The following is a 142500-nucleotide window of genomic DNA, read 5'->3' on the forward strand; positions in this document are numbered from 1 at the left end:
CTCCCTAGCAACTGTCCCATAGACTTCCATTGTAAAAGACTGCCATTGACTTAACATTGAGTCAACCTTTTTGAGCTCATAACTCTGCATCAGACTGTCCTACAGACTAATGGCTGAGCTCATTTAACTCAGACTACCAAACTGCCAATAACTGATGAGCTTTTAACTTTCTAGCCACACCCCTAACTACCACATACTGCACCCTAGCAACTGTCCCGTAGACTTCCATTCAAAAGACTCTCATTGACTTAACATAGGATCAAACTTTGTGAGCTCATAACTTTGCATCAGACTGTCATAGAGACTAATGGCTGAGCTCATTTAACTCAGTCTAGCCAGCAGCCAATCACTGATGGCCTTTTAACTTTCTAGCCACACCCCTAACTACCACATACTGCACCCTAGCAACTGTCCTATAGAATGTAATTAGCTGTGGTATCAAATGCTTATAATTCTAACATGCTAATGACATGCCAATCATGCTAGCAACATGCTACTCATATGCTAATCATGCTAATGACATGCTAACTCATACTGGAAACATGCTAATGACATGCTAATTTGTACTAGAATCATGCTAGTAACATGCTAATTCATACTAGACTGATGTTAATAACTGGCCTACATGCATATCTTTGCATAGCAGTGTCCTATTGACTTGGGGGATGGCTCATCTGACTCCCAATGACAACCAATGAGCATCTCAATATGATAATAAAGCTCACAAGCCACGCCCCCAAATTGATTCCATAGACTTCCATTAAAATAGGCCAAGATGCATATCTTTGCATAGCAGTGTCATAGAGACATGGGGGTTGGTTCATTTGACTAAGACAACCAACCACATTCAAGTTCACTCTGTAACCTCGCACATAGCAACAAAACAGAGTACCCTAGCAACCATTCATCAACAGCTATATCTCAGCATCAGAACATCGTAGAGACTTGGAGATTGGCTCGTTTGACTCATGCTAGCAAACGGAACTTCCTATATGCTACACATGCTAGCAGTGACTAGCTACATGCTAATATTGACTAGCCCAGTACTGTAACTTGCTAGAAATTCTTAATAAGTATAAATGTTTTATCACGCATGTATGTGAGGCTTGCCTAGTAACCAACCAGGGGACCCTAGCAACTGCTTAGCAACCACCCAAATAACCCTAGCAACCACCTAGCAACGGCCTAGTAATGCCTTAGTAAAGGTCTAGCGACCACTCAGGACACCCTAGCAACCGCCTAGCAACGCCTTAGCAACCACTCAGAATACCTTAGCAACCACCTAGCAACACCTTAGCAACCACCTAGCAACCACTTGGGACACCTTAGCAACCGCCTAGCAACACCTTAGCAACCACCTAGCAACCACTTAGGACACCCTAGCAGCCGCCTAGCAACACCTTAGCAACCACCTAGCAACACCTTAGCAACCACCTAGTAACCACTTAGGACACCTTAGCAACCACCTAGCAACACCTTAGCAACCACCTAGCAACCACTCAGAACACCCTAGCAACTGCCTAGCAACGCCTTAGCAACCACTCAGGACACCCTAGCAACCACCTAACAACACCTTAGCAACCACTCAGGACACCCTAGCAACCACCTAGCAACTCCTTAGCAACCACTCAGGATACCCTAGCAACCACCTAGCAACACCTTAGCAACCACCTAGCAACCACTTAGGACACCCTAGCAACCGCCTAGCAACACCTTAGCAACCACCTAGCAACACCTTAGCAACCACCTAGCAACCACTTAGGACACCTTAGCAACCACCTAGCAACACCTTAGCAACCACCTAGCAACCACTCAGAACACCCTAGCAACCGCCTAGCAACACCTTAGCAACCACCTAGCAACACCTTAGCAACCACCTAGCAACCACTCAGGACACCCTAGCAACCACCTAGCAACGCCTTAGCAACCACTCAGAATACCCTAGCAACCACCTAGCAACCACTTAGGACACCTTAGCAACCACCTAGCAACACCTTAGCAACCACTCAGAACACCCTAGCAACCGCCTAGCAACACCTTAGCAACCACCTAGCAACCACTCAGAATACCCTAGCGACCACCTTGCAACACCTTAGTTACCACTAAGCAACTAGTCAGAACACCTTAGCAACCACCTAGCAACCACTTAAAACACCCTAGCAACCGCCTAGTAAAATGCTAATTCATGCTAGAATCATGCTAACAACATGCTAATTCATGCTAAAATCATGCTAGTAGCATGCTAATTCATGCTAGAATCATGCTAACAACATGCTAATTCATGTAAGAATCATGCTACTAACATGCTAATTCATGCTAGATTTATCCTAGTAGCATGCTAATTCATGCTAGAATCATGCTAGTAACATGCTAATTCATGCTAGAATCACGCTAACAACATGCTAATTCATGCTAGAATCATGCTAGTAACATGTTAATTAATGCTAGAATCATGCTAACAACATGCTAATTCATGTAAGAATCATGCTACTAGCATGCTAATTCATGCTAGTAATATGTTAACTCAAGCTAAAATCATACTAAAATGCTATTTACACTTTAAAACCACTTCAAACTTTCAGATTCGGCTTTTCAAGCCACCATAAAGTTTGTCCTCAAACTTTAATATCTAGTTTCAACTATAAATAAGCTCATATATAAGCTCACTGGCGACATCTGCTGCAACTAGCCCATTAACCCATTTAGTGAAGCCTTTAAATGTCACTTAAGCTGTATAGAAGTGTCTTGAAGAATATCTAGTCTAATATTATTTACTGTCATCATGACAAAGATAAAATAAATCAGTTATTAGAGATGATTTATTAACACTGTTATGATTAGAAATGTGTTGAAGAAATCTGCTCTCTGTTAGACAGAAATTGTACACAGAAGAATTGTATATACAGGGGGGTGTAATAATTCAACTATATTGGTATATATTATGCTGTGTATATTGTTCTTTACTGATTGATTTGTTGAGTTGATCAGAACAGGGAGGTGAATGTATGATTCAGGAGGGATTATCTTTGAGTGATGTAGTTTGTGTGTAACTTGCACATCTACTTTGGAGTGGATGAATGAAATTGGTCGTATTTGAAAGAAAACCCTCTAAATTCTAAGTTGCATGTAAAATATTGCATATTTATTATTGTATCATTTCATAATTGTACAATAATCACACACAAAAAAAAATCTGATTTTTGAACTTTGTTATTAATTATTTTTGATCACTGACTTGTTAGGCATCTGTTCATGTACATTTCTCTTGTTTTTGGTTTCATTTTCTTCCACCAGGTGGCAGTAAAATGAGGAAAATATATTCTTTTGCTGTCTTATAGACCTTTTTCTTGGAACGCAACATTACCCATGATGCTTTGCGTGTATGCGCAAGGAGAATGCGAAGAACTTCCGGTCGGCAGCTGATGCGTGTGAACTCACATTTGGACAGCTTTGAAACGATAGTTTTAGTCTATTTTACCTGCTTTTATCCTCTTTGAACTAATCCTGTTGTCCATCAGCAGCATCTCCTGGACTGATCATTTACAGAAATGTGATCTAATAGGATGGAAAACAGCTGCTGTGAGGCGTTTCCCCCTCGTTGTCAGACGGCATCTTCTGCAGTTTAAATGAAGCCTCGTCATCGCTAAAGTCAACATTTTCTCTTTATTTCAAATATATAACCACTAACCAGCCCAAACTAATGTAGTTCACCAAAATGTTTGACACACACACACACACACGTAGCCTGTACTGTGCCACTGACACACTGATTTAATAACTGTGACAAAGTGAAAATATAGGCTAGTGTCATTTCCAAATGACAGAAAAACACAAACCGTGGTGAAAACAACACACGAAATAAAACACAAACGGCTCGCGATTAGAATGAACAGCAGATCAGCAGCAGAGGATCAATAACAGACTTTTATTGCTCATTTGTGTAAATTGCACGACTTTCATACCTGTTAAGTTTCATGCCAGTACTCTGCTTTGCTCTCTCTCTCTCTCTCTGTGTGTGTGTGTAGCTGCTAAGCTAACAGCTGACAGGCCGGGAACACACACTGTATTTCTGACGGCAGACACGTGAACTAGGGGAACGTTTCTCTCGTATTTCTGACGTGCTTGAACCACATGTGACAGATTATAACGGCTTTAACAGACACATTTCTAAGTTGTGTGTCACAAAAACACTCTGTTATCCATTAAAAATGCTATTGAAACCCATTTTCGGAGCGCAAATTACCAGTTGTACACGCTGTAAACGGAAGTTTTTAGCATTCTACCGGAAGACGCTGGTCGCTATGGCGCCCTCCATGCAGCAGCCATTAAAAAGCTCTATATGGAATAAAATTGATAAAGGTTAAACGGATGTTAGGAAGAGAGTACTTTTAATGTCCATATTTTTGATTTTTTTACACAAATGACAACCAAATTCAAAAGCCACCTACACAACATACATTGGAATACATTTTTGAAAATGGTCTCATTTTACAGAAAACACTCGAAAGTGAAAACAAATGCCATCATGAATTATGTTAATTATGCATTCATTCATTTATTTTCCCATCGGCTTAGTCCCTTTATAAATCAGGGGTCACCCCAGTGAAATGAACCGCCAACTATTCCAGCATATGTTTTACGCAGCAGATGCATTTCCAGTCGCAACCCAACACTGGGAAACACCCATGTACTCTGGCATTCACACATATTCACTACGGCCGGTTTAGTTCATCAATTCCCCTATACCACATGTGTTTGGACTGTGGGGAAAACCGGAGCACCTGGAGGAAACCCACGCCAACACGGGGAGAACATGCAAACTCCACATGTCGCTAGTTTACGGTACATGCTTTATTTATATCAAGTCTGCAGTCATTTACTGCATCAGGAGATAGCGACCCTGCTTTTATAAAGGTTCTAAACAAACCCTAATCTGAAATCAACAAATCGTCTTAAATTGTTTACTTTTTACTCACCGAGTGGAAAACCGCAGTGGACCTTGGGATCGCAATGAACCTTGGGATTGTGACCATAGACTGTAAAAAAAATAGATCGCGACATTAAATGATCCCAACTTCAATGAATATTTTAATAATAAAAAGATAATTTTAAGCCCTTTAAATGTAATGTTTTTAAAGCAAAATAAAACAAAATAAAAATCAATTAATTCGTTTTATTAAGCATAATTAACTGGGCAATCGAAAATAATTTCACTCATTAAATATAAAGTAAATGATAACATATTTATCAACACCAACTAATCTCCAATAAAAATATTAAAAATACATTATCTATCATTAACCTTGCTGCACAGTTGAACTCATCAGTGAACTCACCAGGGATGCATTTTGACCAATAGCTGAGCGATGTTAAACTCACCGTTGAATGGAAGTCACGTTGACCAAGGTATATTCTTATTTACAGTTGTCTCGACCCTGTTTACAGATGCTTTTAATAATAATAATAATAATAATAATTCCATACATTTATATAGTGGGCAGATTTGGCCAGGATGCCGGGGTGAAACCCTTACTCTTTTTTTGAAGGACATCCTGAGATTTTTAACTACCACAGAGAGTCGGGACCTCAGTTTAACGTCTCATCCGAGCAGTATAGCAGTATATCACTGAGCAGTATAGAATCCCCATCACTATACTGGGGCATTAGGACCCACACAGACCGTAGGTTGGGCGCCCCCTGCTGGCCTCACTAACACCACTTTCAGCAGCAACCTAGCTTTCCCATGTGGTCTCCCATCCAGATACTGACCGGGCGCAGCCCTGCTTAGCTTCAGTGGGCGACCATCTGAGAGTTGCAAAGAGCGAGCTGCCGGCTTTTCATGAACAAAACAAAAACCACATATTTTTAAATAAAAAAACTGTAATAACAGGCGTAAACCAGGTTTAAAATATTGCTTTGACATCTATTGGTAACTAACTATAATGTCTCCATATGACCCATTGAAAGCAATGGAATTCCTTTTGCGTCGGTATAGTGATGCCAAGGGGTACCTTCGGTGTCCTTATACTGACGCGCAAGGTGCTTGACCATACATCAGATTTTGATGCCTTCGGGGTGAGAATGGGTTGTTACAGACTGTACCAAAGAGGGGGGTGGGTGAAATTATGGGAGTTTTCCGGAGGAAATAAACAACGGTATGGTTGCGGGAGATTGGTCTGAAATACGGCATACTCCCATGAAAAACGGGAGTGTTGGCAGGTATGATTATCAGTTTAATAAAGATTTGATCTGATATAGTAAGAAATCAGACTGTTATAATCTTCTAAGTCAGGGGTCACCAATCTCTGTCCCTTCAGGGTTTGCCTCAACATGTCACTATGACCAGCGATCTCTAACCACCAGAGGTTGCTGGAAAACATTGCCACTCTTACAAACTACAAATCCGCCAGTTCATGGACTACAACTTCATACATGCACTTCGCACACACACATGCTTCCTCATTTAGACTGATTACACTCGCACCACCTGAGGATTGTTAAAGACTGATTACACACACTATTTAAGTAGCACACACACTCTCTTCCATTGCCGAGTCTTGCTCATCTGTATAGAGACATTACAACGCATTTCCTAGTCTTGTTTTCCTGTGTTTAGACCTTAGCCTTGTTAGCCGTTTGTTGTAGTCTGCCGCCTGCATTACGACCTCTCGCCTGTTATTTGACTATGATTCTGGACTGCATCTCTATACATCTGTTTGCACCTGTTTTGACCATTGCTTGCCTGACTCCAAATAAACCTGCAAGTGGATCCAAACTCCAGTTGTCTGTGTCACTCTCCGTGTTACACAACACACCTGCCTGGATGTTTTAAGTACACTTAAGGCCTTGATTAGCTTCTGCAGGAACAAGTTTGTTGACCCCTGCTCTAAGCGTAAGGGGTTATTATGCGGTTCTGTCGAAATCTTGTGGATAAACAACGTCAACCGTCTTTGGTCTACTACACTATGGCAGGCTAATGGCTAATGAGCTGTCTCTCAGAAATTGTAAATATTTAAAATAGTGTTGTAGTGTTTAATAGGTAACAGACAAGAGGACTTTTATTAACCTTACGGCTACGTTACGTTACGTGCATTAGCCAATCCCATTGCTGTTTTGTCATCACGCGGGAGTTAGTTAGCTGTTGTATGTGATGTTAGTTCAGTAGTATGCTCGCAGGTTACAGTGTGGATAGTTAATAAACCGCTGCTGTGAAGGTGTTATTTAAGTAAACGTTTGGAATGGATTTAGGTTGTTGTGTGCCCTTCTTCACGCCTCCACAGACACTTATTACACCGATAGTGCCGGGTTAAAAGCACAACAATAGGCACTATTCTTATAAATAAACTGCATAGCTGCAATCTAAACAACTACATTCTCCTCTAAAAAAGCCTCTAAAGTATATTTTATTGTGTAACAGCAGTAACAGCTGTTTTTCAAGAGCTCAACATTTATAAAAATATCCTTATGTAAGCAGCAGTGGTCACTGCTTTCATTTGAGTTATTCTTTGAACAGATTAGCAGGCCTGAGATTAATTGTGTGCAAGTGTTCATCCTTTCATTATCACTCAGGGCATGTTTCTTTTCACCTGCTTTCTTTTGCTTACAGTTATTTTAGGGATGTAACGGTATTGTAAATACCGTCATACCGCAATATTAATTTTTTTCGATATTACCGTAGTCACATGACTCGGTAAAACTATAGGTCTTCTGAGAAAATTTGCTCAGGCGAATGAAGCAAACGGGAGGTAGCGGAAACTACAATTCCCATCAGCCCATGCGTGGCCATAATCCCTTGCGGTCTGTTGTCGCTACAGATCCAGTAATGCGGAAATGGAGTGTGCTGCTAGAAGCGGGGATCAAAAAGAGCTGGGTGTTGTCGCCGCGCGCATACTGACTAGTGGTGTTGTCGCGCGAGTTCTTATCAGCTGTGTCGCCGCGCGCGTACTGAATATCGGTGTTGTCGCGCGAGTTCTTATCAGCTGTGTTGTCGCGCGCGTAATGAATATCGGTGTTGTCGCGCGAATTCTTATCAGCTGTGTTGTCGCGCGCGTACTGTAAAGCGGGGACGGTGGGTGTGTCGCGTCGCGGGGGCACTTTTGATCATTTTGGAAGGGAACTTTCTATCCAAGACTAAAAAGGGCATGTGCACTGCACAGGTTGAGCCCTGTGTGTGCACGTGCCTGCAAGTTGGGGAATACGACTAATAATCAGTCATGGGGACTGCAGAAACACAGCACACTGTTCAGATTGATGCAGACATGAGATCTCTATCTCACTCATGGTTTGTCCTCTCAAGTGGGGGAAAGACAATGCACAACGTTACCCACTGCTGTCAACCTGGGCCAAGTCATATCTCTCTTGTCCCAGAAACCTCAGTCCAAAATGAGAGGGTTTTTTTCTGTTGCAGGGGACATTGTAAATACCCAGAGATACCAGCTTTTACCAGATTATAATTATATAATTTTCTTTAAACCCATCTCTATCTAAGTGAGTGAGTGATTAAATGTTGAATGTGATGAGTTTTCAACAATACTAAATTGAAACTTAATTTTTTTACATGGTTTAATATTTTTTATTATTAAAATTGAAGTTCCTGTTTCAAAGCTTACAGATAGATGGCTAATTTGTATGTCATTGACACTTTTGGCACTTTTTTGGAGTATTTTCATAAGTTTTGTTTTTTCCTGTAAATGATTCAATAAATACCGTACCGTGACATTCATACCGAGGTATTACCGTACCGTGAAATTCTGATACCGTTACATCCCTAGTTATTTTTGTTAATATGGTTTAATTGTAATTTTGTTGGGCAGTCAGGGCATCTCTACTAAAAACAAATCAGCCAGATTTCAAAGACATTTTTAAATAATTGTCAAATAATTGCCAAAGGGCAAGCGGTGACGCAGTAGGTACTGCTGTTGCATCACTGCAAGAAGGTCGCTGGGTCGATCCTCGGCTCAGTTGGCGTTTCTGTGTGGAGTTTGCATGTTCTCCCTGCATTCGTGTGGGTTTCCTCCGGGTGCTCCGGTTTCCCCCACAGTCCAAAGACATGCAGTACAGGTGAATTGGTTAGGCTAAATTGTCCTTAGTGTATGAGTATGTGTGTGTGAATGTGTGTGTGGAGGTTTCCCAGAGATGGGTTGCGGCTGGAAGAGCATTCTCTGCGTAAAAAACGTGCTGGATAAGATGGCGGTTCATTCCGCTGTGGCGACCCCGGATTAATAAAGCGACTAAGCCGACAAGAAAATGAATGAATGCCAAAGTAAAAAAAGTTTATGAATGGTTGCTTTTATTAAAGTATATTACACACCCCTGGTAAATTAAAGACTGGTGGAATATTCAATCAATTCATTGTGTTTTTTAAAAAAAAGGGTCAAGAGAGGTTTTTCTGTATGGTTTAACATATTAGCAATTTATTGGATACAACTGAATATTTCAATGCACAGAATTCTGTTTTCCTCAATGCAATGTGAAAGTTACATTCAGGAGGTGCGCAACAATTTACATTTCCTCACTTCAACATATATAAACAGGTGGAGTTTAGTGAAAGTCGTCAATCCTTCTCCAGTCCTCCATTGGCTGCACCCCCAGACATACGTCCTCTCTTTCTGCAAATTCTCTGCACAACATTAAGAAGCACAAAACTTTCTCTGCACATATTTTGGAGTCTGATTCCAGCGACGCTCCAGGGACAGACGAGTCTTCGCTGAGGCCATCTTCCAGCCTAAACCACGGCGACTGAAGCTCTGCACAAGACTTTTGGCCAGCGGAGAAATTAAAATGGTCGTGCACAACTGAGTCTGGTTCTCTCAAGGTTTTTTTTCTTCACTCCCATCAGGTGAAGTTTTTTTTCCCTCTCCGCTGTCGCCACTGCCTCGCATGGTTCAGGATTGGTAGAGCTACACATCGATGAATTTGCTCTTCAGTGTTTGGACTCTCAGTAATGATTAAATCACACTGAACTGAGCTAAACTGAACTGAACTTAAACACTAAAACCTGAACTACACTGTTCCAGTTACTATGACCATTTATGTGAAGCTGGTTTGACACAATCTACATTGTAAAAGCGCTATACAAATAAAGCTGAATTGAATTGAATTGAACATATTCTGTGACAGGAAGTTTCTGCAGAGCTCAAGTTGGGTTACCTTTAAATGACCAACACAAATAATTGTTTAATGAAAAGAAAAAGAGACAATAATAATGAAAAAATATATATTCCTTTTTTCTAACAAGACTTAAAGCTACTTTTATTCTAACCAGTTTTTTTTTTTTTTTTTACTAGAGATGACGTCAGTTTCTCCTAAAAGATAACTCGACTATGTACAAGAGACATCAAATATACATTTAAATACATTACACACGTCTTTCATGGAGCATCGCTGTGGAGCATTTGTGGATCCAGGTTATGGTATTGTTAGACACTGACCTGTAAATAAAGCACAGTGAGACTCTCATGATCACATATTAACCCAACAATCCCTTTTCAAGAGCTGGTTTGTCTAAATAATAATAATTAACAATAATGCACCTTTCTGGTCTCGTTTCACCTCTGGCTGGGGAGGTTTAATCCAGGACAGTTTGAGTTTAGTGAATCCTCTTACTTCCAGACTAGACTGCAGCTAAAATTAATTACACATCAGTTTAGTGTACGCTTTAAATATGTCCTCTCAAAACATTGTTATAGAAATATTACTGAAATTAGGCCTGGGGTCTGTTCTTCGTAGCTCGCTTAAATGATCTAAGATGATTTGGCAGATCCTGGATCTGTTCATCTTGATAACTGATCTCTGGCTAATTTGGTTCTTCGAACAAGTTGGCGAATCAGATTAGAATGTCTGGATAAACTGATCTGAGATCGCTGTGTGTGTTGTGAAGGACAGATCTATCGATCCTCGAAATCATGATCAGCAATGCAACGATTGGCTGACGGCACAGCAGCGTAATGACATCATCTGATTAATATTCAATTATTCATGTGAGCGAAATTACATCAAATTGGCAGTAAACAGTGTGTTAAATATGACACGCAATAACCTTCCACATTTGTTGTGAGCTGCAGGCTTTACTCTCTCACGTGTCAAGAGTATTCATCATGTATTTCAATGCAAATCAATGTATTTAGTTCTACATTTAGAAACAGATTTTCTTTATCACAGTAGCCTATAGGCCTACTCAAGTTTTTTTATTTGGCGTAAGGAATAACTGTATAAATTAATTTTGCATCAAAAAAGCATTTTGATATCAGTTAAGGTGTCAATCACCGGCATATTAGTGATCAAAACACGTGCTTGACTGCGTACATTATCATTCCTTTTTTTTAGGCGAATATTGTGAATGAACGCATTTGCATCTAAAAAGATCAATAAATTTTCACTTTGAACCACCAGGTGGCAGTCTTTTACTTTTTTTTCGGAGAGCAGATAGCATAATATTTTATATATATATATATATATATATATATATATATATATATATATATATATATATATATATATATATATATATATACTATTTTCTCAATTGTATATAACTACTACTGTAAGAAATGATCAGCATTTGGCACATACTTTCAGTATTATCTTTGCTTGAACTGACCCAATCTAATCCTGTTTATATGAATTGAACCTGCTCCTACGCAGGTTTGATCTACCAGAACTGTTGCTATGACAACAACTCTCTGATCAGTTTTGAAGAACGAAACGATCCTGAATCGTGTCAAATTTTCAACATCCAAATCCAGCAAATTGAGTAATCCACGGTAGAAAAACAAACCCCAGACTTAGATTTTCATTATTATTATTATTTTAATTTTTTTTTTTTTTTGGGGTGAACTATCCCCTTAATATTTAACAGAGAGACCATGTTGATGAATGGTAAAGCATGCTCTTTCTTACCTGAGAGAGGAGTTTGTCGTTCTCTGGACCAGTCAGATCAGAACTGGAGACTAATTTTAACTTCACAGAGTTTTTCCTCACTGAAAAACAAATTAGCACAGTGAAAGTGGGAGAGATGAGTGAGACTCTGGACAAACGTCAAGATAAATATCAAACTTCCCATATGGATGTGCATGATATCCACATATATGTGAAACACTGAATTTTTTAGTGAGTACAGGTCATATGTTTTGGTCCATTTGAACAAAACAAATTTATTAAACAGATTTATTCATTTAAAATAACATTTTAGTCACTAAATATCTTGAGAAATAGAAGGACAAAACAGATTCATGCAAAAAAACAACTAAATTTCAACAACAAAAAAAGATTGCTCTTTCTAAAATTTGTATTTAAGATTTTCCCCTAGCATATAAACGTAGGCTACTCATTTCAGACCATCATTCATTCATTTTCTTTTCGGCTTAGTCCTTTTATTAATCTGGGGTCGCCACAGTGGAATGAACCGCCAACTTATCCAGCATATGTTTTTTATGCAGAGGATGCCCTTCCTGCCGCAACCCAGGACTGAGAAACATTTATACACACTCATTCACAATCATACCCTACGGACATTTTAGCCTACCCAATTCTCCTGTACCGCATGTCTTTGACTGTGGGGGAAACTGGAGCACACCTCCAGCGTGTCCTGGGTATTCCCTGAGGCCTCCTCTTAGTGAGACATGCCTGGAACACCTCCCTAGGAAGGTGTCCAGGAGGCATCCAAAACAGATGCTCGAACCACCACAGGTGACTTCTCTTAATGACGCAGTGGACCCCATACTCCCACAGAATGCCACGAGGACTCCCATGAACCCCCGAGCACCCAGGTGAGGGTATAGAGCTGGTCCAGTGTACCATGGCCTGGACAAAAACAGCATTGTTCCTTCTGGATCCTAGGTTCAACCATTGGAAGGATCCTAATCGCCAGTATCCTGGCATAGACTTTCCCAGAGAGGCTGGGGTGTGTGATTGTATCAACCCAGGCTCATCCTGGAAACGTAGCCCTGCGGACGTTTCTGGAGACAGCGAAATACATCCCTGGAGGTACGTATTTGTGTAGTTTTTGTTTTCGCGAATCTCTGAGAGGCTGCTGTGCGTGCTTTTTCGCATCTCGAACGGCTCTCGCGAGCGCACGCCGTTTGCGCCCGCACTGTTCTCGCGTAACAAGCCACCGGAGGCCGCTGTCGAGCGACCGTCTGTCCGACTGACTGAATGAATGACTGAACGATTGACTGAGCAGCCAGCCAATCAACCGACCCGGCCACCCTCCTCCTTCCCTAAACCCAAGCGACGATTTACAAAAGCCGTCCAGAAAAAAGAAAAGCCCTTGTCCGATTTTGACTGCGTTTTCCGATTTCACCGCATTCTCACCCCTTTACGAATTCGTTCACTTTATTTTTTGGATTCTGTTTTTTGTCTTACCTGATTTCTGGAACCGCTCTTCCCAGGACTCGAACCCGGTCGTCGAACGTGACCGGCTTCTCTTTCTCCGGGCCTCCGCTCTGCCAATGTAACACGACAAGCTAACCGGACAAACTGGTTGTGGCGGGAAAGCCCTCCAAACAGAAGAGGTGAGCCGTCAGCCCAGCTGGCGAGCACGAAGAGTAGTGGTGTCACACCACCCCATAGCGTTCGCTTGAAAAAACCAAAATGCAGCTATACATACCTCCAGCCACATAAATCTGGTGGTCTCCAGAAACGTCCGTGGGGCTACGTTTTCAGAATGAGCTTGGGTTGGATTGTATAGTTTGAGCACACCATCCAGTCCCCCTTCCACTGGGAACTACTGCCCTAGTTGCCCTGTCCAGAGGTACTGTCCCCGACCTCCATGTGGAATTCTAGAGGCTGCTTTGGCTTCAGTACTGACTAATTTAATGTATATGCACAAATATAATATTGTAAAGCATCCTATTGAAAACTACAGATTATACATAGCTAATAAATTAGCATTTTCGTTGAGAAATGTAATGTAAGACATATCATAACAACAACATCACATATTTTCCAGTTTTGTGCAGCCCTAATTGTATCCTATAATGAATAACTGATGAGTAATTGAGTTACCCCACAACTGCTGATAGACTTCAACTTCACACAGCGCAAGAAGCCTGTCAACTCCAGGTAGAACCACGCTCACGTAACGTCCCTCCATACCAGCACAGGAGAATCTGTAAGAAGCTCCTAATGGCATACTAGAAATCACAGCGCATCTAGAGAGAATACAAAATATGAGAAAAAGTACAGTTCAGTAATATTACATTTACAGCTTGGACAAAATCTGGGAACTTCTTTGAAGAAATTTCAAGCAAACTATAAACATTCATTCATTCATGTTCTTTTCGGCTCAGTCCCTTTATCAATCAGAGGTCACCAGAGCAGAATGAACCGCCAACTTATTCAGCACATGTTTTATGCAGTGGATGCCCTTCTGGCTGCAACCCATCACTGGGAAACATCCATACACACTCATTCACACACATACACTACACTGAAAAAAAGTGTTGCATGCAGAACTGTTGCAAACAATTTATTTGTGTTGAATTTAAACAAACACATTAAGTTTAATAATGTTTAATAATGTCAAAAATTGTTTACAACCACTTAACGTAAAAAAAAAAAATTTGAGTAAATCCAAGGAATCATCTTTGAATATTTTTTTTTTTTCTGTGTAGGAACAATTTAGCCTTGCTAGTTTACCTGTACGGCATGTCTTTGGACTGTGGGGGAAATCGGAGCACTCGGTGGAAACCCATGCGAACACAAGGAGAACATGCAAACTCCACACAGAAACACCAACTGACCCAGCCAAGGCTCAAACCAGCCACCTTCTTGCTATGAGGTAAACGTGCTACTCACTGCTACACCATGCAGCCCTAAGTATTATCCTAATAATTTATTATCATAATGTTCCTCAACAGCTTCTTCCCTCAATATTTTGGAGCATTTGGGAAATAACCAAAAGGATCAGGCTTTATGTCTTTTTTATGTTTTTTTTTTCTAGAAAACACAATACCAGTGTTTAAAATTAGGATCTCTATGTTTTGATGATGTTATTTTAATTTTTTTATTTTAATATCTTACATAAAGAGAAGTGATTTCTACATTAACTCTGACTTGTATTTCAAACACGTATTCTGATTTCTGGTTCTTGCAACACATTTAAAAATAAACATTTTTTAGCAGTAAAGCATTTACCACTTTGTATGGTTGCCATTCCTTTTCACAACACTTCAAAGACGTTTACGAATTGAAGACACCAAGTGACAGCCACGTGAACACATAGGGCTGAACCTGTGCAGTGCACATGCCCTTTTTAGTCTTGGATAGAAAGCGCCCTTCCAAAATGATCCCCCCGCGACACCCCCCCTCCCCCTACCGCCCTGCAGTAGGCGCGTGACAACACCGCTCTTGAGTACCCCCTCCACCCCCCCCCCCCCCCTGCTTTACAGTATGCACGCGACCACACCGCTGATCAGAACGCGTGCGACAACAAAAAAAAAACAAAAACAAAAAAAAAAAAAAAAAAATTTATCCTGCACATGCCCTTTGGACAGTCTCTGCACGGGCCGGCCAAGTAATGAAGGGTTTTAGGTGTAATTTTGTCCCATTCTTCCTGCAAACAAGTCTTTAAGGGCACCTAGGTTACCCCTGTTTTCAGATTTAATATAAGTGTTTTGCGTCTCCAGAATGTGTCTGTAAAGTTTCAGTTCAAAACACCCATCAGATTTTTTATTATACCTTTTACAAGATCCTTTTTTAAACATTTTTCCACCAGGGTGCCGTTTAGTCGTACTGCGCCTTTAAGGATAGTCTGCTCCGCCTACCGTTTCTACGTGCCTTTCTGCGTGCCTTCATCTCCTCCCTCGGCTGCGTCAGACAACAGACAGACATACTTAGGAAGAAGATGTCACGTAGTGTTTGTGAGTAATACTACAGTAAGAACTTTACCAATGACTATTTGTTGTGGAGATGCATCGATGAGTCACACACAATGTCAATGTACAAAGTTCATGGGCGCGCGTGCACACACAGATAAACACACATACAGACCGACACACACACACACACACTGACAGACAGCGCACGTTTAGCTTTGCACTCTTTTTGCACGCATATGTGACAGGATACAGGTAAATCTCCGCTGCTGTATGGATATCCGTGATGTTAATGTACAAAATAAACCTGATTTAACGTCCACAAACCGGGATTGAAGCATCTTCCTTTAGAATTGTTCTGACACGCAGCTGTGCTGATGAAGTAAAGCTGAAATAAATTGCTGTAATTAATTACACACGTGCTCTGTTTTAAAACATGTTAAACTTGTGAAACTCACTCGTGATCACATTTGATGATGATTGATGATCCTAGCGAACTATACAGATCTTTTATTCCCGTTTGCTTTGCGCTCGCCTTCTCTTGTTGACATGATTATACACGTGACTACCGGCACATGCAACGCAAAGCTGTCAATCAATTCGGTGGGCGGGGAGGAGCACACTCCTACCTAAAGTTGCAGTCGGTCTGAAAACCGCTCCAATTGGTCCACCGTTTTTATGTTGTTAAAATGAAAAAAAAAATAGGACTCAGTGTGTTTACATCAGCCAAATATGACGGCCTATATACTATACACACACACATGTCTGTCCAAACAGCTTGAAAAGTAGATTTTTCACCATAGGTGCCCTTTAGGGTGGGCAACAGTGCAGGGTCTTTGTTGTTGCATTGTACCACACATTCTGTTGGAGACTGGTTGGCTCTGCAGGTAGTCCAGTTCCTGTATCCTCTTCCTTAGCAGCAGGACTGTGTAATGTGTGCAGAATGCGCTTTTGCATTGTTTTGTTGAAATATGCATGAGCGTCCCTGGAAAAGAATGCAGCATATTGTGCTCCAAAATCTCTTTGTACTTTTCAGCAGTAACGGAGCATCACAGAACTGCAAGTTACTGTTGCCAAGTGCACTGACACAACCACATACCAAGACAGACCCTGGCTTTTGGACTTGTTGCTGTATGATCCCTTTCTTCTTTGGTCCGGAGCATCCATTTCTCCCAAAAATATACCTGGAATCATCGGACCCTGTGTTTCCACTGCATTGAAAGTGACTTAATATGCGCCATTTAACAAGATGTCAAAAGTCCATCCCAGATGCCTCAAGACCCAGAAAAGTTGACGGCCCTTCTGGACACTGTTAACATGGGGTTTCCTTTTGGCACAATACAGTTTTCACTGGCATTTGTAGACTACATATTGTAACTGTAACTACGTATTGAGGTTCTTGATGTAACGGAGGCCAGCTAGTAAGTGCTGTGCTGTAAACCTCACTCCTCTGACCTCTAAATGTGCTCTAGTGACAGACGCTAGAGGCTATGGTCTTTAGCCTCCTTGGTAGAGCAACCCAATTCCATGCGGAAGGTCGCCGGTTTGATACCAGCTTGGAGCGGGTTGGGTGGCGTAGGACCGGCGGGGTTACATTGACAAAGCTTTGCCGCAGTAGTCCTGAGCCCATGTGGTGATCTGGCTTATAGATGAATGAGGATTCTTGATGCAGTGATCACGGTTGTTCAGCTTAGGCTTGCACCCTTGTCCTTTACACATTGAAATTCCTCCAGATTCCTTCAATCTTTTAATGATGTTCTGCACTGTTGAAGGTGAAATATCCAAATGTCTTCCTCTCTTTCTCTGAGGAAAATGTTTTTAAACATTTCAATAATTTTCTCTCGTATTTGGTGGCAAACTGGCGATCCTCGGTCCATCTTTGCTCCTAAAGGACTGGACCTTTATTGGATGCTGCTTTTGTACCAAATCATAATTACAATCCCCTGTTGACATCACCTGTTTCACATCACGTCATTATTTCACCAGTTTACCTGATTACTAGCTCTTAAGCTGCGGTCACACTAGAGTTTGAGCGTGCGAAATTCTGTTGTACGGCACTGCGAAAAGGGGCGGGATTAAACGATGATTAGACATTTTAAAAAAAGCGAGCGATTGGTCTACAGTACAGAGAGGTCATATTTTGATCTTCGATTGGTCTCACGCAATCATGTGATGTGATTTCACCAGTCAGAGTTCATCAAGCTTGAACTTTCTAACGCAGCGATCTGCAAAACTTAACGCTTGACCTTGCGTTTCCGGTGTGACGCATTCGCGTGGTATGAATGGATGTCGATGGAGAGAAAAGTCCAGTGTGACCGCAGCTTAAATCATAGGTCTCAAACTCAATTCCTGAAGGGCCACAGCTCTGCACAGATTGGCTCCAAACCTGATCAAACACAGTTGATCTAGTAGTGTCTAGTAGTCTTGAACACCTTGATTAGTTGGATCAGCTGTGTTTGATTAGGGTTGGAGCAAAACTGTGCAGAGCTGCGGCCCTCCAGGAATTAAGCTTGGGACATATGATCTAAACTGAGTAAAGTTGACCAGACAGAAAACATCAACGATTTTGTGCTTATTTGGTCTGGAATGAAATACAGTGGGCGAAGCAGTGGTAGTGCTGTCGCCTCACAGCAAGAAGGTCGCTGGGTCGCTGGTTCGATCCTCGGCTCAGTTGGTGTTTCTGTGTGGAGTTTGCATGGTCTCCCTGCATTCGCGTGGGTTTCCTCCGGGTGCTCCGGTTTTCCCCACAGTTCAAAGACATGCGGTACAGGTGAATTGGGCAGGCTAAATTTTCGGTAGTGTGTGTGAATGAGTGTTTTTGGATGTTTCCCAGAGATGGGTTGCAGCTGGAAGGGCATCCGCTGCGTAAAAACGTGCTGGATAAGTGGGCGGTTCATTCTGCTGTGGCGACCCCAGATTAATAAAGGGACTAAGCCGACAAGAAAATGAAATGGAACATGCAAACTCCACACAGAAACGCCAACTGACCCAGCCGAGGCTCGAACCAGCGACCTTCTTGCTGTGAGGCAACAGCACTACTTACTGTGCCACCACGTCACCCATTTCAGATTATTATTTGTACGTTATTTTGTTAGATTAGCTCTAGATTTGGCCTCATCTCAATATCAATTTTGTCCGCTTATCTGAGGCTAGGTCGCGGGGGCAGCAGGAGAGAACTCCAGACATCCCTCCTACCAGACACTTCCTCCAGCTCCTCTGGGAGATTCCCAAAGTGTTCCCTGGCCAGCCGAGAGGCATAGTCCCTTCAGCGTGTCCACATGTTTTACGCAGCGGATGCCCTTCTAGCTGCAACCCAACACTGGGAAACATCCATACACACTCATACACCACGTACAATTTAGCCTACCCAATTCACCTGTACCGCATGTGTTTGTACTGTGAAGGAAACCGGAGCACCCTGAGGAAACCCACACAAACGCAGGGAGAAGATGCAAACTCTACACAGAAACGCCATCTGACCCAGCCAAGGCTCGCCCCATTGGGTGAACTAATACATGTTATTTTAAATAAACCTTAAAGGTGACCTATTACGCCCAATTTAACAAGATCTTAAATGCGTCTCTGATGTCTAAAGTGTGTAGTCAAGTTTCAGCTCAAAAAAGCTCACAAATAATGGTTTCTGAATCTCTGAAACCGACCCCATTACGCCTGTTTCACATCGCAAGCGTCAGCGGCGCGTGAGCAGCGCGTGTGTTTTTGGCGTCCATGTTAACAGATTAGAGCTTTCATACCTTCATACCGCACGCAGCAGCAGCGCGTCAGAGCGAGGCGTGAGCGTCGCCGAAGCAGCAGTGCAGCGATAGTTTCGGCGCTGGGTCTATTTTTGACGCGCTGCTCACGCTCAATTAAAGTGACAGTGCACTGATAATGACCAAAACACATTGAATGACTGTAAAAAGTAGCAATTTTACCCAATAAATGGGTTAATAATGTCAAATGGTTCATATATAGTCAATCAAATGAACTTAAACGATTAAAAACGGCACAAACATTTATTTAGGCCCGAACTACAAAACCAAATGTAAAACAATTTTAGTGTCAGTTTTGCTTAAGTTGCACACTAGTGTTGTAGGAGAGGGTAAATAGAATATTTACGGGATTTGTAGTCCATAGCGAAGTGTATTGTGGGTAGTGCAGTTCGACACGCATGCTGGATTATGTGAGCTCGCTGTGTTCTGTGCAGCTGAGCAGAGGAAGAAAGTTTTAATCGGCTTTGTTTTATGTTCACTCCAGTTATTCCTACCGGGAGCTGTTTGCACTGTGAATCTGACAACACGAAAATAAGTAAAAGAAGGGCATGCATTGGTTACTTTTGTCCGTCTCATCCTCTGCACGAGCATGAATTAACGAGCTGTTATTCTGCCGCTGGACATCACTGAAGCGGAGAAAGTAACACTAGTTTGATCATGTATAAATATCATTATAACTATATTGTATAAATATTATTATAACTAGGTCTACAGCAACCTGATAATCAAAAAACAAATGACATGATATCACAGGCGATTGTCTTCTGACTGCCTTCTTTCATCTGAGAAATATCGCTAAATTACGAAATATGCTATCCATCTCAGATGCAGAAAAGCTAGTCCATGCTTTTATGACCTCTAGGCTGGATTACTGTAATGCTCTATTTGCTGGCTGCCCAGCATCCTCTATTAACAAACTTCAACTAGTACAAAATGCAGGTGCCAGAGTTCTGACCAGGTCTAGAAAATATGATCATATCACCCCAATTTTATCCTCCTTACACTGGCTGCCTGTTCAGTTTCGTATTGAATTTAAAATATTACTTCTCACCTATAAAGCTCTAAATAATCTAGCTCCTGTTTATCTAACCAACCTTCTGTCTCGCTACGAACCAACTCGTTCCTTAAGATCTCAAAATTCAGGGCTTCTGGTAGTACCTAGAATAGCAAAATCAAGTAAAGGAGGTCGAGCCTTCTCTTTCATGGCTCCTACACTCTGGAATAGCCTTCCTGGTAATGTCCGAGGCTCAGACACACTCTCCCAGTTCAAAACTAGATTAAAGACCTATCTGTTTAGTAAAGCATACACTCAATGCATCACCTAGCGGGTTCCACACAGGCTTCTGCATCTTGCTTATATACACTATGAACAGCAGCTACGCTAATTATTCTCTTTATTCTCTATTTTCACCTGGGGATACTCATCCCGAGGTCCTCAGATTAGGCGGAGTCACTGATTGGATCCAAGACCAGCGACGAGATGATCCCAAGGATTCCATATCCGGGACCAGGCCATATCCTGAGCTGCTGCTGCGCTGATGGTCGTGGGGAGTGGAGAACATGTGTCTGATTCCAGCGACGCTCCAGGGACAGACGAGTCTTCATTGAGGCCATCTTCCAGCATAAACCACGGCGAATGAAGTTCTGCACAAGACTTTTGGCCAGCGGAGAAATTAAAATGGTCGTGCCCAACTGAGTCTGGTTCCCTCAAGGTTTTTTTTCTTCACTCCCATCAGGTGAAGTTTTTTTTTCCCTCTCCGCTGTCGCCACTGCCTCGCATGGTTCAGGATTGGTAGAGCTACGCATCGATTAATTTGCTCTTCGGTGTTTGAACTCTCAGTAATGATTAAATCACACTGAACTGAGCTAAACTGAACTGAACTGAACTTAAACACTAAAACCTGAACCACACTGTTCCAGTTACTATGACCATTTATGTGAAGCTGCTTTGACACAATCTACATTGTAAAAGCGCTATACAAATAAAGCTGAATTGAATTGAATTGAATTGACTGTAGACACTTCTCATATAAGTTAGCTTGAGAAGCATACAGCACTATTTGATCTATATAATTTGTAAAATAAACATTTGCAGGTTAAAGAAACAGCATAGGAGGGGCCTTGGTGCAGATGAAAAGTTTAAAAAGTGTATTTGTATATAGAGAGACATGGGTAACTAGATAGAATAGACAGATAGGTTGATCTCTGCAGCAGCTGCCGAAGAGCTGCGCGCTGCAGACGCAGCTGGTGTAAAAGGCAAACGCCTGCGTGCTGCTACTGCTCGACATACGCGCTGCGCACGCTCTGCTCACGCACTGCTGACGCTTGCGGTGTGAAACAGGCGTAAGGCTGTCGCTTTAAATTTAAATGAGATTGTGCTCTTTTTAAAAGAGGGCGGAGCTACATACAGCTGTGCATCAGCATAGCGGCAGATATAAAACAGCAGTGTGTGTGTGTTGTCAGTGCTGGTCAGGTGTGCATGTGTGCTTTGTGCTCCTGTCAGTCTATGGAGACTCCTGTTCATTTGTGCTTCATCTAAAACTCCACATCTATAATCCTCTTAGTCTATGCTGACATTATGTCCAGCAGCTCAAACACTCTAATGGCTAATGGACAGACGGCTGCTTCTCACTCAGGGCTGCTGTTTATGCTAATGAGATGGAGAGATGGCCACTAGTGGGCGGGACTTTCCCCCTCTGATGATGCGTAAAAAGGGAGAATGTCAATCAAAGTGTTTTTTTGTCTTTATCAAGCCTGATAACAAATAAAAAGAATCAGTGTTTACCATTAGAGGCTGGCTATCTTTAAAGTAGATATTTTCTCACATGGGATTGTTGTAGGTGTTGTTTTCTGTTGAGTTTCCGATGTGAATCTCGGCTCCGTTGATTCTCTCGGCGCAGCAGTCGGCTCTGTTTGTGATGGTAACAAAATCCACGTAGTAAGTGTCCAGCAGATCCAGAATCCACCACGGGTTCGTGTTTGTCTTTGTATGGGTGCAAAATGAATTCTGGCCTGGTGCGAATTTTATTCCATCATTCCCGCTTTGGGCGTGCCAGTATTCATATATAGATGACTGAACAGCATATCCATTTAACTGAACGTTACCTAGAAGATGAAGAAGCTGCACGTCAAAACACATCAGAAGCACGTCTGAAAATAATTTTACGCTTTTACAGTCCCTCTATTAGTGTTTGTTTCTTTTTTAGGCCTATATAGGCCCTATGTTTTACTGTGCATCTTAGCAGCATCAGCCAATGAAATTAGTCCTCAATCGGCTGAGTTGGAGTATTTGCATAAAGCCATCTGATTGATTGACGCTTCCATTGGCGCTTAAAATGTTGAGAATTTCCCCCCCCAATTTTTTTTTCAAAGTGAATGGGAAGTGTTTTTGCTGATGTAAGGCTACATTTACACTAATCCAGATAAATCAGTACCAAAGGGTGCTTTCACATCTTTAGTTTGGTTCATATGGTCCGGACCAATCACAACAAATGATATATTGTAACATTTTCTTGGGTCCTCTGATGGCTTTGGTCCGAACCAATTGTAAAAAAGTTTAGCTCCTACCCTGATCAAACCCACCTGAACCAATTAATTAGGACCTGAAATCCACTTGATAATTACAGACAGGTGTGTTTGATAAGGGTTGCAACTGAAATCTGCAGGAAGGTAGATCTCCAGGAACAGGATTGACCACCCCTGCTCTAGAGTGTGTAGTCAAGTTTCAGCTCAAAATTGCTCACAAATAATGACTTATGACTCTCTGAAACCGACCCCTTTAGGCTTTGATCCTAGTTGTGGCGTATTGGTGACTGTCGCTTTAAATTCAAGTGAGATTGTGCTCTTTTCAGAAAAGGGCGGAGCTACATACAGTTGAAAAAAACCAAAATGCAGTCATGTGACAAAACCCACATCCCTCATTGACCAGATGTTATTGAACGTATTTCCTTATATGCTTTTCGATTGGTCAGAATTCATGTGTGGGAAAATGCCAATGAAACTCCAACAAGTAAACAAATGTCACTTTGAATATTGAGGGATGACTGCGTTGTCTGATTGTATCTCTGCTCATCATACTATATAGTTTATATACATCAGAATAGTCAAACTATACATTTCGAGAATGTCGTATAGTGTTAATGTATGTGAACATGTATGAATATGTGTCCGTATGTTAATGTATAATTAGCCAATTAAGTATATTTCCATACATGTTGAATTTGCACGTTATCTATTGGTTGCATTTATTTTGTTCATTACGTGCAACATCACCTTTTAAGGGTTAATTTAAGTTTATGTATTTCTTTTCGTAGTTCTGACGGCATTATTGGGACATAAAGGAGTGCAAGGATGTTCAAGACACTACAGACTCGCGTCCGAATAAATGTCAGTTAAAATCAAGAATGACTTGAGCCTTTGTTTAATCTTGAGAGGAGTAACAAATATTTTTCCTCCACATCCCATAATGCACAGCGCATCGGCCTACGGCAGCTGGATTAGTCCAAAAAGGTGCAGTACCTTTTGGGGTTGGGTCTGTTTTAATTCTGATCATATTCTGACCACAAACGAACCGCTCCAGGGTTACTTTAAAAGCGTACCGAGACCACTTCTTCAAGGAGCTCACGGTGCTCTATTTTTGGTCCGCTTTTGGTGCGCACTTGAGTGCAATTGCTACATTCCCATCTGCCCAATCGAACCGCACCAAGAAAGAAAACAAACTCCAGTGCAATTCAACCGAACTAAATAAGGCAGCCATGAAAGCACCCTAAAAGTGCTTCATGTCCACACTACTGTTTCAATCCTTTTCACTAAAGCGGCCACTAACAATTTAGTTAATGTACTGCATATGTGCACAGATGTATTGCTTTCACCTGCTCATATTCACCTGCTGTTTATTTACTTTCTGTCTCTATTAAATGTGGCAGTAAAATGTCAAGAAAGCAACAGCTCGCAGTAAACTTTCCCTGTGCTGTGAAGAGAGGTAATATGGAGCATCACTAGTAGCAAAGAATTCTGGCCCAGATTTGGCATTAAGCTGGGACAGCAGGCATTCATCCGGCACTGGCATACAGCATGTGGGCCAAACATGGCCCGGTTTTGGCAGAGGTGGCACCGTCTATAATGCGGCACACAAGATTTGGGCCAGATGTGAAACATAGTATTTGGCCCAGATTTAAAAAATTGATTGTGGGCCACGTGAGTTTGGCCAGTCTTGACCCACATTTAAAACACATTAAAATAATTTTTGATTAAATAAATCAATTCTAACAATCAGGTCACTGAGAAAAAACAAGGCCCATAGTGTGCCTAAAGCGCAACGCTTCATGGGTTTATCAATTTCATTGCAATCGTGACACATCGACCTATCTGGCCCAGTTCAGGCCCAGTTATGAGTTATTAACTTGGCTGAGACTTGGCCCAGATATGGTCTGTGTTTGGCCCTTGTCTGGAAGCCAGATTTGGTCCAGTCATGTACCGTAATTCACTGCGGCATGTGGGCCAAGCAAAACCTGATTGTGTGGGCCAGAGCTGGGCCAGAGAAAATTTGCTATGTGGGATCTTCAAACTGATGTTCATCTGTAATGAAGCTGTCAACACCCTAAACATCTGCTTTACAATGTCGTCCATCACACGACTGCTGAACATGACTAAAATGTCTCGACAGCGGACATTTTCTAAAGCCTCAGTTTTTGCAGATACACACTGCCACATGAAAACAGCATTTTCACATTTATCCTATCACAGTGTTTTTAAAAATAAGCATTTTTGTTTGCTAAAAATGCTGTCTAAAGCTGCGGTCACACTGGGCTTTTGCTCCCATAGACTTCCATTTATACGCACGCAAATGCATCAGACCAGGAAACGCATATATATATATATATATATATATATATATATATATATATATATATATATATATATATATATATATATATATATATATATATATACACACACACACACACACACACAGTTAAATCCTGTGAGGCAATTATCCGCATTTAGATATTTTTCCCAAATCGCCAAGCCCTACTTGAGAACCACTAAATATGATTAATTATTTTATTAATGTGATGTGGGGTGCAGTAGTGTGCAGTGTCTATAAGTGTCAGAAGCACCTGTGGAATAGACCATCAGTTCACACACAGTCAGATTCTTGAAGTCTCCAGGAACAAACACAATCACATAACGGCCTTGCAGTCCACCACATGAATACGAGACAGACTGACCTGCTGAAAGACCAGAAATCTCCGCACATCTAGAGAGAATAAATAAAACAGTTGTAGGTTAACATGAACTTCTGCAATATCACACCAAGAGCACTATTTAAACAATTTAAGTGCATCATTTGTCGTTACTAAGCAGATGCACTAATTGTTGCTTGTTGGCCTAAATAACAAACTCCAGCTGGTTCAAAAATGCAGCCGCTAGAGTGCTTTCTAGAACAGAAATATGATCATATTACTCCAGTTCAATCATCACTTGATTGGCTCCCTATTAAATATCCTATACATTTTACAATTTTATTGACTACCTACAAAGCCCTGAATGGCTAATTTCACTATTAGTTGAGGGAGCTCCTGGAGTATTATAGCCCCTCGATCAGTAAAACCCGCATCTCAGTTGGAGGCACTGGCTTGATGAGGACAGCAATCTAGTGCAAGACAGGGGCAGACATGACCACTGTGCAATAAACGCCAGTGAACTAGGGGGCCATTTTTGCAACCCGAGGCCCGTTTACACTAGTGCGTTTGAGTTTTAAAACGGCGTTTTAGATCAAAAACGATCCGCGTCCACACTAGTGTTTCACCTAGCGTTTCTGAACATATCTCCGTCCGCACTACGCCACCAAAAACGTATATCACGTGACCATTCGTGCACTCTGGGCATGTGCGTTCGAGTATAAACAGGAAGCATGCGTCTCGCTCGGCATTTGGTTATTGTTAGTCAACAAACGCCGGTTGAACAATGAACGCGATGGCAAAGAAAGCAAGAGAGGTATTTTTGTGGACAGACGACGAGGTTGAGTTGTTACTAAACGTGACAAATGAATAACTGCACAATGGCGACTAAAACAGACACTGTCTGATGCTGTCTTCCGGTAGCGTTAAAGCCATGTGTTATAGTCATGTGATAGGGGCTTGACGAATAAGAGGAGGATACGCAATGACACAAAAGCCCCAATCAGGTAGTGAATCTCAGCAGCCCCGCCGCCATTTTCAGATGTCTCCATTTTCCCTCATCCACACTGAGACGGAGCAGCAGCGCTTCAGAATGAAAACGGCCTCTGCAGCATTTCCAAGACGCTTCATTTTTGGCGCTCGAAAACTCCGGCGTAGTTTGGACGGATGGTGTAACCATAGCAAAACTTACGCGTTTTCAAACTAAAATGCACTAGTGTAAAGGGGGCCTCAATCACATGGCCAGCTCCTCAGAATGATTGGTCATCTTGCATTTCCCTCTATGTGTCATACCAACAAGGTATTGTCGGCCTGTAGATTTTCTTGTCATCTGGGGCTTCAGAAAGGAGGCTAAGTGAAAACTCTGAGTATTTTAAGAGAAACTCTGGGTTTTCTGTTTCAAAATTGCAGGTTTGTCAAACTGGAGAAAGCAGGGTAAGTCAAGCCTGTTTCTGAAAGAGAGGTAACTTTAACTCAGAGTCAGTTACTGTTTTCACTTACTCTGTGAACCTAACCTGGTCAGGAACAGGTTTATTCTCTAAACTCAGAGCTTCTCTTGGTCTCCTCACCTTTTTTAAAGACGAAGCGGTATTTCTAGCCTTAGCCTTACCTTTCCACCCACCTATTTTAATGATAATTTTGAAGATGGGGGCGTTTGAAGCCATAAGACGTGGAGACGCGCATGATGATTCTATCAATCGTTTTTATGCGGGTCACCGCGTCTCATGGCTTCAAACGCCCCCACGCATTTATTGTGTGTCAGCATTGTCCTTCTGAGGCGCAAGTACATTTATTAAATAAAGAAATAATTGACGCAGCTTCTTTTACCGCAGTAAATTCTGTTTTTACTGCTGATATTTGGCGCCAGTTAATCAGAAAGTGACAAATTTTTTTCTCTTTGACTCGCTGCTTTATTCCCACATCTTTTATGCGTTATTCGAGTTTTGCACATAAATTTTATTAATATATTTGGATGGAAACATAGATATTGCCTACATTTCAGTCACACAAAGAACAAAGTCACGTACGAGAATGGCTTGTTCTTTTTTAAGAAATAATTAGCTTAAATTCACTGAACTTCGACTTGTACTGTTACTAGATTAATGGGATTATTATTCTTTCTAAACACTATTGTTTATTTCTGCTTACCTTCTAAATGATATGTCAACCTCTATCACTTGATCAATAACAGAGGCAAACACACAAGTGCACTGTTAAATCTATTAAAACTGATAAACGTGTATAAAAGTTTCGAAAAAAGTATAAACGTCACTCATTACATAACCTATTTTATTATACTTGAATATTGAAATACTTTAAATGTAAAATTACGCATTAACTTGTGCAGCTGTTTTCCCAGGCTAACTGTCTCTGTTTCACTGATGGCTGCTTCTTTTTAAATATATACGCTCATATTCGCTATAACATTGCAAGAGCAGATCAAGTTCAGCTGGAGAAAGAAATGCTGATGTCTTTTTTTAAGATGTAGCCATGGTCACTCGTAATATCTGCGCTCCATTGATAATGCCTTTTTATAGTCACAGGGCCTGTTTAAGAAAGGAGGTTAAGTGAAAACTCAGAGTATTTTAACCCTGAAATGAGAGAAACTCTGAGTTTTCCGTTTTAAAATGGCAGGTGTGTCAGACTGGAGAAAGCAGGGTAAGTCAAGCCTGTTTCTGAAAGAGAGGTAACTTTAACTAAGAGTCAGTTACTGTTTTCACTTACTCTGTGAACCTAACCTGGTCAGGAACAGGTTTATTCTCTAAACTCAGAGTTTCTCTTGGTCTCCTCACCTTTTTTAAAGACGAAGCGGTATTTCTAGCCTTAGCCTTACCTTTCCACCCACCTATTTTAATGATAATTTTGAAGATGGGGGCGTTTGAAGCCATAAGACGTGGAGACGCGCATGATGATTCTATCAATCATTTTTATGCGGGTCTCCACGTCTCATGGCTTCAAACGCCCCCACGCATTTATTGTGTGTCAGCATTGTCCTTCTGAGGCGCAAGTACATTTATTAAGTAAAGAAATAATTGACGCAGTTTCTTCTACCGCAGTAAATTCTGTTTTTACTGTTGATATTTGGCGCCAGTTAATCAGAAAGTGACAAATTTTTTTCTCTTTGCCTCGCTGCTTTATTCCAACATCTTTTATGCGTTATTCGAGTTTTGCACATAAATTTTATTAATATATTTTGATGGAAACATAGATATTGCCTACATTTCAGTCACACACAGAACAAAGTCACGTACGAGGATGGCTTGTGCTTTTTTAAGAAATAATTAGCTTAAATTCACTGAACTTCGACTTGTACTGTTACTAGATTAATGGGGATTATTATTCTTTCTAAACACTATTGTTTATTTCTGCTTACCTTCTAAATGTTATGTCAACCTCTATCACTTGATCAATAACAGAGGCAGACACACAAGTGCACTGTTAAATCTATTAAAACTGATAAACGTGTATAAACGTTTAGAAAAAAAGTATAAATGTCACTCATTACAGTACTTATTTTATTATACTTAAATATTGAAATACTTTAAATGTAAAATTACGCATTAACTTGAGCAGCTGTTTTCCCAGGCTAACTGTCTCTGTTTCACTGATGGCTGCTTCTTTTTAAATATATACGCTCATATTCGCTATAACATTGCAAGAGCAGATCAAGTTCAGCTGGAGAAAGAAATGCTGATCTCTATTTTTAAGATGTAGCCATGGTCACTCGTAATATCTGCGCTCCATTGATAATGCCTTTTTATAGTCACAGGGCCTGTTTCAGAAAGGAGGTTAAGTGAAAACTCAGAGTATTTTAACCCTGAAATGAGAGAAACTCTGAGTTTTCCGTTTTAAAATGGCAGGTTTGTCAGACTGGAGAAAGCAGGGTAAGTCAAGCCTGTTTCTGAAAGAGAGGTAACTTTAACTAAGAGTCAGTTACTGTTTTCACTTACTCTGTGAACCTAACCTGGTCAGGAGCAGGTTTATTCTCTAAACTCAGAGCTTCTCTTGGTCTCCTCACCTTTTTTAAAGACGAAGCGGTATTTCTAGCCTTAGCCTTACCTTTCCACCCACCTATTTTAATGATAATTTTGAAGATGGGGGCGTTTGAAGCCATAAGACGTGGAGACGCGCATGATGATTCTATCAATCATTTTTATGCGGGTCTCCACGTCTCATGGCTTCAAACGCCCCCACGCATTTATTGTGTGTCAGCATTGTCCTTCTGAGGCGCAAGTACATTTATTAAGTAAAGAAATAATTGACGCAGCTTCTTCTACCGCAGTAAATTCTGTTTTTACTGTTGATATTTGGCGCCAGTTAATCAGAAAGTGACGAATTTTTTTCTCTTTGCCCCGCTGCTTTATTCCCACATCTTTTATGCGTTATTCGAGTTTTGCACATAAATTTTATTAATATATTTTGATGGAAACATAGATATTGCCAACATTTCAGTCACACACAGAACAAAGTCACGTACGAGGATGGCTTGTCCTTTTTTAAGAAATAATTAGCTTAAATTCACTGACCTTCGACTTGTACTGTTACTAGATTAATGGGATTATTATTCTTTCTAAACACTAATGTTTATTTCTGCTTACCTTCTAAATGTTATGTCAACCTCTATCACTTGATTAATAAAAAGGCAGACACACAAGTGCACTGTTAAATCTATTAAAACTGATAAACGTGTATAAAAGTTTAGAAAAAAGTATAAACGTCACTCATTACATAACCTATTTTATTATACTTGAATATTGAAATACTTTAAATGTAAAATTACGCATTAACTTGAGCAGCTGTTTTCCCAGGCTAACTGTCTCTGTTTCACTGATGGCTGCTTCTTTTTAAATATATACGCTCATATTCGCTATAACATTGCATGATCACATCAAGTTCAGCTGGAGAAAGAAATGCTGATCTCTATTTTTAAGATGTAGCCATGGTCACTCGTAATGTCTGCGCTCCATTGATAATGCCTTTTTATAGTCACGGTATGCGCGCTTAACTCTGAGTTTCTACTCAAAGTTGATTGATCCAACTCTGCTATTATAAAACTGAAAGCTCTTAGTTTTTAATCTCTCCGTAAATCAACTCAGAGCTCAAGTTTAAATTGAGTTGTTTGAACCTCCTTACTGAAACAGGCCCCTGGAGTTGCTGTTGTTCTCCAAAGACTTAGCAGTAATATAGGAAAATAGCAGTAAATCAATGCTAGACAAGTCTTTTAGCTTTTAAAGACCGTTTCATGCATTACATGTAATACACAAAGCAATGCAATTGTAAATTGCATACAATTATTTTTTTAATGTAAACATTCTTGTTACTTGGAGTTGCTGCTGCCGTTGTTCACCAGGGAGTCTCCGATGAGAATCTGGGCTCCGTCTATTAGTGCTGGACAGCAGTCGATTCTGTTAATGAACACAACTCTTCCAATGCTGAATGAATTTGGCAGTTCCAGCCTCCACCATGGGTTCGTCTCGGTTTTGGTGTGTGTGCAACTGGTGGAATAACCATCAATCGCAAAACTAGACCATGCAACATATGTAGAAGACTGTACAGCCTGTCCTCTGAGTGCAAGATTCTCTGGAAAGGGTAAAGAGGAACACAAATCACCATGCTGCACTGTTAGACTTTGCCAATGTGGTGCAGCCAAATTTGTACAACCACATTTGGTGATATAAATGTGTATATATATATATATATATATATATATATATATATATATATATATATATATATATATTTTATAAATAGATAATACTGTTTATTCATTTAAATTAAGAATAGCATCTTTTTTAATTCAGCAAATTGTTATTTGTCATTTAGTGCAATGTCCTGCAATGGGAAAAAAATTGTGATAATGAATGAGACAGCATAGGGGGACCGGAACCTTTAATGCGGTTATTTGTTCCCGGGTGCCTATACTGACGGAACCCCTGGTTTCCGGTTAGACGTAATCTGGAGAAAGAATCGCATGGTCCTGTCTTGCTTTCGTCTCAGTGTTTTCATTCATTTTACAGGTCAGGGGTCCGTTCTTCGTACCTCGCTTAAATGATCTAAGATTATTTGGCAGATCCCGGATCTTTTAATCTTGATAACTGATCTCTCACTAATTTGGTTCTTCAAACGAGTTCGCGAATCAGATTAGAATGTCTGGATAAACTGATCTGAGATCGCTGTGTGTGTTGTAAAGGACAGATCTATCGATCCTCGAAATCATGATCAGCAATGCAACGATTGGCTGACGGCACAGCAGCGTAATGACATCATCTGATTAATATTCATTTATCCATGTGAGCAAAATTACGTCAAATTAGCAGCAAACGGTTTGTTAAATATGACACGCAATAACCTTCCACATTTGTTGTGAGCTGCAGGCTTTACACTTTCATGTGTCAAGAGTATTCATCATGTATTTCAATGCAAATTAATGTATTTAGTTCCGCATTTAGAAAAGATTTTCTTTATCACAGTAGCCGTTTTTTAATCGGTGTAAAGAATAACTGGATGTTTACAAAAGCATTTTCATATTGGTAAAGGCGTCTGCAACTTTTGTGAAGCATCAAATCACTGGCATATTAACTGTCAAAACATGTTTATGACAGCATAAATGTATTGTTGCTTTAAAAAAGTCACATATTGTGCATGTCTATTATACACAATTTGTACTAAAGCGATCTAAAAAGTTCATATCAATAAGCTTTCTCTTTGCACCACCAGGTGGCAATCTTTGTAGCCTACTTTTATTTCGAGGGTGCAGATTGCATACGTTTTATTAAAATGTATAACTTAATTTATTTTATTAATGACTATAACTTTATTTATATAGTTTAAAAATATGTACCATTTCCCTAAGTTTATATAACTACTACTGTAAGAAAATATCAGAATTCGGAACATACTTTCTGTATTATCTTTGCTTGATCTGAGCCGATCTAATCCTGTTTATATGAATTGAACCTGCTCCCGATCAGGTTTGACTTAGCAGAACTGTTGCTACGACAACAACTCTCGGATCAGCTTTGAAGAACGAAACAATCCTGGATCGTGTCAAATCGTCAATATCCAAATCCAGCTAACTGAGTAATCCACGTACGAAGAACGGACCCCAGTACTGTGTTTAAACTGTCAAAGCATAAAGTTTTAGACGTTGTGTAACGATTATATTTGTTGGAAACTGTACAGTGAAGATTCTGAGAACTTTTGGATAGGTTAAAGTTGAAAACACTTTAGGTAATGGTGTGAGGTCGGGCTATTATCATGAGAGTTTGTTGGCGCCCAGTCATTTAGTCCGTCTGTAGTGTAAATTAAATTTAAACACTTTATCTTTTGCTTGAAAGCAACACAGATCGCTCCAGTTGATGCTTAAAGTCTCCCAATATGTGTTTACATGTCCAGTGAGCTGTTTTAGAGCAGAGTGAATTCATAATAGTGTGTTAAGGAAGCATATGAGAGTTTTATAAATAAGTATATGCTATTCTGTTTACAGTTTTGATAATATTATTACTACTAATAGCTTTATTTCTTCAGTGTTATTTCATAAGGTCTGTTAAAGTTTCTGTACACTTTCAAATGCAATGTCCCAGTTTAAGCAAGCTAATTTCTAGCACATACAGTGTATTTTGAGTGTTAAACAATACTTTTGATTAATTTAAATGTGTGATAGTACTATATCTCAGGGAAATTAATGCAATATTGCACTGTTACTTGTAACTAGTAGGATATCTACTCTGATTTGAGTGAATTTGCAGCAGGAAGATTTTATTTATCTGATTGGTGAAGCTAATTCATGTAAATGCACGTTATTTGTGTTTAATACACAGTAAATATGCTAGACTGAGAATGCATTTATTGTAAGAAATGTGTTTGAGTTTAAATGATTTAATAGACGTAATCTGGAGAAAGAATCGCGTGGCCCTGTCTTGCTTTCGTCTAAGTGTTTTCATTCATGGTTACATTCTTTAATAGTATACCTAATTCCACTTGGTCTGATTCTACAACATCACAGTCTTAACTATCATCTTTATGCTGATGATATTCAACTTTACTCTGTATGTACTCCAACTGCATCCGCCCAAATTGAAAACATCTCTGCTTGCGTGAATGATATTAATGATTGGCTCACCTCAAATTCACTAAAACTTAATATGGACAAAACTGAGATAATTTTTATTGGCACCCCAGCACTTACCAGCAATATTCCCACCAGTTATTCCTGTGAGATTGCTGGCTTGCACATTAAAACATCTACTTCTGTAAAAAAATTTAGGTGTAATCTTTGACTCCACACTCTCTTTTCAGTCACACATTAAATCTGTCACTAAATCTGCATTCTTTCACTTACGTCGCATTTCACAACTGCGTCCCTTCATCAGTAGCAAGGAGGCTGAGACTGTCATCCATGCATTTGTCTCCTCACGCATCGACTACTGTAATGCTCTTTTCATTGGCCTGCCTGCCAGCCTCATCTCCAGATTACAGTATATTCAAAACTCTGCAGCTAGAATACTCACTCATACCAAACGTTCGGCTCACATAACCCCAATCTTGTATGATCTTCATTGGCTCCCGGTTGCATACCGGATTAAATTCAAAATTCTCCTCCTTGCATTTAGATCCTTAAATAACCTTGCACCCTCCTATCTCTGCAACATGCTTGTCCCCTACACCCCAACTCGCTCTTTACGGTCTGCTGACTCTGGCCTTCTTGCTGTCCCTCGGTACCGCCTCTCTTCTATGGGGGGCAGATCATTTAGTGTTATTGCACCCAAACTCTGGAACTCTCTACCACACTCACTCCGCTCTGCTAATAATATCTCTGAATTCAAATCCTTACTTAAGACTCACTTATTTTCTGAATGCTTTGCATCTGATCTACCAAACTGACCACTTAATCTGATCCACCACTATCCTGCTCATATGTCTCTTAGCTTTCGATTGTGTTATTCATGTTTGTTATATTTGACCTCATGTATGTTTGTTTATCTTTTTGTTGCATTCCTTGTAAAGTGTCCTTGAGCTCAGGAAAGGCGCTATATAAATAAAAATTATTATTATTATTATTATTCATTTTACAGATCACAATTCTTTTTGTTATTGCTGCCACCGCGCCTGGGGGCTGTAACACCAACGCAGCAGCAGTGAACTCGTTACAATTCACTACTGTAATATGCAGTGCATTGTGGGACATTTGAAAATGTTTACAGAAACTTACTGCATATTAGGCATTCTACTGTAATCAAGGTAAACAAAAACTGCTACTGTAGCTGAAGACCAAATTAAGACGTGAAATGTTAATGAAAACAAATACTTGATTAGAATTGATTACACTCAATAGTAAATACTTAAAACAAGGGTTTTGCAGTGCTACTGTAAAATGATCATTATTATTGTCATACTGTAAAACTCAAATGCAGTAAAGGGCATAAAAAGAAGGTAAGTAAGGGTATTTTACTGTGAAGAATCTCAGTAGAGGGCTGCTACTGTAAAACACATTACAGGTTAGGAACTGCAACGGGTCAGTTGTGGTAAATTGCAGCACTGGCAGTAAGTTACCGCAAATATTCAATAAAACACAACAAGAGCATTTGATACCGTCAGAAGACTATTTGGTATTTACAGTCCATTGGTGTTATTAGAGAACAAGCTCATCTGAAAATATAGTCAAGTACAGAGTAAAGAAACCATGCATACCTGGTATGTAACCTGTGCTGCTGTGAGTTGGTGTGATGCCTGTTGCAGAAATAAAAAAGCAAATAGTTCAATATCTGGAATAATTCCACAGAATAAAAAAATGCATGCACATACACAGACAAAAGTTAACAAACTGTTACAAAATACGGTATATGCCAAAGCATGCTAACAGGACTTTGAATTGCAAGTAAGCTGGGTTAACCGCTTCCTGTGAACTGCATGCCAATACAAAACTGGCACGTTGAAGGTCTGCTTTCTTTCAAAATCAGGCTGAGTGATATCCGATATAAAGTGGGTCTTAGATTGTACAATAAGCACTGCATTAAATTACATTTCCTGCGCCAAGTCTTTATAAAATGAGCATTTATGTTACCCCAGTATATTCAATAGAGCTTCAGCGCTAACTTGCCAAATTCTGACAGGCGTGTGCGAGTAAACGGTTTTTAGTCTTGTTTTACGCTTGAGCAACTAAATGAATGCCCAAGTCTGTTTAACTGATTGAACTTTGCTCACATTACAACATCAATGCTGTAAAAGGAACCGTATAGATGGAAAACAAAACTGACAATAACAAGTCACCGGAAGTTTATCAGTATGTGAAACACACTAGCTGGGTATACACCCTATCTGCTTATGTTTTTAGCATACTGTGAAGAAGATTTTATTCTCTCTGTATGAAGTATTTTCTAAGTGTAAAGCAGTTAATTTTCTCTTCACAAAATGTATGTAGTGTTTGCAGCAAACATGCCAGCCTGTGTTAAAAATACAGTGATATGTCTGTGTAAGATGAGTATGCCTACAGGAGCAACACTAGGAGAAGGCTGAGTGACTGATGTGTAGAATAACTGAATATGTAAAGCACTGATCATATATGTTAAATACTTGTATAAAGCTATATGTGTTAGAAGTTAGAATGAGTAACATATTATCAAGTTGTTATCCTATCATAACAATGTATGCCAACACTTGGTTCCTTTGCATAAGTTGCATCTATATTTTGCTGACATAGACCTGTAACATCTCTGTTGACATGAGCTAGTGGGCTGAGAGCCAAGAATAGCAGGACCCCTTAGACTAGAAAACCTATTCAAAAATGGTCAAAAGTTAAAAAGAGACACATAGGGGTGTGTCAAAAACATAAATAAAGGGGAAGGAGCAGGAGAGACTTTAGAAGGTGTCCAGGAGAGACTTCAGAATGCTCTGGGGTCTGCTCTGCTCTTTCTCGGCTTTATTATGGAGAATAAAGTCTATTTTCTGATATTCAAAACCTCCGGTCTGATAATTTGTAATTGATGAGACGTTAAAATTTACGACAACTGCAAAAAAAAAAAAAAAAGAGTTTAGCTGCGTCCCAAATGGCACACTATGCACTCATGCACTATGTACTTATGCACTTACACACTCAACAGGATAGTATATGTATGTAGTGTCGTCCCAAATGGCACACTAATGTGTTTTTACTAAGCGGAAATTCAAACCGTTTCCCTGATGACGTTTGACGGTTGCCAAATTAGTGAAATAAACGACCGAATTATCAGATAATACCTGCCGTGAGTATTGCCGCATTCACCATCGGGAGGCGTTAAAATCACTCTCGTAGGAGAATTTTGCTTTCACCATCCAAAATAAATAAAAGTTATCCAACATGTGCGTCCGATAGCTCCGCCCCTTCCGCTACGTAAGCAAATCTTCGGTCGTTGAGTGCGTGAAGTGTCCATCATTACACACTTCATTTTAGAGGCTGAATGAGTGCATCATCCGGGTAATTAAAGTGCACTTATTATTTTTAGAGTTTTCAGTGTGAACACACCACTTACACTATTTATACTACAAAATGGCGTAGAATAGTGCATAAGTATGCGATTTGGGACGCAGCTCTTGTCTTGTTTCTACTCCAAATATCTGAAAATCTTACCCCATTGCCTGATTATTTTGCTTGTTTTGAGGAAAAACTAAATTAGTTTTAATGTGTATTTATATAGCGCATTTATCGTGTATGGTCATTAGAGGTGTGAACCTACACTGGTCTCACGGTTCAGTTCGGTTACGATTATCATGCCATCGATTTGGTTCAATTCGATATCTCGGTGCATCACGGTGCATTGACAATGCTTTCCATACACAGTGTTATATTTGTTTTAGGGGGGACTATAACAAGCTGTCTGTATAAACACACCCACATACACACATATAGACACACAGCACCACACATTCTCACATTCACACACATACACAAACATAGAAAGCACCAAACAAACACACGCTTGCTCGCTTGTTTGCTCGGGAGCAACATTGTGAGACTGCCCACTCTTGCTGAAATTACGCTAGAGTTACCGACCGCTCCCACGCTTTATTCTGAATTTTTTTCCCGCGCCACATAAAATCTGGTCTGGTCCTGCGACAATGAGGTATCTCTGTAACAGCCGAGAGGATAAGAGAGGGGGGAGAAATTCACGCCAGCATGTGAAATGGGCCACCGAGAGAGAGAAATTGAGTTCACTTTCATCCCTCAATCGCAGAGAAATAGGGGCTTCTGCTGTAAGTGTCAGTGAAAGACTTTCCATAAAACACACACACGCAGTGAAATTGTGCACCGTTTCTGTATTTTAAGGAGTTGGCGCCTGGAGTGTTGTAAATACCAGCTCACTTCCCTTGCGACAGAGCGCATACGAGATAAATAACGTCAGTACATAATAACCGGTTATGATTATTACTGAACCGATACCGAGTTGTCCACGTCTGCATCGCGGTGCACCAAAGAAACAATTCATTTTGATGCCCCTAATGGCCATACACCGAAAGCACTACACAATCCACACCAAGACCAGTGTGCAGCATTCACTTCACAGCCACAGAACAACGGCGCCAGCGCGCTCACCACACACCAGTGGAATGGAGAGACAGTGGTAGAGCCAATTCAGTGGATGGGGATGATTTAGAGGCCATGAGGGCTGATGGAGGGAGTTAGGCCAGGACACTGGGGTTCCACCCCTACTCTTTACCAGAACTGCATTGAGATTGTTAATGAGCACAGAGAGTCAGGACCTTGCATTAACATCTCATTCAAAAGACGGCGCATACTGATAGTTTAGTGTCCTCTTCATGATTTACCCATCAGATGACTCCTAACTCACTATAAATAGAGCTTTTTACAACTGTTTTCTTTGCCTTAAAGAATGCCCCCTTCCACCACTAGCCCTCCACTTTTCCCTTTGTAGGGCGGCACGGTGGCCCAGTGGTTAACACTGTTGCCTCAAAGCAAGAACATCACTGGTACAAATCCTTAACAAGCCAGTTGTAATTCTGTGCAGTTTACACATTCTTCCCATGCTCATGTGGGTTTGCCCCAGGTTCTCCAGTTTCTTCCCACAGTCCAAAAACATGTGTCATAAGTGAATTGATTAATCTAAATGAACACTATAGTCGAGCTCTTAACCAGCAGTATATCCAACACAATCTCACGGCAATTTGTAACTTTTTCATTTAGTGGCTAATTTGTACAAATTCATACGATCTAATTCGTACATTTTAGTACGATTTGCATATCCCCCAATGACGGTTGGGTTTAGGGGAGGGGTTAGGTGCCACGCCTCCTTTTTAAAATTGTACATTGTCTTACGACTGAACTCGTACGAATTCGTACGAATTAGCCACTAAACTGCCAAAACGTAAAATAATTACGTTTTCTCGTGAGATCAGGCTGGTATATCTCCACATAGCAATTATAATCTGCTGTCAGCTCTCAACCAAGGGGGAAGTTCTTGAGATACCCGAGTTCAAACTCCCGGGATATACACTACGTAGTAAGATTTGTAATGATAAGCAATTGGGCTGTTTGCACAACAGAAGTTTAAACACAGCCACTCAGAAGCACAGAATATGCACTCACTCACCGAACGGTTTATAATCTAATTAATATATATTAAACCTCTTTAACATTATTAAATGTAGATGCTGAATCACTCATATGTGTTTAGTTCTGGAGTTTAGTTTCAGACGGTTCATTCTATTTTCCAGATCTGAGGTGAACTAGCTGAAAATCTTTTCCTATGCCTTACCGACATTAAGACCTGGATGACAAATAACTCTCTGCAACTAAATGAGAATCCAACAGAAGTGTTAATTTTAGGTCCTGCTGCTACCAACAATTCAATTAAAACTCAGCTAGGAGCCCTAAATGACAATCTGCACAATCACGCCAAAAATCTCGGAGTTATCTTTGATCCACTCTTGCAGTTTGACAAACATGTGAATGCGGTTGTAAAAAGAAGCTTTTTCCAGCTTAGATTGGTGGCAAAAGTTAAACCCTTTCATTCTAAAAAAGATTTAGAAATCGTAACCCATGCTTTAATCTCCTCTCGGTTAGACTACTGCAACTCTTTGTACATTGGCCTACTTCAGTCAACACTCTCTCGGCTCTCCTCGCCTCAATCCACTGGCTACCTATAAAATACAGAGTTGATTTAAAAATTCTTCTTTTCACTTATAAAGCTTTGCACAATTCTGCCCCGGCCTATGTCAGCGAGCTTATTATGCCATATACAGCTTGTAGACTCTTAAGATCCCATGACCAGTTTCTTTTGTCTGTCCCTCGGTCTCGCTAAAGTCAAAAGGTGATCGAGCTTTCAGTGTTGCGGCCCCAAGGCTCTGGAATAGTCTCCCTCTGAACATCAGAATCTCTCCTTCTTTGGATGCTTTTAAATCTAACTTGAAGACTTATTTTTACTCTCTTGCCTTTGACTGATGCATGCATGTTATTTTTTATTATTTCTATTTTAGTATTATTTTTAAATATATTTTATTGTATTTTTAATACCAGTTATTTTTAGTTTTATTTTCTAGTTTATTTGATTGTAAAGCACTTTGGATCAACTACGGTTGTGTAAAATTATGCCCTATAAATAAAGTTTGCCTTGCCTTGCCTTGCTAACTATCTGCTGCTGCTTTCCGTAGTATGACAATCAAACTCTAACATTGTTAGCATTTAACACTGAATAAAGCACATGAGCTGTACCTGAGGTGATCAATGTCAGTTTTACTGTCTTTCACCTGTGAGAAATAGAAGCCGTTTCTGATATATCAATTTGAGGTGTTGGTTAGGACAAAACTTGCTTTTACGATGGAAAATATTTCCATTAATTTTGAGCACGACTTAGGTCAGCCTTTAGACGCGCTCCTCAATCTGGCAACCTGCGCTTGCATTTGTTTTGATCCAGGAATGCAATACCTAGTTTAACCACTGGGTGTGAAACTTACAGCATCTTTAAATTTTGCTCAATGAGAGAGAAAAATCAGTTTGTGGTTGTGTGAATGTTTAAAATGAAGATCAACTCATGCAAAGGAATAATTTGCTTAAAACCTTATTTGTAAAAGAGATTATCATTAAACAAAAGCCTCACGCACAGAGGATTAGGGGTAAAGTATTACAACAAAAATGTTAAAGGGGCCTATTATGCCCCTTGTTGCAAGATGCAAAATAATTCAATTCAATTCAATTCAGCTTTATTTGTATAGCGCTTTTATAATGTAGATTGTGTCAAAGCAGCTTCACATAAATGGTCATGGTAACTGGATCAGGGTAGTTCAGTTTTTACTGCTTAAGTTCAGTTCAGTTTAGCTCAGTTCAGTGTGGTTTAAAGTCATTACTGAAAGTCCAAACACTGAAGAGCAAATCCATCGATGTGTAGCTCTACAGATCCTGAACCATGCAAGCCAGAGGCGACAGCGGAGAGAGAGAAAAAAAAACTTGAGCAATAGGAGAGTAAAGAAAAAAAACCTTGAGAGAACCAGACTCAGTTGGACCATTTAAATTTTAAATTAGAAATAAGTTTCTAATGTCCCTAGATCATGTGTGAGATGTTTAAACTCAAAATACCACACTAATAATGTTTTACAACTCTCTAAAACTAAAACTTTTCAATGAAATTTTTCGAGTGAGATGCTAATGGTCTAATGCAGGGGTGTCCAAACTCGGTGCTGAGAGCCGGTGTCCTGGATATTTTAGTTCCAACCCCAATTAAACACCTGAACCAGCTTATCAAACTCTTTTTAGGTGTAATAGAAACTTCCAAGGAGGTGTGTTGAAGGAAGTTAGAGCTAAACTATGCAGGAGACCGTCCCTCCAGGACCGAGTTTGGACACCCCTGGTCTAATCTGACACAATGGTCTATGCTATTGATTCAACAATCCATACTTAGATAATCAATTTCTGTGAAAAACTCCAGTTTAACTTCAGGCGAGTCATAAAATGAGCCTGTTTACACGAGAATAGCTGAGTGTTCCTTTAATAAAAATGACTGGTTCTGTAAATTAGACATATTATTTCATAATATAGTCCTATCAACAGTGGTGGAAAGAGTACTGAAAAGTCATACTTAAGTAAAAGTATGATGTACAAATGTAGTGCAAGTAGAGTTAAAGTATCTGTTGTAAATAATATTCAAACCATGAGTGAAAAGTAGACCTTTCAAAAGTACCCAAGAGTAGTGAGTGTTACGCTGTATAAAGCTGATGCATTTACATGTAATTTGTGGATGTGTGCAAACGTAACATTCTGTAGTGCATTTAGTTATTGCCCAGCAGGCACACAATGCTACAAGACGTTAATATTAGGTTAGATTTAGGTCGTGACGTAAGGGAACCAAAATTCATTGTGTATCCAGCATCTAAGGACGTTGTTTTGATGTACAATAACGACGTCAAATGGCGTTGATATTTGGTTGAATTAAAAAGTGACTAAAATCCAACATCTTAAACCAGCGTGTCATCATATTGACATTAAATACTGACATTTATTCGTCAGGTATGGCAACTAAAAAAAAAATTCTGAAATATGTCATCGTGGTAACATCCACACAACATCAAGCTGTAGCAAAGCTGTGTTTGGACTTGTGGAGGAAACCGGAGCACCCGGAGAAAACCCACACCAACACGGAGAGAACATGCAAACTCCACACAGAAACACCAACTAACTAAGCCGATACTTGAACCAGGGACCTTCTTGCCGTGAGGCGATTGTGCTACACACTGCGCCATCGTTACGCCAAAAAATATCAACCAATATTAGAAATTTTAAAGTAAAGACAAATTTCGTATCGCTGAATATGATAGTATATTGATGAGAGATCAGATTTAATGCAAAAGATGTACTATTATCGTAGAAGACAGAAACTTAATTGTGTATTAGATTAAATTATTATTTATATTGAAAAATACTTTGTTATATTAACCACTCCCCATAGTTGTGCATTTTGAGAGAACACTTATTTATTTATTGAATTTTTTTTTGTTGAAAATATTAGATGAAATTAGCATGTGAGATACTCACCAAGAAATAAATGCAGAAATCCAAACATCCACTTCATCTCGTTTAACAGCCGGACCACAACCATAGATGAACGAAGATCACTTTAACTGATAACTTTAACTTTCAATTAGTCTTTATATCTTGATGTAGTGAAGACACAAATCTTTGTTTACTCTTTCTCTTCGCCTAAATTAAAGTCTTCTGTCTTCTTCTCTGTCGTCCTCACAGTTTTTATCTTTTAATCTTTTAGCCCGCCCCCTTATATCAGCTCTATTTTGATTGGCTGTTGGTGTGTTTTCACTCAAGCCTGTTTATATATATATTTTCTGCATTGTTGTGAACATCAAATATACATCATGTACAATATACATCCCTTATAAAGTAATATATAAATCAAGTTCATTTATATGAGAGTGATTTGAAGGGCTGAGATTGGTCCTGCCAAACCTCTTAAAGAGCTGAAGATAAATTAGCCAGTCTCACCCTTTAGGGCATTTATGCAAATATGGATAGACCCAGATCTATTAGTCTATTTCAGATGCAAAAGTGCTCATTTGAAAAGCAAAATGTGTTGTGAGTCTAATATAAAAGTTTGTATACTTAGAAGTGCATCAGTGGTCATCTGTTCATCTATTTTTAGGATATTACATTAGATTAGATATTAGATTGGGATTAAAAATGTCCTGGTTATGACTGTAAACCACATTCCCCAACAGAGGGAGACATTGTGGTCTGAAGAGTAAGAAAACAGGCCAATGAATGCCTATGAACTGGCAAACTGCAGAGTATATAGCGGCACCTGAAGGAGAGCAAGTCAGACCAAATGCCTCTGTCAATCATTACTGTAGGCAATGATCTTGTCTAAGTAAGCAGCAGCATATGCTGAATGACAGGCAAGTATTTTGACCATTAGGCTCTGAAACATTGCCGGAACCCTGAACATCCAGAATGGAAGCCTCACAAACTAGAGTAATCCAAACGGCGTTCTGAAGGCACTTTTCTCTCGAGATGTAGGAGTTAAAGGAAACTGCCAATATCCCTCTGTTAAATCCAATGTCGTGTAATATCAAACCACGGCATTGGATATGCATCAAGTTTTGATACGGCATTCAGTTTGCGATAATCCACCGAAAACCGGACCGTGCCTGTCTGGCCCAATCACTGTGTGATTCTTCTACTACCCCCATCTCCAGCATTGTTCTTAATTCTTCCTGGATCACTTTTTTGTGTGTTCAGGCAAGCGTTGCAGTCGAGTCCAAACGACCATGCCTGGTTCGGTCTCAAAATGGTGCTGAATCATATTAGTACGACCAGGCAGGGGTGAGAACACTTCTCCAAATTCATGTTGTAGGAGCCGGACATCAGCAAACTGGGAGGGCAAGAGATGTTCGCCTCCTGTGACTAGAGTGCCTCCTGTAAACCACATTTAGAGACTCAGCTGCTGTGGCGATAGAGACACAGTGAATGAACAGTGACACCAACGGCACCGACTTTCAATGTCCTTACTAACCAGAATATGGTAATAATTTAGATACTATAGGGGGCTGTAAAAGTCTTTTACCTATCTGAATAGGTATAGACAAGGGATTTTAGAAATTCAACAGTACATAGGTTAAGAGTGCCAGTCCCGATGAGGAAGGACACTGCAGAGGCCACCTGCCATCCAAGGAATGAGTGGGGCTGCTTGAGAAATCACATACTTCCAAACTGTATAGCACACATGTAAAAACAGCATGCAAGCTAAATTGTATTTCCGAATTCATAGAAGTTGATAAACAGTATGTGAGAAGTACCTGGATGGCCTACTACTTACTGCAAGAATCTGAGATGCGCATCTGATGCATGCTGCACTATCCCACGATGGACCGCTAGAGAACTAATGAATTCCGTTCATACTACTCACATTTATACTGTATAGAACACACTTTTCTAATGGTCGAGTTGTAAGTTCAAAATCAGATGAAGTACCTACTGAGTAGTAGACAATTTCGGATGCAGCCCTCGTGACAAAGAAAGCATATGGGCTATCTCTATCCAGAGGGATTACTAATATGATAAGCTGGTTAGCGAGTAGGGAAGATGTGGGTTCGCCTAAGAAGGGGGAACTCACCGTGGCTGAGTGATGCATATGGGATCACCGACTGGGATCTCACATAGCTGCACCTGAGAGGAGCTGAGCTGTGCCAACTCATAGACGTTGATTGGCCTATTTTATTACTCTTCAGAGTGATTGGTTATCTTTTGAGTCCCCCAAAATGTGTCATCCTGACAATGTGAGTTGACATTGGAGTTCCCAATCTGAAGCGGAGCCGCAGTTACAATTGCTGAATAATATTAAAAGGTTTTAATATATTTATAATCATTGTAGGCCCTAATAGTTATTATTATTATTATTATTAGTAGTAGTAGTAGAAATTTATTACAGCTCATTTTTAAAATGCTAATGTAGTAGAGGCTACATGTAGAAGTGTCATTGAAATTCATCTTATCAATCTTTTTTCATCTCATTTCCCATGATCTGATTATTGCTACACTCTCAGAAATAAAGATACGGGAGCTGTCACTGGGGTGGTACCTTTTCAAAAGGTGCACATTTGTACCTAAAAGGTCCATATTAATACCTCTTTAAAACTTTTTAGCTTGCGACCCCCAAAATAACAATGCTAGTGACTCGCGACCCCCAATATCCTCTGAGGTGGTTATATATACAGAAACCTTGCATGCAATAGCGCGCACACACACACCAATAGACCCAAGTTTATTCTTAGTTTAATCTTTTTTTAATGTAAATCAGAGCTGTAAATGTGCCAGAAAGTTTAACCTGATGTTATAAAATCAATCTGCTGCATGTAACGGCATTGGTGTGTCTTTAAAATTATGTAATTACACCAGGGGTCGCAATCCAATAGAACTAGTAACTATAAGCTACTGTAGTAACTATATAGTATTTATTAACTATAAACAACAATTTTTCTCTTCAGTAGTTTATTGATAAAATATGGTAATTCTTGTGGTTTAATATAAATAAATAGATTTTTGGAAATCACCAGGCGACCCCCCCTTTATTGTCTCGCGACCCCTTGGGGGGTCCCGACCCCCACTTTGAGAACCACTGCTCTAGGTTACATATTAGTACCTAAAACGTACAAAAGTGTTCCTCTTAAATTTTGTAATATATACTTTTGAGATACCAATATGGACCCTTCAAGTACAAATGTGCACCTTTCGAAAAAGTACCACCCCAGTGACAGCTCCTGTATTTTTATTGTACAGTGTACAGTGCATTGACACCCCTCCAAATGTCGTCCAGGTGGAATTGTGACAGATTTTCTTGGTTGTATTAATTAGATATTTTAAAGCAGGTTAAACTGGTGCTTGTAAATGAATATAATAAATAAATATAATATGATGAATAAATTATTAATAAATTATATATAAATATAATATAATTTTAAATTATGGTAAATCAGGCTATTATTATTATTATTATTATTCAGTCAGAACATGATGCCAAACCGTCAACAGCATAAATATATATGACTATATATATGACATAAATATGGATATGATATTCACTTATTGTCATGATGATTCATTTTACCCCTCTATGTGATGGCCTAATTAATGTTACTGTTTTCAGTACCACATTTATCACACAAAAGCTTATTTTTTTATTATCACACCAAGTTTTTGAAACATAAGAACATTTTTATTAAAGTTCTTTTGCAAAAAAAAAGGCACAAAAAATTATAATAATAAATTAAGCAGCTAAATAATATGTTGAATTATGATAAATTAAGATCGTAAAGCTATTTGCAGTAAATACAAATATAATGTGACGAGTCTCTTAGATCAACCCACTGATCAGCTGAAGCGGGAAGGACAGAGATTCATCTGCGCAATTGGGAACACCTGATTTAAAAAAAAAAAGCAATGTTTGCTTGGAGGAAGCTGTCCTTTTGCTCCTGTTTGTTTTGGTTTGTTTCTTTGTAGCTTTGGTTAATCTTTGATTTGGCTTACCTAAATTGAGCACTTGATTATTCTTTAATGTTTAAATAAACACTTTTTGGTACCAAACCATCCGGTGTATGTCCTCCCTTTAATCTTGTCATTGCCTTTGAGCCGGGTTGTGACAATAATATATAAAAAAAACACAAATAACACTGAACCTTGAGGTATAAAATATTACAATTTATAAGTTCATTGAAAGTTCATTCATTCATTCATTCATTCATGCATGTCAATCCAATGATCATAGATCACAGATTTACCAAAGCTTTATAGGAATATTTTTGGGATTTCCCAAGTTTGTCTCGCACAACCAAATCCTGTCTGATATCGCACAGTGTGATCAGGGCTTCATTTATCTGCTCCTTTAGCCCCACCCCCTAAATTCTCACTGCCGATTGGCTGTTGTTGTTTTATTTACAGCACATTTTACTAAATAAATGTCATTCATGATTTAAAATGAATGGTTTCCAATCCTGAAACTGGGCCTGAAGCCGCACTGTAAGAGACGTCTATGCAAATGTGGTAAGTGTTTTTCTGCCGGCCCATTTCAGATGCAAAAGGCCCTCATTTGTGAAGCAAACTGTGTCGTGCCCCTTATTTAGTTGCAGACATTTATAGTACATATACTGTGATGTGGTCGATTTTTAAGTTTTTTTTTATCACAGCTGACTAATGATTAATGGAAGAACGAGATGAGCTTGGCCGTACTTAAGGTGACTGGATAGGCATGTTTTCCTCATTCTTTTTTTTGTTGAAGCTCCATCAATTTGTCATCAAGCATGACATTAAAAACCAGGTCAAAGATGCTAATCGACTTGACGTCAGTTAATTGACGGAGGGGGGTGGGGTGGGGGGTGGGGGGGTTGTTGTCGCGCTCAGGTTGAGCCCCATGTGTGCACGTGCCTGATCGACACAAAAAAATAGTGTCATTTAAGAATAAATGAATTCATTTCAGAAGCTTAACTGCAAATGACAAATTGAGATCTAAGATTGGCATCAAAAACACGTCAAAAATGATTACAGGACAGTCCTATAATTGATTTATGATTCCAATGTTAGATGTTAGATGTTAGTGCATCTCAAGGTGCTAGATGTCCAATGTTAGATGTTAGTGCATCTACAAGGTATTCACAGACCTTCCCCTCATTTTATGTCACAATCTTATTCCAAAATTCATTTAATTCATTATTTGATTAGTTTAAAAGATTTGCAAATTTATTAAAAATAAAAACGGGAAAACTGCACTGCCAAAAATAGGAGTGTGAAGCTCGTTGCGTAGTGCTCCAATAGACTTCATGCTGTTATTGGTTTCGAAAGGGAGGAGTCTGGATGCAGATGTGCAAATGAAATCTGAGCTGCATCCAATGCTTTCAAATGCCCTCACCTAACCCCACCCCCTAACCCTCACAGTGACGTCACTGAGATATTCAGTCCCAGCTTACATCATCAAAGCTGCATCCAGATACTATTGGACAAAGGTGCTTCAGTAAAGTTTTGAGAAGGGATAATTTTAAGCAATGGCTACATTATGTGCGTGTGGATTTTAGAGTTCCAGAACTCTTCTGATTTAATGATTTTCTTAATGTAACTCTCAAATTGAAAATGACTTATGATTAATTGCTCAGCCCTACTTATTGGGCAATTCCACTAAACCTATCTGTGAGTAAAAATGATTTCATTGTGCATTGTAAACTTGTTAACGATCTATCGTAGACCCTTAAATAAATGTTTAATAAAATAAACTGAATAAATACACAGTGGCAGTATTTCAGTTTTTCAAACTCTTTATAATTTATTTCACTGCAAACTCAATGAAAATTAGTTATCTATAATATAGGTATATTTATACATACAGCATGTTATAGTTAGAACTTATATTACAGTGAGATATCAGTGATAAAACAATGACGTGAGCAATTTCAACTTGACCTAAAATAAAGTATCTAATAAACAGCACGGTAAAGGTTATGGTTATTGATTTGGATTTACTTCAGTATGTTATTTAGTCAGCTAGCTTTTTATTTTTTTTTCTAAAGTCAAAGTGAATTAGAAACCATTGAGTCAAATTCTCAATGATACTTTCCAGAGTGTCACGGCACCTTGATGCAATCTGTAAACAAAGCAATTTTGTCTGTATTACTTCACATGTTGTGTTAATAATAATGCACATTCATGCAACAGAGAACAGACTCACGCTGAGCAGGTGTCATCTTCTGCATTCCCAGCACCATTTTAGGGCTTTCAGACCAAACAAATGTCATGTTTGCGTATCCTCTACCAGCGAGAGCAGATTTCAGCTGAAAATGAGAGATTCAGTTTGAATGAGATTTTCATGAAAGAATTCGTAGATTATATACAGAGCTATACAATATTTTTTCCATTTCATTAAGTTAATTTTCTTGAACATAAATTGAATCAATTAACATCCAGCTGCCCAACTTTTAAAGACAAACTCAATTTTTTTTAAACATTTTTAAATAAATAATGTTGAGATAAATATTTTTTTTTTCTATAGTGATAAATGAAATAAACCACGCTCAAACATGCATGCAATTTGAGGTATTTCCCTCAATTAATCAAGGTCAGACTGATAAGATTAGAATTTTTTGGCCAATATATTTAGACCAAAAAAAAAAAAAAAAAAAAAAAAAAAAAAAAAAAATATATATATATATATATATATATATATATATATATATATATATATATATATATATATATATATATATATATATATACATATATAGATACACACACACACACACACACACACACATATATATATATATATATATATATATATATATATATATATATATATATATATATATATATATATATATATATATATATATGGTCTATATGTATATAATTTATGAATTGTATACAGTTAATTCTAGCACTTTTTAATTAAGTAAAAAAATACAGGACAATAGTCAAATGTGATGTAAATATTTAGATAATACAGTTTTATTTTTAAATTACAAAAGTAGAGCTAGTCTAACAGGAAAAAATTAAGAAAAAAATTATAAAAAATTTAATAAATATTATTTTATAATAAACAGGAAAATTCAAGAAAAAAAAATATAAGAGTTTTTTTATAATAACTCATTGGAATTTAAATGCTTTATCTTTATATTTCTAGTTAGAAACAGGTTAATAATAATTATATGAACATAAACTTGTCATATAATCTCATACAGCTGCCCCCCTACTTTTAAGATGTTCGCTACACCCCTGCCTAAAATGAATGTGGTTTTGAGTAAAATAGGCTGAGTATTATATTTTAGCAGATATTTCCTTCAGGTCTTACCCAGCCTTAAGGTGGCACTGTTGATTTGTTTTAGATTGAAATTTCTGTGTTTTTTTTTACCTGCTGAAGAATGTTTTTACTTATTGTCTGGTCGGTCAAATCCATCGTGGAGCTAAAGTGCATCCTTACAAATGATCTTCCTAAAACAGGACCTAACAAACAAACAAATGTAGACGTTCAGTTATTTATTTAAATGCATAAAACGCACCAACAATAGACATTATACAAACGACAATCTTTGAGTTTGTGTTTGATAAAAAAGTAGTAATGTTTAGGCAAGGCAAGGCAAACTTTATTTATAGAGCACAATTTAATACAACCGTAGTTGATCCAAAGTGCTTTACAATAAAATAAACTAGACAATAAAACTAAAAATAACTGGTATTAAAAATACAATGAAATATATTTAAAAGTAAAACTAAAATATAAATAATACAAAAATAACATGCATGCATCAGTCAAAGGCAAGAGAGTAAAAATAAGTCTTCAAGTTAGATTTAAAAGCATCCAAAGAAGGAGAGATTCTGATGTTCAGAGGGAGACTATTCCAGAGCCTTGGGGCCGCAACACTGAAAGCTCGATCACCTTTTGACTTGCAGCGAGACCGAGGGACAGACAAAAGAAACTGATCATGTGATCTTAAGAATCTACAAGCTGTATATGGCCTAATAAGCTCGCTGACATAGGCCGGGGCAGAATTGTGCAAAGCTTTATAAGTGAAAAGAAGAATTTTAAAATCAACCCTGTATTTTATAGGTAGCCAGTGCAATGAGGCGAGGACAGGGGAGATATGATCTCTTTTCTTAGTTCCTGTTATTAATCTGGCGGCTGCATTTTGGACCAACTGTAGCCGAGAGAGTGTTGACTGAGGTAGGCCAATGTACAAAGAGTTGCAGTAGTCTAACGAAGAGGAGATTAAAGCATGGGTTACGATTTCTAAATCTTTTTTAGAAAGAAAGGGTTTAACTTTTGCCACCAATCTAAGCTGGAAGAAACTGCTCTTCACAACCGCATTCACATGTTTGTCAAACTGCAAGAGTGGATCAAAGATAACTCCGAGATTTTTGACGTGATTGTGCAGATGGTCATTTAGGGCTCCTAGCTGAGTTTTAATTGAATTGTTGGTAGCAGCAGGACCTAAAATTAACACTTCTGTTGGATTCTCATTTAGTTGCAGAGAGTTATTTGTCATCCAGGTCTTAATGTCGGTAAGGCATAGGAAAAGATTTTCTAATGATAAATCTTTTCCTAGTTTGATTGGAAAGTATAGTTGGAGATCATCAGCATAGCAGTGATAGCTTATGTTATGTTTGAGGAGTATTGAGCTTAAAGGAAGCATATAAAGAAAAAATAAAAGAGGGCCAAGAATAGATCCTTGTGGAACACCACAATGAATAGGTTTAGGTGGTGAAGTAAAGGATCCTATATTTACAGAAAAAGATCTCCCCTTTAGATATGAGAACCACTGCAAGGCAAGGTCCTGAACCCCAACAACACACTCAAGTCGTCTCAATAATATGTTGTGATCTACGGTATCAAAAGCAGCGCTTAGGTCTAAAAGTATTAAAATCGCAGAAGATCCACAATCCATGGAGAGTAAAATGTCATTTGTGACCTTTAGTAGTGCAGACTCAGTGCTGTGTTTTGCTCTAAAACCAGATTGGAAGGGGTTTAGAATATTAAAAATATCCAGATATGAGGTCAATTGTGAAAGCACAATTTTCTCTAAAACCTTTGAGATAAATGAGAGCTTAGATATGGGCCTGTAGTGGTCAGGCACAGCGGGATCAAGATTAGGCCTCTTTAATAGAGGCTGTACAACAGCATGTTTGAAGACATCTGGAAAAACCCCGTTTATTAAGGAGCTGTTTATTAAGGCTAAGAGGGAGGGGCAGATTGTATCTAAAACCTCTTTAAAAAGTGGGCAAAGGAAGTACATCTGAAGGACAAAAGGTGAGTTTCATCTGAGAAATTGTATAAAGTAGCTGAGAAGAAGATACAGGCTGAAAATTTGTGAAACTGTTTGATGGAGGGACCGAATCAGAATGATCTATGTCGGTGGGAAAGAGGTGTGATTTAATATCTTGTATTTTCTGAGCAAAAAAGTCAGAGAACTTTATGCACGTCTCCAGATTGACAACAGGAACAGAGCACATAGTTGGATTAAGAACTGAATTAATAGTTTTAAAAAGGACTTTTGGCTTACTTGCACTTTTAGCAATCAAATTTGAAAAATATTTAGATTTAGCCTCACTGACCGCGTCTTGATATGAATTTAGGCAGTCTTTTAAAATCTGGTAGGAAACCTGAAGCCCATCCTTTTTCCACCTGCGCTCAGCCCTTCTGCACTCTTGCCTGAGAGTACGGGTAGATGAATTTAACCAGTGCTGAGGAATTGAACTAACCCTAGACCTCTTTGATTTAAGAGGAGCAACTTCATTTAAAGCAAAATCACAAGCAGAGTTAAAGGTTTCAGCAAGTTGTTCAGTGTCTGAACAAGATGGCAAAAAAGCATTAGCATTTGAAAGAAAGTTGGTGTAAGAATTAGAAAATTCAAGAGCAGAATTTACGTGGAAAACACGAGAGAAAGAGACAGGTTGAGAAAGGATGGGCTGATTATATGGAATAATAGGTTCAAAAATCACAGGAAAATGGTCAGAAATACCAGCATCAAAAATGTCAAAGATATGTACAGAAAACCCATAGGTCAAAACAACACATGACACATGTTGTTTTATTTCATTAGAATGCACACTATACACTTATTTTTCCTTCAGGTAAGGTTGTTATTACATAATTTAAGGCAAATCAAATAAGTAAAATAAAAAAATAAACATAATATTTTCATTATGCTTGTGTACATGATCTGTGTCAGGATGTGTGGTTATTTACATATGTATTTGTATCCTTTTCATCCTCATCTTCATGAAACAGGAAAATGTTTACTAATGTTTGCCAGCACCAAAGAGTTCAACACAATCTTGCGGCAAATCGTAACGTTTTGATTTAGTGGTTAATTCGTATGAATTCGTACAATCTAATTCATACAATTTAGCATGATTTGCTCATCCTCCAACCACGCTTGAGTTTAGGGGTGGGGTTAGATGCCACACCTCCTTTTTAAAATCGTACAATTTCGTACGACTGAACTTGTAAAATTCGTACAAATTAGCCACTAAACAGACAAAAAATTAAATACTTACGTTTTTGTTTTTTTTCATGAGATCTGGCTGAAGAGTTTATAACAATAAAGCTGCAGAAACTGCAGACCAGACGCAGAACGCATGAACAAATTGCGATATTCACGCGTAAACAGCCGCGTGAACATTTGAGTTTACTCTCTTTATTCGTGTTTCAAATCCGCTTCATTCGTGCATCAAATTCACTTCAGAACAGATGCGGATTCGCGTGATGGGCAGGGCTTCTGTCTGCCCGGAGACTCTAGCTTCATAGCTAAATGGCTAACATGGATTTTATGAAGAAAATAACAGTTTATGTGCTTTATGAAGACTGAAAAGCAGCGTTGATATGTTTAGGGCCGTGTCTAAGTTAACTAGATTCTTTCAGATGCTTTCAGCTTTGTGCGCTCATAAACTCCTCCAGAAACTGAACCTGGATGATGGAGGCTTTCAGCGGTGCTTCTGACTGAGCCCAGCCCAGTTTGATGAAGTTCTTGTCGGTGTCAAATGGAGGATTTCCCCCGGGACACCTACAACAGGCGATATGTCATAATCACGCCCCCACAAGAGCAAGCTCCTGATTGGTTACCGCGGCTCAAATGTCCGCTGAAGTTCAGATTTTCAAACTCGAGCGCTAAACGCGCAAAACGATCAACTCGCTCTGCGCCATTTGCGCGTATCCCGTCATTCACACCGCGCCACACGAGCATTTCGCATCATTCGCGCGTATCACGCCGCAGGATGTCTATTTGCGCATTTGCATTGACTTAACATGTAAATCACTTGCACTTGACGCACGTTCTGCATCTGGTGTGAATGCAGCATTAAAACACATGTCTGCACCAAGCCCCACCCCCAGAGTATATAGTCTAAAGCAGGGGTTTTCAAAGTGTGAGACGTGCCTCCCCTGGGGGGCGCCAGAGCATGTCAGGGGAGGCGCGGGAAAAATATTATGTAATAAAAATATAATTATTAAGTTTAATTATTATATGTATTTTTTATTATTTTTAAACGTTTTAATTAAACAAAGCTAAAAAAAATAATAGGTCAAAAATTTTAACCAGAAGGCCATAGCTGTAAATTCGCTTCTGTTTGGCAAGCCCGCCAATACAGGTATATGCCTGCTAATCATGCTGCTAAAACAATGGATCAGTTTCTGAGACCCCCTGATTCAAATCCTTCAAGTTCAGGGCTTAAACCCAAAAGACGAGGATATGATGATCAGTATTTGAGTTTAGGATTTACGTGGACAGGACCAGCTGATGAACCACGACCTTTATGTGTGGTTTGTCAAGATATTTTGGCTAATGACAGCATGAGACCCGCTAAACTTCGGCGACACCTTGAAACCAAGAATGATGAGGTTGCAGGAAAACCTCCAGAATTGTGTGTGTGTGCGTGCGTGTGTGCGTGCGTGCGTGTTTGGGAGGAGGGGGGCGCCAATGGATAAGTTGTGTCAAAAGGGGGGCCCACTGTCTTAGACTTTAAAAAACCCTGATCTAAAGCGATCAATGATTGGCTCCTTTACTAGAGCATCCCCATTGGTTGTTACATTTCCACCTATTCAAATCTTTATGAACGGCACGCCTTGTGTACATAATAGTTGAGCAATAATACAGTTAAAGGTTACCTTTTCCAAATACCTCCACCTCACACAGGGTGAGCATCTGAAAGTCTCCAGGAAGGATCAGATTGATGTAACGTCCTACCATCCCATTACATGTGTAGTTGTAGGACTCACCCATTGGAATACCAGGAACAACCGCACATCTACAGATAGACAAACAAGACATTCAAACACTAAAATATATACAGTAACTTTTTAGTTTACTGTACTTATAATATAAAAATAAATAATTTGCTATCTTCAATTATGTTAATATTAAATTAGAAACGGGGAGGCATGGGGGTTCCAGAGTGATGAATAGTTTGGGGTAAGAGGAACTTAGAGTTTGTCTTGTTTCTAGCTTTCAAATATCTAAATAATCTTATTTATTTTTATTTTTTTATTAGAATATGCAAAAAGGTACTTAAATTGGAATCATACAAATACAAAAAAACATCAACAAAAAACCATAACAAATCAACAATAAAAAACAAAACAAAAACAATATAGTCAGTTAGGTGTGTGTCTGTGTGTGTGTGTGTCCATGTAAAGGTAACTTGGTGGAAAGATCAGATTACATACATTAGGAACAATATCAGCCAATAAATGAAGCAAGTATCGCAGATACAAGTAAAACAGATAAAAAAGAAACCAGTCAGAGTTAGGGAGTAACAACAATGCTTAGTAATGTATGAAAGTAATAATGACGGTAAAAAGAAGGAAAGGACTACAGTAATAATAAATGACAATGATAATAAATCACAAGTGCTACCCCTACTACTACTACAGAAAGTTACTTATATTACAACTACTACTGTTGCTACTACAGTCCCAAACTACAACTATTACTACTATAATGTCTACTAATACTGATACTACTACAACAATGACTACCACTACTGATACTACAGCGTCTACTATAACTAATACAACAACGTCTACTACTACTACTACTACTACTACCACAATCACTGCTACAACAACATCTACTTCAACGACAACTACTATTGGTACTACTACACCAACAACGATTACTACTGCTACAACGACACCTTTACTACTTCTGCTACCACTATACCAACGACATCAACTACTACAGGAACTAATACTTCAATAAATCACAATTACAATCGATACTACTACAATGACTACTACTACTACACCAACAACGACTACTACTACTACTGCTACAATGACACCTTTACTACTTCTGCTACCACTATACCAACTACATCAACTACTACAGGAACTAATACTTCATTAAATCACAATTACAATCGATGCTACTACAATGACTACTACTACAACACCAACAACGACTACTACTACTACTGCTACAATGACACTTTTACTACTTCTGCTACCACTATACCAACTACATCAACTACTACAGGAACTAATACTTCATTAAATCACAATTACAATCGATGCTACTACAATGACTACTACTACAACACCAACAACGACTACTACTACTACTGCTACAATGACACTTTTACTACTTCTGCTACCACTATACCAACTACATCAACTACTACAGGAACTAATACTTCATTAAATCACAATTACAATCGATGCTACTACAATGACTACTACTACAACACCAACAACGACTACTACTGCTACAATGACACCTTTACTACTTCTGCTACCACTATACCAACGACATCAACTACTACAGGAACTAATACTTCAATAAATCACAATTACAATCGATGCTACTACAATGACTACTACTACAACACCAACAATGACTACTACTACTACTGCTACAACGACACCTTTATTACTTCTGCTACCACTATACCAACTTCATCAACTACTACAGGAACTAATACTTCAATAATCACAATTACGATCGATACTACTACAATGACTACTACTACAACACCAACAATGACTACTACTACTACTGCTACAACGACACCTTTACTACTTCTGCTACCACTATACCAACTTCATCAACTACTACAGGAACAAATACTTCAAAATACAATTACAATCGATACTACTACCATGACTACTGCTACAACTACTACTACTACAACAACAACAACACTAACTACTGCAACCTTAATAATGATAATCGTATTAATACTTATATTAATGATAATGAAAAGATAACAGGAGGACAGGTCAGAACAGTAATAGTATTAATGATAACAAAAGTAAAGTAATACCATTAATGTCAAAAGTAACGGGGTGATCTAAACAATCTTAAATCAAGGGCAGCATGGTGGCACAGTGGATAGCACAATCGCCTCACAGCAAGAAGTTTGCTGGTTTGAGCCCCGGTTGGGTCAGTTGGCATTTTTGTGTGGAGTTTGCATGTTCTCCTCGGGTTTCCTCTGGGTGCTCCGGTTTCCCCCACAATCTAAAAACATGTGGTACAGGTGAATTGGGTTGGCTAAATTGTCCGTAGTGTATGTGTGTGAATGTGTTTATGGATGTTTCCCAGTGATGGGTTGCAGCGGTTGCATCCACTATGTAAATCATATTCTGTATGAGTTGGTGGTTCATTGCGCTGTGGCGACCTTAGATTTTTTAAGGGACTAAGCCAAAAAGAAAATGAATGAATGAATGAGTCAAGAGGTATTTACAAGAAAAACATTGTTTTATGGCAAAACTAAAAGCAAAATTATTTTACTTACACTATTGGCAGATTATTTTGCTTGTTTTAAGAAAAAAGTCACATCACTTTGACATATCTGCATATCCTAAGCCAGGTCATGGTGCCAGCGGTCTCAGGAGGGAACCAAGACTTTCCTGAGCAACCTAGGCTGGCTTTTCGATGTGGAGGAGCTGCTGCTCTACTCCAAGCCCCCGAGTGACAGAGCTCCTCACCCTATCCATAAGGGTGCGCCCTGCCACACTGTAAAGGAAACTAATTTTGGCCACTTGTATTTAAGATTTTGTTCTTCCAGTCATTACCCAAAGTGTATGACCATAGGTGAGAGTAGGAACGTAAGGAAGAAAACCCCAAGACACTTAAACAACTCTAACTAAGGTAAGGATTTTCCTCCAACCTGGAGATGACTGGCCACTTTTTCTGGTGGTTCATGTCCGATGAAGCAAACAGAACAACATCATCTGCAAATAGCAATGATGAAATGTTGTGGTCCGCAAATCAGACCCCCTCCTTCTCTAGGCTGCACCTAGAAATTCTGTCCATAAAAATTATGAACGGAACCGGTGACAGGGCAACCCTGCGGGACTCCCACATGCACTGAGAACAAGTCTGACTTTTTGCAGCAATGCGAACAAAACTCCTGTTCTGTTCGTACAGGGACCAAACAGCCCTTAACTGGGCTGCCTCTGACCCCATACTCCCAGAGCACCCCCCGCATAATGCTATGGGAAAAAACTGCGTTGTTCCGCCTGTATCCAGGGTTTAACCATCAGGTTGAGGTGCATAGGGTGTATGTAACTCAGCCCCGCTGCTTTGTCACTGTGGCGCTTCAACCTACCTCACTGACTTAAGCTTGGGTGATGATGAGCCCCTGCATCCCCAGTCTCTGCCTCCTCATTGGAAGACATGTCAATGTGACTGAGGAGATCCTTAGAGTATCCCTTCCACCGACCGACAACATCCCTAGTCAAGATCAACAGCTCCGCAGTTTTGCTGTAAACATTGTTGGTGTGGAACTGCGCTCCCCTCCTGAGGGGCTGAATAGTTTGCCAGAATCTCACTCACCAGGTGGTAATCAGTGGATAGCTTTGCTCCTTTCTTTACCTGAGTGTTCAAGGCAAATGCTCAGAGATCGGATGATACAACCACAAAGACTGTCATCGAGCATAGTATTTCCCGGCAGAAAAATCCAGCTTAAACCAGCCTAGGCTGGTTGGCTGGTTTTAGCTGGTCGACCAGGCTGGTTTTAGAGGGGTTTTGGCCATTTCCAGGCTGGTTTCCAGCCATTTCCAGCCTGGTCTTAGCTGGTCAGGCTGGAAACTGACCAGCTAAATCCAGCTAAAACCAGCTTGACCAGCCTGGTTTAAGCTGGACATAGATGGTTTTGGCTGGGCTCCCAGCCTGGCTTGGCTGGTTAAGCTAGTTTTAGCTGCCCACATAGCAAAATGTCTCTGGCCCAGCTCTGGCCCACACAATCAGGTTTTGCTTGGCCCACATGCCGCAGTGAATTACGGTACATGACTGGACCAAATCTGGCTTCCAGACAAGGGCCAAACACAGACCATATCTGGGCCAAGTCTCAGCCAAGTTAATAACTCATAACTGGGCCTGAACTGGGCCAGATAGGTTGATGTGTCACGATTGCAATGAAATTGATAAACCCATGGAGTGATGCGCTTTAGGCACACTATGGGCACGCTTTTTCTTAAAGTGACCTGATTGGTAGAATTTTTTTTCTTTACTCAAAAATGATTTTAGGGTATTTTAAATGTGGGTCAAAACTAGCCAAAGTCACATGGCCCACTTATCAAATTTTTAAATCTGGGCCAAATACTACGTTTTTCATCTGGCCCAAATCTTGTGTGCCGCCTTAAAGACGGTGCCACCTCTGCCAAACCCGGGCCATGTTTGGCCCACATGCTGTATGCCAGTGCCGGATGAATGCCTGCTGTGCCAGCTTTTTGCCAAATCTGGGCCAGAATTCTTTGCTACAAGGGTGGTCATCTCCCAGCCTGACCAGCTAAGACCAGGCTGAAAAAAAAAGCTGGAAACCTGCCTGGAAATGGCCAAAACCCCTCTAAAACCAGCCTGGTCGACCAGCTTAAACTAGCCAACCAGCCTAGGCTGGTTTAAGCTGTTTTTTTTCAGTAGGGTTGTTATAAGTCCCACAACAGAGCACCACTCGGATTCAGATCAGGCCATTCTTCCCAATGACACCTCTCCAGGTAACAACGAACACTAAAGTCCCCCAGAGGAACAATGAAGTCCCCAGTTACAGCACCTTCCAGCCCCCTCCCAAGGACTCCAAGATGGCTGGTACTCTACACTGGTGTTTGGCTCTGATCTCAGAACCTGTTGTTCACACTCACAATGGAAAACTTCAACTTGGCAGCTAATTTGAGGAGCTATAAGCCCACATCAGCCCGCTGTGTTTTGCCATGGGCAACTCCAGAGTAGAAGAAAGTTCAGTCCTTCTCAGGAAGGCCTCCAGCTGGGCATGATGGTGAGCTTGACTATCTCTAGTCGGTAACATTCAACCTCCTACACAAGCTCTGGCTCCTTCTTTCCCAGTGAGATGACATTCCATGTCTCAAGAGACAGCCTGGCAATTAGATTGTCATGGTTCTGATTTTCAACCACCACCCATTCCACAATGCACCAGCCCTTCTGTCTCCTCCTGCAGGTGGCGTGCCTGTGGGAGGATGGTCCCACATTGCTCCTTTGGGCAGACCCTTGCTGGGTTCTGTGGGATGAAACTCCGTCAACAGGCACTCGCATACAAGCCCCAACCCCAGGCCTGGCTCCAGGGTTGGGTCCTGGCTCTGCCATAACAGGTGATGTCATAGTCCTCATTAATTTGCTTCTAATAGGTGTTTGAACCTCACTTTATTTGTCAACTAAGACCTTTTTGCCTTGGGAGACCCTACCAGGGGCATTAGCCCCCAACAACATAGCTTTTAGCATCACTCAGGAAGTCAAAGGTGTGGAGGCACCATGATAAGGTGGCGGTTCATAGAGAAATCCTTTTAGCATATTATTTCTGAAAACAAGACCATTTTTTCAAGACCAACAATCCATATAAAAAAATATATATTTTTTGCAGTGTAAATAATTAAATAAAAAATAAATATTCAGTCATAAAAATTGAGGTGAAGTTTTCAATTAATTTAAGGTCATATCGCCTACTTTAACAACAGCATTACACTGTCTAATGTTTTCTTCAAGAGTCTTACATGGGGTTGTTGTTGCCGTTGTTCTCCAGAGAGCTTCCAATGTGAATCTCCAGGCCTGTCATTTGTATTGCATTGCTGACGTTTCTGTTAGTGATTACCACCCTGTTGACAGCATAAAAATAAAGCAGATCCACCCTCAGCCATGGGCTTGTCTCATTAAGGGTGGAGGAACATCCTTTATTGATCTGCTGGAGACCTCTATCTCCATCAATGGCCCTGTCTGCAGACCAGTCCTTGGATGTTGATGATTGTGTAGCAGCTCCAACACTTGCTCGATTGTCTAGAAAATACAGTAAAGGTGACTTATTATGCCCATGATGTAATATAAGTCTCTGACATCCCTAAAGTGTGTAGTGAAGTTTCTTTTTGATGACACGTAGAAAGGGAGAATGTCAATCAAAGTGTTTCTGTAGACTGTTTTGATCAAGTCCGATTATGAAAAAATACAATGAATTCCTTCTTATCATTAGACACTGGTTATATTTACACACTGCTGATACACACAACTGTGTTTAAACCCGGTAAATGCAGAATTTTAAGACACCACAAGGGTTAAGTAATCATTTTACATTTTGAAAGTATGACATGATATTTCATAAGTGTCGCACAGCATTGACTTGCCTATTAAATCCCCGTAGATTTCAAGCTCACAAAGCGTAAGAATAGCCATATATCCAGGAACATGAACAAACACGTAACGTCCCACCATCCCACCGCAAGAGAAGTTGGTGGAGGTTACAGGTGAAGCGTTAGGAATCTTAGTACATCTACAGACAGAAAAATCAAGGGTTACATGCCTTTCTGTTCATCCTTCAGCTGCAGATAGATAGATAGATAGATAGATTCTTTCTTGTGTGTGCGACTCCTAGAGGCATTTATGTTAAATTGCACATTACAAAGTATCTTTGAGTCGTGCAACAGGGTATATGCCGAAGCATGCTAATAGGACTTTTAATTTGCCAGTAACCTGGGTTAAGCACTTCCGGCTAATTGAATGCCAATGCAAAATCCGGTGCGTTTAAGGTCTGTTTTCTTTAAAAATCAGCGATCTCCACTAGCTGAGTGATGTCCGATTTAAAGTGGGTCTCAGATTGTACAAGAAGCACTGCATTACATTACATTTCCACCGCCATGTCTTTATAATATGACCATTTATTGTACCACAGTATATTCAATGGAGCTTCTGCATTAGCCTGCCGATTCTGACGGGCGCATGTGAGTAAACAGCTTTTTGTCTCGTTTTACGCTTGAGCAACTAAATAAATGTTAAAGTTTATTTAACTGAATGTATTTTAATGACATTACAACATCAATGGTGTATAAGGAACCGTATAAAATGGGAAAAAGTTCATAATAACAGGTCACCGGAAGTGTATCAGCATGGGAACAGCACTAGCTCGGCATATACCCTATGGCAGCTGTATGGGACGGGATCACCCGCATGCCTAGCAGATATATAAGGTTTCCATACCATACAGTTGACCAGCCAAACATTAAAGCGCAACTTGCAGCCGGTTTTCCAAATGTAATCAGATCGATCGACTGCACGCACATTGCTATAAAGGCGCCATCTGAAGACGCATATGTATACGTGAATCAGAAACATTTCCATTCAATAAATGTGCAAAAAATATGTGATGCTTAAATGCGCTTAAAACACACACTTTATAATGATTCCTACTTTACTTCCTCGTGATGAAGAGTAGGCAAAATCTGATATGTGGCAAAGTTTATCAGACGCTGGATTTAAACCGAGTTCATGATTGATGTCAAAACATTACTAGCTACGCCACTCGCGCTGCTAATGTCCGCTCACTTCAGTTTTGTTGTCTGTCAATCAAATGGGCGTAATTCACTCTATTTGCACTTTTTATTTTTATTTTACACCTTTACATCGGACTATTTCTTTTTTAATTCACTCACAGTGCGATGTTCAGACCCCACTGTGTTAACCGCGTCAGCTAAACCTGCAAATAACACAGCTTTTCTCTGGTCTACCTCTGATAGCAGCACCTCTAATTCACATTCTGTTCAAAGTTTCTCTTCTTGCTTGCTTTTGCCATTGCTTTTTCATTTCATTTTGCCAAAAGTAGAGTCATTACATATTCATTAGGGGGAGGAGGCAGGGAGGGGTTTTGTCCACGTGCGCTCAGTTTCACGTTCATTGTACAAAGAGAATATGCGTGGGATTCCACGTATGCAGTGTTTCATTCATCTGCGTTTTTCCTGCATACGCACATTAGTTTAAGCTCAGTGCAACTTACTCTATGAGAATGAAGATTAATTAAAAGTGCAACTTGACCAACGTGAACTCGTGAGCTGTTAATGTACTCTATCATTATGTCATGACTTTACTTGAAGGGGCACTTTAATTTGAATTCAATCCTAACAACACATGAACATGCACATGCATCTAGTGTGCGTTTACATTGGAAAACGATAGAAAAGTGTTCTGTCTACATCAAATCAAACAGTTTAAACACAGGAGTTCATGAGTAGTTAATAATGAGTTAATAATAATATTGTGCCCCTCCAAGTAAAGTCATGTCATAATGATACTTTAACCGTACGTTCACACCGAAAGCGGCAAGAGCGTCCTAGGTCACTCGGGCCGCTCTGGCGACAACGCTGTCTGCCTTCAGCTCCGGCAGGGAGAGCGTCAAAACTCGCTACATTGATCTCGTATTTAAAGAAGCCGTTGCTGCATATCAGTTACATTCCTGCATAATATATGTTTCTAGCGTGAAAATGTTGCGCACTTATTATCAAATTCATATAACAATAGAAGATCAAGTTGCGTGTATTGTGGCTTTGCTCTATTTATCCACTATGTGTCCATATGTCTGAAATATCCTGAAGCAGCTCTACTGTTTTGTACTGTCACATCGCGTAAGATTCCCGCTTTTTTAAAGATATATATATATATATATATATATATATATATATATATATATATTGTAACGAGCGCACACATGTCACGTCGCCCTGGTCGCTAATTCAACCCAGCTGGACCATAATCAACTCAGGATCGCTCACAGCTGGATGTCATCACACAGAGAGGCATATAAGCCAAACCTACGCCAGGAGAAGATGAGCTTCATTCACCCAATGACTCCCTGTGCTAATGCTTGTCTCTCTGTCTCTCCTTAGCGGACTCCAGCTCGTGACGATCCTACACCCGACTACTCACTGTCCTTCACCTACTTCCCGGAGCACCAGAGCACCTCACCCTGAAGAAGAGCACCATTTACACCACCTTCACTTTGTAAATAAATCACCCTCCGGGGACTTGTCTGTAAACGTATCCCACTGTGTCGCTGTTTTCCCTCTGCCTCGCTACAATATATATATATATATATATAACATTAATGAACATCAGTAACTTGCCAGTAACTTATTTAATGCATGTTCCTGTAAGTAAACATTGTAAATAATTGAAAATCCGGCGACCGCAATCATCAAACCCTTGGGAACAACTGTGGTCGGAACCAAAGTTCACAGGTCTGTGTTCTCTGAACTGCTATCAAGCGGTGGACGTCTTCATTCTGATTGTTTGCTGCCGAACCCTGTCATAGCTCATTACCATAAAGTTGACTTGATTTCAACTCTCCTCGATGCCCACACCGGTGAAGACGCACTGCGCTGCTCCTCGCCGCCGGCTCTCATTGAAAATGAATGACTTCCGGCTACTTAGACGCTCTCGCCGCTTTCGGTGTGAACGTACGGTTACAGGTCATTTTGATAAAGTTGCACTTTTAACTATTATTTTTTCTCATAGAGCGAGTTACATTTAGCTAACACTTTAGTTCAGGTCACAAATCACGCTATAAACTACTGACTTATTACCTGCCTATTATTAGGATATGACCTGTTATTAAAAGTAATCAAGTTTGACCTTATTTTAATTCAATTCAATTCACGTTTATTTCTCTAGCGCTTTTACAATGTAGATTGTGTCAAAGCAGCTCCACACAAAAGATCATAATGAATTGAAGGCAACCCAGGCTCATTCCGAAAACGTAGCCCCGCGGATGTTTCTGGATACCGCGATTTACGTGGCCGGAGGTACGTATGGCCGCATTTAGTTTTTACAAGCAAATGCTGTGGGACGGCTGTGGAGGGCTTTCCTGCCGCAACCAGTTTGTCCGCTTAGCTCGCAGTGTTACATCGGCGGAGCGGAGTCCCGGAGAAGAAGGAGGAGCCGGCCACACACCGGGTTCGAGTCCGGGGAAAATCGGTTCCAGAAATTAGGTAAGATGAAAAACAGAATCCTAAAAATCAGGGGCGAGGGCGAGAATGCGGCAAAACCCGAAAACGCGGTCAAAATCGGACGAGGGCTTTTTTTTTTTTTTTTTTACATTTCTGGACGGCTTTTGTGTTGTTGGGACAAATGGTCGCTCGACAGCAGCCTCCGGCGGCTTTTCACGCAAGAACAGCGTGGGCGTGTACGGCGCACGCTCCCAAGAGGCATTCGAGAGGCAAAAAAACGCGCACAGCGGCCTCCCGCGGATTCGCGAAAACAAAAACTGCACAAATACGTACCTCCCGGGAAGTATTTTGCGGTCTCCAGAAACGTCCGCAGAGCTACGTTTCCACAATGAGCCTGGGTTGATTGAAACAGTGTAGTTCAGTTATCAGTGTTGACAGTACGTTCAGTTTAGCTCAGTTCCGTGTGGTTAATACATCTCTAATCCTGCCCGACAACTAAACCAACTTCTAACTAAATAAACAGTTTGTTAGTAGTTTGTCAAGCTAGTAGTTTTAGTAATTGTTTGTTAACACAGTGAATTGTGACCAGGGGTCCGTTCTTCATACGTGGATTACTCAGTTAGCTGGATTTGGATATTGACGATTTGACACGATCCAGGATCGTTTCGTTCTTTAAAGCTGATCCGAGAGTTGTTGTCATAGCAACAGTTCTGCTAAGTCAAACCTGATCGGGAGCAGGTTCAATTCATATAAACAGGATAAGATCGGCTCAGTTTAAGCAAAGATAATACAGAAAGTATGTTCTGAATTCTGATATTTTCTTACAGTAGTAGTTACATACACTTGGGAAAATGGTACATATTTTTTAACTATATATATAAAGTTATAGTAATTAATAAAATAAATATAGTTATAGGCCTACATATTAATAAAACTTTTGCAATCTGCACCCTCGAAAGGAAAGCACAAAGACTGCCACCTGATGGTGCAAAGAGAAAACTTATTGATATGAACGTTTTAGATCGCTTAGTACAAATTGTGTATAATAGAAATGCAGAATATGTGACTTTTTTTTTTAAAAACAATAATACATTTATGCAGTCATAAACATGTTTTGACAGTTAATAGTGATTTGATGCTTCACAAAAGTTGCAGACGCCTTTACCAATATCAAAATGCTTTTGTAAACAACCAGTTATTCTTTACACCGATTAAAAAACGGCTGCTATAATATAAACAATATTTTCTAAATGTAGAACTAAATACACTGATTTGCATTGAAATACATGATGAATACTCTTGACACATGAAAGTGTAAAGCCTGCAGCTCACAACAAATGTGGAAGGTTATTGCGTGTCATATTTAACAAATGGTTTACTCCTAATTTGATGTAATTTTGCTGACTTGGATAATTGAATATTAATCAGATGATGTCATTACGCTGCTGTGCCGTCAGCCAATCGTTGCATTGCTGATCATGATTTCGAGGATGGATAGATCGGTCCTTCACAACACACGCAGCGATCTCAGATCAGTTTATCCAGACATTCTAATCTGATTCGCGAACTTGTTTGAAGAACCAAATTAGCGAGAGATCAGTTATCAAGATTAAAAGATCCAGGATCTGCCAAATCATCTTAGATCACTTAAGCGAGGTACGAAGAACGGACCCCTAAACTAAAGTGTGAACTAAATGAATTTTTTTTCTTTTACAGTGATTTGCTTATGCCCTAAACGCTTAATTAATTCCAAATAAAGCAACGTTTAGATTACATATTAGTACATCATTTTTCATGTACCGCTATTGTAAATAGTTACCGAGAAATACTCACGAGGGGTTGTTGTAAGCATATGAAGGGTCATTCCCGATGCGGGTTGTGGTACCGTTTAACGGTACATAACCTAAGTTCAGTGAATTAATCATGGTCACAACGTTAATTCTGTATTCATTCAGCAGATTCAGTCTTATCCATGGGTCAGGCTGAAAGGTGGTTTGTGCACAGGTTTGGGGTAAACCATCAAGAGCATTTCTAGCATAGGAGCTTCCCGTCTGTGATGCCAGAACAGCGGTGCGCCATAATGCTGCGTTCTCTGAAAAATAAAGTAATGATCAGTATTGGGGTGATACTTAAAACAATGATGTAGTAATATTTGACTTACGCTTTAAACAATGTAGTGTGATTAGTGCTTAGTTTAATTAATTAGCTTTTAAAAAAAAAACTAATTGCTGAATTAAAATGAAAGTAGTCACATTGAATAATGAGCTTGATGAGTAAACGACTGAACGAAAGCATTTTAAAAGTTCAATATTTGAACAAAAATAAGCCTTTTTTAGTTTTATAGTCAACTGACCACCAGACATTGACTGGAAGAAAAAAGAAAATCGAAAGCAAGAAATTCAGTTTAGTTGTATGTGCTGTTGATCGCCAGAAATTGACTGAAATAATAAAAATAAAATTTAACATTTGAAGCAAAAAATAAAAAAATAAAAAAATAAAATATCTATTTTTGTTTTATGCAGAAAAACAGCCAAAAATCAACAGAAAAAAATATTAAAAATGAATGAATAAATAAATAAAAATAAAGAATAATAAAAATAAATAAATAAATTTAAGGCAAAAAAGTTTTGTTTTATACAGATATACAGCTAAAAAGCAACTGAAAAATAAATAAATATATAAATAAATACATGCATGCATACATACATACATACATACATAAATAAATAAATAAATTTAAGGCAAAAAACTTTTGTTTTATACAGATATACAGCCAAAAAGTCGACTGAAAAAAAAATTAAAATAAATGAATACATACATGCATACATACATACATACATACATACATAAATACATAAATTTAAGTCAAAAAATCCGAGTTTTGTTTTATACAAATATACAGCCAAAAATCGACTGAAAAAAATAAATAAATACATACATACATACATACATACACACATACATAAATAAATAAATAAATAAATAAATAAATAAATAAATAAATAAATTAATTAATTAATAGATAAATAAATAAATAAATGGCAAATAATCCCAGTTTTGTTTTATGCAGATAAACAGCCACAAATCAACTGAAAAATAAACAAATAAATAAATAAATAAATAAATAAATAAATACAATTAAGGCAAAAAAAACAAACAAAAAAAAAACAGTTTTGTTTTATGACAGATTAAGCTATCGGAATCAGTTTTAGAAACATAAAAAATTAGTTTTTAGTTAAATTAATTTGTTTTATAACATAAATTGCTAAATTACAACTAAGTTGGCACATTGAATAACGCACTCAAACAGAAATTGACTGAAAAAAAAAAATGTAATACTTAAAGCAAAAATTCCAATTTTTGTTTTATGGCAGATTGTATGTGCGTTTGTTCATGTTTTATTATTGGATAAGTCTGAAGCACACTAAATAAATTCTGTCGATTTATACAAAGCTATTAATATTATACGCAACTGTTTCTTCAGATACATACTCAAATATCGGTTCAGTATTCGCTATCCGCTGATTTCCAGAGTTGAGATATCGGAATCAGAATCGGTAAGGAAAAAAATTGTTTTTAGTTTAATTAGTTTGCTTTTAAAACATAAACTGCTGAATTAAAATTAAAGGAGTCAAGTTGAATCATGCACTCGATGAGAAATTGACTGAAATAAATCAAATACATGACTGGATGACCAACAGAAATCAACAGAACTAAAAAATGGTTAAAAAATTTAACATTTGAAGCAAGAACAATCTAATTTTTTGTTTAATGCAGATAAACTGCCAGAAATGGACTGAAAAATAAGTAAATAAACACATTTGAAGCATTTCTGTTTAATGGCAGATTGTATGTGTATTTGTTCATGTTTTATTAATGGATAAGTCTGAAGCACACCATAAATTAAGTCTGTCAATTTATACAAGGCTAGTAGTATAGGTTTCTACAGAAACACACAGATATTGGTTCAGTGCTCAGTATCGGCCGATATCCACAGCTCAGGTATCAGAATCAGTGTCAGAAATGGAAAGTTTTTAGTTAAATTAATTTGCTTTTAAAACATTAATTGCTGAATTACAATTGAGTTGGTACATTCAATCACACACTCAATAACTAGTAGTATTATACGCAACTCTGTTTCTACAGATACACACTCAAATATCAGTTCAGTACTTGCTATCAGACTATATCCAGAGCTCAGGTATCAGAATCGATATCGGAAAGGGAAAAATTGTTTTTCATTTATTTGCTTTAAAACATAAAAAATTGCTAAATTAAAATGAAAGTGGACACACTGAATCACGCAGTCAATGAGAAATCGACTGAAATAAACAACAATTACAAAAATTTAATATTTGAAGCAAAAAACTATCCCAATTTATTTTATGGCAGATTGTATGTGTATTTGTTCATGTTTTATTAATGGATATGTTTGAAGCACACTATAAATTAAGTCTGTAGATTTATACAAGGCTACCAGTAGTATACACAACTACAGATACACGCTCAGGTATCGGTTCAGTACTCGCTATCGGCCGATATTCAGAGCTCAGGTATTGGAATCAGTATCAAAAAGGGAACAACATCCCTAATTACGATCTCAATTACGTTTGCAATTCAATTTTGACTAATCAGCCAGCCCTACCTGGCATATATCCGTAGACGGTAAGCTCGCAGACATTAAGAATCTTTCCAGTTCCAGGAATCAGAAAAATGATGTACCGTCCCTCCATCCCACCGCACGAGAAGTTACTAGTTGCTCCAGCTGCCATAGAAGAGATCACAGCACATCTACAGACACAAAGACCAGCTGTTATTACGTGTTCCCCATTCAGGAGGGGAACTTCAATGCTATGTGAAAACTTCCACTATGGGGGTTTCGTCAGAATCCAATCATCTGAAAGAGTATATAAACGGACCAATGAAATGCCAATGAGTCGACGGCGTTAGCATGCACAACTGTTGGTACAATCAGTTTGGACTATCCGCTTGTTAAGTGTGACGTCACGCGGAGCGGCTTCCGGGTCCAAGCGCTCTATTCAACTGAATGGGGAGATTCATGAAATGGTAATAATAAACGTTTACAAAGCGATTTAAAACTTTTAAAAGTCACGATCACAATATATATGTCCATGCCTAATATCCGATGGCCAGAAAGTGATTTATTGTTTTATAAATTGTTAAAATTTTGGTATTTGTGATGCAGCAAGCCCAAAGATTGTTGTGTACACTATGACTTTATGTAAAATTAACTTTAATGTGTGATATGAATTAAAAGTGATCAAAAACGAATGATTTCTCCACTCAAGTGAATGGCGGCTTGGACCCGGAAACAGTTTACATACGTCACCAACACGTCATCACTTAACAAGCGGATAAGCGCAGTAAGTATACATGGCCCTAGATTGACTCCATGGAGTCCTCTCATATGTTCTTTTATGAGACCCAGAACAAACAACAATATGAAGGCAAGAATTTGCACAGTGTACGCCTGATTTCAACACAACGCAGCTACATTTGTATTTGAAAAAAAAAAACAAGTCTTTTTAACATCACTTGGGAAATATTGTAAAAACAAATAAAATCTGATATTGAAGCGTTTTTTTTATTTTTTTATTAACTGCACAGCTGCAATTAAATGATATCAGTAAATAAAAAATTAAAAAAAAAATATTTAGTATTAAATAAGCTACACATATACGGTTGAAGTCAGAATTATTAGCCCCCCTAAATTTTTAACGTCCCTGTTTATTTTTTCCCCCAATTTCTGTTTACCTTTAACGAGGAGCCTGACACGGAGGGATCCATTAGCAGTATATTTAATAGACACAGTTCGATCACAATCATACAATACACACTCGCGTGCGAACTCACATCAACAGTATTTAATATGGGTCGAAGGGCTGGCGGCTGACAGACACAGGGTTATATAACAGGCATGGATCAGTGGCAAGCGGCGTGGTTCAGAGTCCAGATACAAGCAAGGTTCGGGGCAGGCAGAAGGCAACTCAGAGTCAGTAACAGTCCAGGATAATACACGGGAGATCAGGCAAGGGAATAACGCTCAGAGATGTTAGCCGTGGCAGAACAAGACTTCGCACTGAACTGGTGTTTGAGTGTGGCTTATAACAGGTAGCGTGCGTCGTTAGCGGGATTGGTCTCAGGTGTGTGCGCTGATCAGTTTAAGTGGATGATGTAATGCTAAAAGTCCGGAGATGGTGGCCTCTGCTGGCCAGCGAGGGGAATGACTGGGACCGAGTCTGTGACATTACCGGAGGGAAGATTGTTTCAGCACATTTCTAATCATAATAGTGTTAATAACTCATCTCTAATAACTGATTTATTTTCTCTTTGCCATGAGGACAGTAAATAATATTATATTATTACTAATAATTTTGTCCCAAAAATGGTATTTAAAAAATTAAAAACTGCTTTTATTCTAGCCGAAATAAAACAAATCAGACTTTCTTCAGAAGAAAAAATATTATCAGACATCCTGTGAACATTTCCTGAATCTGTTAAACATCATTTGGGAAATATTTAAAGAAGAAAAAAAATTCAAAAGGGGGCGAATAATTCTGACTTCAACTGTGTGTACATCAGCAAACAAACAGAAATGTCAGAGAAATCCTCACACTGGGTTGCTGAAAATATCATCAGCAAAAATGCCGACACGAATCTCCGCTCCATCTATCCTGGTGAAAAAGGCACCGTCTACATTGGTGAATTTGATTGTGTTGACTTGGTATTTGCTCCTAAGCTCCAGTTTCCACCAGGGGTTGTCCTCGGACTGGGTGTGTGAACAGCTGCCAGGGTCTCCATCCACACCATTCAATGCAACTAATGTGCCGTACTGGGACGACTGTGATGCACTTCGCCATAAGGCTACGACCTCTGGAAAAAATCAAAGTCAATAAAAACAATAACTTTACTTAAAGGGGTGTTCATAAAGAATCAATACACCTTTATAATCAGGACACACTGTAAAAATGCAGGGACACATTTCTTCATGCTGTCACAAAATGATTAAGTTAACTTAAAGTCTGCATGAACCGGAAACTGCGACTGTTTTTTCTGTGACTCAGTTCCTAGAGAAACGGAATATTGAATGAGAAAAGCAGTGGGCTGATTGGATGTAGTAAAGTAGGTGTTTTATTCAGAAAGATGGGGAGAGTTTTTACAGCCTAACAGACTTCTCCTGCTCACCATTTCTGTTTGTTGTCAAAACTGACATCTGGAGGGGGGTGGTTAAGTATATTAGCCCCGCCCAATACCTCAGACAGACCTTCTCTGAAAATGTCCCTGAAAACAAGCAGAAATGTTCAGATTACAATGTCAGATTACAAACTATTTTTTTTCCGTAATGACACGCACAGATGAATTGTTCAACACAGAACTAGCAATGCGAGCTAACAAAATCAATATGCTTAGATTTAATTTCATTAGTACTTTAAGCAATTATGTTGTCCCCCCCAAAAATACTTAAGAATTGTTGTTTTATTCATTCATTTTCGTTTCGGCTTAATCCCTTTATAAATCTGGGGTCGCCACAGTGGAATGAACCACCAACTTATCCAGCACATATTTTACACAGCGAATGCCCTTCTAGCTGCAACCCATCTCCGGGAAACATCCACACACTCATTCACACACAATGAGCCAACCCAATCCACCTGTACCGCATGTGTTTGGACTGTGGAGGAATCCGGAGCACCCGGAAGGAAACCCACGCCAACACGGGAACTGTACAGAAACCCCGACTGGCCCATCCGGCATTCAAACCAGCAAGTTTCTTGCTGTGAGACGACAGTGCTTACCACTTAGCTACAGTGTCGCCGCCATTATTAATATGCTTTAAGTTTTATAACAGCATCATTTATTGGACCTCAACTACAGCGGTACGGGCTGAATATGTCATTAAAATGTCACTAAATATTAATGAGGCTGTTAAAGTTTATTTCACAAACTTTTAATAAGACATTTTAATGTCTTGATATTCTTCAAGACACTTCTATACAGCTTAAAGTGATGTTTAAAGGCTTCACTAGGGTAATTAGAGTAACTAGGCAGGTTAGGGTACTTAGGCAAGTTATTGTATAACGATGGTTTCTTCTGTAGACTATCAAAAAAATAAAGCTTAAAGGGCTAATAGTATTGACCTTAAAATGGTGTTTAAAATAGTAAAAACTGCTTTTATTCTAGCTGAAATAAAACAAATAAGACTTTCTCCAGAAGAAAAAATTTCAGACACACTGTGAACATTTCCTAAATCTGTTCAACATAATTTGGGAAATATTTAAAAAAAGAAAAAAAAATCTAAGCGGGGCTAATAATTCTGACTTCAACTGTAAATTATTGTGATATTATTGTAAATTGAACATCAATCGTGTGTTTGATTGTCATCTTAATGAGCAATGTGACCTTTGCTTATAAAATACCACAACTTTTATTGTTCATAAGTAAAAAATGAAATCCCAAAATGTGTTTTTTGTTCGATAAATTATCATATTTATTTATTTATGTATTTATTTATTTATTTGTTTGTCTTTTACTTATACTTTTGTTATTTGTTTATATTATTGTTGTGTAATGTTTACATACAGTTGATGTCAAAATTATTGAACGTATTTTTCAACATATTCGTAAATCAAATAATTCATTTTAGGGTGGCACGGTGGCTCAGTGCTCAGCACTATGGCCTCACAGCTAGAAGGTCGCTGGTTCGAGTCCCGGCTGGATCAGTTAACATTTCTGTGTGGAGTTTGCATCTTCTCCCTGTGTTGGCGTGGGTTACACATGCGCTATAGTGTATATATATATATATATATATATATATATATATATATATATATATATATAATGTGTGTGTGTGTGTGTGTGTGTGTGTTGGTTTGGGTGTTTCCCAGTACTGGGTTGCAGCTGAAAATGGATCCACTGTATAAAACATTTAATTCAATTCACGTTTACATACAGTATACAATTTTTACAATGTAGATAGTGTCAAAGCAGCTTAAAATAGAACGTGTGCTGAATAAGTTGGTGGTTCATTCTGCTGTGACGATCCGTGATAAATAAAGGGACTTAGCTGAAGGAAAATTAATGAACGAATAATTAATTTCTTTTGTCTTTGCCATGATGACAGTACAGAATGTTTGACCCGTTATTTTGCACGAGACATGTATTTGGCTTACAGTGCAATTTAAAGACCGAACTACTGTAGGTTAAATGGGCAAGTTATTGAACAACAATTGTGTGTTCTGTAGCCAAAAAATTATCTAATTTTATTGTCCTAAATATTGTTTATAGACGTAGTGGTGCAGTACGTAGTGCTTTCGCTTCACACCAAGAAGGTCGCTGGGTCAAGCCTCGGCTGAGTTGTCATTTCAATGTGGAGTTTGCATGTTCTCCCTGCATTCGCGTGGGTTTCCTCCGGGTGTTCCGATTTCCCCCACAGTCCAAAAGACATGCGGTACAGGTGAACTGAGTAGGCTAAATTGTCCATAGTGTATGAGTGTCTGTGTGTGTGGATGTGGATGTTTCCCAGAGATGGGATGCGGCTGGAAGGGCATCCGCTGTGTAAAAACGTGCTGGATAAGTTGGCGGGTCATTCCCCTGTGGCGACCCTGGTTTAATAAAGGGACTAAGCCGACAAGAAAATGAATGAATGAACATTGTTTATAAGAATGTAATAACTGCTTTTATTCCAGCGAAACTAAAATAATTAAAGAAAAAAAAATACTATAGAAACTACAGTCAAAACTGTCCAACATCACTGTGGTACATATTTGAAAACTTTATTAAATAATTAAAATGAAAGTCATATAAGGGCTATAATAAGTTCGCCTTTTAAACTGTATATTTGCTATGTTATTATCATCATTATAGAGCTGTAAAATTTAACAAATCAATGAAAAAGACAGACAAAGATGTAAACAAAAAGATGTTTTACCTCCTGCATTTGCCAGTTGTTGAATTGACAAAACCCCTGCGTTAAAAAGAAGATTCAAATTAATTTCAGGCACATTTGAATGTCATTTCATTTGAATAACACTGTTTTGTGTATCACTTCCAAACATCGGTTGGTCTCCCAAACACAATATTAAAGCTACTTCTGAGTTAGTGCACACAATAATCATGATTTTACACTGGAACACTCAACATCATGAACTGAAGCTTGAAATATCAGTCAGATTGGATTGACTTTCTCCAACGAAGTCTTGGTTTAAATCGCTTTGTGTCGAGGTAAACTATCTGTAATAGTGTCTTTCCTCATCGTGTCCAGCCTTTAACTAATTAGAATAAGCAAATGTTAAAATGAAGATCCATTGCTGTAAAATCGCCTCGAGTCTTTGTTGATTTTCAAACACAAACACATGGGTCTTATAATTGTTTACATACTCAAATACGCCTTTACACTTTCGATTTGTGTTGTGAAGAAAATGTAAGTATCTATTGTAAGGGTTTTCTGTTGTTGGCACTGTAAAATATCTAAAGTGTGTTTCCTACAAAAAAACAGAGCTGGTTATGTTTCACAGCTGATTTTTTTCTTTTTCTTTTTTCGCTCGACAAGCCCTCGCAATCTGCGTTTAGCCAGGAGAGCTCGCACAGAACGGAGCTCTCAGTAAGTGACCATTGAAAAAGTGTTTATTTTTTTCGTTTTTTTTTTTTTTTGCTCCGTCCTGCATGTTTTATTTTAAACACTACTAATTTTCTCTTTAATGAGCACAGACAGTTACAGAATGCTTCATTATAGATCTGTGCATTCTTACATTAACACCTCTGTTATCAAACAAAACACAATGAGAGATTCACTAGCTGCTCTTCTCTAAACTATAGTAACTTTAATCAATATGCAAATACAATCAAAAGTGAAGTAGATTTTATAGCTTTATTTAATTTCTGGATAGGCCATTGATTTTAATAGGCTAAACCTTTTATTGTATTGTCAATATTTTCTAATGTTTGCTATGTATTCTATCATTTAAGGCTTTTTTTACATCCCAATGTTGACAGATTGCTAATCAATAAATAGCTATAGTGCTATCTGTTGGTTGTTATAGAAGGGCATAGGTGTTATGGAAAATAGTAATAGTAATGTAACTACCTTCATCAGTCCTTCCTCAAGCAAATGTGTAGATATTAGATCTATTCAGCAATAATGTTAATTGCATTGGCATATTTATCTGACGTTTTCCCAGCTTGTAGTAGTCGATCAAAAAGCTTTTTAGTTTCTTATGACTACACACTAGCAGAGGAATTTACTGCGATGTGACGGAGTTTGATCATAATCAAGGGGCTTGATCAAAGGTTGATCATATTCTCTTCTAAAAAAAAGAAGAGTATCTTTTTCAACAAAAAAATGATCAGTAACAGCCAGCATCCCACAAAAAGCAGTTTGAGACTCATTTTGTGCATATCAAATCGCAAAATCCAAAAAGCTGCACACCACATATATATATATATATATATATATATATATATATATATATATATATATATATATATATATATATATATATATGTATATATATTTTTTTTTACCCATTTTTCCATATTAAAATATTTTGGTGGGTCTTGAGAATTGAATTACTTGCCTAGGTGGTTCCCGGAATAAAAAAGTTTGGGAATCCCTGCTGTGGACTATCGAAAAATATAAAGCTTAAAGGGGCTAATAATTTGACCTTAAAATGGTTTATTAAAAAATTAAAACCGAGGGGGCTAATAAACTAAGGGGGGCTAATAATTCTGACTTTAACTGTGTACAATTAATAACCGTAAATTGACTTTCCCAGTATGTCTTCCACTACTCTTCACCTTTTATGCGTTTTTGTTGACATTATTAAGGTTATTTATTTAATAGTTTACATCAGGGGTCACCAATCCTGGTCCTGGAGGGCCGGTGTCCCTGCAGGGTTCAGCTCCAACTTGCGTCAACACACCTGCCTGGATGTTTCAAGTATACCAAGTACGAGCTTGATTAGCTTGTTCAGGTGTGTTTGATTAGGGTTGGAGCTAAAATCTGCAGGACACAACCTCCAGGAACAAGTTTGGTGACCACTGGTTTACATACTCAGAAAAAAACTGCTTTTAATCTGCTAAATTGGCTTTTGAATGGCAATATGGTTCATTGAACCTTCCTCCCCAACTGAAAAAAACAGCTTAATCCAGCCTAGGCTGGTCTACGCTGGATTTTTCAGCAGGGTCCAACAACTTTAACACTGAAAAGTTTAAAAATTTACATTATTAAGGTTATTTTTTTAATAGTTTACATAAGTTTACTAAACAATATTTTACTAAATTGTCTTTTGAATAGCAATTTGGGTCATTGATCCTTCCTCCAACAAGTGGAACACAAGTGGAACACTGCTATTTTCAAGAAACCACTAAAAACTCAACTATTTAGGCTCCATTTCACTTCCTAATCTGCAATTGCCTCTCTGGATATCACACTAACTTACCCCCCCCCCCCCAAAATGTACTAATACTTCTTAGACTTTACTTAGTTGTGTAAGTTGCTTCCTTGTCCTCATTTGTAAGTCGCTTTGGATAAAAGCGTCTGTTAAATGACTAAATGTAAATGTAAATGTAAACATATTGTCTTGGTTGGTGTTGTGTACTACACTACAAATCCCTGTACTAAACTGTCAGCACATTTTCTATTATTTCACAGACGTATTTTCTTCAGATAATATTTCAAACCCCTAAAATGTTAATAAAAGTCACTTTGCTAAACTGTAGAGTTGAGTTTTCAACATCAGAAGTGGACAGAGCAGAGATCAACATCCCATAATGCAATGCACTACCGCAAATAAACTCAAAACACACAAAATGCTGTTCATTTATATATATATATATATATATATATATATATATATATATATATATATATATATATATATATATATATATATATATATRTGTATGTATGTATGTATGTATGTATATATATATATATATATATATATATATATATATATATATATATATATGTATGCATGTATGTATGTATGTATATATATATATATATATATATATATATATATATATATATATATATATATATATATTATTGTGAATTGCGGTTTTCTCTGTTTTTTCTGTTTAAATAATTTATGTGCGTTTAATATCTCCACGAATTGACTGTGTGTGTCTCTAAATCCATGAGCTGAGATGAGGAAACTCCTCCCCGCAATTAAATATCCAATCACCATGCTCTAAAATTAGGGGGAGCTTGACCATCATTCCACACTTTAACATGGCAAGCGGCGGTGATGTGAGGCTGAGGCAACAGTACAAGGAAGCGCTGGCGAAGTGAGGCAACAGTATAAGAAAGCGCCGGTGTCTTTCAAATCTGCGGTGTGAGGACATTTCGGTTTTGCCGGTAAGTATAATGCCAATAAAAGAAAAAATGGTGAACAAAAAAATAACTGTGTGTAAGCATTGATTTACACGCATAACCATGACTGCACATCTGCAGCGCATCACCCAGCAATATCACTGTCTGAGAAGGTAATAAAGTCGTCCAAATAGCAACAATCCCTCGCTGAAACTTTCCAGCAAACAAACCCAACTGGTTCAGAGAGACACATTAAATAACAAAGGCAGTGCGGGTGATTATTGCTGAAGATTTGCAGCCGTTTTCAGTGATTGTAGATGCAGACTTTTATCATCTTATTAAAGCACTCGATCCACCTTACAGACTACAGTCTCGCATTTTTTCAGCACCGAGATAGTGAAGATGGTTTATTTATGTTTACTGAAGTACAAATATGTTGATTTGAAATGGCCAATTTATCTTTTTTAACTTCACATGTGTGTTTATTTTCAAAGTGTAGGATTTTAAGTGTTCCCCAGTTTGTGCATGGGATACCAGCAGCTGTGAGATGTTAGAGCTATTTTTTTATACAGTACACTAGCAACTACTGTACTTTTCTTGGCTTTTAAGTAAAACAAAATGAGTATTGCAATAAATATATTTTATTTTTTTCTCCTTAACCTCTTACTGTTCCTATTGCCTATAGAATAAAAAACACACGTGTCAAGCCATGAGAACCGACCCGAAAACTTTGCTAAAAAACCGAGGTACCGTATGTATTAAACCATGGGCTGAATTTATTGTTACATCCCTAACCATATATACCATATATGCATCCCTATATATATATATATATATATATATATATACAGTTTAATTATTAGCCCCCCCGTTGAATTTTTTATTTATTTTGTTTTTTCCTAAATGATGTTGAACAGATTCAGGTAATGTTCAAAGTATGTCTGTATTTTTGTTCTTCTGGAGAAAGTCTTATTTGTTTTATTTCAGCTAAAATAAAATAAGTTTTAATTTTTTTAAACAGCATTTTAATGTCAATATTATTAGCCCCTCTAAGCTATATTTTTCGATAATCTACCGAACAAACCATCGTTATACAATAACTTGCCTAATTACCCTAACCTGCCTAGTTACTCTAATTAACCTAGTTAAGCCTTTAAATGTCACTTTAAGCTGTATAGAAGTGGCTTTAAGAAAATCTAGTGTAATATTATATATATAGTCTAATATATATAGTGTATGTCTAAATTGACAGTAAAGCTGATATTGATAAGACAGACTAAAAGACCCAAACTGAGTACTTTCAACACCCTTAATAAAATAAACAGAACTACTTTCACTGCAAAGAGAAACACTAGTAATGAGTTATTGCTAGATTGTCAAGTAAACAGCAGATTTACTGTATGAATGCTGTACTTTACCCAGTAAGATCCACAGGCAGCTCTTCATAGTTGATTAAAGGCGTCTTTCTGTCCTCTCTGGATGAAACGTGGGAGTGATTTCAGTTGTATGCAGACGATTTGATTAATCATTCATCATGTCTCCTCCTCTCACCTCCAATATTCTCCTCTATATCTCATTCAAATCAACTCAACTCAATTCAAAAGAGGTTTATTGGCATGAGTATTGCCAAAGCTTTGCAGATTACAGTACATAAACAATTAATGAAATTGTAATGGGAATATATAATACAACCCCAAATCAGAAACAGTTGGCACAGCATGGAAAACACAATTAAAATACATAAAAAAAAAAGTGATTTCCTAAATTTACATTGACTTTCAATTTCATTGCAGACAGCATGAGCAAAAAATATTAGGTGTTTTGTCTGGTCAACTTTATTTCACATGTAAATATACATCTTCTTCTGTCATTCAGACCTGCTACACACTCCAGGAAAAGTTGTGACAGGAGCAGTTTAGGGCTAGTAATCAGGTAACCCTACTGAAAAAACCAGCCTAAATCAGCCTAGGCTGGTTGGCTAGTTTTAGCTGGTCGACCAGGCTGGTTTTAGAGGGGTTTTGGCCATTTCCAGGCTGGTTTCCAGCCATTTCCAGTCTGGTCTTAGTTGGTCAGGCTGGGAAATGACCAGCTAAAACCAGCTTGACCAGCCTAGCCAGGGTATGAGCCCAGCCAAAACCTGCTATGTCCAGCTTAAACCAGGCTGGTCAAGCTGGATTTAGCTGGTCATTTTCCAGCCTGACCAGCTAAGACCAGGATGGAAATGGCTGGAAACCAGCCTGGAAATGGCCAAAACCCATCTAAAACCAGCCTGGTCGACCAGCTAAAACCAGCCAACCAGCCTAGGCTGGTTTAAGCTGGATTTTTCAGCAGGGAAGATGGTGAAATAATGATGTAATGTGAAGCAGGTGATGTCAACTGGTGATTGTAATTATGATTTGGTACAAAAGCAGCATCCAATAATGGCTCGTTTCAGGGCCGGAGTGGGACTCCTTCTCAGCCCTGGAGTTTCAAGCCTCAGACCGGCCCACCTCAGTTCACGACTGACTATATTAAAATAAGATCATTTCCAACTCAGTTTCTAATTACACTATCACGTCTTTTTTAAGAGAACAGCTGCTTTAGAACTTCAAATGTTCAACAACCCTAACAGTATTGTATGTCGTAACAATAAAAATAAAAAAAATTACACACTCAGACGAAGATCAAACCCAGGTCTGAGGCGTCTTAATCTAACGTGCTAACCACTGTACCACAACAGTTATATATTGAGAAGGGACTCATCTGAGTTATATCATCATTAACCTGCAGGCTGGTTATATATGAAAAGAACAGAGCTGCGGTAAAATAATGAATAAGAAGACTGTGGTCAAGTAAATAAATAAATAAATTTAAAAAGTGTGACTGCTGAGAGCAACAGATTCTGGAGCTAGGGACCCTCGTGGCCAAAAAACAGACCGGCCCACTGGGAATTCTCCCGGTCCTCCCGATTAGCCAATCCTGGCCTGGCTCGTTTCCAATGACTGGTAAGGTACGGTACGGTTCGGGTCAGTATGGGTCAACTTTATCAGGCTTGCGTTTCCAATTTTGGAGGCGTGGAGTATGACAGAAAGTTTCAGTGTACGTCATTCTCGCTTACATTCTACAATATACACTGTAAAAAATTTCCAGGTTTTCACAACAAGTTACTGTAATTTTTCACAGTAAATTACATTAGTATCCCTTCACAGTATTTAACTGAAAAATTCACAGTAATATGTTGTATTCATAATTTTATTGTGAAATTACGACAGGTAGCATGATTACAGCAAATTACTGTGAAAAAGACTATATATTTTGCACGTTAGTTATAGAAATTCAAACCTTTTTTTAATTCAACGTAGAAATTAATACAAATTAACTTTTAACAGATAATAACAGAATGTTATAGCCCCCAAAACGATTTGGTTACCAACATCTTTTTGGTTGTACTGCACCATTATTTAATTTTTTTTACAGTTAACATAGAATATGAAATAATATTTAATGAACATATCTGTGTGCTTAGCCAAAACATAATAAACTGGAATAAAAAGTAATTAATTAATGAAACCAAAGACTGTTAAACAGCCAACAATTATTTCAATGTCAGGGTAAATGTCTGCTTTAGACGGTTTCATGAGTATTGGGCACCTGTCATTGCCTGGAGGTCACTAATCTCAGAATTATATATATATATATATATATATATATATATATATATATATATATATATATATATATAAACCACAGATTAGAGTTTTAAACAACTACATTCTAGCATGAAAAACAGTTAAAACTTCATTTTCTGACGCATATAGAGCCATCGAAGACGGGGCAATTGTCCCAATGTCTAGCCTGAAGACAGGCGCCTCTAGGCGGATACATGAGTAATGAGCGCCGTTACCGCCTGGAGGTCATAGATCTCCGCTACCGGCAAAACACACTTAAAATTACACACAATCTTTACTAACAATCTACAGATTTTGGTTTTGAAGAACTACATTCTTGCATGAAAAAGTGTTAAAACTTTATTTCATTACATATTAAAAGCAATATTTATAATATTATGTGCCTTCTCATCCACCATTACAGCTTGATGCAGCTTGGTGCGAAATGAATCCTGGGAGGAAAAAATAATAATTCTTAATACACTCCAAACGAACTTTATTCTGATTGTTAAAGTCAGAGATATGTAATATTTTGAATGGCGAAGAAAAAAATTAACTTTATATTTCAATGAATATATCACTTTTGCACTGCTTCCCCAGATAGCAAAATACACTCGGGCCAGTTCCGGCTAGATTGTCGCCTGCCGAAGACTTACCCCTCGGCCCAACTTCGGCTGCCGGACTCGGGCCGGATGCCTGTGGACTCACTGCCCGATTCCGGCCCGAATCAAGCGGGCCAGATGCGGCGGCCGTAAGCGAGCCGACGCTGCGCATCCGCGCCGAAATCGGCGCGAGGGTAATGTGCGCTGCGGCCCGGAGCTGGCGCGACTCCGTATTTATACACCTTATAAAACCTTTTGGTATTACATTGGTACTTGATATATGGTATTACAACCATTTGAATTTATATAACAGCAAACACAGACTATAATGTAAACACAAAGTGTAAGCACTGCGTTTAACCTTTGAATAAAGTGCAAACTGCATACATATTCTGTAACGAAAATAATCAGACAAATGACAAAATAAATAAATGTTAAACGTTTATTGATTGCAAGAAAAAAATAGTACTAAAATTTTATACATAATTTTGTAGTGGACAAGAATATCAATATAAAAACAACAATAAAACAACACAATAAAGACACACAGAAAGATTTAAACAAAAAATCTAAAAATTACACACAAACACAGATGTTTTTAAAACAACCCTGTTTTCCCAATAGACTTGAATTAAAAATTTGTACAAACAGCTAAATTTTATATAAACCTAAATATAGAAACCAATTTAAGATATAGCAAGAAACATCTTAAAAATACCAATGACAATCCGTAAAATATACAAGTCAAACTTGTAAAAAGTACTGCAGAATTCTGAAGAAACATCTTGAAACATTTTTTAATAAAACATTAAAATAATAATAAACAAACAAATATATATATATATATAATTGCAGAAGTATAAAGTCAAACTTATTTTTAAATAAACTTGAACAAAATCAATTGCACAAACAGCAATTTTCTTTCAACACGTCTTGTGCAATTTTATATTTACAATTGTATTTGTATTACGTTTATTAAAAATGTATCAAGATGTTTCTTCAGAATTTGGCGCACACACATACATACATACATACATACCATACATATATACACACACACACACACATATATATATATATATATATATATATATATATATATATATATATATATATATATATATATATATATATATATATATATATATACACATACATATACATATATATATATATATATATATATATATATATATATATATATATATATATATATAAATGCAAATGAAAGAAACAAATTGTTCAAGTATCAGGGAACATCCTAATACACTTAAAATGTTGTTTAAAAAATAAAACAAAATAGTGATGTAGACATTTGACACATTAGCTTTCTCTTCTTTCTTCCTCCATCCCTGTCAGGGGCAAGTTGTAGCTACCTTGTAATGCATTTTTCCACTTCTTTATCAGTGGCGTGGTATGGACATTTGTCCTCACTCCATCTGTGATTAAAAGATAAACAGATAATTAGTAGTGAACAAGTACTAATGTAAAAAAAAAAGAAAAAATTAGGAAAAAAGTAGGCTACCTACGAAGCAAAAAAAACAATCAAAAAAAAAAACAAATAAACTTAAAACACTTTGAAATTAGCAAGAGCTTGAACTTACCAGTTTCTTCATTTGTTTAGGCTGCTCCTTTAGTTGATTTTCAAGCTTTTCCAAATCAAATTGGCCAAAGGAAGGTCAAATGTGTTTACATCTGGAATTTCATCACGTCTGTTTTGGTTTTGTGAGAATCAGGCCCAGCTGCTGCTTTATGACGTTGCATGATTTTAAAACTTCAGTCAGTCGTGCTAAAAAAGAAAAATAACAGATTAGTATAAATCAACCTGTAGCTTATTCTCATACAACTTCTGTAAATACAACAGTGGGTTAGACACTGCTGATATTCTCTAGTTGATCTTTACTTTCTAGCTGCATTAAACCTTAACAAATTTAGTGATGTCTTCAATTCTTACAAAGACATCACGAAATGCAATAAGTTCTGTCTTGATCTCAAACTGCACTAGAACAAAGACTGTAAATGTTCATAGGTGTACTGCAGAAGTGTCCAAACTTTTTGGGCCGAGGGCCAGATGCAAAAAAACAAACGTTGTCGCGGGCCAAATTTTACATACATCACACAGACACGTGTGTGTGTATATATAAATATATATATATATATATATATATATATATATATATATATATATATATATATATATATAAATACAGTTGAAGTCAGAATTGTTAGCCCCCCTAAATTATTAGCCACCGTTTATTTTTTCCCCAATTTCTGTTTAACGGAGAGTTAAACATTTTTTCCACACATTTCTAAACATATTAGTTTTAGTAACTCATTTCTAATAACTGATTTATTTTATCTTTGCCATGATGACAGTAAATAATATTTGACTAGATATTTTTAAGACACTTCTATACAGCTTAAAGTGACATTTAAAGGCTTAACTAGGTTAATCAAGTTAACTAGTCAAGTTAAGGTAATTAGGCAAGTTATTTTATAACAATGGTTTGTTCTGAAGACTTAAGGGGCTAATAATTTTGACCTTAAAATGGTTCATAAAAAAATTTAAACCGCTTTTTATTCTAGCCGAAATAAAACATAAGTCTTTCTCCAAAAGAAAAAATATTATCAGACATACTGTAAAAATGTTCTTGCTCTGTTAAACATCATTTGGGAAATATTTAAAAAAGAAAAATAAATCAATGAGGGGCTAATAATTCAGACTTCAACTGTGTGTAGATAGATAGACAGACAGACAGACAGACAGACAGATAGATAGATAGATAGATAGATTTATAGATCATAACAAGAACTGCTGCTTAATTGAATGCATGTAATAGCGACACCCGGTGGTTATTTATTGAATTACGTTCATTTTTGTATAGCGGGCCAGATTCTATTGATATTTATAAAAAGCCTCACCGCGGGCCGTAGTTTGGACACGCCTGGTGTACTGGAATGTACAGTATCTGTGCATCTTGATGGTGGTCTTAAGATTTCTGCCATAGTCATTGATGGTGATGGTACTTGTGGTGCTGCATTGATTTCTGAAATCTTCATACCTGCCTTTTATCCAGCCTCTTTGTTCCAAGTAATTTTTCTTCATCATGGTATAGATGTGTCTATACTGTCCCTTAATCAGATACATTTACAAAACAAAACATCACTTTAGTATAGTGCCAGGTCAAAACTCACAGGTTGTAATAGATCAATGACATAATGTTGACAGTATGTGTTTAAAATAATTGCAAACAAACCTGTTCTGTCTTTAGATGTATGACAGGCGATCATCATCCTCATCTGTCTACCAGTCAGAAATCACAGTTGGGTTGGATGTTGGATGTTTGAGTCGAGCTTCCTCATATGCATCTATAATGAAACATCACATTGTTGTTAACCTCCCGTAAAGAAAAGTTCAAATCCTAAAATACTATCAAAGTTAATTAATGCATATAATACCTATAGTGTAAATAATCAGTACACAGAAGGTTGCACAAGATTTATTTGGAGATTCATGCAGAGTGACAGCCTTATGAATCTGAGACATAGATTTGTAAGATGGTCAAGCACATGCATTATTCTGTACCCATGAAGATTAACCTACCATTGTGAAAAATGTTTGATGATGATAGCCAATAACAATAGACCATTTCAGCTGTTTGTGAAGCAATTAGTAATGTAACGTCTGAAAAGCTCAATCTATGTTGAAAATATATCAGCAGTTTACAGCTTATAATGGACTTTTAGCACACAACTATAACATGCCTATTCACGTTCAAAAGAGTGTGCCATTGACTTCTTTGGTCGTGATGTGCTGCAAAATGATCTCACTAACCTTTGTTAAACAAGAACAATAAGACTTAACCAACAAATATTGTTACCCATTCATTTAAATCAGAATTTATCACTGTCAATAACATAAAAAAAACATCAAAATCTGCTTTAAGACGTTCAGTTTTACATTAACTGACCATTAACGTTACAGCTTGAACAAAAGATATAATTGATTCACATAGGCTAACACATATGAATTAAAGTGCATAGTAATATATTTCTCTTGGATAATTTAAAGAGAATAGTAAACAGTCGAGTTTCAATCATTTTTCGTGACTAACTGCATAAACAAGATAAACAATAATATTTTATTAATTAATTAGTTTTTAATTACACATAATCACAGAATTAATACTGTTGGATAAGTATACGCCTGTACAATGATTTTTTCAACATCCACGGTACTTTATAATGTTAAATCAGGAAAAAAACACGTTATGCCATGTTAGCGTTAATGGATTCGTCTACAGAAACTTTCTTTAACGCAAAGTTAGCATACACACAAATTCGTTTCATGTTTCTTTAAAATAATTAAAATAGTTTTCAGTTACTACACACGTTACAATCTAACATTGTGTAAAAGGAAAAGGAACTTTCAGACGTGTTTGTAACTGTTAGCGTTAGCATACATTAGCTCCAGTCGTGTTTCTTAAAGCAAGTTACATTTCGTATCAAACTGTTTTAAATTACTAAACGCTGTTACAACCAAACACCGTGGAAATGTTTTAAGCTCTAAATTCGCTAATTATACAGTACACAAGCAGTAAAAAGCTTACCTTTCTGACCGGAATCCACATGGAATCTTTGAAAAATCAAACTTTTTCTTCTTGTGATCTTCGTGCCATGGTGGTTGACAACCAGCTTGTTGGAGCATTACCGCCACCGTCTGGATTGGAGTTTGGATCATGAGTTTAGTCACGCATGTGTTTATTATGAAACCAACTTCTGCTTTAAAAAAAAAAAAAAACAGTCAGCACAGGAGCGTGCTATCTCAAAAATAAGCGAATTTTACATAGTTTTTCTCTAGATGACATGTATAATCTATTTATAAATAATATTGTTTTGTTTGCGTCTAAACATTGAGACCATCCACACTAAATATTCTTTTTTTTTTTTTTTTGCTATCGTACCATGAATATTTTCTCAAATTATCATTAAACGTGGAGCTAACAGATTACTAGATAAAATAAGAACTTAATCGGTTGCCATCAGCCGAGTCCTTGCCAGAAGCGGCCAGGACTCTACAGACAGACTCGGACCGGATATGGTTGACCGGAATCGGGCCAGTGCTTTACAGCCGCATCACAGCCGCATGTGCGCGAGCGAGCTGCGGGCCGCACTCGGCCCGGATAACACTCGCCGATGCCGAGTCGGAGCCGGAGGCGCCGGAGGGCAGCCGAGCTCGGGCCGATTACTGCCTGCTATCTGGGTCGGTTCAGGACTCGTGTGACATTGAATCAGATTCAGATATTTTATCAGACGTGTTCATAAGCTCATAGTCATCAACATGCAATTTGTGTACAAGCAGTACACGAACCAAGCAATATGATGAAATATTAATGAATTATATGTCTGCGTCTTACAATATTATGCAAAATGGAATCGGTTTCAGGCGAATTCGACTCTTTACTGTTCACTTAAAGGAGCCGATTCATTGAACAGAACTGACTCGACTCGACCGCAAACAAGCGCCATCACCACAGACAACGCCTGCGTCGTCTCTTCACCCAACGAATTCATCCTCGGTAAGTGTTAAAATGTGACTTTTGTCCGTTAAATGATTGTTGTATGTGTATTTCTGTATAGTGCATGTCATTTAACTGGAATTTACCGAGTACTTTGGTTGTACTCGCACATACAGGGTTTAAGCGCGCCTTTTTTTAAACAAGAAATTAACGACGCCAGATGGTGATTGTAGTGTTTTCTGAGGTAACATAGCATAACGTTAACGTTAGTTCCTGAAAAAAGAAAGAGAATTTTCTTCTTTCTTCTTTCTTCTTGTTAACTGCATTTTCTGTTTCAGTACAAGACTGAAGTAAAGGTGAAATGACTAACGTTATAACGTTAAGGTAAGCTCTGGCTTTCACTTAAGTTAACGTTACGGTTAGTCACCATCATGTACGTTAATTTTGTTCACTGTTACGTTAACGTTAAGTTAGTTAAATAAACTAAACTCATTATGAAACAAGTCTTAACTGTTTTATTAAATGAGGCTTCTAATACAATTCAGTTGTATTATTTTAAACTAACACAGTACATATTGTATATTTCTTACTGGTGTTAATGCATTGCTAACATTTACTAATGAGAACTAATTGTATAGTGTCACTAACTGTAGATTTTATTTTTTGGTGTTCAGGTGTACCTGATAATAGCTGAAGTGTGAGGTGAGTGTAAATTCTGATCACACAAATATAACCTAAATTCATTATCACAATCTAAACCTATATATATATATATATATATATATATATATATATATATATATATATATATATATATATATATAGAGTGTGTGTGTGTGTGTGTGTGCGTGCGCGCGCGTGCGTGTTAGGTTGAGTCTTATTCTACTCTTATTATATTCATATTTTTTTGCAGCCACAGCCACTGATGTTGAAACACTGATGCCAATCACCCCTCTCTTGATTATTAAAGGTAATGTTGAACCTTCCTCGTTTTTATTAGATTTTTAAATGTCAGGTTTTTCACAAATTTGTTGTGAGCAGTTTCTTGTACAAACTCTTTTTCTTCTTCCAGAAGTTCCACCAGTACTTCCAGTCGTAGTAAATATTAGACAAAGATTTTTTTAAACTATAGTTTTTATTTTTATTAGCAATTTTACTGGGCATGTCTGTTTGTTTGCTTGGTTTTTAATAGGCAGAGCATGGAATGTCAACTTTGTTTCTACAAACAAATGTAATTATTCACAAACACCTCTAATTTAGTCTTTCTTTCCCCAGCAGTGCAATGTCAAACAAACAGTCTTATTCCTTGGAGGGTCGAGTGGTCATTGGACCTCACCTGGATTTAACGACTGACTTTGGATCTGGTCTGAAACTGAAGTATGCTGAAGATGCCTTTTGCACTCTGGAATTTAAGGTAATGTCTACAATAAATATTGTAACTGAGGGCTTGTTTTCGGGGGGTTAAACAAGGAATGTATAGGAGCACAAGTCATGACTCCCCTTGTCCCCTTGTTATAAAGGGCCGTGTTGCAGACACAATTTGTTTGTCTGTGCTGGAGACCAGAGGGGAAGCTGTCTTTAAAAGGATGGGGCTCTTATACCATATGTGAAGTTACCTATTCAGGTGAGTGGATTACATACAAGTCATTGCAAATGCATAAATAGTGGGAAATTTTTACTGGGCAGCACAAATTAAGTGAAACTCAAAAAACGTTGAAAAATATTTGGAATATTTGCAAAAAACTTGATTGAAATGAATACAACACAAGTGCTGTATCACTTCAATCAAGTTTTTTGCAAAATTTTCCTAATATTCAAATCATGAAAAATTAGCTTGATGCAAGAAACATCCTGCTAGTATTCAAGAACAAGTGCTATAATGTACGTGTTCAATTTGCAATAAGTGTGAACCCAGCATTAGATTATAGTCTGTAAACAGAAGGTGTAAATCAGATCAACTGTATTAAAATGCTCTGCCTAGGTCATTAAAACCACTATTTGTTGTTAGACTGTTCTTGAATGTGTGTTTGTGATGGAAATGTTTTTCAGATGTTTTTGTTTAAATGATTGCAGTTTGACTGAGCTACAGTATTGTCAGAATGTTCAAACTGAGCTAATTGTAATTTTGCTCTGTAGTGCAGCAGTAGTGTCCCAGTAGTGTTGTATGAAGCTAACTGTCTGCCCTTTTGCTTATAGGTGCTTTTTGGGCACCAGTTTGGAGATGGGAGACAGACGAAGTCAAAGAAGCAGAGAAGACACATCAACCAGCAAGTGTGTAAAATTATCAGGAAAATGATTCATGATATATATATATATATATATATATATATATATATATATATATATATATATATATATATATGAGAAAGAGAGAGCGCGCACTCTGAAGCACTGCTTTTTATATGTATGCTACATATGATGTCAGATTTTTTTGTTATTATGTTCTTAGGATTTTTTGAGGCTCCACCTTCACCTTTTGAAAGTTTTCTGAAATGCTTACACAGATGTCATTAAGCTGTTAAATAAATCTGTAAAATGTATGTGTGTTTGTTTTTATTTTGATTTTAGAGTCTTCTCAGATCACCCAAAAATGAAGATTCTGTCATCATTTACGCATTTTCAGGTTGTTTAGACACAAAGGGGAATATTTGATATTTTTATTCCTGTGTTTAACAAAAAAATCATTTTTAACAGAGCTGGAACAACCTGAGGGTGAGTAAATCAAGATAGAACTTTCATTTTTGTGTGACCTAAATTTGCTTTGAAATTTTACAGCACCAAACTGTTAAATTACAGTAATCCGGGATATAACTGTAACTTTACAGTTAAATCAGGTATTTAAACTGCAACCTACTGCTAAATCACAGTAATCATATTGCAAATTCACAGCAAAATATAGTTAATTCTACAAGATAATACTGTGAAATCACAGTAACAGACTTTATTATCTACTGTAAAGTTACAATATATGGTTGTAATTTCACAATAATTTAATGTGACAAAACCACAGTAAATTACTGTGAACTACCTCACAATAATTTACTGTGAATTTACATACAGTAATTTACTGTGAAAGTAATGCAATTATTAGCCAGTAATTTACTGTGAATTTAAGGTCAAATTTTTTACAGTGTATTATTAATTACAGAAAAACTACACACAGCAGACATTTAGTACTTATTTGAATTCAAAAACACACACAATACAGCCCAGAGTCAGCGCAAACCTCTCATCTGTGTCTGTAATCTTCAGCAGCACATGTCAGCTCTGTTAGAGAGTCATTCTGTCATTCCCAGTTCATAATAATCTAAAAGGCGAAGATAATCATGGCAGTTTGTTCATGATTCAGGTTGCTAAAACAGTTTTGCTCCTGTGTTTTGCCGGGTTTCTCCTTTTTTTCTGTGCTTCACTCTCATGTTTGTCCTTTTCTTTCTGAATGGAGCAGATGACGGAGACACTTCAATAATCACACACACGTTATTATCAACAGTACAAGAAGTTCGTTATATTAAATATAGACGTGATCGCAAGCTCCCGGAAGAAAGCGAATACCGCTTGCACTTTTAGACAGGCTCTTAAAGCGACAACAGGACACGGCAGGCTTTGTGTCTGTTCATCAAGACGACAACCAGGTTTGTTTAAGCTCGGGTCATCCATGACTCGTTATTATATGCATGTAGTATATGTAATCTCTTGGCTGTGTATTAGAAGGCGCTTCCTTTGTTTACATTCTGTCTAGCTCCACGAGTTTGTGACGTATCTCTGTAACCAATCAGCGTTTAGCTGTGCATGTAGCTCCACCTTTTGGTACTCTTTCTCGTTTTTTGATCCCTTTCGAAAGGGTGCTGAAAAAGTGGTATAGTACGGTTTGGTTTGGCATGCTTTTTGATAGTGGAAACATAAAAGTGTACCATACCATACCATACCGTACCACTCAGTGGAAACGGGCCATAAAGGTTTAGTCCAGGTGTGCTCAACTCTGTTCCTGGAGATCTACCTTCCTACAGAGCTTAGCTCCAACCCTCATCAAACACACCTGAACCAATCAATTAGAACCCAAACAGCACTTGATTATTACAGGCAGGTGTGTTTGGTCAGAGTTGCAACTGAAATCTGCAGGAAGGTAGATCTCCAGGAGCAGGTTTGAGCACACCTGGTCTAGTCCTTCAGGAGCAAAGATGGGCCGAGGATCACCAGTTTGTCAACAAATACGTGAGAAAATGATTGAAATGTGTAATAACAATATTACTCAGAGAAAGAGCGGAAGACATTTAGATATTTCACCAATTGCGTTCAGCTGCACATCTAGCTCCGCCTTTCGCTACTCTTTCTTGTGTTTGGTACCTTTTCGAAAGGGTATCGAAAAAGTGGTATGGTATGATTCAATTCAATACGCCTTTTGACAGTGAAAACGGCCATAAAAGCAAACCGAACCGAACCGTACCACTCAGTGTAAACGGGAAATAGAGGCTTTTTAATATGACCCAGTGGTATGGTAACCTCAGTGTTGTATCCTGAGCTGCTGCTGCGCTGTTGGTCATGGGGGAATGGAGAGCACGAGACTGATTCCAGTGACGCTCCAGGGACAGACGAGTCTTCGCTGACGCCAGCTTCCAGCCTCCACTGCTGAGACTGCAGCTCTGCACAAGACTTTTGGCCGGCGGAGAAATTAAAATAGTCGTGCCGAACTGAGTCTGGTTCTCTCAAGGTTTTTTTTCTTCACTCTCCTATCGGTGAAGTTTTTTTTCTCTCTCCGCTGTCGCCACTGCCTCGCATGGTTCAGGATCTGAAAAGCTACGCATTGATGAATTTGCTCTTCAGGGTTTGAACTCTCAGTACCCTGCTGAAAAATCCAGCTTAAACCAGCCTAGGCTGGTTGGCTGGTTTTAGAGAGGTTTTGGCCACTTCCAGGCTGGTTTCCAGCCATTTCCAGCCTGCTCTTAGCTGGTCAGGCTGGGAGATGACCAGCTAAAACCAGCTTGACCAGCTTAGCCAAACTGGGAGTCCAGCCAAAACCAGCTATATCCAGCTTAAACCAGGCTGGTCGAGCTGGTTTTAGCTGGATTTGGCTGGTCATTTTCCAGTCTGACCAGCTAAGACCAGGCTGGAAATAGGTGGAAACCAGCCTGGAACTGGCCAAAACTCCTCTAAAACCAGGCTGGTCAACCAGCTAAAACCAGCCAACCAGCCTAGGCTGGTTTAAGCTGGATTTTTCAGCAGGGTAATGATTTCAAACCACACTGAACTGAGCTAAACTGAACTGAACTTAAACACTAAAACTGAACTACCCTGATCCAGTTACTATGACCATTTATGTGAAGCTGCTTTGACACAATCTACATTGTAAAAGCGCTATACAAATAAAGCTGAATTGAATTGAATTGTAAACAGAAATGGGAATGATCTCTGCCGATGTAAGATGAAAACTGAAAAGTCTGTCATCATTTACTCTCCTTTCATTTCCCAGGAGCCTGATTTCCTCTGGCAATCATGGCAAACAACTTCCACTTGTTTTCCTCCCAGTGCCAGCAGGTCAGTCGGTGCTAAATACTTTGCATATGTTTTATACCAGAACATGGTGTTGTGTGAAATGTATGTTAATGAAGCCTTTGCATTTGGCCCCCTTCAGCGTTGCACCTGCAGAAGAATCCCTTACTGTGTGTTTACACAACACTGTCAGAATTTACATAGTCTTAAGACTGATCCTGGAGATGTACTGATCTCGATGCTGTTGAATGTCTCTGCTTATGGAGAAACGCACATAGGCATCTGTGAATGGTTGGAGATATTGTCTATGTTTGGAAATATTTGACTTTAGGAAATGCATCTCACACTAGAAACCTTTGTAATATGACAGATGAACTACATCTATGTTGACGTCATCTGGTTGGTCTTAACACTGTCTGACCCTAATGCAAATCAGCTGAACAGGGCACACTGAAAAAAGGGCACAAGGCATGCCATTACTCAATATTATACTTGATCTAACTCAAAACAGTTCATTTTCTGTCTCGCCATCAGTGTTATGTAAAATGTTTTGCTGATTTAAATGTGATGTAGGCTTTGTAAGGGCGATATAAATGCATTACTATTAACTGAACGAAAAATAATGGTTCCCATTGTCACGTGACTTCTAATGTCATGCGTGGTTGTGCATGTCTATAGCAAGTGTGCCGCAAGCCTGCGTTTGAGTGAAGGTCTCGGCCGTTAGATCGCCCCCTGGGGGCTGGCTGCAGTACAAGTCATAAAGCCCGCCTCCTCCGTGTTAATGAAGGAGACTTGAGCCCAAATAAAAAAATGTATTTCACTTGCAATAAAATGTCCCGAAAGATGGTTCTGGTGGATTAAGGCGCTGGTTATTGTGCTGAAATAGGTGCAGATCTTCATTTTTGTAAACAGTTTGTTTTTAGCAGTAATTTAATGCTGGGCGTGTCATCGTGATTGACAGCTGTGATTGACAGTTTCTCAAAGCAGCGCTTCAGAGCTTCGGCAGGAGACTGAAGTGTTATTATTCGATTTCTGTGTTATTTTACCATGACAAAATGAGTTCAGCAGTAAACTACAGTTTCTGACATACATGATCCTGGTGGAACACTGTTTATTCGTTAAGGACAGGGCTTTTTTCGGGCTTTATTAGTTTGCTGATACACGTACGCCTAGCCACCCAGATAGCAAAATACACTCATTCCAGTTCCGGCTAGATTTTCGCCTGCCGGAGACTTACCCCTCAGAGCTCAGACTGACTACCTCTGCTGGACCTACTCCGGATGCCTGGACTCACTGCCCGATTCCAGCCCGAGTCAATCGAGCCAGATGCGGTGGCCGAGCGAGCCGGCGCTGCCGCATGCGAGCCGGAATCAGCCCGCGACGCCGCGAGTAAGTTATGCGCAGCGGCCCGGAGCTGGCGCGATTGAATATATAAAACCCTCATATTTGTTAACGTTATTACATCCATTTGTGTTGATATGACAGCAAACGCATGCTGAGCAGTTCGGGGGGCGTGGTTGATTTTGCATAAAGCGTTTGGTTGGAAGCTCGACTCCGCTCATTTTCGCGGCTCCTCCTCTGGCTCCATCAGACAGTCCTTCTGCGCATGTCAAGGCTCCAATTTCAGCAGTCTTTTGCGACAGTTTGTGCCCGTCAAGCAGGCGTTTTGCCCTCAAGGTGTTCAATGGGAAAAGGGGCTGTCGCGTCGTCCATATTTTTTACAGTCATTGGTCTATAGATATACACACTAGATGTCGCATAGGCTATTGCTGTCTATTAGAAGGAATGTGCAATAGAGCCGCCATATTGGTACAGGCTAGCCCTCTCTTGAAATAAAGGTGGAACCAAGGTGCAGTGGTGAGCCATAGATCTATATACAGTAAATACAGTTGAGGTTAGAATTATTTGCCCCCCTGTGAAACTTTTTTTCTTTTTCAAATATTTCTCAAACGATGCTTAACAGATTCAGGAATTTTTCACAGTATTTCCAATAATATTTTTTCTTCTGGAGAAAGTCTTATTTGTTTTATTTTGGCTGGGATAAAAGGATTTTTTTTAAAACATCATTTAAAGCTCAATATTATTTGCCCCTTTAGGCAATTTTTTTTTCTAGAGTCTACAGAACAAACCATCGTAATACAATAACTTGCCTAATTACCCTAACCTGCCTAGTTACCCTAATTAACCTAGTTAAGCCTTTAAAGGGCCATGAAATACCCTTGTTTCAGCAGTGTGTTTTCACACCTCTACTTTGGAAAAAGCCAGAAAAGTGGACGTGTCTAGCTGTGTTTAGGGAGGAGTGTCGGAGGAGCAAAAGAGGGATGGTGTGGGAGTGTCTTTTTGACAACGCGCTGAGTTTCAGAGTCAAAACACACACACACAGGGGAGAAAGTGACTGTGTTTACATGGACATCTGTAGTCGAATTATTTGCCAAATTATTAAATGGTGGACTTTAACTGCAGTTTGGCTCTTTCATTCAGGGAATTCATTCATGCCCCTAGCGACAAACGAGATATTTGATTCGAGGAACTGCTGCAAGCGTGTATTTTTCATGCAATGTTTGACAACGCACGGCGAATGAGAGAAAAAAAAAAACTCTGAATTTCTCTGTAACTTAGATGCACACGGCAGGTAAGCCGTGTGTGTTATTCCGGTCACAAAATGCGGTGAAAATCCTACACGCCGGTAATTTTTGGTTGTGGTGCTAACATGTTTACACTCGGTGCAATAGTTAGCTCGCTACAAACAAACTGAATAAACAAAGAGCACTGGTCGCTCACTTACCAAATCTGTAGAGACAGGACAAATCACCAACAACTAGAGCCGCGTCTTTATTAAGAGGAGACGAGCAGCGAATCCGGATCTCCATTTGCAGAAGAGAACAGCTCTTGGGTAAACAATGTTCCTAGAAACGTACGTTATTGTTGTCGAGCGTCGCGTTGCATACATTGTAATCCACACATGAGTCCAGCTGAACTCTCACAGAGAGAAAATGAAAACAAAACTTGACTTCAGCAAATTATGAAAGCAACATTTCACGCTTGTTTTGCCAACACAACGTGGTGTCTCTGTCGTCTAAACACTGTGACAGTAATGAATATTAATGAAGTTGCACAATAGAGCGCGCTGATTGGTTTGAACCAAGCCTTACTCATGCATTAATGCAGCACACTGTAAAACGTAATACAGGACGCCCCGGTACAGACGTCCAGTCAACACGCTGGAACACACGCTAAGATCTCATGTCCGTGACGCAGCTTCAAAAATGTGTTTCAAACCGGAAGTACTAATTTGCTCGAAATAACGCAAAAACAACCAATTTTCACTTTTTAGTGAGATATATGTGTCCTAATAGTGTTTTTAGCAGTGTGGGACACATATTGACCTTATTCTGAAATGCGGAAGTGCGCCTGTTTTCGCGATTGTCGTAGAACTTCCGTTTCAGTCGCCTATAGGAGAAATGACAAGGAATAATAAACGGCAAAAAATGGTCAAACTACTTGCTCTACAAACAAATGTTTGCATGACTATACAGACCAAGTAGAATAATATAACAAGGAAATATCAGTTTGCAACATCAAACAGTGAAACGAGCAGTTTTTAATGTCTAAAAATGAATGGAAGTGAATGAGACCGTGTCACGTTAGCGTGATCAAAACAGGAACAAAATCAAAAAGGTGCGGACCCAAGTGCAGATATTTATTTACAGTGAAACAACCAGGTGATCAAAATACAAAGTAACACACAATTGACAAAACCAGAAACTAAAACAGAGACAAGGCTCAGAAACAATAACACTAGACTTAGGCAAAATTACAAAAACACGATCAGGAACAAAGAACTATGAATACAAGACTTACTGGATACTCGGACAAGGAAGACAATGTAGACAAACGACGCCATGACAAACTGTGGTGAAATGGTAGTATAAATAGTCCAGATAATCAACGGCAACACAAAACAGATGTGATGACAGGTCAGTGTAGGTGTTCAGGTGTGTGCGCGGGGCATGTATGAAAATGTAGTTCTTTTCCTGGGACGCTGTAGTGCCTATAAAGTCCTAGTGCACTACAGCGCCCTCAGGTGGTCACTGACGGATGTGACAGACCGGAAGTCTCGAGCCAAAAAGATTCAAAAAGGTCAATACAACTGTCAGCAGCTTAAATAATGTGTTTTGGTGTTTTGTTACCCTATAAATGTCACTTTAATCTGTATAGAAGTGTCTTCAAGAATATCTAGTCTAATATTATTTACTGTCATCATGACAAAGAGAAAATAAATCAGTTATTAGCGATGAGTTATTAAAACTGTTATGATTAGAAATGTGTTGAAGAAATCTGCTCTCTGTTACACAGAAATTGGGCAAAAATTAAACAGGTGGGCGATTATAGCATTCATTACTAAACACATTTTATTTTATTTTTTTACATTTATCACCTTTTTGAAGATCATTTCCAAAATTAGTCATAAAAAATCTCATTACAGTCTGCAAAATCAACTCTGTTAAAAAACTAATTCACATTTTATTTAAGCATTACATGCATCATGTGCAGTCACTTGAGGCTCTGAAACAATATGTATTTTTAAATTAACAGGGTTTTTATTTTGTGTGATGTGATTTCTCTCATTGCCGAAAAACAGACAAATGACAAGCATTTTTTCATCGAAACGCACATTTTCAACTATTATTGTTAGTATGCTTTAGAAGAGTCATACACTTCCAGACAGCACCTTTAATGAGCTAATTCACATTACATCACTGAAAAAAATTATGCAGAGATGATTCCTTGGATTTACTCAATTTTTTTTATGTTAAGTGGTTGTAAACAATTTATTTGTGTTGAATTTAAACAAACAAATTTAGTTAAACATTATTAAACTTAATTTGTTTGTTTAAATTCAACACAAATAATTTGTTTGCAACAGTTCTGCATGCAACACTTTTTTTTCAGTGTAGATAAAAGTTTAGACTCACTGTGAATCATTACAACACTACTAGAACCTGACTGTGTGAGACGGCTGCATGTTATAATTTCTGCTTCAAAAAGTCAAATAATCCAAATACCACAAGAGCTGGGAAATAGTTTATCGATCATCACAGCAGGTCCAGCGTTCAGCGTTTCCTTCATCTCTTTGTTTGAGCGCACTGAGCTGTGAATAAAACATTCATTGCATCAGATGTCATTTACATTTCATAAATATATACTCTATGTTCATGTTAAAAATATAGTTCACCTAATGAAAATACCATGCCACATTACTGCACGGCATTTGAGGAAGAGTTTTAGTTTCCCAGATAAAACCCAAAAGACTGAGATCGTGGCCAGTAGCTCACATCACGAGAGTAAATGATAAGTGAATTGAAATGTTTGGAGTGAAATATCTCTTTAATGTTTCAGTTCACACTGACCTTGCACAGATTTCTTCCGCATCGCTTCCTGTTTGGGTTGTTGTGTCCAGCGCAGCGCCACATCAGAAAAGCCTCTTTGTGTCAGAGCAGATTCCAGCTGAAATTACAGATGTGTTGAAGAGCATGAATGCACGGGGAAACTCACCCGGGCCGGACACGAAAAGGATTGACAGATTGACGGCTCTTTCTCGATTCTGTGGGTGGTGGTGCATGGCCGTTTGTAGTTGGTGGAGCGATTTGTCTGGTTGATTCCGATAACGAACGAGACTCTGGCATGCTAACTAGTCACGCGGCGCGGTCTGCGTCTGCAACTTCTTAGAGGGACAAGTGGCATTCAGCCACGCGAGACCGATTGTTATTGAGTAATTGTAATTGTGATTATTGAAGTAGTAGTTCATGTAGTAGTAGATGTCATTGGTATAGTAGTAGCAGAAGTAGTAATGGTGTGGTTGTTACAGTAGTAGTCGTTGTTGGTGTAGTAACATCAGTAGTAGATGTTGTTGATGTAGATGTAGTAGAAGTGATTGTGGTAGTAGTAGTAGTAGCAGTAGACATTGTTGTATTAGTTGTAGCAAACGCTATAGTAGTTTCAGTAGTGGTAGTCGTTGTAGAAGTAACAGTATTAGTAGACATTGTAGTATTAATAGTCGTGGTTGTGGCTGTAGTAGAAGCAGTAGTAGTTGTAATATAAGTAACTTTCTGTAGTAGTAGTTGGTGTAGTACTTGTGATTTATTATTGTTGTCAGTTATTATTACTGTTGTCCTTTCTTTCTTTTTACTTTCATTTTTACTATCATACATTAATAAGCATTGTTGTTACTCCCTACCTCTGACTGGTTTCTTTCTATATGTTTTATTTATATCTGTGACACTTGCTTCATTTATTGACTGTTATTGTTCCTAATGTATGTACTCTGACCTGTCCACCAAGTTACCTTTACATACATGCACACACGCACACACTCACGCACATACCAGTACCTGACTATATTGTTTTGTTTTTGTTTTGTTGCTTTGTTATTTGTTGATTTTTCTTGTATTTGTATGATTTGTGCATATTCTAATAAAAAAAAGAAGAGCATGGATGCAATCACTGGTGAATGTTTGTGTGTAGGAAAAGTGAAAATATATCTGTAAGCTGCCACTGTATCTCTCAAAAGACTCATTTAATTGAACAATGATTCAACCTACAAGATCTTCATCAGGACACAGCCATATCACCCTGCAGCCCAAGACCAGTTACTCACTGAAGCTAAGCAGGGCTGAGGCTGGTCAGTATCTGGATGGGAGACCACATGGGAACACTGGGTTGCTGTTGGAAGTGGTGTTAGTGAGGCCAGCAGGGGGTGCTCAACATGCGGTCTGTGTGAGTCTTAATACCCCAGTATAGTGAAGGGGACTCTATACTGTCAGTGATCGCCGTCTTTCGGATGAGGTGTTAAATTGTGCTAATCATCCCCATCCACTGAATTGGCTCTATCACAGTCTCTCCACTCCACCTATAGATGGTGTGTGGTGAAGCACTGGTGCTGTTGTCCTTCGGCTGCTGTCGCATCATCCAAGTGTATGCAGCACACTGGTGGTAGTGTGGAGAGACGCCTCTCATGACTGTAAAGCGCTTTGGGTGTATGGCCATACACACTACATTACATTACACACAGGAAATGCAACAGAACTCTAGATATAGGCTGCGTCTGAAATCACCTACTACTAGAGTAGGAACTACATTTGAATTTGAATCTACAGGGTGGGCCATTAATATGGATACACCTTAATAAACTGGGAATGGTTGGTGATATTCACGTCCTGTTTGTGGCACATTAGTATATGTGAGGGGGCAAACTTTTCAAGATGGGTGGTGACCATGGTAGCCATTTTGAAGTCGGCCATCTTGGATCCAACTTTTGTTTTTTAAATAGGAAGAGGGTCATGTGACACATCAAACTTATTGGGAATTTCACGAGAAAACCAATGGTGTGCTTGGTTTTAACGTAACTTTATTTTGTCATGAGTTATTTACAAGTTTCTGACCACTTCTAAAATGTGTTTAATGTGCTGCCCATTGTGTTGGATTGTCAATGCAAGCCTCTTCTCCCACTCTTCACACACTTTTAGCAACACCTCAGGAGAAATGCCAGCACAGGCTTCCAGTATCCGTAGTTTCAGTTGCTGCACATCTTGTATGAAAATACTTAACTCAACTTCTACTCAAGTCACTTTTTGATAGAGCACTTGTACTTTTACTTAAGTCTGGGTCTCCAGTTACTTTATACATCTCTGGATTTGAGTTGGGGGTGTGGTGGTGGGGGGGGGGTCCCTTATTATGGTGTGCATATCCCTTATTATGGTGGGCATATCCCATATTTTAACATCCCAATGTTGACAGGTATGAGTTTGACTATATCTTGGGTTGTCGTGTGTTTCCTGTGTGATCTGATGAAGACCTTGTAGATTGAAATGTTGTCCAATTAAATGTGTCTTTTGAGAGCTAAAGTGAGTGAGATTATTATTTTTTTACTTTTTTTCTATTGTGTTTGGCCTAATCAATGACCTGCCTTTAAGATTTTGTTAGATGTGCACACGCTGATGTTTTTCTTTCTGAGTGTTTGCGTGTCTCACCTGCGTCAGGAGCCGGACTTCAGAAAGACTAATGCTGGAGTTGAGTTTCAGCTTCACCGACGACTGCTTCAAACAAGGACCTACAAACACAGAAGATTGTTTCAGCACATTTCTAATCATAATAGTGTTAATAACTCATCTCTAATACCTGATTTATTTTCTCTTTGTCATGATGTCAGTAAATAATATTAGACTAGATATCCTTCAAGACACTTCTATACAGCTTAAAGTGACATTTAAAGGCTTAACTAGGGTAATTAGGGCAACTAGGCAGATTAGGGTAATTAGGCAAGTTATTGAATACCGATGGTTTGTTCTGTAGACTATCAAAAAAAAAAAAAATTTTGCTTAAAGGGGCTAATAATTTTGTCCCAAAAATGGTTTTGAAAAAATGTAAAACTGCTCTTATTCTAGCTGAAATAAAACAAATCAGACTTTCTCCAAAAGAAAAAATATTAACAGACATACTGTGAACATTTCCTGAATCTGTTCAACATCATTTGGGAAATATTAAAAAATGAAAAAAATCAAAAAGGGGCTAATAATTCTGACTTCAACTGTATATATAGTTGTAGAGCTGTTTCAGAGCCAGAGCCTATTCATAATTATTTCTTTATCTTTTGACAACCAAAGCACCGGTTCTGTACCAAGAACAGTGGTTCTTACTGTAAGTACTGTAGCACCATAACATTGCTGAGCTAGAAATAAGAACCGTTTGCTACAGGAGCTGAGGGTGAGGTTACCATGGCCAATGAGATGAGCAGAAACGTTTAAATGGCAGTGGAAAACAATGTTAAATACATTATTATAAACTACAGCATGCTTTACACATATTCCTTACTCACATGTAATCTTTGTCTATAAAAACTATGGGATGTTGTACAGACACGTTATTCTTACTTGTGATCTTTTATAGATAAACTACACTACCTGACAAAAGTCTTGTCGACTATCCAAGTTTTAGGAACAACAAATAATAACTTGACTGCTAGTTGATGATTTGGTCTCAGAAGTGGCTTCTATGAAATTCAAAGGCCTCTAGATGACGCTTATTTGAGCACAATAAAATATGATCATGCCTTGATTTTGAATGATTTCATTAGGACAGAAATAATGTACAGTATAGAATATAAAGTCCTGCTGCAGTGGAGACAGAACGAATATTGTGTCTGACTCCATCATGAGCTTGGAGGACTGCATCCATACATCTCTGACACGACTCAAATCACTGATTAATAAAGTCATCTGGAATGAAGAAGAAAGCGTTCCTGCAGGACTCCCAGAGTTCATGAAGAGTCTCTGTGTTCATCTTCACCGCCTCCTCCTTCATCTTACCCTAGACATGCTCAATAATGTTCATATCTGGTGACTAGGCTGGCCAATCCTGGAGCAGCTTGATCTTTGCTTTCAGGAGCTTTGATGTGGAGGCTGAAGGATGAGCAGGAGCGCTATATTGCTGGAGAATTGTCCCTCTCCTGTGGTTTGTAATGTAATGGGCAGCACAGATGTCTTGATACCTCAGGCTGTTGATGTTGCAGATCTCTCACACGCCCCCATACTGAATAAACACCAAACCATGATTTCTTCTTCACCAAACTTGACTGATGTCTGTGGGAATCTTGGGTCTATGTGGCTTCCAGTAGGTCTTCTGCACCATTTGTGATGATTGAGATGCAGAACAACAAATGATTGATGGGAAAAACGTTTTCCAAATGATCAACTGATAAAGTCAAGATCAAGTCAAGTTATTATTTGTTGCTCTTACAACTGGGAAGGTAGTGTACACCATGCTTTATAGACACTTTATACTTGCTTATAATATTTGTCTATATAAACCACAGCAAGTTGCATTAACACAGTAATCTTGCTGGTAATATTTGTCTATATAAAATACAGAGTGCTATATGGAAATTATTTTTGCTTGTATTCTTTCTCTATTTAAACTGTGGCACACTGAACCAACATGTTATTCCAACTTGTAATCTTTGTCTTTATAAACTACAGTATGTTACACAAACACATTATTCTCTTGTATTCTTTGATTATATAAAAATATATTGAACTGCACAAACCACTTTTTTGCTTGCAATATTTGTCTATATAAACTGTGGTGCACTGCAATATACACATTTTTCTCACTTACAATATTTGTCTATATACACTGTAGCATGTTGTATGAACACATTATTCTTGCTTATAATCTTTGTCCATATACTCTATAGCATGTTGTATGAACACATTATTCTCGCTTGTAATCTTTGTCTATATAAACTATAGCATGTTGTATGAACACATCATTCTCGCTCGTAATCTTTGTCTATATACACTATAGCATGTTGTATGAACACATTATTCTCGCTTGTAATCTTTGTCTATATACACTATGGCATGTTGTATGAACACATTATTCTCGCTTGTAATCTTTGTCTATATACACTATAGCATGTTGTATGAACCCATTATTCTTGCTTGTAATCTTTGTCTATATACACTATAGCAAGTTGTATGAACACATTATTCTCGCTTGTAATCTTTGTCTATATACACTATTGCATGTTGTATGAACACATTATTCTCGCTTGTAATCTTTGTCTATATAAACTATGGCATGTTGTATGAACACATTATTCTTGCTTGTAATCTTTGTCTATATACACTATAGCATGTTGTATGAACACATTATTCTCGCTTGTAATCTTTGTCTATATAAACTATAGCATGTTGTATGAACACATTATTCTCGCTTGTACTCTTTGTCTATATAAACTATGGCATGTTGTATGAACACATTATTCTTGCTTGTAATCTTTGTCTATATAAACTATGGCATGTTGTATGAACACATTACTCTCGCTTGTAATCTTTGTCTATATAAACTATGGCATGTTGTATGAACACATTATTCTTGCTTGTAATCTTTGTCTATATAAACTATGGCATGTTGTATGAACACATTACTCTCGCTTGTAATCTTTGTCTATATAAACTATGGCATGTTGTATGAACACATTACTCTCGCTTGTAATCTTTGTCTATATAAACTATGGCATGTTGTATGAACACATTATTCTCGCTTGTAATCTTTGTCTATATACACTATAGCATGTTGTATGAACACATTATTCTCGCTTGTACTCTTTGTCTATATAAACTATGGCATGTTGTATGAACACATCATTCTCGCTCGTAATCTTTGTCTATATACACTATAGCATGTTGTATGAACACATCATTCTCGCTCGTAATCTTTGTCTATATACACTATAGCATGTTGTATGAACACATTATTCTCGCTTGTAATCTTTGTCTATATACACTATAGCATGTTGTATGAACCCATTATTCTTGCTTGTAATCTTTGTCTATATACACTATAGCAAGTTGTATGAACACATTATTCTCGCTTGTAATCTTTGTCTATATAAACTATGGCATGTTGTATGAACACATTATTCTTGCTTGTAATCTTTTTCTATATACACTATAGCATGTTGTATGAACACATTATTCTCGCTTGTAATCTTTGTCTATATAAACTATAGCATGTTGTATGAACACATTATTCTTGCTTGTAATCTTTGTCTATATACACTATAGCATGTTGTATGAACACATTATTCTCGCTTGTACTCTTTGTCTATATAAACTATGGCATGTTGTATGAACACATCATTCTCGCTCGTAATCTTTGTCTATATACACTATAGCATGTTGTATGAACACATTATTCTCGCTTGTAATCTTTGTCTATATACACTATAGCATGTTGTATGAACCCATTATTCTTGCTTGTAATCTTTGTCTATATACACTATAGCAAGTTGTATGAACACATTATTCTCGCTTGTAATCTTTGTCTATATAAACTATGGCATGTTGTATGAACACATTATTCTCGCTTGTAATCTTTTTCTATATACACTATAGCATGTTGTATGAACACATTATTCTCGCTTGTAATCTTTGTCTATATAAACTATAGCATGTTGTATGAACACATTATTCTTGCTTGTAATCTTTGTCTATATACACTATAGCATGTTGTATGAACACATTATTCTCGCTTGTACTCTTTGTCTATATAAACTATGGCATGTTGTATGAACACATTATTCTTGCTTGTAATCTTTGTCTATATAAACTATGGCATGTTGTATGAACACATTACTCTCGCTTGTAATCTTTGTCTATATAAACTATGGCATGTTGTATGAACACATTATTCTTGCTTGTAATCTTTGTCTATATAAACTATGGCATGTTGTATGAACACGTTACTCTCGCTTGTAATCTTTGTCTATATAAACTATGGCATGTTGTATGAACACATTACTCTCGCTTGTAATCTTTGTCTATATACACTATAGCATGTTGTATGAACACATTATTCTCGCTTGTACTCTTTGTCTATATAAACTATGGCATGTTGTATGAACACATTATTCTCGCTTGTAATCTTTGTCTATATAAACTATAGCATGTTGTATGAACACATTATTCTTGCTTGTAATCTTTGTCTATATACACTATAGCATGTTGTATGAACACATTATTCTCGCTTGTACTCTTTGTCTATATAAACTATGGCATGTTGTATGAACACATTATTCTTGCTTGTAACCTTTGTCTATATAAACTATGGCATGTTGTATGAACACATTACTCTCGCTTGTAATCTTTGTCTATATAAACTATGGCATGTTGTATGAACACATTATTCTTGCTTGTAATCTTTGTCTATATAAACTATGGCATGTTGTATGAACACGTTACTCTCGCTTGTAATCTTTGTCTATATAAACTATGGCATGTTGTATGAACACATTACTCTCGCTTGTAATCTTTGTCTATATAAACTATGGCATGTTGTATGAACACATTATTCTTGCTTGTAATCTTTGTCTATATAAACTATGGCATGTTGTATGAACACATTACTCTCGCTTGTAATCTTTGTCTATATAAACTATGGCATGTTGTATGAACACATTATTCTCGCTTGTAATCTTTGTCTATATAAACTATGGCATGTTGTATGAACACATTATTCTCGCTTGTAATCTTTGTCTATATACACTATAGCATGTTGTATGAACACATTATTCTCGCTTGTAATCTTTGTCTATATAAACTATGGCATGTTGTATGAACACATTATTCTTGCTTGTAATCTTTGTCTATATAAACTATGGCATGTTGTATGAACACATTATTCTCGCATGTAATCTTTGTCTATATACACTATAGCATGTTGTATGAACACATCATTCTCGCTCGTAATCTTTGTCTATATACACTATAGCATGTTGTATGAACACATTATTCTTGCTTGTAATCTTTGTCTATATACGCTATAGCATGTTGTATGAACACATTATTCTCGCTTGTAATCTTTGTCTATATAAACTATGGCATGTTGTATGAACACATTATTCTTGCTTGTAATCTTTGTCTATATAAACTATGGCATGTTGTATGAACACATTACTCTCGCTTGTAATCTTTGTCTATATAAACTATGGCATGTTGTATGAACACATTATTCTCGCTTGTAATCTTTGTCTATATAAACTATGGCATGTTGTATGAACACATTATTCTCGCTTGTACTCTTTGTCTATATAAACTATGGCATGTTGTATGAACACATTATTCTTGCTTGTAATCCTTGTCTATATAAACTATGGCATGTTGTATGAACACATTATTCTCGCTTGTAATCCTTGTCTATATAAACTGTGGCATGTTGTATGAACACATTATTCTCGCTTGTAATCTTTGTCTATATAAACTGTGGCATGTTGTATGAACACATTATTCTCGCTTGTAATCCTTGTCTATATAAACTGTGGCATGTTGTATGAACACATTATTCTCGCTTGTAATCCTTGTCTATATACACTGTGGCATGTTGTATGAACACATTATTCTCGCTTGTAATCCTTGTCTATATAAACTGTGGCATGTTGTATGAACACATTATTCTCGCTTGTAATCTTTGTCTATATACACTATGGCATGTTGTATGAACACATTATTCTTGCTTGTAATCTTTATCTATATACACTATAGCATGTTGTATGAACACATTATTCTTGCTTATAATCTTTGTCTATATACACTATTGCATGTTGTATGAACACATTATTCTCGCTTGTAATCTTTGTCTATATAAACTATGGCATGTTGTATGAACATATTATTCTCGCTTGTAATCTTTGTCTATATAAACTATAGCATGTTGTATGAACACATTATTCTTGCTTGTAATCTTTGTCTATATACACTATAGCATGTTGTATGAACACATTATTCTCGCTTGTACTCTTTGTCTATATAAACTATGGCATGTTGTATGAACACATTATTCTTGCTTGTAACCTTTGTCTATATAAACTATGGCATGTTGTATGAACACATTACTCTCGCTTGTAATCTTTGTCTATATAAACTATGGCATGTTGTATGAACACATTATTCTTGCTTGTAATCTTTGTCTATATAAACTATGGCATGTTGTATGAACACGTTACTCTCGCTTGTAATCTTTGTCTATATAAACTATGGCATGTTGTATGAACACATTACTCTCGCTTGTAATCTTTGTCTATATAAACTATGGCATGTTGTATGAACACATTATTCTTGCTTGTAATCTTTGTCTATATAAACTATGGCATGTTGTATGAACACATTACTCTCGCTTGTAATCTTTGTCTATATAAACTATGGCATGTTGTATGAACACATTATTCTCGCTTGTAATCTTTGTCTATATAAACTATGGCATGTTGTATGAACACATTATTCTCGCTTGTAATCTTTGTCTATATACACTATAGCATGTTGTATGAACACATTATTCTCGCTTGTAATCTTTGTCTATATAAACTATGGCATGTTGTATGAACACATTATTCTTGCTTGTAATCTTTGTCTATATAAACTATGGCATGTTGTATGAACACATTATTCTCGCATGTAATCTTTGTCTATATACACTATAGCATGTTGTATGAACACATCATTCTCGCTCGTAATCTTTGTCTATATACACTATAGCATGTTGTATGAACACATTATTCTTGCTTGTAATCTTTGTCTATATACGCTATAGCATGTTGTATGAACACATTATTCTCGCTTGTAATCTTTGTCTATATAAACTATGGCATGTTGTATGAACACATTATTCTTGCTTGTAATCTTTGTCTATATAAACTATGGCATGTTGTATGAACACATTACTCTCGCTTGTAATCTTTGTCTATATAAACTATGGCATGTTGTATGAACACATTATTCTCGCTTGTAATCTTTGTCTATATAAACTATGGCATGTTGTATGAACACATTATTCTCGCTTGTACTCTTTGTCTATATAAACTATGGCATGTTGTATGAACACATTATTCTTGCTTGTAATCCTTGTCTATATAAACTATGGCATGTTGTATGAACACATTATTCTCGCTTGTAATCCTTGTCTATATAAACTGTGGCATGTTGTATGAACACATTATTCTCGCTTGTAATCTTTGTCTATATAAACTGTGGCATGTTGTATGAACACATTATTCTCGCTTGTAATCCTTGTCTATATAAACTGTGGCATGTTGTATGAACACATTATTCTCGCTTGTAATCCTTGTCTATATACACTGTGGCATGTTGTATGAACACATTATTCTCGCTTGTAATCCTTGTCTATATAAACTGTGGCATGTTGTATGAACACATTATTCTCGCTTGTAATCTTTGTCTATATACACTATGGCATGTTGTATGAACACATTATTCTTGCTTGTAATCTTTATCTATATACACTATAGCATGTTGTATGAACACATTATTCTTGCTTATAATCTTTGTCTATATACACTATTGCATGTTGTATGAACACATTATTCTCGCTTGTAATCTTTGTCTATATAAACTATGGCATGTTGTATGAACACATTATTCTCGCTTGTAATCTTTGTCTATATACACTATAGCATGTTGTATGAACACATTATTCTTGCTTGTAATCTTTGTCTATATACACTATAGCATGTTGTATGAACACATTATTCTCGCTTGTAATCTTTGTCTATATACACTATAGCATGTTGTATGAACACATTATTCTTGCTTATAATCTTTGTCTATATACACTATAGCATGTTGTATGAACACATTATTCTTGCTTATAATCTTTGTCTATATACACTATTGCATGTTGTATGAACATATTATTTTTTGCATGTAATCTTTGTCTATATAAACTATGGCATGTTGTATGAACACATTATTCTTGCTTGTAATCTTTGTCTATATACACTATAGCATGTTGTATGAACATTATTCTCGCTTGTAATCTTTGTCTATATACACTATAGCATGTTGTATGAACATATTATTCTTGCTTGTAATCTTTGTCTATATAAACTATGGCATAATGTATGAACACATTATTCTCGCTTGTAATCTTTGTCTATATAAACTATAGCATGTTGTATGAACACATTATTCTCGCTTGTAATCTTTGTCTATGTACACTATAGCATGTTGTATGAACACATTATTCTTGCTTATAATCTTTGTCTATATACACTATAGCATGTTGTATGAACACATTATTCTTGCTTGTAATCTTTGTCTATATACACTATAGCATGTTGTATGAACACATTATTCTTCCTTATAATCTTTGTCAAGATAAACTATGGCATGTTGTATGAACATATTATTTTTTGCTTGTAATCTTTGTCTATATACACTATAGCATGTTGTATGAACACATTATTCTCGCTTGTAATCCTTGTCTATATACACTGTGGCATGTTGTATGAACACATTATTCTCGCTTGTAATCCTTGTCTATATACACTATGGCATGTTGTATGAACACATTATTCTCGCTTGTAATCTTTGTCTATATAAACTATGGCATCTTGTATGAAGATGTTATTCCAACTTGTTATCTCTCGCTATATAAACTATGAACATGTTATTCATGCTGGTAATATCTGCATATATAAGTTACACCATGTTGGACAATCACAATATTCTTTTTTGTAATTCGTTTCAATAAACTATATTTGAACTAATAAATTCAAAGCTAGTTTTCCCAGAGTGCCATTTGTTTGATCACACCTTGTCCATAGACCTCCACTTCACACAGAGTGAGAAACTTTGTGTCTCCACGAATCAACAGACTCACATATCGACCCTCCATATTGTTACAGGCAAAGTTGGCAGAAACTCCAGCAGGAATACTGGAAATCACAGCACATCTGAGGAGAAAACAGCATTAGTCTTTAATATTTGAGCAATCAGGTGATTTTCTTATTAATAAGAGATTCTTACATGGGATTGTTGTTGCCGTTGTTCTCCAAAGAGTTTCCGATGTGAATCTCGGCTCCATTCATTCGTTCTGGACAGCAGTCTAGTCTGTTAGTGACCACTACTGTACTCACTTGGTAAATGTGGCCCAGATCCAGCCTCCACCATGGGTCAGTTTGACCATTGGTTGAGGAACACCCTATTGATGGATCTGATAATCCTGGATTGAAATTAATGGCCTTTTCAGGAATCCAGGAGCTGAAGGTTGATGACTGTATCACCTTTTTACCTGTTGCCAAATTATCTGGAAAATGTGATGTTGACAAGAGTGGTCAGCTGATCAAGTTCTGAGCAAGAAGAGCCTTTCAATAAATACATTTCAGTTGCCGTATTTACAATGCCTTGTAGCAAGGGATGGGAAGATTCCCCAATTTTCTCTGTGTTTTTATGAAATAGATTAAATAAATAACGATGCAATGCTGTTACCTCGAACATGCGGTGCATTGGTGAAGTAATAATGAGGCGAAAATTCAAATGCAGTCTTGTGAAGTTTTATGAAATAAACCAAAGAACAAAACGAAGGAAGCCGTGGACATCATATAAGCAACAAAAACAGCAGATAACAAGAGGACATACAGGGCATCTGGAAAGCATTCATAGTGCTTCACTTTTTCCACATTTGTTACAGTCTTATTCAATCCAAAATGGATTGAATTTATTTATTTCCTCAAAATTGCACACACAATACCACATAATGTGGAAAAAGAGTTTTGAAATTGTTGCAAATTTATTATAAACAAAAAATTACATGTACAACAGTATCTACAGGCTTTGCCCAATACTTTGTTGAATCTTTCTGAATCTGACGCCACAAGCTCTGCACATCTGTCTTTGGGAATGTTTGCCCGTTCCTCTTTGCAGCACCTCTGAAGCTCTATCAGGTTGGATGGTAAGCGACGGTGTACAGCCATATTCAGATCTCTCCAGAGATGTTTCATAGGATTTAGGTCTGGGCTCTGGCTGGGCCACTCAAGGACATTCACCGAGTTGTTGTTGTGCCGCTCCATTGATATTTTGGTGGTGTGCTTTGGGTCATTGTCCTGCTGGAAGATGAACCGTTGCCCCAGTCTGAAGTCAAGAGCACTCTGAAGCAGGTCTTCATTCAGGATGTCTCTGTACATCGCTGCATTCATCTTTCCCTCTATCCTGACTAGTCTTCCAGTTCCTGCTGCTGAAACACATCCCCACAGCATGATGCCAACACCACCATGCTTCACTGTAGGGATGCTGTTAGCCTGCTGATGAGCGCTGCCTGCTGTTCTCCAAACGTAACGCCTGGCGTTCACTCCAAACAGTTCAGTTTGAGTCTCATCAGAGCAGAGAGTTTAGTTTCTGATGCTCTGAGAGTCCTGCAGATGCAAACTCCAGGCAGAGACTGTCTTCCGTCTGGCTGCTCTACCATACAGACGCCTGATTGGTGGATTGCTGCACAGATGGTTGTCCTTCTGTAAGGTTCTCCTCTCTCCACAGAAGAGCGCTGGAGCTCAGACAGAGTGACCATCGGGTTATTGATCACCTCCCTGACTGAGACCCTTCTCCCCCGATCACTCAGCTGAGATGGCCGGCCAGCTCTAGGAAGAGTCCTGGTGGTTCAACATCTTCCACTTACGGATGATGTAGGCCGCTGTGCTCATTGGAACTTTCAGAAAAGTTTCTGTAACCTGAGCCTTGTGCCTCGAGACAATTCCATGCTTGGTTTGTGCTTTGACATGCACTGTCAACCCTGGGCCCTTATATAGACAGGTGTACACCTTTTCAAATCATGTCCAATCAGCTGAGTTGAGCACAGGTGAACTCCAATGAAGCTGCTGAAACATCTCAAGAATGATCAGTGGAAACAGAATGAACCTGAGCTCAATTTAAAGCTTTACGCCAAAGTGAAGCGGAATCAATACTTTCACTCAAATGCAAAAAACCTTTAGCCCTTGTGAATTGTTCAAATTCACTACTCTTTTATTATGTCGGTGGCCTTTTTTTTTGCCCCATTGACTTCCATTATAATCACATTTTTTTATTACAAAGCCCTGACATCATAAAATCATGCATTCTTGATTGTTGCTGGTTTTCTCTGTTGGGAAGAGAGACAATTTTCATGGCTTTGCTATAAAAAAAAAGTGTTTATAATGGAAGTCAATGGGGCAAAAACAGCCACCAACATAATGGAAGGGGAGTCAAGTTGCATGATTTGTTCAGTCTTTATAATGTTTAAACCCAAAATATGTGTCAAGATAAGATTTGCCAGCAAAGATCATTCCATATGCTGAAACACAGAGAAAGCTAAGGCCAAATTAAGACTCAAAATCACCCCCTTGTGGATTAAAACATACCCAACAGCACACAGGGGTTATAGGCAAGCAAGATGGTAGCCCCTTTTACACACAGATCTGTATATACAGATACGAAAAGATCTGTACTCTACTTTAGCCAATCAGAACTTCTTGTCGGCTTAGTCCCTTTATTAATCTGGGGTCGCCACAGCGGAATGAACTGCCAACTTATCCAGCAATTTTTTTTTTTTCACACTCATACACTACGGACAATTTTAGCCTACCCAATTCACCTGTACCGCATGTCTTTGGACTGTGGGGATAACCGGAGCACCCGGAGGAAACCCACGCAAACTCAGAAACGCCAAATGAGCTGAGGCTCGAACCTGGAACCCAGCGACCTTCTTGCTGTGAGGCGAACGTGCTAACCACTGCGCCACCCCAATCAGAACACTCAGACGCATTCACGTCTGCGTGAATATTTTTTCAGACACATTTAGTTGCTAGATGTTAGTCAGATTATGTTTCTCTGTTCCTTCTTTGACTGTGCAATAAATTATCAATGAGATTCTTGACGTTCATTCAGTTGCTTTGACGCGTCGCGTGTGTTTGTAAAGCAGCCGGTGAGCTCCAGCACACACACATATTATGAACAACTGTTTATTTATTTATTATTCATTTACTGCCACCTCAGCAACTTATAGCTATTTCATGGCAAAATGGATGTACATAAAATATTACATGATAAAAACAAATTCGTATTAGAATAAAAAGCAAACATACAAAATTCATTCATTCATTCATTCATTCATTCATTCATTCATTCATTCATTCTCTTTTCAGCTTAGCCCCTTTATTAATCCGGGGTCTCCACGGAATGATCCGCCAACAACCCAGTACTGAGAAAATATAAAATTTAAATAAATAAAATTCACACAAAAATATATTCAAAGTTATATATGATGTTTCAGTTCAATTTTTGATAAATAATTTGATTCTTCCTGGTGGTACCTTTTAAAAATGTCCATCAAGGTACCCTCCTTAAAAAAATTGTCTAATTGTATTTAAACTTCCACATTCCAACACAATATGTTTCATGGTAACAGCAGCCTGGCAGTGATTACATTTAGGTGGGTCTTCGTTATCGAGTAAATACAAATGAGTCAACCTAGAATGTCCAATTGGACATCTAGTATAGACAGTCTGATCATGCCTGGTCTCAAAATTCAACACGTTCTCACTCCCAACTCGTCACATACTGACGCTTGGTCAGGAACCCTCGGCGTCAGTTATTGACGCACAGGGTACCCCTTTAGCGTCATATTTAGACGTGCAGGGATTCCCTATAGAATCTGTGCCTGAGCCTGAGGCGTCATAGGGAGACGCTGGAGGCTCGTATAATTACCAATAGATGTCAACAAACTTTTTAAAACCTGATTTACGCCTATTATCATAGTTTTCTTATTTTAAAAATATGTAATTTTTATTTTGTTTATGAAAAGCGTCTGTAAACGGGGTCGAAACTACTGTATGAATAAACTTCGGCCCACGTGACATCCCTTCACGGTGAGTTTAACGCCGCTCTGCTATTGGTCAAACTGCATCAGCGGTGAGTTCTCAGATGAGTTCAACTGTCAACATTAAATATTACGTTAATGCTGCATAATATATTTTTATTGGAGATTAGTTGGTGTTTATAAATATTTTATCATTTACTTTATATTTAATGAGTGAAAATATATTCGGTTGTCCAGTTTAGGGTAACTATGCCTAATAAAACTTTGATTCATTCATATTATTTATTATTTTTTTACTTTAAAAAAATATTAAATTTCAAGTACTAAGTTTAAAAATGTTTTCGGCTGATATTTTTCATTTTAAATTATTTATTAAAGTTGGGGTCATTGTATGTGGCGATCTATTTTTTTACAGTCTATGCTCGCTATCCCAAGGTTCATTGCGATCCCAAGGTTCACTGCGGTTTTCCACAAGGTAAGTAAAAAGTAAACAAATAAACACGATTTGTTGATAAAGCATGTACTGTAAACTAGCGACGTTATCTAATTACATCAAGTTCATTTATTAAAAACATATTTTTCTCACATATAACGTTGGTCATGCATTAGAACAATATATACATTTTAAGATAAGGAACAGTGTAACCAGATTGTTGTTTTCCACAATAGAATTCGTGCAAAATCTATATATAATATGCAATATGCAACTCTAATAATACAAATGTATTCGTAATTGTTTCAATATTAAAGAACATCAAGTGTTTCCAAAGGTTTATTGTAAAAACAATTATTTTCCATGCCTTTAAAGGAAAAAGGCAGAAATTCTGCCCGTCTGAGCACATTTTATTCAGTGTACAACACAAAACTAAACAAAAAAATAGCTTAATCTACCACACACACACACACACACACACACACACACACACATATATATATATATATATATATATATATATATATATATATATATATATATATACAGGTGTACATTATAAGGTGTTCACTGTTCAGATATGAATATTTTTTTCTTTGCTCTTTTCAGGTTCTTTAGATTTCTTTAAAAATCCAATTTTGTTTTCTAATAAGCAAAAAGTTAAATCACTTTACCCATGTTTATATGTTAAATTGCACTTGTCTCTCTCTATCTCTGTTAACACATTTATATTTGTTTGATTAATTCTTGTGTCTTTCAGCCTGTTTCTGCCTATCACCATGAGTGATTCCTCAATACTCAGATTTATCATCAAGATCTCAATTATAAGCTCAAGTTTTGATGACAACTTGGTGATCTGCAGAAAGCACCACCATGTAAGGAAGGCCAAGACCACTCTGGAATCAGTCAAGGGTTAGTGAAGTTTTTCATTCCATGTATATGAAATGTCTACATTGTTTAGGCATATGTGATTGTATGAGATAAAATGCATTTATTCTTTCACTACTATTGTAATAACAGAAAGAAACGCATTAGTTTTACTATTACTATTGCTTATGACAAACATTAAAAAACTACAGCATAAGCTCACAAAATATTGTGGCCTAACTGTTTAAAACTAATTGTTCTGGGTGTTGATAGTGGCCAACCATTTGTTTTCTTTTTCAGAAAGTATTTTGTTTTGTCTGATTTTATGACACTTTATAGGCAATCAACTGTCCACATTGGGGTTTAGGAAATTAGAACTGCTTATGCTGCTTGTCTACTAGTCTTAGGATAAGTTAGAAATGTTATAAATGTACATTTTTTTGTTGTTTTTATCTGGTACAGCTCATAGGAACTCCAATCTTCCCAACTGTGAGAGGGCCTTGCTCCAGTGACTGTCAGTGTGTATTTCATTGTTTCCATTAGTCCCTGTATCTGTAGACCTAGGTGACAGTGGGCTAGAGTAAAATTTTGGTTTTATTTAAACTAAGGCATACTGATGGCCTTTTTATCTCAGATTTGGTCATGCAAGTATTAATATATCCTAAAGTATTTTTATATTCTTTCTATTGGTGGAAAAGATGTTGGTATAATTATTTTTAATGGACTGCTAAGATCTCAGCAGACATTTTTCTGAGATATTCTTGAGTGGGAGTCTGTGCAATACAAGGTGGATAGTATTTGCAAGGAAGAGCCCTTCATCTGTTCTGCTTCCACACTAGATATACTGCCAATTTAAGTAGATATGAACCATAAGCATAACCATTTCAAGAATGCACGAGGTACTTTAAACTGTATGTGTTGAAACTAAATTAACAAGAAAACAGCTCTTTGATGTTCACCTAAGAAAATTAGATTAGAAGATATAAACTGTTATGCACTTGTTCTGTACTGTTTCATTCCTTTTTCAAACACTGGCATTTTTGAAGGTTTATTTACAGTTAAGGATTAAGAATTGACAGGAAGATTTGTGGACTACATCAACTAATGACACTACCTCCAAAGAGTTGCAAAAAGCTGTCCAAAGTTTCAGCACCATCTTTAAGCCCATGATTTTAGTGTGTTTCATGCCTAATCACATGAGTTTATATCTGAGATAGATGAACTATGTGATTGTCTTAAACTGATCTACAAGTAAATGCCAAAACTTATTGGTTTACTTATTTATTTATTTGTTTGTTTGTTTGTTTGTTTGTTTGTTTGTATATGTTAACCAGGTGAAATGGAGTGAGGCATACCAGGATATGCCTGGTTTTACTTTTGGGAAGGAGGTTGAACAGTGCAATATTTCTTCTATAGGATTGGAGTGACCAGACATGCTACTGTAACTCTCATGGTCATGTGCTGGAATTAGCAGATATTCAACAATTTGGCCATCTTGCCGACCTATTGATATCAGAAGGTAACAATATCCAGTAGAATTTGTTTTGGTTGTTCAGTAACCTATTTTAATAGTATTGTGATTTTTGATTGCTTATCACTGTAGACCGCAACAGCTCTGCAAAGCAAGTTGCAAAACAGAATCCATGAAACTGGCAGTGACTGGAAACCAGTTGGAAGACTTTGGTCTGTGATGTAAAGGAGTGGGCAGAGGGTGAGGAAATTCTTATTAATATTACATGTAGTCATGAAAAATTGTGTTACTATTACTGTCATTTTTTTTTTCAGTAGCAGAAGCAAAGACAACAAAAAGAAGAAGTGATGTGGATGTCTTCGTCATATTGCATGGTATGTACACTAGACTTCTGTCAGTGTGATTCTTTAAAAGTTGACGTATAATCCTTGTTATACAACTTTCTTTTCATAAATATATTTCAGACTCTGCTGACCCAGCAACAAAGAGGAGGGTGTTCAACATCATCCTGCTAGTCAGGATTCTTCAGGAGAAGCAGTGGATTATTGTGGCAGAGATGGTCAACCACTAGAAATACCTTTCAACTCATCCTGGTTCTTTCAAAGAACTTTCTTGCTTGTTTGCTACTGAAATGTACTGGTATGTATTTGTATTTTTTGGCACAGACATAAGCATAAGGTTACCCAGTCCAAAGGATATTAATATATTTTTATGTTGCTGTGTTCTTCTTTTAAGATTCGACATGTGGCCTTAACGAAGAGGGGTTAAAAGGTCTATGGATCATCATTCTCAAAAAGCAACAAAATAACTGAGAAATAAACAACAATAAGATGGTGCAATCTAGAGACCTGCAAGGTACCTGCAAGTTTTGGCTGGAGCAGAGAACATACATTTTTTAAATAAAGCTCCAGCTGATGAGTATGACATTGACTGTGGATTTTCTTTTACTGTAATCCAGAAGTGGATGACCTTAACCCTGAATCTAAAGCATGTAATAAAATCTGTAAAAAATTAAATAAAATTGTCATCATCTATAACCAAATTGTCTTTTTTTTAAATACATAGATATGTACAGTATGTAAGCATTCCTCTAAAATCAATCAGTGTTGTAAATTAAGAGCATTATTGTATGCCTCACTGCTTACAACATATAACGATTTAAGGAACTCTATATTAAAATGAAATTATTACATTAAGTGACATTAAGAGCTTTTAAAATATTAATTTTATGATACATTTTTATAATAAATTTAATTTTTGCATATACTTGGGCAAAAAATGTACATTATTATGGTCAACTGCTCAGATACCTCCAGTCAATATGTGGCTGAGTCAGGCAACCACACTTCTACCTCTGGAAAAATTAACCTATGATTTACATCAAAGATCTGATGGATCCATTTGGTCCTCATGGATTTTTCTAAAAAAAAAAAAAAAATTAATCTCCTTTTATTTTTGTCCTTACTTTGAAACATTTGTATTAATTTGTTAGAATGTCTAACAAAAAACTGCTGCACTTGTTGTGAGATAACAGTGCGACTGTTGTTATTCTGAAAATAAAAATTAACTTTGTATAATGTTTTATTGAATGCAAGATAAAAAATAAAATATTTTCCAAGAGATGGATTGCGGCTGGAAGAGCATCTGCTGCATAAAAACATGCTGGAAAAGTTGGCGGTTCATAGCACTGTGGCGACCCCTGGTTAATAAAGGTACTAAGCCAAAAAGAAAATGAATGAATGAAAATAAAATATGTATTGAAATATGTATTTTTGGTAGACATAGAACTACACAGTAACTTATAAATACAGCACAGAACTATTTTACTTCTAGTTTAGATAATTTAAATGTTTGCATTTTTATTTTATTGGTTATTGACTATGTATTTTTAATCATTTGGAGGTTTGAACTATTCGCAGCATTTGAAAGGATATCTTTTCATCATTGTTACCTCATTTCTCAATATTTTCATGATTCTTACAATGCAGCAAATCTTACAATCATTTGATCATAAAGAAAATAATTAACAAATTAACCCACATGCAGGACAAAGACATTATGTGGAATCATTATTAAACACAAGTTCATCCATTGTCATCAAATCATACTGTTACACAAACAGTTGAAGATTTAGAAAGTAAAAATAATCAGATAAAGAGTGGTTTTTAAACAAATACATGTCTTTAAAAGGGTTTTATTTAGAAACATTTACAAATTTTAAAAGAGCTTTTATCCATATTTCAAATAAAGTGAAAACAATTAAATATCACATGATGACCATTAATGAAACACACTTTCAGAATTACATCCACACATATTATTCTGAACTCATAACATTTGTGATGAACATAGATCACTATTGCTAATAACTTGTGATTAAAGAGGATACTAATGTTTAGCTTATTTTTACAGCTTTTTTTTTTTTTTTTTTTTTTTACCACAACTGTACATGTGACAATACAATTTCTTGTCCATGTTGAAGATAATACATCTACATAGGTTAACTGCCCTTTTACTCAAAGGGAATGAGTAGAGCCCCGTAGAAAAGGAAAAAGTATTCACATTTCAAACGAGAAATGAGTGAGAGAATATCAGCAAGACTATTACCTATGCTATGTTCAATAAATAATGTTGGATATAATAGTCTGATATATACTGATCAAGTCAATAAAAGCTGTTTAAAAAATACTCATTGTAAAATAACAAATTTATGCCTGGCTTTCATATATGTCATAAATATATGCACAATGACCTTATTCAGATAGTCTTTAGTTCATTAAAATTTGTATCTGTTCCATTTTATTACAAAAAGGCTTTAAACTACATTACCCACAATCCTTTGTCGCTGTATAGATGGGAGGGGAAAGACATGGCGCTACAAATTGTAGTTCCTTGAAAGGTGTAGTTAGGGTTAAGTTTAGGGTTACGATCTTGGTTAATCGTTAACTATTTAAAACACAGCGATAACTCATTGATAAAGGACACTGTTAGTAAAGTGGCAAAGTTAGCAAAACATAGTTAGCAACACGAAGGATCTTTTAATTTGGCTTTGAAGTTATAGTCCAATCACAACGTCGCAATCTACGTCACACTTTGTCTCTATTTGGTAATCTTCCGGCTGAAGGTTGATTATAACCTTATAATATAACTTAAATATCAAAATGTGTATTAATATTACATGTTATTTATTGTCTTATTAAAAATACAAATGTATATTTACCGTGAGATTACTTTGTGGGGGTAACCTGATGTGCAAAATGATCATAGTAAAACCAGATCATAGGCAGTATACTTAATTTGAAACGAATAATAAAATAATAAAAAAGCTTCATGTTTGAAAACATTTCAAGCATTTGCTGTAACTAAACCCTGCATCATGTAGGTATACAAATATAAATATATGTCAAACTTAAATGACAAATATAGTGCCCATTAAATAGTATAAATAGTAGTTCATTGTAAATGAAGATGCAAATAAACACAACACATTTTTAATGAAACATTTATAATTTATTTATAATGCCACAAATAAAAATAAATAATAAAAATCACACAAAAATGCAAAAATATATATTTTAACCAAAAATATATATTTTATAAGTTTTTAATGCAATAATATATTACCATACATATATAAATGAATAAAAACAATTATAATTGAAGGAAATGTATATTTTGTATTATTATTATTATATTTATTTTGTGATATTTATTCATGTCATACATCTGGTATGTCAAGCTCAAGTAAAACTGCACTGCAAAAAATCTTTTCAAATGATGCCTTTGGAAATGCCATCATAATAAACAGCTTTCACAACAACAAGAAGTCAAGTTCATGACAAATGCAAATTATGTTTATAATAACAACTTTCTGAACTTAAACATCAAAAGTAGAATAAGTTCAAAACATATTCAAGTATTTACTGAAGAATAGCAAAAACTATTTTTACAAAACACTGAGAACCAAAGTGTGCTTGGTGAGTCCAGGTGTTTATGCTGACTAGACTGTCATATTGCAATCCGGTTAGCATGAGGAGACTTGGGCGTAAAGTGTCAGGAATTCCTGGAGGGCTCCCATGTGTTATTCCAGGTTTTGCCACTGTAAAGTATTAGAAGTGCACAACATCATTACTGAACAAAGAATGAGTGTTAGGTTTCATTTAGAAAGTTCAGTGATATTTATTTATATATGTAAAGGGTCATTAAACCTGGCACTCTTGAATTAACTGTAAAATAGGTTAAACATTTCCAGCATGTTTCCATGTATTCCAAGCAGATCTGTCAGTTCTACAAACTCAGAGATCAGGATAGTGACTGCACTTCTCATTATGAACACCCTTATCCTTCTCATACATTTTTATCACCACTGATGTCCACTGTTGTAGTTTTCATTGAAGGGAATGCTGACACAAATTCCAGTATGATTTTTTAAATAGCAGAATATGGGTATTATTGGGCCAAAACCTTAAAAAATATAAGATGCAAGATTTCAATCTTGATGAACATATTGTTAATTCACGTCTTGCAATTTAAAACACATCTCATGTTTGACTCATCAATTATATGAAAACTACAACAGCATACTGTGCTCCACCCTAAAAATATTTCTAAATTATAACAAGCTTATTGCTTTACATGGCTAAACATTTATTTTATGCCTGCATGATTCACTGCTATTACTGTAACCCATTACACTCTTAACCCAAACTAGTTGACTTTATTAGAAAACTGCATCGAAACATGTTGCCTTAAATCCTTTATGTTTTTACACAAGGTGAAACTAAACAGCCCACTTTAAATTAACCTAGAACCTTTACAATCTTCTTGAACTTACAGTAATATTTTAATTCAAGTATGGCTGTTAAGTTGTACCTTGTATAAAATGTAAGGGGTTTAAGGCACTGGGTTTCTATACAATTTTCTAGTAAAGTCAACTAGATTGGGTTAAAGGAATAGTTCACTATTTACTCTCCTTTAAGTGGTTGTAAACCTTTTTTAAAAACTTCCAAGTTACTTTGTGTTGAACATGAAGAAAGTTTTTTGATGAAAGCTGGAAAGCTAAAAACATTGACATACATAGTAGGAAAAAACAAATACTATGGAAGTTAATGTTTGCAGGTTTTCATCTTTCTTTAAAATATAATTTTTTTGTGTTTAACTGAAGTAAGCAAGTCAGACATATTTGGAACAAGTGAAGGATGAGTCAATAATGACAGAATTTTCATTTTTGGGTGAATCTCTTTAAGAGTATACTGAAAGAAATGTCCTACTCAATGAAGCTAACTTCAGCTGCATGTGTAGCCCCATGAGTACTTATCTAGAAATCAAAACAATGATCACGTCAGTCCCATTTTAGGCCCTTTATATCATATTGGCCACAGAATGGACTACTTAGTGTTGCAATAAAATAAAAAAATTAATAAAACTATGACTTACCACACAATACAAGACAAACAGTGAATTTTCAGCTCTGCCTTTGCTGTACACAAGATGAGGTTCCAGCTTCAACACTGATCTGAGTGGGGTAGTTGTGCAGCTCTGTGAGGTTGTGACTGTTTAGCTGCAGTGCTGTGAAGAGTTCTTTATTAAAAGAAAGTACATTCTTTTAAAATCTGTACATAATAACAAAGATAATACAATGATTTTAAATAATGATTAATTCTGAACAAAAACATTACCCTTAGTCAAGATGAATTCATATGTCAAAAGTTTCTGCATCTGAAATGAATAAAAACAGATGTGACATTAGTTAAACCCACTAAACTACTAGATACATCAGTACTGCATTAAGCAGTTGTAAAGTAATGTAAGTGTAGTCCAAAATGAGCCTTAATCTGTTTAAGATAATGATTTAAAAAAACGTTGCTTGTGTTAAAAACAATCCAGCCACTTGTAATACAAATGATCAATGGTAAATTTCTGAGAAGGTGCAAGGTAATCCTTGAATTTTACCATTACTATCCTGACTGACATAATATTTGAAAAGAAGACAGCTTGTTGTGCCTCTTTACCACAATTTAGAGATGATAGATTCTTTCTTTTATTAAATAAATTGGTAAAGGCCAAATTGTACTGGTAATAGTGTATGATATTCATTGTGTGACATACATCAGCTTAAGTTATACTTGAGCTTTTGTTATGCTATATATATATATAAAAAAGCTGAAAAGAGCAAAGAAAAAAATATTCATATCTGAACAGTGAACACCTTATAATGTACACCTGTATATATATATATATATATATATATATATATATATATATATATGTGTGTGTGTGTGTGTGTGTGTGTGTGTGTGTGTGTGGTAGATTAAGCTATTTTTTTGTTTAGTTTTGTGTTGTACACTGAATAAAATGTGCTCAGACGGGCAGAATTTCTGCCTTTTTCCTTTAAAGGCATGGAAAATAATTGTTTTTACAATAAACCTTTGGAAACACTTGATGTTCTTTAATATTGAAACAATTACGAATACATTTGTATTATTAGAGTTGCATATTGCATATTATATATAGATTTTGCACGAATTCTATTGTGGAAAACAACAATCTGGTTACACTGTTCCTTATCTTAAAATGTATATATTGTTCTAATGCATGACCAACGTTATATGTGAGAAAAATATGTTTTTAATAAATGAACTTGATGTAATTAGATAACGTCGCTAGTTTACAGTACATGCTTTATCAACAAATCGTGTTTATTTGTTTACTTTTTACTTACCTTGTGGAAAACCGCAGTGAACCTTGGGATCGCAATGAACCTTGGGATAGCGAGCATAGACTGTAAAAAAATAGATCGCCACATACAATGACCCCAACTTTAATAAATAATTTAAAATGAAAAATATCAGCCGAAAACATTTTTAAACTTAGTACTTGAAATTTAATATTTTTTTAAAGTAAAAAAATAATAAATAATATGAATGAATCAAAGTTTTATTAGGCATAGTTACCCTAAACTGGACAACCGAATATATTTTCACTCATTAAATATAAAGTAAATGATAAAATATTTATAAACACCAACTAATCTCCAATAAAAATATATTATGCAGCATTAACGTAATATTTAATGTTGACAGTTGAACTCATCTGAGAACTCACCGCTGATGCAGTTTGACCAATAGCAGAGCGGCGTTAAACTCACCGTGAAGGGATGTCACGTGGGCCGAAGTTTATTCATACAGTAGTTTCGACCCCGTTTACAGACGCTTTTCATAAACAAAATAAAAATTACATATTTTTAAAATAAGAAAACTATGATAATAGGCGTAAATCAGGTTTTAAAAAGTTTGTTGACATCTATTGGTAATTATACGAGCCTCCAGCGTCTCCCTATGACGCCTCAGGCTCAGGCACAGATTCTATAGGGAATCCCTGCACGTCTAAATATGACGCTAAAGGGGTACCCTGTGCGTCAATAACTGACGCCGAGGGTTCCTGACCAAGCGTCAGTATGTGACGAGTTGGGAGTGAGAACGTGTTGCAAAATTATAATTTGTTAAGTGTCTCTTATTTATTTTTGGGTTAATTTCATGTAATATGGTCTCGTTCTTTTTACCATGTTTACTTGTGAAAGTGTTCCTCTATATGTTTTCTTGAAGTTGTTCACGATACTGATCGATCCACAGAGTTTGTGATGTACTCAAATGTTTACAAACACAAGCGCAGCTGTTTAGAGCTCGTTTCTGGTTAATGATGTCAGATTTTCCCGCTATTTTGGAATGGATGTGTAAACAGTCTTTTCCGGAAAATTTCCGTAACGTCCTCGTCTGTGTGAACAGCTCTTTTTTGAATTCAATGATAAATTCGTTCTGGAAATTTTCCGGATATTTACCTGTGTAAAAGGGAATAATGTGGAGCCAAATAAACAGCCAAGATAACTAACAAACACAACGGCGAATCATGTGAATCATGACACGTGTATTGGTTTAAAAAGCGTACATTAGAGAAATTTAGCATTGACATCCTTACATATTGTTCATAACATAATTGCACTAATATTGAGACGTGCTTTTTCAGTGCATACGATATCTCAAAGGTATATATTTCATCTTTGAATGTTAGAAAGTCATGCAAACATTCATTTTGGGTAACACTTGATTTTGTTGGTCCAGTTGAGTTTTAGTAGACTGCTTAATATCTGCAGATACTGCTCCTTCAACAGACATTTAACTGACTATAAGAAGCGTTGCTAGTACATGTCAACTTACACTAACTCTAACCCAACCTAACAATCTACTTAAAATCTAATGAGAATTAGTTGGCATGCAGATGCAATGCAACTTAAAATCAACAAACGAACCATCAAAATAAAGTGTGACCTTCATTTTCACTGATCAGGAGTGCAACAGTACTAGTGAAGTAAAAATACCATTTCGTCTAATAGTTCTTGTTAGAAACACTCAATAACTCAATTGAGCTGTAGGGATTTTACAGCGTTAAAGAGCAGTTTTAGATCATAATCTTCTAATGTTCTGCTATTTGTTTAGCTAACTATAAAAGGTAAAGCTGTCAAAATCCTAAATGACTATAATAGTAGTGAGAGTCAGGGAGAACTGAGCTTAGCCTGATGGGTAAAGCAATAAAAATCATATGCATGGCATTGCACTAAATTGCATTGTGTTGATTGTAAATTAATTTGTATTGTACGACATTGTGATACCGTCAATTTTGTTAGTGTAACGGAGGCCAGCTAGTAAGTGCTGTGCTGGTAAACCTCACTCCTCTGACCTCTAAAGGTGCTCTAGTGACTGACGCTAGAGGCCATGGTCTTTAGCCTCCTTGGTAAAGCAACCGACTCCCATGCGGAAGGTCGCCGGTGTGATACTAGCTTGGAAGGAGTTGGGTGGCGTAGGACCGGCGGGGTTACAATAGCTTCTCTAAGTGTATCTTCAATATATAGTAATAATTGCTATATGTATTGATATGCATATGCACTTTTCAAAGAAATAGTTCTGTCACCCGCTTGATGTATGGAACTCTAAAATAAAGTCATAACCCCCCAAAAAGCCATTTTTTTTGCAGCTCAGACTTATTGGATATATGTCCCTAAGGCTTACAGTTCTCTCTCTCTATCTCTCTCTCAACTGCCTCTCAATCCAAAAAAGTAAACAGTTTGGTTTTTGTCTCCCTCTGGTGCCTTTTAAAGCAACTGCAGGCTTTTGAAACAACTGTGGTTAGATTAAAGAGACAGTCACAGTTCACCCAAAACTGATATGCTTTCATCCTTTACTCACCTTTATGCCGAGTTCAGACTGCATGATTTTCAAACTAGTCGTGTCACAGATGTTTTCACACTGCATGACTATCTGGGCTAGCGTTTCGTCGCTGCTTTGTTTACACTGCAAGATGGATCGGCGACAGGGACTTTCACATTGCATGACTTTACTATAGGAAGAATCGCCGACAACTTCGTCCAAACTACGTCTCACAGCCAAAAACACGTCGTATATCTTTTGTTATTAACTACATAATGAGAAAGAAGCCTTTAATGGGGTTGAACATGTACATGTTTGCTCACCTGGGTTTAAAGGGAATTAGCCATTTCTCCTCAATATTGATAATAAACTAATTTCTTTCTGTATGAAACGTCAAACAGACACGGTTGCTCCTGAGTCCTGTCAAACCTCCACTGGTTTTCCTCCATTTCGTTGGTCAAATAAACCGAAAAAGAGCGCTTTTACCTTCTCCCCCAGCCTCCCGCTGGCCTGCAGCAGGTATACACACACACGCACACACAAGTGAATGCCGCTCTCTCATTGGCTGTAGGTGATCGCTGATGTTATTTTCAGTCAAAACTCAATTCACACGGCATGATTTGAATCGCCGACAGCTCCAGATATTCAGCACACCAAATATCTCACAGGCATCGGCAACTCATCGGCGATTCTCTCAGATTGCGTCTTTGATAGTTCATACTGTGTGATTGTCACTCACGTGCACGAGCAGCGATTTGCCTGTGATTTCAGGCATTTGTTGGCGATTCCTCAAAACCTGTAGGCGAGTTAAAATCGGGGCTAAAATCACTCAGTCTGAACTAGGCATTCCTTATTTCAATCTCGTATGCATTTCTTTCTTTTACTGAACGCAAAATAAGATATTTTGAAGAAAGCTGTAAACATTGACCTGCACAGTATTTGTTCTTCCTACAATGGAAGTCAATGGTTAAATGTTTCTAGCATTCTTCAAAATATCTTCATTTGTGTTCAACAGAAGAAGGAATCTCATAAAGGTTTGGAACCACTTAAGGGAAAGTAAAGTGAGAACAAATGTCAATTTTGGGTGAACTATCCCTTTAAATCGAGTTCTAGTGTAACCCCGCCGGTCCTACGTCACCCAACCCGCTCCGAGCTGGTATCGAACTGGCAACCTTCCGCATGACAGTCGGTTGCTTTAAAAAGGAGGCTAACGCCCCATTTACACGGGGCTTCAGCGTCAACTCTTGACTGAAGGCTTGTCTGAAGTTGGGGCTGTAGGGATCGTCATAGAAGCGTCAGCCAATAAAATTCAGTCAGCAATAGGCCACTGTCTAGCTGGTGTATTTGCATACAGCGATCTGATTGGCTGACGCTTCCATTGGCGCTTGAAAAGTTGAGCTAGTCCCAACTTCTGCAGCGAGCAACGCCTCTGAAGCGGCGCCGACAGGTCCACAATGCAGTTCGGCTGCGTGGAATGGGAAGCGTTGACGCTGACACCCCCTTCGCACGGGGCGTTAAGACCATGGCCTCTAGCGTCTGTCGCTAGAGCTCCTTTAGAGGTCAGAGGAGTGAGGTTTACCAGCACAGCACTTACTAGCTGGCCTCCGTTACACTCATCCCCCCTAAACCTCACTCCCACCCAAGTCACGGCACCAATGGGACCTTGCCGGTCCTACGCCACACAACCTGCTCCGAGCTGGTATCAAACCAGAGACTTTCCGCATGGGAGTCGGTTGCTTTAACAAGGAGGCTAAAGACCATGGCCTCTAGCATCTGTCACTAGAGCTCCTTTAGAGGTCAGAGGAGTGAGAGGTTTACCTGCACAGCACTTACTAGCTGGCCTCCGTTACACTCACCCCCCCTAAACCTCACTCCCACCCAAGTCACGGCACCAATGGGACCTTGCCGGTCCTACGCCACACAACCTGCTCCGAGCTGGTATCAAACCAGAGACTTTCCGCATGGGAGTCGGTTGCTTTAACAAGGAGGCTAAAGACCATGGCCTCTAGCGTCTGTCGCAAGAGCTCCTTTAGAGGTCAGAGGAGTGAGGTTTACCTGCACAGCACCTACTAGCTGGCCTCCGTTACACTTGGAGAAACGCCATTTAGTACAGGCGTCTCAAACTCAATATTTCAGTGGCTGCCAACTCATTTCAATCATTTGAAGAATCGTAGTGAATCAGCAGTCCATGTAGGAATTAGAAATGTAGCTGTGACTTACCTGGGAAAATCACGTAGACTCCAACATCACAGAGAGTGAGAATCCTTGAAGCTCCATTAATGTCCACAAACAGGTACCGTCCCTGCATCCCATTACACGAGTAGCTGAACGTCTCTCCTGCTGGAATAGTAGAAACTACTGCACATCTGCAAAGAGACCAAGGAGCCACTCATCAACTGTAGTTGCAGACTTTAGTCAGAGGTGCAAAAAGGGGGTTTTGCAGTGGATGCGGCGCATAGGGGTGCCACACATGGTGGAGCACCATTGTGCCAAAACTTCTTTTGAAATTATCCTTATTAAAAGTTTCAAATAATAAAAAGAAATATGTTATGGTCAAAACGTTTGTTTTGCATTTTATATTAGTATAATATTGTATTTCATTAAATAAAAATATGATATCACCCCTCCCTGTCCGTTGACCATTGGATTGATCCGTTGCAGCTGGATATTTTTAGGTGCGTTCGACTTCATGCAGCGCTGCGCAGATCGATCGAAATCTGTCTTAAAGCGGTGCATGCTGGTTAGAAATCTTGTTCGGATTGATGCTGCGCCGACGCCACGTGACTGTCACATGTGGCATCAAAGTACCGCGACAGCGCTCCGAGATCAGACGGCAAACTCAGACCGTGCAGCTTCTGAAGAGCGACTGCAGGAGCTCTGATGACGACACCGATATTACACGATTGGCCGAGTTCACCACATGACAACAAACACGTGTATTTCAGGTTTATAATTGGACAAATTCCGATTCAAAAGTTTCAAAACAAACAATTCACTTTTCACACCCTCTCTATCCTGTACACATCTTGCTTATTAAAAGACTACAAATATTTTACTGCAGTATCATCTTTTGTTAAATAATCTGGTTATAAAGGTTAGCTTGTTTGCACAGGTTTATTTTTAACTTTTTTATACAGACTATTTACTGCATTCATCTCCATGAACGATTTAAATGATATATTTTAGTGTATATTTTAGTGAATAACCTAAATATGAACTCAAATAGGTCTTACAGACTTGAAATAAACTAATCATAATCATTGATCCTGCCACCCTAAAGCTCTTTCAACAAATTAAGTTAATGAACTATTTTATTAAATAATTATAAAATGGCTTTATTATTATAATATAAATATATATTTTATTTCCTGTCTAGCAGTTTAAAGGCTACTTGCTCTTTCTGGGAAACTTCTACATAGCTCACTTATTTTACCTTTTGTTCTTTTCAACACAATCTTTTTGGATTAAAATGCTTTTTTGAAAATTCATTCATTATCCAAAATAATCTCATAGACCTAATCAAAACACCTTGTTTTGTTTTTTACATTGGAAATTTTTATATCTATAAATGTACATATATGTAAACTCTTTTTTTAGCATTTTCAAACAAGAGTTATTAGCCTAAAGATTGATGTTTAACTCCTAGAATTTATGCTTATTGCTTTGTATTTAATAGACCTGTTCATTTTTATGTTTATATTAACCTCTCATTTCCTCTTATTTCTCTCATGCATTTGTTATATATGTTATTCATAATTCTCCCTTATTGTTTAAAAAGGAACTACAGTTTGTAGAGACTGTATTCTGTTTTATTTGTAAATGTTTTGTTGTTATAAATAAAAATAACAAAAATAAATAAATAAATATGATGACGCCATGTGATCGGTCATCATGACTGCAGCAACTTTGAGTCCCGAAGTGTCCAGCTGTCCGTCTTGACGGCTCCGTTTCAACTCCGCCCCCGCCTGCGCTCGGCTAATCTCATTGATCACCAGCTGCAGCTGAGCTTCATGTCGAACGCACCTATTGCTTGCTCAGTTAGTCACATGTTCAAAATGGAGAGAAGAATGAAGAGAGGTGGAGCGCTCAATAGAAAACGAAAAAACAAACAATGCCTTAAAATGAAAACTGCCGTGACAAATTGAATAATAAGAGATTGGTAAGCTTAACCCACACTATTATTGCCATACTTTTACTGTTTCTAAGCCATATCTTAAATTATTAGTTTTTCAGTATCGCCACCTAGTCACTGGGCTTTTATAGACGAGGTGGTTTTGTCCAGGCAGGGGGACAGTGACACACGGCCACAACTGGACTGCGTCCAAAATTATAGTTCTATTATTACTATTTTATCTACTTGATTATAACTATTCTTATCCCTGTTAAAACTGACACATGAACAAATAGTCAGAATATTCACATTTTTTGGAACTAAAATGTTTATTATTCCTTCTATCAAGATCCATTTTTAGACCATATACATGTTTTTATAAGTTTATTATATATCATATTGATAGATCAGGGGCCTCATGTATCAACGCTGCCGCAGGTTTCACGCTCAGAATCGCTCACGTTTGGATTTACTAACGATGAACTGAGCGTGGGAATGTGCGCAGCTCCACGCCAGCTTTTTGGCTGGCGTACGCACATTTTTTGTGCGTGTCTGTTTTATTTCCATTGGCGACTCCTAGAGGCAGTTGTGTTAAATTGCACACTACAACGTGTCTGAGCCTTGCAATGGCAGCTGTATGAGACGGGTTCATCTAGCAGGTATATAAGGTTTCCATACCATACAGTTGACCAGCTAAACATTAAAGCACAATTTGTAGCGGTCGCCTGTTTTCCCAATGTAATCTGAGCTATCTACCGCACACACATTGCTATAAAGACACTATCTGAAGATGAATTTGCATGCGTGAATCAGAAACATTTCCATTCAATAAATGTGTAAATAAAATATGATGCACAGACTCATTAATGATTCCTACTTGTCTTTCTCATGATAAATAGTTGGCAAAATCTTATATGTAGCGGGGGAAAAAGAAGAAAGAGTTCATCAGACGCTGGATTCGAGCCGAGTTCATGCTCGAACGTGTCAAAACATGTTAACATGCGTCTTACGAGCTGCGCCACAGAGACTGTTAAGGGGACTGCAACATTTTACACCTACAAATCACACTATTTCTTTTTTAATCCACTCAGTGTGATGTTCAGACCCAACTGTGTTAACCGCATCAGCTAAACTCTCCCACTCTATTTTTTTCTTTTGTTGTTAATTCCGGAGAACAAACTTGCAAATAACACCGCTTTTCTCCGGTCTACCTCCGAAAGCAGCACCTCCAATTCACATTCTGTTCAAAGTTTCTCTTCTTGCTTTTGCCGTTGCTTTTTCGTTGGGTTTTGCCAAAGTAGAGTCATTAGCATATTCATACGGGGGAGGAGGCAGGGAGGGGTTTTGTGCTCGTGCATGTTGCGCTCAGTTTCACGTTCATTCGGATGTACAAAAGAATATGCGTGAGATACGGCGTACGCAGTGTTTCATACATCTGAAGTTTTTTCTGCGTAGGCACATTTACAGCTTTGTGCGTACGCAATGTTTTAGTAAGATTTCCACGCAAGTCTTCATACGTGAGGCCCCAGGCCTTTTGGTAACTTGCTCAAAACTATTTAAATTTTAGTTACAAAAACGTTTGCCCATAATATTTTGATAAAATAGAGCATTTCAGGCAGTGTACCTCTGTTTATTTTTTAAAACTCAACATTTTACATTGTCCATGCAAAGACAGACATTATACCTCTCACAGTATGCATGTAAGAAGTGATTGTATTTTTACGTTCTTTTGCCCTTTAGCACTCCCGAATCTATCCTTTGTTTTACCCCTAAATGTGCAGTTGCGCCCCTGACTTTAGTTTGAGTACCAATTCTCACTAGTGACTTATGACTTGCCTGATATTAATAAAGTATTGGCTGTTTATTAGTACTTATTCTGCATGATCTAATTCTACATAACACCTTAACCCAACTACCACCTTAATAACTATTAACACCCAGCAACTTAGGAGTTTTAGGCAAAAGTCATAGTTAATTGTTTATTAATAGCGAGAGCTGTTCCTGTTAGCCAGCACTCAATTTTGGGGATTTACACCTATACCTAACTTTAAATAGTAACAGTTCCTGACTCCAGTAAGCTACAAACACAAATTATGTATCATTGGAAAGAAGACACTTTGAGCTTTACTGTGGTGAAAGGAGAACATGTTAAAAAATATACATTTTACATGCATTACATGAGTTAGATGGTAAAAAAATTATAAACAGTTATACATTATGAAGTCATGGAAGTAGGAGGTAACTTCTGTGACTGATCGATAGCAGTGACTGAGACATGCAGATGGACATAACACTCGGCTTTGTTTAGATTTTAGTAACTATAACTTTGACTTTCTATTCAGTTTGTGGTAGAGATCTGCGCGGGACTAAATTTTGAATCCCGCTCCCGCCAGGTTTTAGCTCGAACCCAACCATTCCCGCTTATATTCAGCATTTGTTGTCCCTCAGCCCGTCCCGCCTCCTTTTCTACCCTCCGCACCCGATCCCGCTAATGATGGGGGTGGGCGGGGGGGCAAAACCGGAAACCAGCCAGCTATAGAGTCCAGACAGTCTATAACAAGCTATCTGTATAAACACACACACACACAGGCATCACACTCTCTCTCTCTCTCTCTCTCTCACACACACACAGTGGAAACGGACATTAAAGCGTACCAAACCAGGCTGGAAATGGCCAAACCCCTCTAAAACCTAGCTGGCCTAGGCTGGTTTAAGCTGGATTTTTCAGCAGGGATGTTAATTAACAGTCAAACAAACATCTTTTCCGCAGCCTCTACTTGACGGTGGGTCTCGGGCGTCCATCATGTCTGTAGTTTATTTACACTATTCACACGCGTTTGTAGTTCTAATCGAATTCACATCCAACATGCAAGAGTATGGACGCTTCTACACGTATCATTTTAAATAGATCTACACGTATCATTTTTAATAGTACACTTAACAGAAATAGTAGAGCATCCGGGAACATACTACTATTTGGGACATGCTAATTATATTTTCAAATACAATTTAGGATGAATAGTATGCGAATTGGGATGCAGCATTAATTAATAGTTCACCACAAAACTAGCAATGCGAGCTAACAAAATCACTATAGCTGCGTCCCAAATGGCACACTATACACTATGCACTCATGCACTATGTACTTATGCACTTACACACTCAGCAGTATAGTATATATTTATGTAGTGTCGTCCCAATTGGCACACTAATGTTTTTTACTAAACAGAAATTCAAACCGTTTCCCTGATGACGTTTGACGGTCGCCAAATCAGTGAAATAAACGACTGAATTATCAAATAATACCTGCCGTGAGTATTGCCACATTCACCACCAGTAGGCGCTAAAATCACTCTCATAGGAGAATTTTGCTTTCACCATCCAAAATAAAGTTATTCAACATGTGCGTCCGATAGCTCCGCCCCTTCCGCTACGTAAGCAAACCTGTGGTCGTTGAATGTGTGAAGTGTCCATCATTACACACTTCATGTTAGCGGCTGAATGAGTGCAGCATCCGGGTAATTAAAGTGCACTTAATATTCTTAGAGTTTTCAGTGTGAACACACTACTTACACTGTTTATACTACAAAATGGCGTAGAATAGTGCATAAGTATGCGATTTGGGACGCAGCTTATGGCTAGTTTTGATTTCATGTGTACTCACACTGGGTTGCTGAACACATCCGAAGGAACGTTTCCGATGCGAATCTCAGCTCCGTTGATCCTCTCGCTGCAGCAGTCCAGTCTGTTAGTAATGGAGACTCTGTTCACGCTGTAGCTCTTCTGCAGGTCTAATCTCCACCAGGGCAGAGTCTGTGTCGCAGTGTGTGTGCAGGAGGAGTTTATCCCATCCAGAGCGTATTTGGGAAACCAGTCGTAATACATCGTGGACTGGATGGCCGTTCCCCATCCTGCTATGTTCACTGTGTGTTCAAGAAACAACTTTCACACGTCTATCTGAGTATTATCTGCTGCTAATAAGCACAATCAAACAGCAGCAGCGACTTCATTTATTACTAACCCATTTTCCTTTATTTGCGTTAGACGTCCGGAAAAGTCCATATCAGATTTGTTCAGTTCAAGTTTAATTGTCTAGCGCTTTTCACAGTAATTATTGTTTCAAAGCAGCTTCACAATTGGTGCACATTATTGCTATACATTAATAATCAGGAAAGTTAAAGGGCCATGAAACCCCCTCGATTTAGCAGGGTGTTTTCACACCTAACTTTGGAAAAAGTCAGAAAAGTGGGCGTGTCCAGCTCTGTTTAGGGGGGAGTGTCAGAGAAAGAAAAGAGGCATGGTGTGGGAGTGTCTATTTGGGCGCGCTGACTTTCAGAATCAAAACACACACACACAGGGGAGAAAGTGACTGTGTTTACATGGACATCTGTAGTCCAATTACTTGCCAAATTAATAAATGGTGGACTTTAACTGCAGTTTGGCTCTTTCATTCAGGGAATTCATTCATGCCCCTCGCAACAAACGAGATATTTGTTTCGAGGAGCTGCTGTAAGCGTGTATTTTCAAGCAAAAAAGTCAGCATTTCCCGGAAACTTAGATGCACACGGCAGGTATCGTCAAAAAGCCGCGCGTGTTATTCCAGTCACAAAATGCGGTGAAAATCCTACACGAGGTTAAAGTTTGGTTGTGGTGCTAACATGTTTACACTCGTTGCAATAGTTTGTTCGATACGAACAAACTGAATAAACAAAGAGCGCTGGTCGCTCACTTACCAAATCTGTAGAAACAGGACAATCACCAGCAACTAGAGCCGCGTCTTTATTAAGAGGAGACTACAAGCGAATCCAGATCTCAGCGTTTGCAGATGAGAACAGCTCTCAGGTAAACAATAATCCTCCATAGACACGTAAGTTATTGTTGTCGAGCGTCGCGTACACTGTTAATCCACACGTGACTCCAGCTGAGCTCTCACAGAGAGAAAATGAAAACAAAACTTCACTGCAGCAAACTATAAAAGCAACACTTCACGCTTGTTTTGCCAACACAACGTGGCGTCTCTGTCGTCTAAACACTGTGACAGTAATGAATATTAATGAAGTTGCACAATAGAGCACGCTGATTGGTTTGAACCAAGCCTTACTCATGCATTAATGCATCACACTGTAAGACGTAATAAGACTCACTCTGGCACAGTCGTCCAGTCTGCACGCTGGAATACACGCTATTATCTCATGACCGTGACGCAGCTTCAAAAATTCGTTTCAAACCGGAAGTACGAATTTGCTTGAAATAACGCAAAACAACCAATTTACACTTTTTAGTGAAATATAGGTGTCCTAATAGTGTTTTTAGCAGTGTGGGACACATATACGACTGTCAACAGCTCAACACATGTGTTTTGGTGTTTCGTGACCCTTTAAGGTGATTAGTTACAACAACGTTATTAGTTTCTAATAACCAGTGGTGGAAAGAGTAATGAGAAATCATACTCAAGTAAAAGTACCATTACTTGCCTAAAAATCTAGTGTAAAGTCTCTGTTGTAAATATTACTCAAAGTATGAGTAAACAGTAGCCCTTTCAAACGTACTCATGAGTAGTGAGTATTACGCTTTTAAAAGCTGATACGTTTACATGTAATTTGTGCATGTGTGTGTAAACGTAACATTCTGTAGTGCATCGAGTTATCGCCCAGCAGGCACACAACATCATAAGACATTGATAGTAGGTTAGATTTAGGTCGTAATGTCAGGTGACCAAAAATCAATGTCTAGCCAGCGTCTAAGGACAACGTTATTGGTTCAATAACAACATCAAATGACGTTGATATTAGGTTGATTTTAGGTTGTGTTGGAAAGTGACCAAAATCCAATGTCGAGCAACATCTTTAACCAACGTCATTTTGGCATCAAATCTGACACTTCCATGATTTTCATGGAAAAACAAAATGAAACATTCCCATGACACTGGTGTACAACTTTCATTCTGACGTCATGCTGACATCTTGTGCCTGCTGGGTGTTTAAGGCCATTTCGATCATCATACAGTAAACATCGGTTATCTTCTTATCAGTAACATGCATCTAAACAGTCTCTGTGTCAATGCATGTAAAGATTTTGGACATTGTGTATGCTTTTAATTCTTGCAAACTTTCTATTTCTTCCAAACAGTTTGCTTAAATAAAACAAAAGCACAGAACAGACTCACATTTAAGAGCAAGGGGCGACCCATGGTGGTTCGGCGGTATGGGTTGCGTATAGGGATGCTTGGCTCTTTAATGTTTATTTGCCACACTTCAGAGAAAGACTGAAAATACGGTAGAAATACGGGAAAACACATTTACGGGATGATAGCGGGATAGAACTTCCCTAGCGGGATAAAACGCACTTCCAATGCATCCGTCGGAGGATGCAGCCTCTGAAATGAGACACAGCTTGTACTGTCAGTGAGCGCCGTCTTGCAGATGAGATGTTAAACCGAGGCCTTGACTCTCTGTGGTCATTGACAATCCTATGACACTTCTGGTAAAGAGTAGGGATGTAACCTTGGTGTCCTGTTCAAATGCTCTCCATAGGCCCTTACCCATCATGGCCTCCCACATCTCTCCGCTCCCCCTATAGCTGGTGTGTGGTGAAGCACTAGCGCTGTTGTCCTGTGGCTGCCGTCGCATTATCTACAAGTGGAGCTGCACACTGGTGGTGATGTGGAGAGACCCCCCTCATAAAAGTGAAGCACTTTGGGTGTATGGCCATACATGATAAACACGCTATATAACATTACATACTAACTTACTAGATATTCAATGAAGTGGTTTTATGTATTTAGTCTGAATGAATGAACTGTTTTGTTATGAACTCAACTGTGGCTTTATTAAATTGTAAAACATCTGAATCTCTTGCTGCAGTGTTTGTTAGACTTTAAGGTAGCACTTTATTTTGATGGTCCAGTAGAGTATTAGTAGACTGTCTGCTTAATATCTGCTGATTCTGCCCCTTCAACAGACATTTAACTGACTATAAGAAACTTTACATAAAGTGTAAAGTAAATAGCCGCGTGAACATTTGAGTTTACTCGCTTCATTCGTGCATCAAATCCGCTTCATTCGCGCGTCAAAATCACTTCAGAACAGACGCGGATTCGTGTGATGGGCAGGGCTTCTGTCTGCCTGGTGACTCTAGCTTCATTGTTAAATGGCTAACATTTATTTTAGGAAGAAAATAACAGTGTTTATGTGCTTTATGAAGGCTGAAAAACAGCGTCGATACGTTTAGGGTCGTGTCTGAGTCCACTACATCCTTTCAGAGGTGCATCCAGCTCTGTGAGCTCATAAACTCCTCCAGAAACTGAACCTGGATGATGGAGGCTTTCAGCGGTGCTTCTGACTGAGCCCAGCCCAGTTTGATGAACTTCATGCTGGTATCGGCTGGAGGATTTCCCCTGGGACACCCACATCAGGCGATACGTCACAATCACGCCCCCACAAGAGCAAGCTCCTGATTGGTTAACGCGGCGCGAATGTTCACTGAAGTTCAGATTTTCAAACTCAAGTGATTTGCGCGAAACGCGTGTTAAGCGCGTCAAACACGCAAAATGCTCAATTCGCGCCGCGCCACTTGCACCGCGCCATTCGCGCATTTCGCGTCATTCGCACTGCGCCATTCACGCGATTCTCACTGCGCCATTCACGCAATTCGCGTCATTCGCACTGCGCCATTCACGCAATTTGCGTCTTTCGCACCACGCCATTTGCGTAATTGAGGTCATTCGCATGTAACGTGCCGCAGGATGTCTGTTCGCATGTTTGCATTGACTTAACATGTAAATCACTCGCGCTTGACGCGCGTTCCGAGTCCGGTGTGAACGCAGCATAACCCTATCCTAACAGTCAACTTATAATCTAATAAGAATTAGTTGGCATGTAGAGGCAATATAACTTAAATTCAACGAACAGACCATCAAAATAAAGCGACCGAATCGTACAACGTTCATCAATGTTTCCCATGATGCACTGCAGGAAAAACATCACCATTGTCTAGATACATATCGGGATTCTTCATATCTGTGTTTTAGATGTTCAGTGTGTTTTATAACTTCTTGAATATTCAGGAGTCTGAAATGATGAATATCCCTGAAAGTGTTTCACAGCAACAGAAAATAACAAAATACTGAGATGAAATCTCACCTTCTATCCCCCTCACACTCATCTGCACTGAGAAAAAACCTGGAAATAATAAACACAGGATTATATTAATACACTAATACAGGATATATGGTTTACAGACGTATTTTGTTGTGACTAGACCTAAATTTGTCTTTGGCCTTTGGTTGGTTTAACAAGACTTTGTAAAAAACAAAAATTTGAAAAAACAAAATTTCAAAATTTGAAAACAAAAAACAAAAATGATTATGTTTCTTACATAATCATTACCTCTAGGATATTATCTAAATATATTTGTCTCTAAAATTACCGATTTTGTAATATTTTCTCAAAACAGATGGCATTATTTGCTTTGGTGCTTCTCCCGGAAGTTCTGGTTTAGCAGTCGATTCTGTTTCCTTCTGGAATTCCAGTTCCTGCTCTACGAACTATGTCCGCTAATAGAGTATGCGGACACAACCCAAACACAACTGGATGTACGGAAAGCGAAAGCAGACAAAAGAGCTGGCAATGCTTTCATGTCTTGAAATGCCAAAGTAGCATAATAAACTTAAACGAACACCCACATTACGTATTTTCTGTGGGTCTTGTTTGTATTCTTAGCTTTTTTTCTAATGTCTGAGTTTATGCACACTAGTTTAATATTGCGCGTAGGCCTACGGTTATGTTAGTCCTTTTCAAGTTCGGAGAAAATACGTACTTTTAGAACCACTTTGCTTTCCGTACACCCAGTTGTAGGAAAAAGCTAAGAATACAAACATTGGTGTGTTATGTAGCTGTGTGAACATAAACAACATCTCTGAATGTAAAAAGTTCTAAGTTCAATGCAGAGGGAGATCTTAGTTTTTACAGAGTTAGCAAAGCCTACAATGAACGAATTTTGGGGACTACAAAAAATACTTCCGCCCTGTGTGGCCAGAGGCGCTGTAATGTTATAGCAGAGATGAAGCTAAAAGTGCGTCCAAACACTGCTGTTTCCACAGAGCTTCATCTGTTTCTATATTTGGGCTTCCAAAGGACACGACACAAAGACAGAAGTGCTTACAGTTCAATATTAATTATGTTCCAGAGAATTATAAACTACATAGCAAGCATGATTTGACAAAACAGCTCCAGAATCTCTCCCAGTTCAGTGCTGGATTCGGCTAAAATCTCCTCAAAGCAGAAACTGTGAACTACAACCTGTAAGTGTTTTTATTTGTTAAAATTGATCATGACATGTTCAGTGTCTAGCGTTAACGGTATACTGCAGCAACAATGTAAATAATGCAAAATGCTGCTTTGCACCGCAAACGATTTAGTTACAAATTCATATAAATCAGTCAAACTGCTGTAAACACACACACACACACACACTTCTCCAGCATGTTCGTGTGTCTTATGTGTGTGCGCGACTTTTCCTTGCGTTTCATATCTCAGATAATGAAGTCGCAAAAGATATGTGGATGATTCATATTACACCTATTATCATATTATCACACACACACATAAAGTGTTATAGGAGCCACACCTCATTTTCACTCGTTACAGACACTTGTCAGATTTTATTTTAGTTTACGCTGTGGAGCCGATCTGCAAATCAAAGCACATTATGACGATCAGGGGCGTTGCTAGGGTCGAAAGGGATAAGGGGCTTAGCCCCAAAGAGCCCCCCCCCCCCCACCAAAAAAAAAAAGAAGAAGAAAAAATCCCGTTTCATAAGTTGATCTACTCTAATTTTAATAATAGGGTTAGAGATGGTTTAATGATAAAGAAAGGGTTTTTGAGTTGACACTCTATAACAATAAATTGTGAAGCTTTGTGACTTGTAACACCCAAAAAGAAATAAATTGATAAATTACCCACTTCTTATTTACTATTCTGTTATGAACCATATCATGCCCCTTGAGCCTCCTATCTCCTCTCCTGATTTGTAGTTTCTGTTTGTTTTTTGAAAATAAAAATTTCTGCATGTCTTCAAATCTGAAAATATGATTTATTTTATAGACCAAGTTGTTATCCAATGTGATACAAAGCTACAAACATGTTTGATTAGGAGTGATTAACTGAGGTGTAGTGTTGTCAAGATACTGGAATTTCTAAATTCAATACCTCGCAAAATATTGATATTCAATGGGCTTTTTTTTTAAACAATTGTATCAAAAATAGTACAAAAAATAAAGATTTAAATGCTAGAAATGTGTTTATTTCAAATTTCTTTAGAGGGAGATTTTTAGTTAAAATAGGTTGATGTGGGCAGTGTAGCACTTTGAATGCATGTAATGCCTGTTTCATTCACACTTGAGCAGAAATTCCATATATGCCTCTCAAAAGTTGTAGAATTTTCCAGGAAATATTGCTGGAGTTGAATGAAAATAAGATCCGAATAAACATATAAAAGCCTTAAACTGATCATTTACACGACTGTGACAATAAATGTAGATGAAGTCAGAATTATTTGCCCCCCTTTTAAATTTTTTTCCTATTTTAAATATTTTCAAAATGATGTATAACAGAGCAAGGACATTTTCACAGTATTTCTGATAATACTTTTTCTTCTGGAGAAAGTCTTATTTGTTTTATTTCGGCTAGAATAAAAGCAGTTTTACATTTTTTAAAAACCATTTAAGGGTCAAAATAATTAGCCCCTTTAAGCTATATTTTTTTCCGACAGTCAGCATAAACTATCGTTATACAATGACTTGCCAAATTACCCTAACTGCCTTTAAATGTCACTTTAAGCTGTATAGAAGTTTCTTTAAAAATGTCTAGTCAAGTACTTACTGTCATCATGGCAAAGAGAAAATAAATCAGTTATTAGAGATGAGCTATTAAAACTATTATGTTTAGAAATGTGTTAAAAAAAATAAACAGGGGGGCCCGGGGGCATTAGGTATTTTCATAAGAAAGTCGATTTATAATCCGCTGCTAACTGACAAAGCATGTTACTGTAGAATATGGCCATAAAATAATATGCTAGATACATGAACTCACTGTGATTTAACAATTACAGAAACAGATGTGACTGGCTATATCATATCTAGATAAAGATGTCTAGATATATATCATATATATATCATATCTAGAAAGCAAGTACAATTTACATTTTTCTGACTAATTTGCATGTATTTACATTAATGTGGAGCACATTTTATTGATTACCTACAGTTATGTTATTTCACCAAAACTACACACATTTTCTGCTGTAAAAACAAATATTAAGCTTCATCTGTAACTTAACTAGAACTATTCAGTTTTGCGAAACAGTGGTATTATTACCTCATCAGCTTCAGCTTCAGCTTATTCAAAATAATGAATGATGCGCAGTGGCGGAATATTTTTAAACCATGTGACAACAGAGCCACTCCCACCTGCCGGTAGAAACAGGTACTGCTGAATAGATTACTTTTTAAATACCCGACACAATTGCTGCTTTAGGTAGAATACGCGTGACATACACGTGTTAATTGTCAGAACTTTGATAACAAAATAAATGTTATACAACCTATTTTTATTTAAGTGCAACATATTCCAAAAGATCAGGGGCTTTTGACAATACATCAGGGGCTTAAGCCCCCAAAGCCCCC

The 142500-nt window shown here is 37.8% G+C and overlaps 3 protein-coding genes and 5 long non-coding RNA genes across 17 annotated transcripts in view; 3 read left to right on the forward strand and 5 right to left on the reverse strand.

Moving 5' to 3' along the window:
* Positions 1–9277: 9277 nt before the first annotated feature.
* LOC100334521 (uncharacterized) lies at positions 9278–42970 on the reverse strand. Of its 3 annotated transcripts, XM_073907889.1 has the most exons (10): positions 42785–42970; positions 35458–35496; positions 31089–31347; positions 25705–25844; positions 22411–22690; positions 14005–14150; positions 11899–11978; positions 10533–10623; positions 10366–10430; positions 9278–9619 (listed from the first exon to the last, which is right to left on the reverse strand). In XM_073907889.1, the coding sequence occupies exons 1-9, from the start codon at positions 42846–42848 to the stop codon at positions 10408–10410; spliced, it is 1122 nt and encodes a 373-aa protein (XP_073763990.1). In that variant the 5' UTR covers positions 42849–42970; the 3' UTR covers positions 9278–9619; positions 10366–10407. The 3 variants fall into 3 exon arrangements, with proteins under 3 accessions (XP_073763990.1, XP_073763989.1, XP_021327523.1); XM_073907888.1 differs by lacking the exon at positions 9278–9619 and having other exon boundaries at positions 10286–10430; XM_021471848.3 differs by lacking the exons at positions 9278–9619; positions 35458–35496; positions 42785–42970 and adding an exon at positions 34109–34327 and having other exon boundaries at positions 10286–10430.
* A 5570-nt stretch (positions 42971–48540) lies between these two features.
* Positions 48541–79931, reverse strand: LOC137490250 (uncharacterized). The gene is made up of 12 exons (XM_073907883.1): positions 79698–79931; positions 74893–74928; positions 72150–72245; positions 71579–71837; positions 69589–69734; positions 66777–67035; positions 61356–61501; positions 60735–61014; positions 54897–55036; positions 50148–50239; positions 48969–49071; positions 48541–48884 (listed from the first exon to the last, which is right to left on the reverse strand). Exons 1-12 carry the CDS (start codon positions 79723–79725, stop codon positions 48865–48867), a joined length of 1605 nt encoding a protein of 534 aa, XP_073763984.1. The 5' UTR covers positions 79726–79931; the 3' UTR covers positions 48541–48864.
* A 4255-nt stretch (positions 79932–84186) lies between these two features.
* Positions 84187–85899, reverse strand: LOC141375252 (uncharacterized). Its single transcript, XR_012382980.1, has 3 exons — positions 85786–85899; positions 85591–85661; positions 84187–84317 (listed from the first exon to the last, which is right to left on the reverse strand). It is a non-coding gene; the product is annotated as an uncharacterized lncRNA (long non-coding RNA).
* A 2129-nt stretch (positions 85900–88028) lies between these two features.
* Positions 88029–89089, forward strand: LOC141375255 (uncharacterized). Its single transcript, XR_012382983.1, has 4 exons — positions 88029–88107; positions 88386–88431; positions 88722–88749; positions 88961–89089. It is a non-coding gene; the product is annotated as an uncharacterized lncRNA (long non-coding RNA).
* A 254-nt stretch (positions 89090–89343) lies between these two features.
* Positions 89344–90333, forward strand: LOC141375251 (uncharacterized). Its single transcript, XR_012382969.1, has 3 exons — positions 89344–89461; positions 89568–89671; positions 90244–90333. It is a non-coding gene; the product is annotated as an uncharacterized lncRNA (long non-coding RNA).
* Positions 90334–97215: 6882 nt separating this feature from the next.
* Positions 97216–142500, reverse strand: part of LOC137496256 (uncharacterized) — a 46611-nt gene continuing 1326 nt past the window's right edge. The window contains exons 2-9 of the mRNA XM_073907891.1: positions 138959–138997; positions 134482–134740; positions 128927–129072; positions 110916–111195; positions 110703–110842; positions 101565–101644; positions 98946–99042; positions 97216–98686 (exon numbers count right to left, since the gene is read on the reverse strand). Coding sequence (XP_073763992.1) covers positions 98661–98686; positions 98946–99042; positions 101565–101644; positions 110703–110842; positions 110916–111195; positions 128927–129072; positions 134482–134740; positions 138959–138997 — 1067 coding nt within the window. The 3' untranslated portion in view covers positions 97216–98660. The remainder of the gene's footprint in view (positions 98687–98945; positions 99043–101564; positions 101645–110702; positions 110843–110915; positions 111196–128926; positions 129073–134481; positions 134741–138958; positions 138998–142500) is intronic.
* LOC110438741 (uncharacterized) lies at positions 114709–118928 on the forward strand. Of its 7 annotated transcripts, none has more exons than XR_012382971.1 (9): positions 114709–114784; positions 115151–115210; positions 115929–116080; positions 116498–116549; positions 117370–117554; positions 117639–117746; positions 117821–117880; positions 117971–118145; positions 118242–118928. It is a non-coding gene; the product is annotated as an uncharacterized lncRNA (long non-coding RNA). The 7 variants fall into 7 exon arrangements; XR_012382972.1 differs by having other exon boundaries at positions 117824–117880; XR_012382973.1 differs by having other exon boundaries at positions 117452–117554.
* LOC101884652 (uncharacterized) lies at positions 120995–124729 on the reverse strand. Of its 2 annotated transcripts, XR_012382979.1 has the most exons (5): positions 124654–124729; positions 124228–124287; positions 123185–123224; positions 122943–123086; positions 120995–121605 (listed from the first exon to the last, which is right to left on the reverse strand). It is a non-coding gene; the product is annotated as an uncharacterized lncRNA (long non-coding RNA). The 2 variants fall into 2 exon arrangements; XR_012382978.1 differs by lacking the exons at positions 124228–124287; positions 124654–124729 and having other exon boundaries at positions 123185–123226.

This window comes from Danio rerio, chromosome 7 (assembly GCF_049306965.1).
Source record: "Danio rerio strain Tuebingen ecotype United States chromosome 7, GRCz12tu, whole genome shotgun sequence".
NCBI lineage: Eukaryota > Metazoa > Chordata > Actinopteri > Cypriniformes > Danionidae > Danio > Danio rerio.

Coding starts and splice junctions, on each gene's coding strand:
- LOC100334521 (XM_073907889.1), bottom strand. CDS start 42,848: ATGGTTGTGGTCCGGCTGTTAAACGAGATGAAGTGGATGTTTGGATTT. Junction 31,348..35,457: donor CAGCACAGGTTACATACCAG/GTATGCATGGTT, acceptor TACCCTTTCCAG/AGAATCTTGCACTCAGAGGA. Junction 10,431..10,532: donor GGTGAAACGAGACCAGAAAG/GTGCATTATTGT, acceptor CTTTATTTACAG/GTCAGTGTCTAACAATACCA.
- LOC137490250 (XM_073907883.1), bottom strand. CDS start 79,725: ATGAAGAGCTGCCTGTGGATCTTACTGG. Junction 69,735..71,578: donor GATATTTTCAGCAACCCAGT/GTGAGGATTTCT, acceptor TTGTGTCTGTAG/ATGTGCTGTGATCTCTTCTA. Junction 61,502..66,776: donor TATGCTTACAACAACCCCTC/GTGAGTATTTCT, acceptor TTCTGTCTGTAG/ATGTACTAAGATTCCTAACG.